Here is a 144,179-nt window from a genome sequence, read left to right as displayed (position 1 = left end):
ATGCTATAGTGTACAGTAGGTTATTGAAGTTGAGTGGCTTTAGGAAGATTCAAGACGACTTAGACAACATTTTTAATTGGTGTGATGAACGGCAGCTAACTCTAAAAATGCGGATGGCTAGGAAGAACAAACCCGTAGTATTCGGATACAGTATTAGTAGTAACCCGCTTGACACAGCCAAATACCCCGTATCAGGACTAATAAGCGTTAAGCCATATGTCACAGTTCGATGAACGATACTGGTGTAGCGACCAAGATCGTCAGTTCCCATCGGTTGCTGTGTTTGCGCGAGCTGTCGAACAGTTCGCGCTTCAGCCGCCAGTGGAAAAACGACATTCCATGAATCGAACATAGAACAGGTAACAGTGGTAACGCTCGTTTCACCCTACTTCCTTCAAACATGATGTCATTTTGACGTCATATTCACTATCGACAACTGCATGATCGGCTATCGACATGGTTAGCAGTCGATACCCGAGTACTGGAGAATTACAAATAAACGTCATTCTTGGGATGATTTATTATATTATAGCTATAATAAAATGTTATATAATGATTTATCGACGGTTAATGCCTTCGTAAAAGAGTGCTCTCTCAGGAGTGAATTATTATCGTCAATAATTCGCAAATGAAGCATGAAACACACTTGTTTTATTATTTGCTGTATGCCGTTTCAAAGGAACGGAGCACTGAAAATTTATCGCAAAACACGTCACAATTATCATTAAACGTCACTTAATAAAGCAACAAAGATATGGGCCTTCAAGAGAGAATATGATAATCAAGACGGAGACAACTATCAAACCGAAATGAAATGGCTCGTGTGTGTGATGTGCGCGATGTTTCTCCAAACGGAACTGCAGCCATTGAAAGTGAAAAAATGCCATGTACTAAATGTGTAGATGATACTGAACATTTAAAATAGTGCATGGTAAATACGCAAAAAGCGATTCGTACTTTAAAGAGTGATCTAACGAAACTTCGAAATGAAAATACTGAACTGTTAGGTAATCTGTAAGTGAGTGCACCATTAAAAATGAAACCTTCAAAATCTCTAAACAGTGTGAAAGAAACGCAGCATGAATGGATCAGAAGCAAAAATACTACAGTGACGGACTCAGGTGTTTGTGTTATGAAGTGCCCTGATAATGCATCAGTATATATAAAAACGAAAACTGTAAAAAAAAAGCGATCGAGCAGTAACCCGAAAAATGATACACAGTGAAATCACGGGTCAGAACGCATTAATTCTTTCTGGCAGTCATGGTCGTCACTGAGCTAAAATTATGAACATTTTTCAATACCCAAAACACTACGTCTCTTCTGTCTTAAACCTAACTCTCAGTTAAAGGACGTTATTTGTAACACAGAAGGGAAGACGAAACAAAATACATAAAAAGACAGTGGCGTCATTGTAGGTGAGGCAAACGACGTAACAAAGAAATTTAAGGATTTCAAATGCGTCCTACTAATTCTCTACAGAAGATAGTCCACACGAAAGTAATCTTGTGCACAGTTCCATACATATACGAAGTACATAAATCTATGCTGCAAACAAATTCTCAATGAGCACTATGAAAAATTACGCATGTAATGGTAATGAACTTCAATATATTTCTCAGCAGAAGGGATTATAAAAAGCAGAGACTTCATTTACGAAAAGAAGGCAAACAGAAATTATGTAATATTTACAGCTAGAAGTAGAGACAAGTATACAACGTGAAGAAATTTCAGCAAATATGGAAATGAAAACACAAGAAAAATCCACAGTAAAACGGACTTATCCAAATCGATAGTAAAGACAGGAAAACGAGCAGCCACAAGAAGGAACCATGCAACACCTTCATCGCTCTGAGAAGACACAGCAAAACAAGACTATCACAGACCAAACAAGGAGGTGATACCAGCAACAGAATCTATCCCCTAAAATAGCAACTCAACGAAGTTACACACCTGAAGATGTTCAAGATACAACAGCAAGATATGTGCAACTACCCTCTGGATCAGCATCATTGAAAGCAATGACAAGATCTTTCAGATGACAATGCAGAGTTCTAGCCTACAACCAGGATTTGTCATGGGCAGGAACAACAACAGTTCCCAGGTAGCAGCCCATCAAAATACAGTGGGTGCAGAAAGTAAACTCCGTAAACCTACATTAGAGGAGAACTTGGTGAGTGGTGCCCCAAAACTTTGTCTGCAATCTAAAGCACACAAAAATCCATCTGTCCCAATGGAAAACAGACAATAGTACCTCTTCAAATATTACACCATAATGTGCAGTTAATGTTTAGTAAATTATTAGAAACAAAAGTATTCCTGAAAGCTAATTTACTATTAGATGTTTTTCTGTAACACTATGTGTCGGCTAACAAAAGATAAAACTGAAAAAAAAGCCAGTTGGAAAATATAATCTAGCTAGTTACTCTTGTCGAAATGAAAATAAGGGATGTGGCACAGCTATCTGAGTTAAAAAGAATGTGAACTACAAACGACTTCATAAAGCGCAATAATATACTATTAGAAAAAGACTTTGAATTTTCTTTAATTGTCATGACAGACTCTGATATACTGCTACAGAGTGGGTATAGATCACCCACTGGAAATATCGAGACTTTCAACAACTCCCATAAAGCACTACTAAATAAATTTTATGCAATCAATAAAATGTTACTAATATATGGAGATTTTAATATCAACTTCCTTAAACCTGGAAAAAGCAAGAATCAATTGCTAAATATAACTAATTCATTCCACTTACCCCCAAGTGTGGAAACCCCAACCAGGATCATTCACAACTCCAAATCAGCTCTTGGCCAAATCTTTATTAACAAGATCAACAATACTATTCAACTGAAATCACTAACGTAAGGTTTTTTTAATTATCCTGTAAAGACTGAAAATGGGTCAGATGTATATAAAAAATGATGATATAGCATGTTTAATTTCTTACATAAAATATTTCTTCATTATTTTAATATCGAATTTCGATTAAAGTTAAGGAGCATTCGAAACAAATGCACAAATTCATGGATAACAAAAGGGATAAAAATTTTTAAAAAGCGATACCTGTATGACTTCATGAAACATCATGAGGTTGACGATAAATTTAGAACATACTGTAAGTCTTACAGTACTGTTGACAAAAAGTACTTCAGCAGGCAAAAAGTTATATAATGATAAATTAATAAGAGAACCGAAAAATAAAATGAAAGGCATTTGGTAAGTTATGAAAAATGAAACTAACAACAAGCACAGTGCTATAAACAAAGCTTTGAAACCGAATCTGAACGATGAGTTCACATCAGAACCAGAAAAAAATCGTAAATACTTTCAATGACTATTTCAGTATAAGAAATGAAAACCTGATAAAGAAGAACTGCCATAGAGCCAGTGCTGAACACCCAACACATGTGAAAACCATAAAAGATAATGTTTCTCCACATAGCCTCAAACACTGATGTGCTCATGGTTGTAAAAAGACTAAAAAATAAATACTCTAGTGGCTGTTACAACATACCAGAGTTTATTGTAATGAATTGTGGCGTATACATTGTAGAACCATTAAGTTTTATAATTAATGCATCCTTTTGCTTTTCCCTGAGCTCCTTAAAGCTGCTTAAGTTACCCACTCCACCTAAAGGTACAAGAAAATTATGTAGCTAATTACAGGTCAGTAGCATGACTCAGCACATCGTCAAAAATATTTGAGACATTGCTTTACACTAGATTAGAAACTTTTATTAACAGATTCTCTGTGATGTTAAAGCACTAGGATGGATACAAAAAAGCTATAATAACAATTATGGCAGTGTATAAGTATCGCAGCTCAGCCGTACAATCATTAGATAATAAAGAAATTACTACTGTCTTTTTTTTTTTAGATTTGCGCCAAGCTTTTGACATTATTGACCACATCATACTCATTAGAAAGTTAGCTAATAATGGTGCGAGAGGTACCACAAACCAATGGTTAGAATCATATCGATCAAACAGAGTGCAAAAATCTCAAATAAAATCTGAAAAAAGAATACTAATGTTCATCAGTGTTCTGTGCACTCCTCTGAGAAACTGCCTGTAACAAATGGTTGTGGCGATATACCACATAATGCGATAAAAATGATACTGAATAACTTCGAAAATACAGCAAAACTGATGTCATGACAAATCATAAACATTATCTCGGAAAAATAACAAAAACTCTGCAGTCAAATAATATCATCTGCAGATGTAATTGCAATCTCTGTTTTTTTTGGAAAAAGATCATTCATTCTTCCCTTTTGTTTCTTCATAGCGTAAGAAGCCATTTTGTGATGAGGCATGATGTGTAAGTTTCATGTAATATTTAGCCTAAATATATTCAAATATTACTTAAAAGTGTTGTTAATGTTTATCTGTACCAGATCCTATATTCATGATATGGTAGATTTAAATTCTTGATGCAAATTTTATAGGGGAACATTGGTGCAGACGCCAGCACCATTATTCTAAATGAAAACGGCCCAGAGTCATAATAAATATCTTAGTATTTGCTAATTTTGACAAGTAAAAATAAATGTAAATGTAGGAGATTTCTTTTGATTAGCGGTTGTTCCATTGAAAAAGTAAAAGTAATCAATATTTCCAATATTGAATCATATTTGAGTAAACTGAGTTCAGTAATTTTTTTTCGATCCCCACTTAACGAAATCGCAAAAATCTCCTTAGCCTTGCACTTTCGAAAAAGCAAACATAACTAACAAGAATAAATTAAAATAATAAATACAGTTATATATCTGGAATTTTGTTTGTTGGCGATGTCTTTTAATGTAAAAACACTGTGTCAGGCAAACTAACAGTGAGAAGTACCGCAACTAAGGAACTGACAAATAATTTTCCAGTAGTGAAGCAGGCACAGTAACATCAACTTCAACTTTTCATAATATATAAATACCAGTACATAAAGAACCACCACATGGTGTACCACAAGGCTCAATTCTGGGACCCATACTGCTTCTGCTGTATATTGATGACACGAACATGAAGCTTACCTCAGGGCATACTACCTATTCGCAGGTAACACAAGTGTTCTTGAAACGGACACAGACAAAGCTGACCCTTATCAAAAGATTAAACCACTTATGTCATTACTGAGTGAATGATTCAATGAGAACAATCTCATCATAAATATGCAAAAAAACAACCTACATAAGTTTCAGCCTCTCATCTCAAAAACCTGAAATCTCTGACTTTCTCCTAAACAAGCAAGCATTCTCCAGTACTAGCTCCATTACTTTTCTTGGTATATGGCTTGAAGAAAATCTTAAATGGAACACCCAAGTCAGTCATATCTCAAATAAGCTGTCAACTGTGTGTTGATCAAATCAGTCACCAAATTAGTCCTTCCATAAGTACATTATTCTTACTTTCACTCTATACTACAGTATAGGATCATATTCTGGGAGAACTCACCATGCAGCAGAGATATCTTAAAAATTCAAAAAAATATAATTCATATAATATGCAATGTGAGATATAATGACTCAAGCACACAACATTTCAGAAATGTGGCATTACAGCACTGCCATCTGTTTACATTTATGGTATTATATCTTTTGTTAAAATCTACCTTATTAAGCAAAGACAGCCTGTTAATATTAAATGGACACACTCGTAGCTATGAAAGAATGCAGCAGTCTGACCTGACCAGTCAAGAACAGCTTGTTACCAAAAAAGTGTCCTACGTGCTGGGATACAGATGCATAATGACCTATCAGCTGGAAAAAGAGTTTTCACATATAAATTTAAAAAAATTCATTTGGAGAAAAACTTTTACACAGTAAATGATTTTTTTGAAAAAGATAATAAATGTTAACAAATTTCTTAATAACTGATCACTTAGGCCTGATTATAGTGCATGTTTCCTTCAAGTATGGACAAATGAAGGATAATAGCTGTTACCTTCATGAAACATTTAAAGTAGTAAAAACATAATTGTTAAAATTACTTGTAAGTGTATGCTGACTTGTCCAATATTAAATGTGCAAATTGTACAATATTATTATAACTTGATTCAGTGAAATACATACAATATTTAAATGCTAGTGTAATGGATAATGTAGTGGCTTTTGAAGTAGAAAGTTCTGAATTTGCATCTCATCACATGCAATTTGTTTCATGTTAGTGTTGTTAACACATTCTGGGACTTTCTTATAATGTTATATAAGTATGTTCTGCTATATTCTATGTTATTTATAATCTGTCTCACTTGAGAAGAAAAGATGAAATAAATATTTAGCGATTTCCAAGTGTGTGGTTAGGCAGGAACCTAAGAGGACACCTTAAATTGATGAGACTGGAATGAGAAACACTAAAATTCGTGTTCTTTCTTCTCACAAATATTTGGCTCTTTATTTCCCAATATGTGCCACCTTTGTAGTGTGGGGTTAGGCAGGGGCAGGAACCTAAGAGTACTGCTGCAAGTGTAACAAGGAGCATTAACATTCATATTCTTCCTTGTGACAAATATTTCGCTGTTTATTTATGAATGTATGACGATTTCCGAATGTGTGGTTAGACAGGAACTTAAGGGCCAGTTGTACAATCTCAGGATAAATCGAAGGACAGCTAACTGAGGAATAGGATAACCACAGGTTAACTTGGACTGCATCTTGTATGACAGCATTTTATTCCCCAGTTAGTTATTACCAGAATAGCGTTAATGTCCAGTTAAGCTGGCAACAACTTAAGAGCACTTTGGATATTTTCGCGTACGTCATTTCAAATTTACTTAATTGTCATCTGCAGGAATAGCGCATCAAACATGACACAAAAATATTCGATGGAGGATACTTTGAGGTCGGTAGACACTGTGAGTTCAAGACTGCAGGAGAAAACACGAAAACTGCTGCAGTATCATTCAGTGAAAATATAGGTGAAAAAATTAAATAACTTGGTATGGTACTTATATATAAAACAATATAATGATCTATCTTGAAATCAGGGAAAGGATCACATATTTGTTGTTTGACCAGTGAGAGATCTTTCTAGATTCCCGAATAAAGTATGGGAAAAAAATATGCAACAGTTTCCATTCTCAAACAACTTCACACAGATCGACAGAGCAACTACAACAGACGTTCGATTTTTTTGTTTTAGAAAGAAACACTTAAATATTATGCCCAGGAATGGTAGCAAAGGCTACAGATTGGTGGCGCCCCATGTGAATTCCAAACTGTGTACAGTGAAATACATGATTTGATAAAGTTGTCAGCAGAAGGACAGCACAGTCACTTCGACACAGATGCAACATTTCTATAAACGATAGTATGATAGTATCCATCAAATGTTGTGTATGGTAGATGTTGAATTGTAAGTAGGCACATACACTGAAGAGCCAAAGAAACAGGTACACCTGCCTAATATCATGTAATGCCTCTGTGAGTACACAGAAGTACCACAGCACAACGTGGAATCGACTCGACTAATGTCTGAAGTAATGGTGGAGGGAGCTGACAACATGAATCCTGCATGGCTGTCCATAAATCCGTAAGAGTACGAGGGGGTGGGGCTCTCTTCTGAACAGTATGTTGCAAGGCATCCCAGATATGTTCAATAATGTTCATGTCGGGCGAGTTTGGTGGCCAGCACAAGTGTTTTAACTCAGAAGAGTGTTCCTGGACGCAGTCTGTAGCAATTCTGGACGTGTGGGGTGTCGCATTGTCCTGCTGGAATAGCCCCAAGTCCGTCGTAATGCACAATGGACATGAATGGTTGTAGGTGATCAGACAGGATGCTTACAAACATGTCATCTGTCAGAATCGTATCTAGATGTATCAGGGGTCCCATATCACTCCAACATGTCCCAGGGCCTCCACTAGCTTGAACAGTCTCCTGCTGACATGCAGTGTCCATGGATTCATGACATGGTCTCCATACCTGTACAATTTGAAACGAGTCTCGTCCGATCAGGCAACATGTTTCCAGTCATCAACAGTCCAAGGTCAGTGTTGACAGCACAGGTGAGGCATAAAGCTTTGTTTAGTGCAGTCATCAAGGGTACACGATTGGGCCTTCGTCTCCAAAGGTCCATATTGATGGTGTTTCGTTGAATGGTTCACATGCTGACATTTATTGATGGCCCATCATTGATATATGCAGCAGTTTGCGGAAGGGTTGCACTTCTGTTACCCTGAACGATTATGTTCAGTCGTCGTTGGTCCTTTTTTTGCAGGATCTTTTTCCGGTCGCAGCGATATCGGAGATTTGATGTTTTACCGGATTCCTGATATTCATACTACACTCGTGAAATGGTCGTACAGAAAAATCCACTCTTCATCGCTACCTCAGAGATACTGTGTCCCATCGATTGTGTGCCGACTATAACACTACGTTAGAACTCACTTAAATCTTGATAATCTGCCATTGTAACAGCAGTTTCTTTGGCTCTTCAGTGTAGTATAGAAGCATCTGCGAAATGCGGTTTACTTTGTGAAATAGTTACTCCTTTCAGTCTCTCCAACAAACTGTGACATCATAGCGATTGATTTGATGGAAAATTCTGAGAGGTGTTACTGACTAGCTTGCTGTTGTATATACATCTTAGAATGATTAATTCATTACAGTAGCTATGTGTGTTCTACAGAAAATAACCTTACTGAATTACTGAACACTATTTGTGCCACCACTTTTTCAGTTCTTAGGCATATATCAATTCTGTTTTTATGATGTGGTGATTATTAATTACTGTATACTGAGGGTACATATGATGAATAAGATTCCAACATTTACAGTAAGCAAGCATTATCTTCTTTATAATCCTGGGGTAGAAATTAACCTAAGGCACATATCAAACTGAAGGCTGTTGTTGTGTCTTACGCTAAATGTTTCAGCAACAGTAACTAATTAATACATAGTTTTGACTTGTGCAATCATCTCTAGGAGCTATATTTAATCTGGGAGGGAAGGAGAAGTAACCAAAGGCTACACTTTCACTGTGTTCTTCCTTCTTTTTTACAGCCATCTCAGCCTAGAACGGTCAGTTTTGTTACCAGAATAAAAATATCTGTTCTCAGATGTGAAGAATTAGCATGGTTGCAGATGGTGCTACTTCAAAAATAGCCTGACAAGAATCAGAGAAGAGAAGAAGAGCTGTAGTAGTTAAAAAAAGATTATAAAGCTCAGAATTAGGATCCAAAAATATCAATTAAAATAAATGATTTCAGAATACAAATATATTCATCCACGCACATTTGTTTATTTTACTTTCATTTAACTATACCAAAGAACTAAAATACTTAAAAAACACTGTATCTTGTGCATTACTTCCTGAGTCATATACATCCTTTTAATAAACCTCCTGGCAATCCCCTTGCCAATACCAATGAAGCCTCCAATGATCAGAAGGAAATCACCAGAGGCAAAGTATTTGAGTGTTCTTAGTAACTGACTCATCGGTGGAACAGTCATTTCCAAAAGAAAGAAAAAAATGACATGAGACATTTCAAGAGAAATTTAAAACCATAACTTGCTAGCCACTCCTTCCACTGTTATGATTAAGTAGATTCAAGAGCAACATAATCTTGTTAGCTGAATAGCAAGTACCTGTGTTCTTCTAACACAAAGATAACAGTTACTTTGTGATAAATATGGCTGGCGTTATGTGGATAATACTAATAACTGAGAAATACAACTATTTGCTATAGGCTTCTTTTAAAAAACTGACTTTTCTGTTAATTCTACTGTGTTATACTTACATTGAAGAGGCTCAAAAATTTACAAGTTTACGAGAATAATGCTAGGTGATGGATAATTCCGTTTCTGTAAAGCATTCACAAAAAATAGGAAGTTGTTTTCCCATATAGAGAAAAGAGTGAACAACATTTCTTGCTATGGATGTGGCCGAGTGAACTTGAGACATTAGTGTACTAGCAAACATTTTGTTACATTAAACATTCATAATAACCCATCAGTTTCAAAAAAATTATATTTTACAAAAGTACAAAATATTTCAGTTTAAGTTCCTTGAACTAGTTACAACTTGACAAAAAGCTGGACACTGAAAATAACTTGATGTTCAAGGAAAGTTAAACAATAGCATTCCAGGCACTTTTTCCACATGCTACAATTATGCAGATTCAGTAACTAGATTTCTGTTCTGCTCTTTCAACACACACACACACACACACACACACACACACACACACACACACACACATATATATATATATATATATATATATATATATATATATATATATATATATATATATATATATATATTATTTTACGCTAAAAATAGATGGGCTTATGTCAGTAATACTAATAATTAAGAAATATGACAGCTATTTTCTATAGTTGTGGAAGCAGCACCTTTTTTTAAAAAAAAAAAAAGAGGGAAAGAGAATGCTAACTTTCCTCTTAATCTTACTGTGTTAAACTTAGCGTGATTAAGTACAAATAGATCACAGGCTTTAGTGAATGACGATAGGTGAGAGGCAACTTTGTTGCTCTGAAGCATTTATGGGCCTGTGATCCTAATATTTTCAGCAAAAGGCGGAAAGTTGTTCTGACCCTGCTGTCGTATTTAGAAAACTGGGCATTCCCAATAAAAAACAGAGTAGAAGAATATTTTCTGCTGTTAATGTAACATGTCTAAGTGAAATGGACACAACTGTTTCATCGAAACGTTTTGCAACAAAAATAATTGATATTTTGTCTAAAACAGAAAACGCTGTTTATACAAACAGTACACATAACTGATATAGTTGTTCGATTTGCTTAAGTCTCTTATGGCACTGTCTGCTAAATAAAACGAAGCAATCCAATCCACTTCTGTAGTAGTTGTAACACATGCCAGATAAACGAGACTATTTTGCATGAATCGTCATTTACATAAATAACATGACAGAATTCACGAAGTACTGAAATCAAATGCATATTACTAAAAATAAACAACATTATTTAAGAAAACAGAGAAATAGTCTCATCTATCCGTCATATGATCCAGTCTCTCAAGTACAAGATTGAAAAGAAGAAGTATGACTTCCTTTGATAAGCGAAATCCAGATATAAATTCCGAATCGGCATTGTCTCACTTTCTTCTCCTTCCTTACTCTCATGAGCACCAAAAATCTCGTCATCGCTGTCTGCATCTGTCACTATTCCTGCCATCTTGAAAACTTATTCCCCATGTTAAGCTCGCTGACCGGCCGGAAATCACTGATTAAGTTATCCCTAGTTTATTTTCCAGTTGTTAGGCGTTATACAACGCGTTCATACAACGCATTATTTGACCATTTCCGTGAACAGAACTAAATCAGCTGCTAACTGGAAGTTGTACAACCTGAAGCAGCAGTAACATTTACATTCTTCCTTGTCACAGGGTCGACAGCCAATCATGCGGTCATAGATACTGTGCACGACATCAAAATGATGCCGCATCCAGTAGGAGGTGCATTCAAGTTCTAAGGCCTCCGATTTTTTTTCTCCGGACTGGAAAGAGATAGAAACATGCCCATTGTTTTAAAATGAGGCCGCGTTCATTGTCAATACGTCCCTGAAATGGCAGTACCGTACGGCAGATGGCATTTTACCGCCAGCGGTGAGAATGAGAACTGTTTTAAATACTTAAAATGGCGACGTTTTCCTTACTTGAACAGCGTGCAATCATTCGTTTTCTGAATTTGCGTGGTGTGAAACCAATTGAAATTCATCGACAGTTGAAGCAGACATGTGGTGATGGAGTTATGGATGTGTCGAAAGTGCGTTCGTGGGTGCGACAGTTTAATGAAGGCAGAACATCATGTGACAACAAACCGAAACAACCTCGAGCTCGCACAAGCCTGTCTGACGACTTGATCGAGAAAGTGGAGAGAATTGTTTTGGTGGATCGCCGAATGACTGTTGAACAGATCGCCTCCAGAGTTGGCATTTCTGTGAGTTCTGTGCACACAATCCTGCATGACGACCTGAAAATGCGAAAAGTGTCATCCAGGTGGGTGTCACGAATGCTGACAGACGACCACATGGCTGCCCGTGTGGCATGTTGCCAAGCAATGTTGACGCGCAACGACAGCATGAATGGGACTTTCTTTTCGTCGGTTGTGACAATGGATGAGACGTGGATGCCATTTTTCAATCCAGAAACAAAGAGCCAGTCAGCTTAGTGGAAGCACACAGAGTCACCGCCACCAAAAAAATTTCAGGTAACCGCCAGTGCTGAAAAAATGATGGTGTCCATGTTCTGGGACAGCGAGGGCGTAACCCTTACCCATTGCGTTCCAAAGGGCACTACGGTAACAGGTGCATCCTACGAAAATGTTTTGAAGAACGAATTCCTTCCTGCACTGCAACAAAAACGTCCGTGAAGGGCTGCGCGTGTGCTGTTTCACCAAGACAACGCACCCGCTCATCGAGCTAACGTTACGCAACAGTTTCTTCGTGATAACAACTTTGAAGTGATTCCGCATGCTCCCTACTCACCTGACCTGGCTCCTAGTGACTTTTGGCTTTTTCCAACAATGAAAGACACTCTCCGTGGCCGCACATTCACCAGCCGTGCTGCTATTGCCTCAGCGATTTTCCAGTGGTCAAAACAGACTCCTAAAGAAGCCTTCGCCGCTGCCATGGAATCATGGCGTCAGCGTTGTGAAAAATGTGTACGTCTGCAGGGCGATTACGTCGAGAAGTAACACCAGTTTCATCGATTTCGGGTGAGTAGTTAATTAGAAAAAAAATCGGAGGCCTTAGAACTTGAACGCACCTCGTATCAACGACTGCATGATCGGCTATTGACTTCCGTTAGCGTTTGATACAGTCCTCTCACAAGTCTTTATGCGTGTGTACCAGAGATCTACAAAAACGTCATTCTTGCAATGATTTATAAATATTGCCGTAATTGAATATCACATAATAATTTATTTACAATTAATGCATTCATATAAGAGTGTTCTCTGATGAGTAAATTATTATCGTCAATAATTCACAAATTAATCATTATGGCCAATTCACACTGCCCATCAAGTCATGTAACGTCCCGTCCCGTCAAAACATCCTGCAATGCATTTCAATGGCAGCATCCACATTGGCCGTCCCGTCATGTCAGAGTATGGGGACAGAAGTGCAAAACAGCACAAAAAAGTGCGGGGGTGCGAAAAAAAGTGTCATTATGTGGTACAGAAGTGGCATTTCCACATTATACAAGGAGCTTGAGAAAGAGAAATCTCCACTTTATATTTTCGAAAGCGGAAGCATCAGTTTTTTCGTTTGCTTCGTCAAACTGCACCCAGAATTACTAAAAGGAACAGTGTTACGAGCTGCCATCATGTTCCGTGAAAATTTGGTTTAAGATTAACTTTAGTTACTAGCCCAGTGCAAATTTTTGTGTATTAGTCACACATCCTTTAATACGTTACCCTTCAAGATAGGTAGATTTTCTTTAAATATTGTATTTGGCTTTTAGTAGTTCAAGTGCCTTATTTGTACTGGGGTTATCTAGTGAAACCACTGGTACCTGCGCCGGCCAGTGTGGCCGAGCGGTTCTAGGCGCTTCAGTCTGGAACCGCGCGACCGCTATGGTCGCAGGTTCGAATCCTGCCTCGGGCATGGATGTGTGTGATGTCCTTAGGTTAGTTAGGTTTAAGTAGTTCTAACAAGGGAACCTCCCCATCGCACCCCCCTCAGATTTACTTATAAGTTGGCACAGTGGGTAGGCCTTGAAAAACTGAACACAGATCAATCGAGAAAACAGGAAGAAGTTATGTGGAACTATGAAAAAAATAGCAAAATGTACAAACTGAGTAGTCCATGCGCAAGATATACAACATCAAGGACAATCTGAGGTCAGGAGCGCCGTGGTCCCGTGGTTAGCGTGAGCAGCTGCAGAAGGAGAGGTCCTTGGTTCAAGTTTTCCCTCGAGTGAAAAGTTTAATTTTTTATTTTCAGACAATTATTATCTGTTCGTCCGTCCATCTCCAAAATTCCAGGACATGTTCAGATTTGCTTGAACATATGCAGGATTTGACGGTCTACACACTGAAAGATTTGAAAACGTTAAAAACATGTTTTGACAGAGCATAGGGAAAACTGTGCGACTGTGAAACTGTTGCATTCATAAGTTGCAGTTTATGTGACAAACTCTTATGTTTTCATCATTTTTTATTTTCAGACAATTATTATCTGTCTTTTTTGGGAGTGATTATCACATCCACAAGAAAACTTAAATCGGGCAAGGTAGAAGAATCTTTTTACCCATTCGCCAAGTGTACAGGTTAGGTGGGTCGACAACATATTCCTGTCATGTGACGCACATGCCGTCACCAGTGTCGTATAGAATATATCAGACGTGTTTTCCTGTGGTGGAATCGGTTGACCTATGACCTTGAGGTCAAATGTTTTCGGTTGCCATTGGAGAGGCACATCCTTTCGTCTACTAATCGCACGGTTTTGCGGTGCGGTCGCAAAAAACAGACACTAAACTTATTACAGTGAACTGAGACGTCAATGAACGAACGGACAGATCATAACTTTGCGAAAATAAAGAACGTAAACTTTTGATTCCAGGGAAGACTTGAACCAAGGACCTCTCAGTCCGCTGCTGCTCACTCTAACCACGGGATCACGGCGCTCCTGAGCTTGCCTTATCCTTAATGTTGCCTATCTTCTGCATAAACTACTCAGTTTGTATATTTTGCTTATTTTTTTCATAGTTTCACACAACTTCTTCCTGTTTTCTCGATTGATCTGTGTTTTTTCAAGGCCTATCCACTGTGCCAACTTATAACTAAATCTGAGGGGGGGTGCGATGTGGAGGTTCCCTTATAAGTTCTAGGGGACTGATGGCCTCAAATGTGTCCGTCCCCGGTAGCTGAGTGGTCAGTGCGACAGGCTGTTACTCCTAAGGGCCCGGGTTCGATTCCTGGCTGGGTCGAAGATTTTCTCCGCTCAGGGACTGGGTGTTGTGTTGTCCTTATCGTCATCATTTCATCCCCATCGACGCGCAAGTCGCCGAAGTGGCGTCAAATCGAAAGACTTGCACCAAGCGAGCGGTCTACTCGACGGGAGGCCCTCGTCACACGGCATTCTCATTCTACCTCAGATGTTAAGTTCCATAGTGCACAAAGCCATTTGAACCACTTTTGAACTGGTGCCTGCAAAACAAAATTCAGAGAGCTGCTTAACAATAAATAGGCTTGTCACAAATAATGTTTAAACAAATAACTTGCAGTGTCTGGAGGTTTCAGTGAATTTCCTTATGTAACAATAAAAATGCCTGGCAACACACAAATAAAAAAATGTCATGTGACTAGGACCTCCTGTTGGGTAGACCGATCGCCTGGTGCAAGTCTTTCGAGTTGACGCCACTTCGGCGGCTTGCGCGTCGATGGGGATGAAATGATGATGATTAGGACAACACAACATCCAGTCCCTGAGCGGAGAAAATCTCCGACCCAGCCGGCAACCGAACCCGGGCCCTTAGGATTGACATTCTGTCGCGCTGACCACTCAGCTACTGGGGACAGACAACACACAAATAAATTCCACCTACTAATCAATCTGATTCTACTCACAGTACTTTTTTTTCACTTCAAGTTGCAGCCATGCTGCAATCCATTTCATTGTAAAATATTAAATAAGGTACACATATCTCTAAAAATCCAATTTGTAAATGTAATAGAGGGCAAGTAATATAGTATGCTCATGTCGTACAATTCAGTCTTCTGTCTCACTGCTTCAATTAATCTGTTGTCATTTATTATAATTTTAACAAAAGAAATAACAAAAGAAACAATTTATACCAAATAACGAACAACAAACAACTGATATCAACCACGAAAACCATGACGAAACGAAATATGGAGATCTGCCCATGGCCGTGTTTGGAGAGAAAATGAGCTCGTGGATCACGTCATCAGCAATAACTGGACGACATCAGCCATCAAAACTTTGCTCCAGAGAAACCTTGACAGTCAAAAGCTCACGTTTTACGTTGGCATAAAATGTTTAGTGAAGGCAGAACGAATGTTGAAGATGAAGTCCGCAGTGGACGACCTTCAACCTCACGGACGGATGTCAACTTGGCCAGGGTGCGTGAACTCGTGCGATCTGATCGAAGATTATCCGTGAAAATGATTGCAGACGAACTGAACATCAATCGAGGAATGGTTAGTCTAATAGTAACTGAAGATCTTGGTATGAGAAAGATTTGTGCAAAAATTGTCCCAAAAAAGTCACACCACAACAGCGAGAAACACGCAAAAATGTGGCAGCCGATCTGTTAGAGCAAACGGAAATCAATCCAGAATTGTTGAGCCGTGTTATCACTAGTGATGAAAGTTGGCTTCTTCAGTACGATCCAGACTCAAAACGCCAAAGTTCGCAATGGTGCTCAAAGGGATCACCCAGACCAAAAAAAGCTCGCATGTCAAAGTCAAAAGTGAAATGCATGCTTTTGTGCTTCTTTGATTCCAAGGGAATTGTTCATAAAGAGTGGGTGCCTCCTGGACAAACAGTTAACCAATATTACTACAAAGAAATTTAAGAAAGACTTAGTAAAAAGAGTTCTTCGTGTCCGTGCCAACATTGCTGATAATTGGATTCTGCATCACGATAATGCGCCATCCCATACTGCTCTGTCAGTACAGCAATTTTTAACCTCAAAACAAATTTCGATACTACCACAGCCACCTTATTCACCAAATATCGCTCCTTGCGACTTTTTGCTATTTCCAAGAGTCAAAACGGCGGTCAAGGGGCACCATTTTCAAACAACACAAGATGTTCAAAAAGCTATGACGAGGTTCTAGGAGGGTATTACAGAAGATGAGTTCCAGAAATGTAACCATCAATGGCAGAAGCGCTGGAAAAAGTGTGTGCAATCAGAAGGGAACTACTTTGAAGAAGACAACACTAAACTTGACTAAAACGGTAAGCAACATTTTTTTCACGTCAGTCTCATTACTTTATTGTCGCATCTCGTACAATGGATTCCAGCATCCACACATAGAAGCTACCACGTTGTTTATATGTGTACTTCACGAGTTAAAACAGCTGAAAATCATCATGCGAACATGGAATTCCCGCGAAAAGAACAGTCGAGGACAGCAATGTGAGTTGAGATCACGTGATTTGAATTGACTTGTGCCATGACGTGACGGACAGTGTGAATACTGAATACACGTTGACGTGATGGTGCAGTGGTGTGACAGTGCTTTGTCAGACAGTGTGAACTGGCCTTGGAACAAGCTTGTTTTATAATTTACAGTACGACGTTTCAAGACAATGGAGCACTGAAAGTTGATCGCAAACATGCCACCATTATCATTAAATGCCATTTAATAACACGTCAACGATATAAGCCTTCAAGAGGCAATATGATAACCAAGATGGGAGACAACTACCAAAAATTTAAGTGCTGGTATAATATGTCACGGTTTCTGGAGTCGAAATTTATAGCTTCGCATCCTGACACATGCATATATTCTTTTTTCACGGTAGTGTTGTTAACACGTTCTCAGACTTTCCTAAGAATGTAATACAAGTATGTTATGCGATATTCGATGTTATTTACAGTCTGTCTTATTTGAGAGCAAAGGACGAAATAAATGTTTACCGATTTCCGAGTGTGTAGTTAGGCAGAAATCTAAGACGAGAGCTTAAACTGCTGCGAGTGAAACGAGCAGCAATAACATTCACGTTCTTACTTGTCATAAATACTTCGCTGTTTATTTACGAATATTTGGCGATTTCCGAGTGTGTGGTTTGGCAGGAACCTAAGTGTGCAGCTCTAAATGCTGCCACTACAACGAGCTGCAATAAAATATGTATTCTTTCTTCTCGCAAATATTTGGCTCTTTAGTTCGAACATGTAGCGATTTCCAAGTGTGCGGTTAGTTAGGAACCTAAGAGCACAGCTTAAATATCTGTGAGTGAAGCAAGGAGCAATAACATTCATATTGTTCCTTGTCGCAAAGTCGATAGCTGATCATGCGGTCGTCGACATTGTGTGTGACGTCAAAATGACGTCACGTTCTCAGAAAGATGTGTGAAACGAGCGTTATCCACATAGGATGATGATTTATTGGCAATTATAGTCTTGTCATGTGTTAACTAGTCTCAAGTACTATCAACTATCTTTTCTGTTTTTATTTGTTAATAAATGTTATTTATCCTGTAGCCATTTCGTACAACTGGCTGAGTATCTCAAACGGCCTGTTATAGTCGATTGGATGGCTAACACCTACATACGCTGACATTGGTGACCTGATGTGATTTCAACCTATGTGATCAGTCTACTGAACCAAAAGAAACAGGACTAACTTTCAAGATTGAGAAAGAAGATTGTTCACAAAATGTAAGAACAGCCCCAGAAAGATATCCAGTGGCCCTGTCAAGAGTTGTAACTATGCTTTGTGTGGTGCGACAACATTTAGTACACTAGACTGCGCAAAGACCTTCGTGCAAATACCTGTGGCACATGAGCGCATCCGAAAAACACCCATAATCATGTCATTTAGCTTTCTCAAGTGTCTCTTCATGACATTTGGCCTATGAAATGCCGCACAATCTTGGAAACGGTTTATTGACTCTGTAGTGAAAGCATTGTCATTCTGTTTTGCCTACGAAGATGATGACATCCTTGTCTTTTTGGGCACTGCAGTTCGGCACCATCAACACTCGGTGGAGGTCTTTAAACGCTTAGATCAACATTTTATGGTGTTAAATACTACCAAGTGTGTTTCTGGCCAATGAAATATTATCTTCATGGGCCATCTGATTTCATCAGCAGGGTCATTACCGCTTCCTGAGATAGTAGGAGCCATAATGAAAGTTCCACAGTCTGAAACAATATAAAGGAACTACACCATTTTTTAGGAGTGCTTAGTTTTTCTGGCATCATCTGCCCTACTCAGCTGAGTTGCAAGAACTAATGACTGCAGCCCTCTCCGGAGTTAAAACTAAGGGAAGTTCTCCAATCCATTGGAAAGACGCAAAGAGTCATGTCTTTGAAGCAGCAAAGCAAAGCATAGCAAATGTTGGACTCCTGGCACACATAGCATTGGATGCACCTCTTGCATTGGTAGTAGACGCTAGTCAGACGGCTAATCAATCGTGCTTGGCAACCATTCGCCTCCTTTTTACACTATCTCTACACTTCGCAGCAAAAATGGGGTGCTTACGATTGTGAACTTCTTGCTTTTTATTAATCGGTCGAGTACTTTTGCCCCCAACTGGAAGACAGAGAGCTTGCAGTTTTTACCGATAACGTGTTGCTTGTCTACACTTTTACACAGATAACAAGAACAAATACTCACCACATCAGTACAATCATTTAGAGTTCGTTGCTCAACTCAACAGTAACATCTGACATATTTCAGCCATTGCCAACACGGAGGTTAACTGTCTGCTTTGAGTCAGCAATGTAACAAATGCTACTGAAGTTGCACAATTTGCAAAGACACTTGAACCTGACTAGGAACTCCAGAAACTATTGAAAGATGCATCGTTCACTTTACAACTGTTCGACATTCTTGGCGCAGACGTGAAGCTATACTGCGATATTTCTCGTGGAAGGCCTCCTCCTTTTCTGCCACCCGCGTTCCACAGGTGCTTTTGACAGCCTTCACTAAGCATGTCACCCTAGCATTAGATCAGCAACTTGTTTGGTTTCAAGACGTTTTTATGGCCTGGTATGCAAAAAGATTGTTGCGCGTGGACTCGCATTCAGTGTCAGCGCAGAAAGATGCCCCATCAAGGTCATTTACCAGTAGGAGATTTTCCAGATACGACAACATATTTTGCGCATGTGCACATCAACGTAATACATCTGCTACTTCCGTCAAATAGTCAGCGCTATTTGTTAACTGCAGTCGATCCTCTCACTCGTTGGCCACAACCAATACCAGTCAACAACACTTTGGCAAAAACTGTAGTCTTCATCTTTGTGTCGAAATGGATTTCGGTCTTCAGTTGTCTGCTGCACATCGTCACAGACTGTAGCCGATGGTTTGAGAAGAGCTATGTACTCAACTTAGCAGCTGCAGCGCTACTCGTAGAGCAACAAGGTATCACCCAGCGAGAAACTGCACGATTGAGTGTTGGCGCCATTCTTTGAATCCTGCACTGTTGTGTCATGGCTCTTACTGGACAACACCCTTACCCGTGGTCCTGCTTAGTCTTTGTAACAGATATAAATCAGAATTGGATTCTTCATCAGCAGAACTCGTGTACAACGAACCCTGCGACTCCCTGGCGAATTGATCGACTCAAGTTCAGTGCAGTTTCCTGACGACGACCAAACAGACTTCATTTGGTGCCTGAAGGAACATATTGCTCGAATTCGTCTTCATCAAGAGTCGAGACATGGCAGGAGACCAGCCTACGTGCATCGTGATTGACAAACATGCTCACATGTGATGCTACACACAAATGGTACCAGACCACGCGCTACATCCGCGTTACATGGGCCTGCAGCAGGTCTGAACATTGTAGTGAATGGTAAAACTACAGCAGCCTCGATTGACGGGGTGAAATCAGGTTATGTGTTCTCATAAGTACCACCAACAGACGTACCACAGAACCAGCCCGAACCTCATCCTCAAGCACAACCGTATCCACTCAAACAAGTCCGCTACCTGAACGTCGAACACACTCGAGACGTCGAGTGCACTTTCTGGCATGCTTCTTGGACGACACTCTGCTTCTCTGAGGGGGCTGATGCAGTGACCAAGATCGCCAGTTACAGTTGGCTGCTGTGTTTATGAGAGCTATGAAAGAGATCGCACTCCAGCCGCCAGAGACACTGGGTTTTGGTTTGTTCTCTGTGCACAGAGCGACATCCCTTGAATGTTGCATATAACGATGATTTCTTGTCAGTTATAGACAATCTCGTCAAACGCTTCTCTAGTGCAAAGTAGTCTCAAGTATTATCAGGTATCTTTCCTGTGTTCATTAGTTAATAAGTATTATTCGTTTCTGGTACACTGGAGTTCGGTTTCTTACAACTAGTTGAGTGTCTCGAAAGTGCAGTTACAGTTGTTTGGACAGCTAATACCTAGTTGTACTGAAATAGAGGCATGGGAAGGACAGTGACACTGTGGGTGGGAAACTACTGACTTCCAGCTGCAAAGGGCATTGTGGAAATGCGATGGCGAAAGTCGAAAATTTGTGCCAGACTGGAACTCGAACCTGGATTTAACACTTCTCATGAGCGATTGTATTAACTGCGTCAGCCAACCGGAAACAGTCTCCAGCCGACCCAAATTTCCAACTTATTGCGCACTGGAATGCAGGATTCCACATCTTTTAACCCCCCACTCACAAATTATTGACTCCTGTAGGAGTTCAGACGATATTAGTGCATCTGCACTGAAGGAAATGTCATGGAGCCATTCGACAGAACATACACTACTTGTGTATATGTATATAATGATGATGAAGTCCCATGCTCCTTGACAGAGCATAGGGGAATGATGCAGGAGGCCCGCACTGTCATACTGGGCAAGGTCCTAATGGAAGTGGTTTGCCATTGCCTTCCACCAACCGTAATGATGAAGACGACACAACAACACCCAGTCATCTCGGGGCAGGCGAAAATCCTGACTCCACCGGGAATCGAACCTGGACCTCGTGCTCAGGAAGCAAGAACGCTACCGTTGAGACCCCGAGCGGCGGACTATATATATAGTATCTGTCTGGGCGGCAATTTCAGGGGGCGCCAAATTCAGAATCTTGAAGAAAAAAAAAATTGTTTCACAAAGCGCCTAGTATTCAGTGCACGGTGTTCTATCGATTATTCATATGATTTTGAAACGCATTCCTGTTGGTTTCTGAACATTTTTGAACACATTCCTGTAGATTTTTGAAGGGATCAGAAGTTGATTTTTGAATGAGTGCATAGTGTACGTGATATCTCTGCCAGGGGACACTCCGTTACATCAAGAAAGAAAAACTTTCCCACAGACAAAAGGGGATGAAGCTACATGAACTGAGCCGAATAAACCCGAACCGGTGAATGCCAATTGCCTTTTGTTTATGTGGTTGATTGGGTGTGCGAATGATAAACATTGTCGCAATTATTGGCAAAATCCATAGATTCAGACTACCAAAGTGGAAATAAACGAGTAACAGGAATAACAGGTAAGAAAGATTATATATTATCTTTTCGGTGTATCCAAGAAAATGAAATTTTGGCAGAAAGTTTTGCCAGATCTCTACACTGCTAAAGGCCAATTGCACAGTCCCCGGTTGGCAGGCGCTTCTCCTATTCTCGAGATAGCGCGAAAACGCGTTTTACGGACACGTAACAACGCCGAACCGGAGAATAAATGCGGTATAACTAAATCGGTGATTCTGGCAGGCTCAGTAATATTAACAGGAGAATATGCTTTGCCAATGGCAGGAATAGTTACAGAATTAGTGAAGAAGAGATTGTTTACTAGAACGAGGAAGGAGAAGAAACTGGGACATCACAGAAATTATGTGGAAGAATATGACGATTCCAAATTGATATAAAACTTTCGTACTACTACTACTTTTCGATCTCATGCTTGGAAAACTGGAACATATGAATGAAATGTGAAACTATTTCCCAACATAAAACTTTTTGCTTTTAATAGGCATTTGATATGGGTACTTAATGAATTGTATTCCGTCGTGTTATATATGTAAATGAGGTAGGAAAAAATGACCATTTGCGCTGAAACAGTCTTGCCTATTGGCGTGTATTTGCTGCAATATTAGACATGCTTATTTCGTTTTGTCTAGCATACAGTGACAAAATAGACGTAATGAAACCGAGAAACCACACCGCACTTCGATATTATTAGTATTAACAACATTTTCAGTTTTCAGTATTAGACAACGGCATTTTGATTTTTCATGTAGCAAAACGTTTGACGAACTTTGATGAGGTAACAGAATCTTTCGCAGAAAGAAAAGAACGCCTTGTAAAGCTGTAGCAAGATTAGAGAGAAAAAATGCTGGAACTTAAGGAATGAAGAAATGTGTACTGCCTTGCTTGTGTCTTGTCCACACTGGTTTATGTTTCTTTATTTAATTTTATGTCATACAAAAGAGAAAGTTATTAGTTAATAGGCAATAAAGAGTGCAAATTTTCTGAAGAGATCTTATTCTCTCTGCCACAGATAACCCTGTCTAGTATTAATTGTGAATTTTTTTGAGGACGGTAGGATGTCAAACCGGCCCGCTGGGAGTAGGAGAGGCAGCAAATGACATTTTCATTTGCACTGTCCTGAATATAGGTTTGATGGCTTCCATTACAAAATATACACGTTTGTATTCCACAGAGCGAAATACAGTGACGTGCGATAGAAGAATGCCGTGTGAAGGGGCGTGGCACTGGACTTTGGGACACTTAAGACAAAGTAACAAGTCTTACTTTTCTTCGACGGTATATGTTTTATATATCAAACCCTTCCGAAAGGAGTGCGCTACAAAATCAACATATTTTTGAAAAAAAAATTTTTTTTTAATTTTTGACGTCCTATCTCAGATTATCGGGGGTCCGGGAGGGGGGGGGGGGTGGGGGGTCGTCGCCAGTATCATGTTTTTGCCCCGGTTCGGAAATATCGTAAATCTGGGGCTGGTGTATTATAACATATAGTTTTTATAAGATACTTAAATTGCTGTTGTGTTCGTTATATGACAATATACTGAAACGCTTTTGTGTACTATTTTAATTACTGCTGTATTCGTTGTACGACAGTATGCCAAAATATTTTATGCTATGATCATATTTCAGTCCATTCACCTTCAAACGGTTCTTCCACGAAACTAGGGAATCAGACGAAGCCGTCTCTTCTTTTTTTCATTTTGAAAATTAAAAAAAAAAAACAGGAAAACTATATTTGTGCTCATCCAGGGATCATCTTGATTCGTGGAAAATTTGGTATTCTTAGCAGTACTTGTATTGTGCGCTTTGAACACTGTTTACATCATAGGTATCATGTTTTCTAATAGGTGGTGCTGTGAGTAAACGTCATACCGAGTGAGGTGTAACATGGTGCTCAAGGAGGCTGGACGTTAACAAGTTAATAAGATATTCGTTGTAAGTTCCAAAAAATTAGTAGCAGCTGTTCTGTTACTGTGAATCGTCTTTATACGTGTCTCTTCCAGGATTTGAAGTAATCATTGAGCAAATAAGAGCAGTCACTTGTTTCAGTCATACGTTTTTTGGGCTCAGCGAAATCAGCGAGTGATTAAAAGGGAACTAAATTACAACTTGGCTGATAATGCAGACTAAACGTTCCAATAATGAAAATGGATTATCAAAATGTTTACGCGGCGCCCTTTAATTCTTGCAGTTCATAAAATCTGTGGACCAAAACAGCTGTTTAGAAGGAGGTTATGACAGCTCTACGGCGTAAAGACATACTGACAGCAGCACAGTTTACTCTTTCGTCGTCATTAATTTGGAGATGGCACTTCAGACAGCGCCCATGTGTAAGGTAAGAGAGAATGTAGAATTATGCTTTCGATCTTTCCTACTTGATTATATAATTCGTTTCTGTTTTGAAAGTTTTTAATTTCGTACGTAGTGGCATGTACAGTGCAAGGTGCCAACAACCTTGAAGCAGTATTAAAAAACCCATAGTGTGAATATCATAAAGTTAACAACACGCCAATAGCTAACAGACGTGAACATACATAATTTCGTATGTATGTTTGATCCTGTACATATTGTCATTGTGGTTAAGCTATTCCGAATCAGTTAGAACTTATTAGTGTTGTGCACAGTGTTTCTTGCGATATTTTACATGGACTAGCTTACAACATTTGTTGATATTGAACAGCCAGTATCGACATATCTCTTATGAGGTTGTGGCATAATATGCTAGTTCTTGTGCAACATATATTTGTAGCTTTACTCACTATGAACAGTACCTATCATAGTAAGAAATCCAGTGAATATCCTAACTATACTGAAAAGCAACGGCTAGTAGTCTTTCCTTGATTTTTGTCACTTATGATGTGTCTGCTTTGCTATTGGTGTCACATTTTGTTTTTTGGGGGAGACCGCTGCCAAAGGCATAGACAGATTGGCTAGAAACCTATTACGTTTTGATGTAGTGCCAAATCCTTCCCATGTTGCATACATCACAGCAATTGATATTGTTTAAGCTGTCTCTGCAGAAATAGCTAGAAACTTTTGTTAGCTATGGCTAAGTCTGGGTGGTGTGCCCGGGGAGAGCCCCTGATGGAGTGGGTGGCACCATGGTGGATGACTTGTGTATTAAACTTTCTCCTGTTAGTGGTCATATAGCCCCAGCTGACTCTTCATAAGGAAAGAAATCATTCAATACAAAGGGAGATGACCACAAAATGTTTCCTTCCTTGGGTACACTGTAGGAGGAATGGAGGACTAACTGACCAGCAGAGAAGCAGAGAAATACTCCCCAGTACATGGTTTACACAAAGGCAAGTGGAAAATCTTTTCTGTCCACAACGCCTTTATTCTTTGTAGAGAATATAGAGGACAAGTTTGGGGAAGTTGTAGCCATCTCTAGAACAAAGAGGGGGTCAGTTTTGGTTAAAGCAGTGTCCCCTGCCCAATCATGAGCATTGTAAGCTTGCGACAAGCTGGGTGAAATTCTGGTGACTATCACTCCCCATAGTAGTCTAAATATGGTTCAAGACATCATTTTCCATCTAGATCTTCTCTTGTAGTATAATGATGAGCTACATGCCAACTTGGAGCGATGAGGTGTACACTTCGTCCATCGTATCTGTAGGACACCAGAGGACAGTAGGATTGCTACTGGGGCCTTTGTCATGGCGTTTGAGGGCAATTTGTTGCCTGAAAAGGTCAAGGTGGTGGTATACCTATGTGTGATGGAAAACAGTGTATTCCCTCCCTCTGCTACAAAAGCATGAAATTGGGGCACATGTATTGGCATTGAAATGCCAGCGCAATCTGTAGGCGTTGCGGATGACCATTTCATGTAAAGTTCCTTGTGCACCTCCCCTCTTCCCCTCTGTGTCAACTGTGGAGAGCAGCATTCTCCCTGCTCACCAGATTGCACAGTCTTTCAAGAGAGTCAGTCCCTGAAACAAATTCAGAAAAGCCCACCCATTCATTGAAACCATCTAAGGAAAAAAAAGTTAAAAAGAAGTCTTCCAAGGTTCTGGTGGCTCTCATTGCACATGCTTATCACATGTTTTGCTTCAGTGGCTGGGATGGAGATCCCAGTGGCCCCTGAGGCTCCAGATTGCACCACACAACATGTCTCAGAACCTAGTTGTTGTGATACTGTAACCTCTCAAACCAGTGGCAGCAGGTGACCTTGGGGTGTAACTGGCCTCCTTGCACCCTTAACACCCACACAGTATACCAACGGCATGATTCTCCAGTGGAATTGTAACCGCTTTTTCCACCACCTGGCTGAGTTGAGACATATCTTAATAAACTCCTTTGCTGCTTTCTGCATCGCCCTTCAGAAAACTTAGTTTCCAGCACCACGGACTCCTGCCCTTCATGGCTACCGGATGTATTTTAAGAATCATGCTGATGTGCTCAGTGGTCTGAACTGGTGCCTACCCTTCCCGTCTTTTTATTCTCCTTATTGTCTTGCACTTGATGTTTTTATTGTTTAATGTTTCATAAAATTTTATAGTCTTGTATGTACTGCTCACTGGCTTGTGGTTACAGAGTGCTGGTCAGATGCAGAGGGTGCATCTCCCATCGCATACCATGCTCAGGGAACCTCAAACTGTATTCTGGACAGAGTGCCTCACCCACCTTACTCCCTCTCACTCCTCTCCTACTTCTCCTTGCTTTCATCTCTGTATTTTTGTCTCTTGGTTACATTCAGCCTTCCCAGGATTTGCCTTTTGTATGCTTTTTCTGAAGATTATTCCTGGTTCAATACATGTATGCTGAAGAGACTGATGACCTCGCAGTTTGGTCCCTTTAACTTCAAAACCCAATCAGTCCGCTCCTGCTCTCTGACGATATCTTCCTACCCCTTCCATCTGACCATATTCTCCTTCCCCTCTGTTTCTATTTTCACGTCCCTCTCTTCCTTTTCCATCTGCTCAATACCCCGCTACATCTTCAACCTGCGTCATGCATCTTCTCCTCCACCCCCTCTCTCTGTCCAATTTCTCCTCCTCCTTCATCCATCTCAACTTATCCCCAGCCAGGCTCATTAGCACATGTAGGCCTGACAATACAGTTCAATAAATCAGGCTGATTCTACTACACAGCAAAATGCCTGTCATGAAGGGCAGCTTACATACAGCGGCCCGGAAAACTGTTGCTTGCCCCCAACATGTAGACTGCCCTGCAAAACAGGCTGATTTGGCAGCTACTGTTCCCACACAACATCCCTATCGTGCCAGATGCGGGAGAATAATGCATTTTGCCAATATCTCCTCTCTTATGTGGTTATAAACCCCACAGTGCTGGTACTTGTGAGGGCTACTGTTTATGTGCCCAGTCCAGTTGAAATTGATCCAGAGGTTTGGAAAGAGGTTAACAAAAGCTCAAAACCTAATAAATATCAAACATTACAAGAGATGTTCAAAAAATTCCAGAACTTTATCGTCAAAATTTTTCTATGCTTACCTTTTACTTATTGTGCATGGTCTCCTGTGAAATACTCACCTCCACAATTGACACACTGCTCCAAATGCCATGTCAACTTCTGGAAGCAGTCTTGGTACACCTCTTGCTGGATTGTGTGAAGTGCTATCTGCAAATTTTCTTTTATCTCGCCTGTCATTGCAAATATTCGTCCTTTCCATGGGGGTTTTAAACTTTGGAAATTAAAAAAAAAAAAAAAAAAATTCTGAGGAGCCAGGACTTGAGAGTACAGAGGATGAAGCAGCACAGTGATTTTGTTTCTTGTACAATAGTCGTGCACCAACAGGGATGAATGTTTGGGTGTGTTATCGTGATGCAAGAGCCGTGAATTGTCTCCCCACATTTCAGGCTGTTTCCTTCTCACATTTTTTTGCAGGTGTCACACCACGTCCCACTAGTACCATCAATTAACAGTTTGTCCCTGTTGTATGAATTAATGATGAACTAATCCTTCAAAGTCAAAGAAAACTATAAGCATGGCTTTGACATTTGACCCAACCTAATGAGCTGTTTTTGGCCGTGGAGAACCTTCCCCGACCCATTGTGAATATTGAATCGTGGTCTCAACATCATAACCATAGACCCATGTCTCATCACCACTTATGATTTTCTTAAGGAACGTCTTGCTCTCATTTGAGCAATCCAAAATCTCTTCACAGATTGCGAGGTACAGGTCTGTCCAGCCTTGACTCGTGAGCTGTGGGGCGAACTTGCCAGCAACATGATGCATTCAAAGTTGAATTTCATGGCATGATCCAGTTGAAATGTTACATTCTTCTGAAATTTCTCAGACAATCGGTCTTTGATGACGTTCTTCACATGAGCGTCATCGATAGATGTTGAAGAGCATCCTGGACAAGAGTCTTCATTAAGTCCCATCTAGCCAGTACAAACCATGTAAATCTTTCATAATACCAAGTATGGCTTAAGCACTTATCATCGTAGGCTTCCTGCATCATTTGGTGTGTCTCTTTAAAGATTTTCTTGAGTTTCACACAAAATTTAATGCAGACACATTGCTCCTTTAACTCTGTCATCCCAAAATTTGCAAATTGTGCGATACAACATTCTAGTCAATACAGTGGCAAACCCACATATAGTAATTAAACTTCCAGCAGTTACACATTAAACACAGGTGTGTGCAGGAATACTTGCATTTCACTCAAACACATCACTGGCATGAAATTATGAATAATCTAGAATTTTTTAACAGACCTCATACTTAAGGTATAATAAGTTAACTTCTCTCTTTTATGAAAGAAAATGTGTCTTTTGAGCTTTAATGGAAAGGTGCAAGTTGTAAAAAATGTATTTGAACGCTAAAATTTTCATTACTTATATATGGATATGATTTTACCAAGTATTTCTTATTTATAATACAGGCTTACATTGAAAATATTATTAGAATTTTTTAAAATAATAGAAGTATGGTAAGAGAAGTTCTAGTAGAATGTAAATAATTTAGGAGTAAAGCAGGTTGCTCACACTGTAGTTAAAGTGTTGTCATTGACAGGCACACAAAAAAGAATAGAAATTTGCTAGCTTTCAGGCAACCAGCAGAACACACAATGCCAGGATTGTAGTTCGGCAGGAGGATTGAGTCAGGTGAAAGCATGGATTGGGAGTGTGTGACAGGGCAGAAGAGAGGAGACTGTTGGATAGAGGGTGTGGGTGCAGTGGGTTAGCAGAGATTAAGGTCAAGAGAATTACAGAAGCAAAGAATGTTGGAGGGATATGTCCCATCTGCATATTCCAGAAAAGCTGATGGTGGCTGAAAGGTCCAGCTGGCACAGGTTGTCAGTCAGCCCTTTAACTTGAAAATGTGTTCAGTGGCGTATTATGCTTGAACCCATCAACCAGCAACAGTACCGGCATCTTGACAACTGTCACTCCTTCCACGCCAAAACCTTGCTCTCATCTAGCTGGGCCCTCCATGGATGGTATACGTACAGTGACAAGGAGTCACTTACCCAGTACACTGAAGGTATCTCAAAGGCCTTTATAGATATATACTACTTCCAAACCTAGGCCTCATAGGGATTATTCTGTGCCATGTCCTCACACTCCTAATCATCCCACCGTCCCCAAGAATGAACAGCAAATATCACTCCAGACCGTTGCAACTGTACCATGTTTTTTTGCCATGGCTTTGATTATCTACCATAATGCTCAGAAATGATGGATATTCTACACACATTCATTCCCACCCCTCCTTAAAATGGTACTCTGCTGCCCATCCGTCTGCTGCTGCATCTTGGTGTAATCATACGCCACTGTCACACCCAACCCCTTGCCACAAGGACATATCCCTATTGAAGAGTAAGATGAAAGACCTGCCTGATTCATCTACCCAGCACATCCTCCTCCAGTCTTGTCACAGGCTTATCATGCGCCATCAGAAGCAGGGACACCTGTGAAAGGAGTCATGTTGTATGCTATCTGTGATGCAATTTTTTCACAGCATTTTAAGTGAATATGACCACCAACTAGCTGTCTACAAGAATGAATGGCAACTGCCAATCTGTGCCCAAGAATGGAATGGAACACCTAGTTGCAGAACACATTGTTGCACAACATGCTAGAAGTCGGTGGCTGCTTCACAACGTATGCCAACTGGATCCTTGCCCCCCAGCACCAGCTTTCCTGAAACACGCAGTTGGGAGTTATCCTTCACTCCTGTAGTCCTTACGGCCTCATTCTCTCCTAACCCAAAGTAATCACACTCTGAACCCATCAGATTTCCACTCTTCCACACCATCCTGTGCCTCCACCTCCCACATTCTTATATCACATACCAGCAACCTCCTCCTAAGCCATTAGCTACCACTCCCCAACCACTCCCCTGCCCATCCGATCCGACACAACCCCTTATCCCAGTCCACCTGCTAACCTGGTGTTGTATATATGTATGTAACATACAGTCAGTTTTACCTCTGACGAAGATGACAGAGGTAGTCATCGAAAGCTCAGGATTTTAACCCAATTTTGATGCAGCAAGTAAACCGAGAACTATTTATGCAAACAGTTACTTTTTTCATATTAGTAATAGAAGTACTAAAGAATTTATAAAAGCACAAACACACAAAATTTATCACAGTATACATCAGTCTTGCCATCTGAATTGGTTCTTCAAGAACTTACTTTCTTGTTAGTAAATATTTAGCTTTGCATCCACAATTACGAAGAAATTACAGTGTTACTATGTGTATTTTACATAGTGTAGAGCACTTCGAGCTGCAGTGCAAGAAATATACCTACAATAATGAAAGATCAAAATTTTTTGTAATGTGATTTTGGTTTCATTTTTGGTGGAATGACCCAGGCAGTAGTATCATCACTAAGCGCTATCAAAACTTTGTCTGATTTTAGTTTGCTAATGTTTTCATGTTGTTAGTGACATAAGCCATTTCCTGCCATTTAAGGCTCGTGTGTCTACCATGTTAATGGTTTTAGTAGTTATCGGTATAGTATCACATTGTTAACTTTACCATGTCTTTTACCCCTGTACCATTAGGATATCGGTGACTTTCTTACCTGTTGGAATCCATAAAAGAACTTACTTGATACATTTACCATTCATTATTGTAGGTATATTTCTTGCAGTGCAGCTTAAAGTGTCCTACACCATATAAAATACACATAGTAACACTGTAATTTCTTCGTAATTGTGGATGGAAAGCTAAGTATTTACAAATAAGAAAGTAAGTTCTTGAAGAACTAATTCAGATGGCAAGACTGATGTATGTTGTGATAAATTTTCTGTATTTCTGCTTTTATAAATTCTTTAGTACATCTATCATTAATACATAAAATTTAACTACTGTGTTGTAGTGCAAACATACCTTTTAATACAATAAAAAATGCAAGTTTTATTATCCTGTTCCATCAAACTAAAGCAAATAAGTTTATATTATCATTTTCACACACACACACACACACACACACACACACACACACACACACACACACACACACACACACACACATCGTGCCAGCTGTACACACAACGCTGGGTTAGCAGGTGGACTGGGGTAACGGGTTGTGTCTGGTCGGATGGGCAGAGGGATAGAGATAGAAACCAGAGGGGGGTTAGGGAGTGGTAGCTGATGGCTCAGAGGGAGGTAGCTGTTGTGTGGTATAATAGCATGGGAGATGGAGATTCATGATGTGATAGAGTGGAAGACTGATGGGTTAAGAGTGTGAGTGTTTTGGGTTAGTAGGAAATTTTTGGTTTAGTAGAGATGAGGTGGTAAGGATTACAGGAGTGAAGGATAACTCCCATCTGTGTGTGTGTGTCAGGAAAACTGGTGCTGGGGCAAAGATCCAGATGGCTTGGGTTGTGAAGCAGCCTTTGACCATTAGCATGTTTTGTTCTGCAATTGGGTGTTCCATTCTGTTCTTGGGCACAGTTTGGCAGGGGCCATTCATTCATGTAGACAGCTGGGTGATGGTCATGCTTACATAAAATGCTGTTCAGAAATTGCATCACAGATAGTATATGACATGGGCTTCTTTCACAGGTGTCCCAGCTTCTGATGGTACACGATAAGCTTGTGAAAAGACTGGAGGAGGATGTGCTGGGTAGATGTATCAGGCAGGTCTTTCATCTTACTCTTCCTCAGGAATATGTCCCTGTGGCAAGGGATCGGGAGTGGGAGTGGCGTAGGGATATGCTAGGATGCTGTGTTTGGTGGGCAGCAGAATATGTCTTTAAGGAGGGGTGCGAAGGAACATGTGTAGAATATCCCTCATTTCTGGGAATTATGGTAGATTGTCGAAGCCCTGGCAAAAGACATGGTGAAGTTGCAACAGTCTGGAGTGATTTTTGCTGCTCGTTCTTGGAGATGATGGGATGATTAGGAGTGTGAGGACATGGCACAGAATAATCCCTATGTCTAGGTTTGGGGGGGGGGGGGTGTGTTACCTATCTATGAAGGCCTTTGAGAGACCTTGAGCATACTGGGTAAGGGACTTCTTGTCACTGTACATATGCCATCCGTGGAGGGCCTGGCTAAAAGACAGAAAGTTTTTGGTGTGGAAGGGGTGACAGCTGACAAAATGCAGGTGTTGTTGGTGGTTGATGGGTTTGAGCAAAATATGCCACTGAGCAAAACAAGTTCAAGTTAAAGGACTGGTTGACAACCTGTGCCATCTGGATCTTTTACCCAGCATCAGCTTTTCTGTAATACTCAGAATGGACTTATCCTTCCAACATCCTTTGCTTCTGTAATTCTCCTGGCCTCAATCTCTGCTAACCCACTGCACCCACATCCTCTATCCAACAGTCTCCCTCTCCTGTGGATGGGGTGATACCCTTCTCCTCCCAGAATCGTTATTGCTACAATATTACCTATACTATGCAGGAGCTTAGATCATTCTCTCACTTCATCCCATCTTCTGCCACAGGTCTGGATGATATTCACATTCAGATGTTGCAGCACCTTTCTCTTACAGGGCAAGTGCTTTCTCCTTCATACATGCAAATGCATTTGAGTATATTGTATGTTTCCCAGATGCAGCCGTGAAGCCATTGCCCTACCCATACCTAAGCCCAGTGAGGAAAAAACTTTTCTTCTAGCTACCCTGCCCCATTTCTCTCACCAGCTGTGTTTGCAAGGTGGTGGAATATGTGATTCATGCCCAGCTGGTATGGAGGCTTGAGTATTACAAATGTGAGTTTCGGGCATGCTGTACTGCACTTGACCATCTTGTCACTTTGTAAACCCATGTCATGAACAGTTTTCTGCCAAAATACCAGACTGTAACCCTGTTTTTTGATTTGGAGAAAGCCTGAGACACCTGCTGGAAGACCGGTATCCTCCATGCTCTCTACATTTGTGGCCTCTGAGGCCACCTGCCCAGTTTCCTTCAGGAGTTTTTAAAAGACAGTTTTCAAGTTATGTGTGGGTTCTACCGTGTCAGACACTGTGTGGGGTGCCCCAGGCTCGTCCTGAGTGTTGTCCTCTTTGCTATCACCTTTAACCCTGTCACCCGCCGGGCATCTCTGGCTACCTTCTGGTTGTGATTTTGTGATTAATTGCAGTTCTCCACGGACTTGTGTCCTTGAGTGGCATCTTTAGTGATGTCTTGATTGCCTTTACTCGTGGATCATCGACACTGGCTTTTGCTCTTCTGCCGACAAACCTGTTTGTGCGAATTTCTGGCGGCGCAATGGGGCTTTTCCATTGTCCGTGCATCTTGGGCTTGTTGCTCTTCCGCACTGAAACTATAAAATTCCTGGACCTCATACTTGATAGCAAACTTGCTTGGCCCTCCCACTTGTCTTACCTGGCCCCCTACTATACCTGATCCCTCAGTGTCCTAAGCAGTACTTCCTAGGGAGCAGATTGGACAACCTTCCTCTGTTTGTACTTATCCCTTGTCTGTTCGAAAGTAGACTATGGGTGTTTTGTTTATGCAGTTGCATGCCATCCGTCTTATGCCATCTATGTACAATCAACCATTGTGGCATTCGTGTGGCCACTGGTGCCATTTACACGAGCCCGGTTGAGAGTCTGTGCAAAAGCTGCTGAACTACCACTGACATAAGGATGTGATGATGTCCTCAGCGGATACACATTCTGTTTTTCTGCTATGCTTGGCCATCCATGCTATGCCTTGTTCTTCATGACTGCCCGTATAGGGGGTGTCTCTTTTCTCTGTTACCTCTTGGAGTTCGCTTTCAGCTGTTGATCCGGCAGCTTAACTTCGCACTACCTGCCATGTTCCTGATAGATGTGAATCCTTCACCACAATGGCTTTGTGTGGCAGCCCATGTTCACTTGGACTTCATTTGCTTCCTAAGGGGACTACTCCAGATTCAATCTTTGCGTGAAACATAGTGATAGTACCTCTGTGTACACTGATGACTCTTGGACTGACTGTGTGTCGGGTATGCCTTCACCATTGGCCCCATCCATTTGTGGTATTGGCTTCCGGAACACAGCTCAGTATTTACAGCAGACCTCTTTGCCCTGTATCAGGCCACACAGTACATCCGTCGACACAGGCTTTTCAATTGTGTTATCTGCTCCAATTCTCTCAGTGCACTTCTGAGCCTCTGTATGCTGTAAACAGTCCATTCCTTAGTGCAGCGAGTACAAGAATGCTTCCACTTGCTCACTCGTGAGGGAGCCACTGTAACGTTTATAAAGGTCCCGGGTCACATTGGTCTGATGTGAAACAGGGTTGCTGATGCTGCTGCCAAGGCTGCAGTCCTCTTACCTTGGCCTGCTAGTTCTTCCATTCCTTCCAATGATCTCTCTGTTGCCATTAGTCAGCAGGCGGTGTCACTTTGGCATCACCACTGGTGTCCTCTTCATGAGAACAAGCTCCGTGGAATTAAACCTCTCCCAGCTGCTTGGCCAACTTACTCGTGGGCCTCTCACTGTGAGGAGATTATTTTAACTAGGTTGTGTATTGAGCACTGTCGTTTTAGCCATTGCCGTGTGTTAAGTGATGTTCCCCCACCACTTCGTGCTCATTGTCACCATTGTTTGATGGTTTGCCATTTCCGGACTAAATGCTCGTTTTTTAACCACTTATGTTCTAATGTATGTTTGCTGTCTGAGTTATTGGCTGTTTTAGTGAACGATGTGTGAGCTGTCAACTGCGTTTCACTTTTTATCTGTCATGGCAACATGGCGAAGGACATTTACTCTTTAGTTCGGGACCTCCGCTGCCTCTATTGCGTATTTTGTAGACCTTTCTCCAAGTCGTTATTCTTAGCTCTTTTCTTCCAGTGATCAGGCTTAATGTGTAGTATTTTTTAACTCCTTTTTTGTCCTAGTGTTCTGAGGTGCTCACATAGGTGCGTTCCCCCTGCGGGTCCGGGGTAAGAATAGACCCGAGGTATTCCTGCCTGTCGTACGAGGCGACTAAAAGGAGTTTCAACCGTTTCGGCCTTCTATGTGATGGTCCCCCTTGGGGTTTGACCTCCATTTTTCAAAACTCTACAGAAGTACGAGCCTTTTGGGGAAGGACGCCTTACGTGGTGTACCACTGGTCCTCAGTGCACTAAGACCTTGGCACTCAGCATTGTACTGGCGTTGTAACCGTACCCACTATTCCTCAAATTGGGCCTAAACGCCTGATGGGTTGTACAAGTTACGCCCATAGTGCGTCCCCATCTGCACCTACGCTCCTGATGGACTTTCCATGGCACCCGAAATCCAGCACGGTAGCCAGCCCGTTGTGGTGGGGTCGTCATGTACCCTCTAGGTTGTAGCCCCCTGACAACACAGGGATCGTACTGCCGATACCTGAGCTGCACCCTCCCCACGTCGGCCAAGGAGTAGATGCCCGTCTCCTTGGGGCATCAGGACTCCCGGCAACGGTCATCCTGCCAGGTGGCCCTTGCTGAGGCTGGGTGGCGCCCGTGGGGAGAGCCCCTGGTCGGAGTGGATGGTATCGGGGCGGACGTTTCGCAGATGAAACGTCAACACGTATCAGGTCGCTCTGCGGCCGAGTCTTTCAAAAGAAAAGGTACTGTCTCTAGTTCTGGTTCTCCTGCCATTTCCTCCTTGGCCACTCCCTGGGAGGAGGGACAGGCCCGCCAGCTTGGGGTGAAGTACTTCCCCCGCTATTTGGTCTGTTCTCGAACCGATGGGGGGACGTTCGCCGCCTCCAAGCCCATGTTCTTTGTACAGCACATTGAAGACATCTTCGGGGAAATCGAGGCTCTCAGCAAGATGCGTTCGGGGTCCGTTCTTATAAAGACCACCTCCGCCACACAGTCGGCGGTGCTCCAGGCGTGCGACCGCCTCGGGGACATCTCAGTGTCCATTGTCCCGCATCTAGCACTAAATAGGACGCAGGGGGTTATTTTTCATCGGGACCTCCTGCTGCAATCTGATGAAGAGCTCAGGGCCAACCTGGAGCGCCGAGGCGTGCATTTCGTTCGGCGAGTCCAGCGCGGCCCCAAAGACCGTCGCATCGACACCGGGGCCTTTATCCTCACCTTCGAGGGGACGTTCTCCCAGAGAAGGTAAAGGTGATGTGCTACCGGTGCGACGTGCGACCTTACATCCCGCCTCCTATGCGCTGCTTTCGCTGTTTGCGCTTTGGGCACATGTCGTCACGGTGTGAGGCTGAGCCCCTTTTTGGCGATTGTGGACGTCCTCTTCGTGAGGAACATACATGCACCCCCCACCTCGGTGCGTTAATTGTCCTGGCATCCACTCGCCTAGATCCTCAGACTGCCAGGCATTTCAGAAGGAGAAGAAGATACAAGAACTCAAAACTTTGGATCGTCTCTCTTATTCTGAGGCCAGGAAGAAGTATGACCGCCTCCATCCCGTGCCGTTGACCGCTTCGTTTGCCTCAGTTGCGTCCACTCCTTCTGCGGTATCCTCACCCCTATCCTGTCCCCCCTCTGCCTCCTCCCCCCATCCGGGGTCTCTGCCTCCGCCTCCCAAATCCCTCCCTTCCAAATCCTCCTCCCCCGTGGCCCCCGCCCCCTCTGCCCCAGGGGCCACCCTTCCTCCTCCTCCTCCTCCTCCTCCCCCCCCCCCCCCCCCGCCGCCTGAGAAGCGATCCTCTTCTCAGGCATCCATTGGGGAAATGTTCGCGACCCCAGCTTCCGAGGTCCGGCGTTCCAAAACGGACCCCGCGCGTGAAGACCTTCTTCGGGTCTAGCCCACCATCCCTGTGCCTCCTCGGACTTCCAAGAAGGCCTCCAAGAAGAAGTTTCTCTCCCCCTCTCCACCCCGGCGTGTTTCATCTGACGCTCCATCCGTGAGTCGCTGCTCCCGGCCGTCCTCAGTTTCGCCAGGACGCTCTGCTGCCAGGCGCTCAGCTGGCCTCTCGTTGGCAAATGATGCTGCCCCTCCTACACCACCAGGGACAGCAGCCGCAGCTGGCGACGACTCGATGGAACAGGATCTGCCTCCCGCCGGTTGTAGCGTTGTTCCCTCGAAACCTGGCCCTCCGCGGCCGTCGAGGTGACCAGCTCTTCCCCCGTCTTGTTCCCCCTCTTCTTAACTAGCGATGGCCTTGTTACATTGGAACATAAGAGGTATTTGCTCTAATCGGGAGGAATTACAACTGCTCCTCCGCCTACACTGTCCGCTCGTCCTTGGTCTCCAGGAAACCAAGTTGCGCCCGACTGACCGTATTGCCTTTGTCCCCTATACCTCGGAGCGGTATGACCTCACCCCTGTGGACGGTATCCCAGCTCATGGTGGGGTCATGTTGCTAGTTCGGGACGATGTCTATTACCATCCCATCCCATTGACCACCCCACTCCAAGCAATAGCTGTCCGTATTACTCTTTCTGCTTTTACTTTTTCCGTTTGTACTATCTACACTCCACCGTCCTCCGCAGTTAGTCGGGCTGACATGATGCACCTGATTGTTCAGCTTCCTCCGCCGTATTTATTGTTCGGCGACTTCAATGCTCATCATCCCCTTTGGGGCTCTCCTCCATCCTGTCAAAGAGGCTCACTCTTGGCGGATGTCTTCAACCATCTCAATCTTGTCTGTCTCAATACTGGCACCCCAACTTTCCTCTCGGACTCTACTCATATCTACTCCCACTTGGACCTCTCGATCTGTTCTACCACTCTTGCCCGTTGGTTCGAGTGGTATGTCCTTTCTGACACCTATTCGAGCGACCACTTCCCCTGTGTTGTTCGTCTCCTGCACCACACCCCATCCCCACATCCTTCTAGCTGGAACATACCAAAAGCCGACTGGGGTCTTTACTCCTCCCTGGCGACCTTTCCGGACCACGAATTTCTCAGTTGTGACAGTCAGATCGAATACCTCACGGCTGTTATCATCAATGCTGCCGAACGTTCCATTCCTCATACTGCCTCTTCTTCACGTCACGTTTCTGTCCCCTGGTGGAATGAGGCTTGTAGAGACGCTATCCGTGCTCGACGACGTGCTTTACGCACCTTTCGCCGCCATCCTACATTGGCGAATTGTATTGGATACAAACGACTCCGAGCGCATTGCCGTAGAGTCATCAAAGACAGCAAAAAAGCTTGTTGGGCCTCTTTCACCAGCTCCTTTAACAGTTTTACTCCCTCTTCTGTCGTCTGGGGTAGCCTGCGCCGGCTGTCGGGCATTAAGGCCCACTCCTCGGTACCTGGCCTGACCTCATGTAATGAGGTCCTTGTTGATCCTGTGGCTGTCTCCAACGCCTTCGGCCGGTTTTTCACGAAGGTTTCAAGCTCCGCCCATTACCATCCTGCCTTCCTTCCCAGGAAAGAGGCAGAAGAGGCTCGGCGACCTTCCTTCCACTCGCTGAATCTGGAAACTTATAATGCCCCCTTTACTATGCGGGAACTCGAACGTGTGCTTGCACTGTCCCGGCCCTCTGCTCCGGGGCCAGATGGCATTCACGTTCAGATGCTGGCACACCTTTCCTTGGCGGGCAAAAGCTTCCTTCTTCGTACCTACAATCGCGTCTAGACCGAAGGTCAGGTCCCCATGCGTTGGCGTGACGCCATTGTTCTTCCTATACCCAAACCCGGGAAGGATAGACACCTTCCTTCTAGTTACCGCCCCATTTCTCTTACAAGCTGTGTCTGTAAGGTGATGGAGCGCATGGTTAATGCTCAGTTAATCTGGATTTTTGAATCTCAACGGCTACTTACCAATGTCCAATGCGGCTTTCGTCGCCGCCGCTCCGCTGTTGACCACCTTGTGACCTTGTCGACATTCATCATGAACAACTTTTTGTGAAGGCGCCAAACGGTAGCCGTGTTCTTCGATTTGGAGAAGGCTTATGATACCTGTTGGCGAGGAGGTATCCTCCGCACTATGCACAGGTGGGGCCTACGCGGTCGCCTGCCCCTTTTTATTGATTCCTTTTTAACGGATCGAAAGTTTTGGGTACGTGTGGGTTCCGTATTGTCAGACGTCTTCCTCCAGGAGAACGGAGTGCCTCAGGGCTCCGTCTTGAGCGTAGCCCTTTTTGCCATCGCGATCAATCGAATTATGGATTGCATTCCACCTAATGTCTCAGGCTCTCTCTTTGTCGATGACTTCGCGATCTACTGCAGTGCCCAGAGATCATGCCTCCTGGAGCGCTGCCTTCAGCGTTGTCTAGACAGCCTATACTCATGGAGCGTGGCAAATGGCTTCCGGTTCTCTGAAGAGAAGACGGTTTGTATCAACTTTTGGCGATATAAAGCGTTCCTTCCGCCATCCTTACATCTCGGTCCCGTTGTTCTCCCATTCGTGGAAACAACTAAGTTTCTGGGGCTCACGTTGGACAGGAAACTGTGTTGGTCTCCGCATGTCTCTTATTTGGCGGCCCGTTGTATACGTTCCCTTAATGTCCTCAGAGTTCTTAGTGGTTCATCTGGGGGAGCGGATCGCACTGTCCTGCTTTGGTCCATAGTCCGATCGAAGCTGGATTATGGGAGCTTCGTCTACTCGTCTGCTCGGCCATCCCTCTTAGAGCCGTCTCAACTCCATCCACCATCGGGAGTTACGTCTTGCAACCGGAGCCTTCTACACTAGTCCTGTCGAGAGTCTTTATGCTGAAGCTGCCGAATTACCATTGACCTACCGGCGCGACGTACTGCTGTGTCGGTATGCCTGCCGGCTGTTGTCTATGCCCGACCACCCCTCTTACCAGTCCTTCTTCGCCGATTCTCTCGACTGTCAGTACAGGTTGTATGTGTCTGCCCTGCTGCCCCCCGGAGTCTGCTTCCATCGCCTGCTTCGACAATTGGATTTTGCCCTCCCTCCCAGAGAGGGTGAGAGCCCGACACCACCTTGGCTCCAGGCTCCGGTTCATATTTATCTCGACCTCAGCTCACTCCCAAAGGAGGGTACTCCGGCTGCAGTATATTGCTCACGGTTTGTCGAACTTCGTGCTCGACTTGCCGGTCACACCTTTATTTACGCCGATGGCTCCAAAACTGATGATGGTGTCGGCTGCGCCTTTGTCGTCGGGGCCGCCACCTTTAAATACCGGCTCCTCGACCAATGTTCCAGCTTTACGGCCGAGCTTTTTGCTCTCCATCAGGCCGTTCAGTATGCCCGCCGCCACCGCCATTCATCGTATGTAATCTGCTCTGACTCACTCAGTGCTCTTCAGAGCCTTGGAGCTCCCTATCCGGTCCATCCCTTGGTTCAACGGATACAGCAGTCCCTCCATTCTTTCGCTGATAATGGTTCTCTTGTCCGCTTTCTGTGGGTTCCCGGACATGTAGGAGTGCCTGGGAATGAGGCTGCGGATGCTGCGCCCAAGGCTGCAGTCCTCCTGCCTCGGCCAGCCTCCCATTGTGTCCCGTCATCTGACATTCGTGGGGACATTTGTAAGAGGCTTGTGTCGTTGTGGTGGGATGCTTGGTCATCCCTCCAAGGAAACAAGCTCCGGGCAGTAAAACCGCTCCCAACTGCTTGGACAACCTCCTCCCAACCATCTCGGCGAGAGGAGGTCCTTCTGACCAGGTTGCGGATTGGGCATTGCCGGTTTAGCCACCGATACCTGCTCTCTGGTGACCCAGCCCCGCAGTGCCCTTGTGGTCAGGCATTAACAGTGCGCCATGTTTTATTGTCGTGTCCCCGCTTTAGTCAATCTCGTGTTGTCCTGTCCCTGCCATCTACTTTACCGGATATTTTGGCTGATGACGCTCGAGCAGCTGCTCGTGTTCTGCGTTTTATAACTTTGACTGGCTTGTCCAAAGACATCTAACTTTTTTACTTATTTTATCTACATCTTTGTTAAACCTTTCTTGTGTCCCCCCTCCCCTTGAGTTTTACTAGATTCCCTGTGCTCTAATAACTGTGACTGGGCGCTAATGACCTCAGTAGTTGAGCGCCCTTAAACCCCACAAAAAAAAAAAAAAAACTTGGTGCGTATGACCTTAGTTGTTTTTGCACCCTAAAAAGCAAGTTCTATGCTAACCAGCATGGATTTTGAAAACATTGATCATGTGAAACCTAATGTGCACTTTTCTCACTTGACATACTGAAAGCTTTAGAAAAAGGCAGTCACATAGATGAAGTATTTCTTGATTTCCAAAAAGTGGTGATATGGGTATCAAGTGAAATTTTTGACTGGCTTGAGGACTATTTGGTAGGGAGGACATAGCATGTTATCGTGGGTGGAGAGTTATCATGAGATGTAGAAGTAACTTCGGGTGTGCCCCTTGCAGTCTTTGTTGTTATCAATGATCTTGCAAACAATATTAATAGTAACCTCAGACTTTTTGTAGGTGAACATTTATCTGTAATGAAGTACTGTCTGAAAGAAGCTGCACAAATATTCAGTCAAATCTTGATAAGATTTCAAAGTGGTGCAAAGATTGACAACTTGCTTTAGGTGTTCAGAAACGTAAAATTTTGCACTTCAGAAAATAAAAGAAAAAAACATAGTAGCCTATGACTATAATATCAGTGAGCCGCAGTTGGAATCCACCAAGTCATATAAATACCTAGAGCTCTTTGCCTTTCCAAATGTCTGCTTGTGTCTGTGTATGTGCAGATGGATGTGTGCGTGCGTGTGCGTGCGCGTGCGTGCGCGCGCGTGTGCGCGTGTGTGTGCGTGTGCGTACGCGTGCATACCTGTCCTTTTTTCCCCCTAACGTAAGTCTTTCCGCTCCCGGGATTGGAATGACTCCTTACCCTCTCCCTTAAAACCCACATCCCTTCGTCTACCCTCTCCTTCCCTCTTTCCTGATGAAGCAACCGTTTGTTGCGAAAGCTTGAATTTTGTGTGTATGTTTGCGTATGTTTGTGTGTCTATCGACCTGCCAGCGCTTTTGTTAGGTAAGTCTCATCATCTTTGTTTTTAGATACATCTTTGTTTTTAGATATATTAATTAAGGAATGAGTATACTGAGAAGCAGTGGTTGGAATACCCAGTTCATTGGACAGGTTTCTACATATGTTCTTGAATTTACCCCACAAGTTAGTCTTATTACGTGTTTTTGTTCCCTAAAAACCTCCGCTTTTAGAGCCTCTTTCATTTCAAGTCTTCAGTTGTTGCACCTCTGGCACCCCCTCTCAGCTTGGTGCCCCAAGTGGCAGCTTGTGCTGCTAGAGCCTTAAACCACCCTTGATTCTACATGCTTTGCAATTCAGGATCGTAAGTCCTCTATCATCAACAGAAGCCATCTTCTTCATTTCTTTGGTAATGTGTCACCATTGTATAGCTGCTTAAAGCCCATACAGATGAGGCAATGTTTTGAATCAAATACACTTAACTTCTTCTCACAATATGAATGCAGATCCAGCCTTTCTCCATCAAAGCAGTTCCAGCCTTTCCCCACCAGAGCAGTTGAGGGCATGGTAGCAAAGATATGTAGTTGATTTGAAGGTAGAGATATCTGTGCAACACTTTTGCACCTAAGGAAAGAATATGGAATGATCTCCCATGATATTGTTACCAAAAAAACTCCTCTAGAGAGGGAAAGACAATGTTCTGTCCTAATGCAGTCTACTTAACAATAAAAAAGAATTAGTGAAGATAAATAATCGGAAGTAGTCAAAGTGTCTTCCATTTGTAATAGGTGCACCTCAGAGATTTGTTTTTGGACATTTCCTTCCCCTTATTTAGACAAATGTTTTACCCAAAGTTGTGACATATGATGCAGTCTGATAAGCAGATAACACAACACTCATCACTTGTGAAACTAACTTTGAAAATGTGCAACACAGCATGGTGGTAACAGTGGAGAGATGTACTGATTGATTTGAGGCAAATGTACTGCAGAAAAATGATGGTAAAACGGAAGACATTGTGTACAGTCTGAATGCTTCGTCATAATAAAAAGCAAAATATTAGGATTTTGCATAGACCAAAAGCTCAGCTGGGGAATCCACACAGGGAAATACTGAAGTGCAGTGTCTACTCCCATATGAGTTATGGAATACTAATATGTGGTTATTGGATGATTCTGTGGGCTCTAATTAGTGTTTAAATAGCAAAAGAAAGCTATCAGTTGCACTGCAGTACTTAGCCGATGTATACACGAGAATGCCAGCACAGTGTCCAAATAAATTTAAAGGTAGTATTGTGAAATGGATAAAAAGTAAATGATTTCACTCTCAAAAAGAATTCCTGGAGTGTGTGACAAATGACCTACATTTCTTATGAGAATGAACTATAAATAAACTACAGATCTTATGTTATGATCATACATGTCTGTCATGCTGTTTACTATTTTATTACTGTCTTGTTGTCATTTGCCTCTTTAATTACTTATTATTTTTGCACTCGCCTAACTATGTAAAGCATTTATCTTGGAATTGTTCTATTATGTTAGCTAGTTTCATGCTCCATGGATAACTTGCACGATAAATTATGATCTAGAACAACTTATTTTACATACACATCACAACTAAATTTTCAAATATGGCTACGTGCTGAATATTTATAGATATATATTTTTTTATCTACGGACATAGTTCGTAATTCCTACCCACTGTTTTTTACACATTACAGTAATAGAAATTCTTCTACAGAATAGGAGTTGTCAGGGAGAAACTTTTTTAGTTTGTTCCCAAATTTTACTTTGCTGTCTGTCACACATTTCATGGTTAAGTTATCAAATTTTTGTTGCAGCATTGTGCACCCCTTTTGGGTGTAAGGTTGTCTTTATGTGGAGTAATGAATGTCATTTTTCCTTCTGGTATTGTAATTATGTACCCCACTGTTCCGTTTGAATTGCAGAGTATTAATTACAACAAACTTCATGAGGGAATATACTGTGAAGCCGTAGTCAAAATGTCCAGTTCCTTAAACACATGTTTACAAGATGATCATGGGTGTGCACCACATATTACTCCTACAACACATTTTTCTGCAATGAAGACTTTTGTTTTTAAAGATGGAGTTGTCCAGACATTATTTCATATGACATTATTGAATGGAAATATGTCATCTTAACTGATTCTCTCCCCAAGATTTGCAGTGAATCTAAGTGCAAATGTGGCTGAACTAAGTTGTTTTAACAGTTCCAAAATGTGCTTTTTCCAGTTTTCTAGTTTCCACTTTATTTATTATTTTGTCACAATGTGTTACAATTCACCCCTAGATGTGCAGAACACTTATTTGTTGTGTATTTTTCAAATTGAGGGTGAGACCATTCACAGAAAACCAGTCAATGATACTTTTAAGAACATTGTTGACTATTCATTTTGTTTTTGTATGTGTTCTCATATTGATTAAAATACCAGTTTCATCTGGAAAGAGATTAATTCTGCTTGTCATGTATTATAAGAAAGGTCATTACATATGCGAGGAACAATAGTGGATCTGAGATTTGAACCTTGGGGAACCCCATACGTGATTTCTCCCTAGTTGGAATAATGTCCTTGAATAAATTGGTTGAATTACTAAGTACAACTTTCTACATTTTTTCGGTTAGATATGACATTGTCCATTAGTTTGCTACACCATCACTTCTATAAAACTTCAGTTTATTTTGGAGAATACTGTGATTTGCAGAGTCAAATGCCTTAGATAGGTATTGCAGAAAATACCAGTCGGCACTATTTTATTATTTAATACTTGTAAAATTTGGTGAGTAAATGTGTAAATGGCATTCTCAGCAAAACAACTCTTCAGAAATCCATATTGTGAATTGCTGTGGATATTATTGTTGCTCAGTTGAGGTACTATTTTAGAATAAATCACCTTCTTAAAAATTTTGGAAAATGACATCAGCAGCTAAACAGGTGGATAGTTATTGACATCTCTTTATCACCTTTCAGTCTCTCTGGAAAAATGTCTTATGCTAGTGATGCTTTTACGTATTTTAGATAACGCAGGGCTTATGAAATGAGAACAAATCTTTAGTACTCTATTGGAAACATCATCAGATTCAGATGAGCTTTTATTTTTGAGAGAATGTATAATTTTTGTAATTTCATAAGGAGAAGTGGGTGATAAATTCATTTGATGGAATTCTATGAGAGTTGTTTTTTCAACACACTGCTGTGATTTTTCTGTTAACTGCGTGTCCCTCTACTTCTGACTATATTTAAGAAATGCATATTAAATATGTTTGCTACCTGTGACTCGTCATTTGTTGCCATATTATTCAGTTCAGCAGTGATGTTATGCTGTTCTGTGGGTGGTTGCCCTGTCTCTCATTTCACTACATCCCATATAGCTTTAAGTCTGTTGTCAGAATTAATGATTTCTGAGATAATGTGCATGTTCCTTGAGTTTTTAATTACTTTTCTTAGTAATATTGAGTAGTTTTTGGTGTATGCAAGTACTGCAGGTTCTCTACTTTGTCTTACCACCAGATATATTTCTCTTTTTCATTCACAAGAGACGTTAATCCCTCTAGTGATCCATGTTTTTTTTACATGGTTGTTTAATGTCCTTTCTGATTAACTTTTGTGGAAAACCTTGTAAGAGATAGCAACACATTACCTAAAAGTATCTACAATGTGATAGCTCAGGTAAGGATCAGTTTGGGAAATATGTCCCAAATTTATAATTATGCTGATTTGTATGAGGCAAAACTATTTTCTGCATTGTATCCATCAGTCTGTGGATTAAACAAATAATAGTTGTATCTGTTCTATACTTCTGATAATTTATGGGCTGTGAAATTTTGTATTTTGTGTGTATTTTTCACAATAACTAAAATTGTTGGATTTCATTTCACAGTATAATCACAGTGTAAAATATAGGCAGTGTAAGTTCATTGTTCTCCACCAGCTTCTAATCTGCCAACAGTAAAAAAGTTTCTTAAGCGATTTTAGTATGCAGATATGTACATCATTTCTAAATCTTATTAGATCTTTTAGCAACAGGTGTCTCTCAGTTGAAACTTCCTGGTAGATTAAAACTGTGTGCTGGACCGAGACTCAACCTCTTGCCTTTCGCGGACAAGTGCTCTACCAATTGAGGTACCCAAGCATGACTCATGACCCGTCCTCACAGCTTTAATTCCACCAGTACCTCGTCTCCTACCTTCCAAACTTCACAGAAGCTCTTCTGCAGAACTAGCACTCCTGAAGGAAAGAGACATGGCTTAGCCACACTCTGGGGGATATTTCCAGAATGAGGTTCAATCTCGGCCTGGCACACAGTTTTAATCTGCCAGGATGTTTCATATCAGTGCACAATCTGCTGCAGAATAAAAATCTCATTCTGGAAACTGTGGCTAAGCCATGTCTCCGCAATATCCTTTCTTCCAGGAGTGCTAGTTCTGTAAGTTCCGCAGAAGAGCTTCTGTGACGTTTGGAAGGTGGGAGATGAGGTACTGGTGGTATTGAGATCATGTACTGGATGATTATGATTTGACATTCGATGCACTTTGATGAGAATATTTTGTAATTATTAAAGCTGTGAGGACGGATCGTGAGTCGTGCTCAGTTGGTAGAGCACTTGCCAACTTGCCACTTGCCAACGAAAGGCAAAGGTCCCGAGTTCGAGTCTCGCTCGGGACACAGTTTTAATCTGCAAGGAAGTTTCATATCAGCACACACTCCGCTGCAGAGTGAAAATCTCATTCTGGAATCTCCCAGTTATCTGTATTGCTCTACTAAGTCTCTGCACTTAATATAATTATGTCATATTTATTTTTTCAGGAATGTGGATGGAGCTGTAAAAGCTGTGCTGATCAGTCTAATCTACATCTTCATGTTGAAATTGAAAATTTAAAGCAACGCCTTCTAGAACGAGAGCATCATATAGTTACCATGGAAACAAACTTTTTAGCTGAGGCAGAAAAGTTTCCAAATGGAGAGTATGCCGCTCTTACCGAGGAACTTCTAATGTGGCAAGATAAATATTCAAGGTAATTCAGAACTGGAAGCTAATTTTTCCTTACAGTTGTACATAGACAGAAGTCCAAAACCATCATCATTTCAGTGTTTTCTCTCTCTCTCTCTCTCTCTCTCTCTCTCTCTCTCTCTCTTTTCGTGGGTGCAGGGGGATAGAGTGTACAGCACAAATGACTGCAGGCTTAGAAACTTTAGGGTAGGGTTAGTAGTATGTGAATGTTATATATTTTGGCAAGAATGGTTCAGAGGGTGACAGAAGGCAGCATTGAATGATCAATTTTGGAGAGGTCATTGGTGTAAGTTTTGAGGGACTCATTGTTGGAGCAGATCCGTTTACCATAGATGATAAAGCCGTCGTCACATGGGACGTGTTTCTCATCACAGTGCATGCCAAATGTGTTGTCTGCCATGGCTACATCTCACAAAATGTGCTCTTCATCGTAATTTGTGACTGCAGCACATTCCACTGGCAGATGTCAGCTGCATCCACCAAACTGATCACACAGTTTCCTTATGAAAATGGGCATGCTTTAAATAGTTGCATTAACTCTGTTGGCAATAGTCAAATAACAGTGGAGAAAATCCAAAAGGAGGTTCTGGACTCATCGATGGCTTGAACAGCAAATTGTTGATAGAGGTTACACTACATACAGTGCCCAACAATCTAAAGTACATACTAGTAGAAGTTAGTCATTAACTCAGTTGGTTTTCCATCACATTTTTGGTTTTAAATTCAATATAATTAAAGTATAATGTCTAATATCAGCTTGCACATGCATAATAGCCATATTCTTAATGTTGTGTTCACTAGTGTAATTCTGAAGCAAAGTATTTCATCACATAGGTTTAAGGATTGAGATTCCTCTTGTAATTTCATTCAATTCATTAAAATGAAAGAAGTTTTTTGCAAGCTAGACACTGTTAATGAAAAACATACTTGCCACAAGATACAAACATATGGCAGTCCATTAAAACAAGAGCTGGGTATATGTCTTTTACACAAAGTTTCATAGTAGCAGAAATTCCTGTGTGTATTTCGTATTTACATTCTGAGAGACTGCCAGTCACATAAATATTTCTGGCCACCAGAGAAACTTTCAAGCCATTGGTCCAAGCAACAAGAATTGCAGAAATACATTCTGTATAAAAATGACATTAACTATTGCATATAATACTGCTAATAAATTAATAAGGAAATCCCAGAATCTTTTAGGAAATAAAGGGTAGAAAAAAAAGTATTTGGATGTACTACCTATACCTCAACTTGCTACCGTCCTCTCCATAATAACTATGCTATCGACTATGCTTTGACTTCAACATGACAGCAATGCCTAAGTTTTATGGTTTAAAATGTCTAAAGCCTGTCACTACAGATGTCATTATTTGATATTTAACTACGACAAATTGTTCTAAAAAGACACATTTTCATTAATCATCATTGTGCTGTAGTGCTGACACAGTGTACTTTCATAATATTCAACTTACAACACGAGAAGCATCAAGTACGAGAAGCCTTTAGCTACCAATAAATAATTTCGTGTGATTTTATTATAACAAGTCCTTAGTATGACGGTGCTTTGAAATGGCTTATTTATGTTCATACAACATACACTACTATATAAAAATGATGGCATATGAGTTCAACTTCTACAACTTAATACAGTGTGGTGTCTCCTCAGTTCTGTTTGTGATGTAAAACCAACACTGCATCTCATTGACCAGTTTCCTCTCCATGAGACAAAAGTCAGATATGGCAGATTCTTCCTTCCACACTTCTCAGTGTATTGGAATGTGGAATTCCATACTGTGATGTCACCAGCTGTTCATCCACATCCATGAACACAGGCTAAGGTTTGGACTATAGCTTCAGTGAGATGGACATCAATTTCTGGGAAGGTGACTTTGAGTTTGAAGAAGGAAAAGACAAGTTCAGTTGTAGGCAGTAGTTACTGCTTCAAAACCTGGAATGGTTCTTCACTGTGAATCCATACCACAGAGACATCAGAGACATTGCCGCTGGACCTGAACCAAGCCAGAGGACACAATGTGGAAGTTGAGGAGTAGCCCTCGGCAAAGAGCTTGGGAGTAATAATAGACGAAAATCTAAATTGGACAGAGCACATAACGGCAGTGTGCAAAAAAGCATCATCATTGCTTCATGCCGTACAAAAATATAAAAAACTCTTCCCTTTTGATCTGAAAAAGAAATTGGTACGAATGCTTATACTCCCAATAATTCACTACAGCGACATTATTCTACAAGGTCTCTCTCAGGAAACTTCGTGACATCTGGAATTGGTCATGAATGCCTACATCTGATATATCTGTGACGTTCGACTTTTTGATTGCATTTCACCAGCAGATGCACAACTGTCCTGGCTGCCTGCAGGCAAACACAGAGATTTCCATACACGCTGTCTGATCTACTGCCTTATAAATGTGCACTGTCCCTCATATCTCTCCTCGTCCTTAATGCTCGTGTCTGACATGTCTGAACAACATGACAGAAACACACATTCCCATCACAATAAAATCCTCTCTGTTCCACTACATCACTCAGCCATCTTCTCGAAATACTTTACAGGAGCAGGAACCTGACTCTGGAATAACCCCCCTCGTTATATTAGAGAAATTAAAAGAATGTCTGGCTTCAAAAAACAGTTAATGACATATCTATCTAAGTAACTGTAATGCCTTCCTCTGTACATGAATGCACTTCACCCCATTACTTCCTTCTTTCCTACTACATCTTGCTCAGTTCCCAGTTTTTTCTTAACTGATGCGGTCTCCTTAAATCTGCCTTCGCCAAAATTTGCCATACCATTAAACATCTACTTTGTACACCAATATATTAATGTACATCTGCACAAATCTTCATTACTAATGCCAATTTTTCTCATGTTTACCATTACTATTTCATTTTTCTTTTACTGTTGTTGTTATTGCTTTTATCATAGTTTTTATGTATAGCAGCTGTTGTAAAAATACTGCCAGTAGTTACTTTATTAGGTCTTAGTCATTACTCTTTATTCATATTGTCACTAGATTAACCTATTTTTCTTATTCAAACTACTGTCGTGGTGTAACTATGATGTGTAAAATGCTGCATGTGTGGAACACTGATCAGATGTAAGAGAGGGCCTGATTGCCCTAATCTGATCAGGTTAAATAAATAAATAGCCTATTCCACATGTTCCATGAAAAGATTTGTAGAAGAACTGTCAGCCTGGTCCCCATAGCCATATACTTCCTGTGGCTACGAAGTTTATGATGATAGTCTTTGCATAAAATGTTTTTATTTCGCTTGCCGTGTCTCAACAGACACTTGCCGATCATTCCATCAAGCGTCAATATCATTTTAAATACAGATATTTGGGTAAATTAGTGGTGGCAGAGCACAACCTGTTAAAAAAGTATAAGATTTTGTTTGAACAGATGAGATGATTTGTCACACATCGTACTATTGGGACTCTTTGAACAGGGAAACAATTGAAATTAAACTTTGCTAAAAAAGATTTAGTAGAGACACTGGCTATGTGCTTAGCAATGCAGGTAAGCACGCACTTGACAAGAAAAAAACCACAGAGGAATACTTCTCACAGTTCACTGCCTGATGTGATGGACGGTGCTGCAAGCAACACTAGATAGTGCAAACAAAATTTATGGACATAGAGGGAGCCACCTCTGTACACACTTTCATGGCGTATTCCAGCCAATCAGATGCCATCCTTTGGGTGTAAAAAATAAAAAAGGCAGTTCATTCTAGTCAGTTTTAAACCCTGACAATGGTGATGGAGGGTATCATCAAAAGCTTGGAATTCTATTAGAATTTGACGCGGCAAGTGAACTGTGTGTGTGTGTGTATCTGCCTTTTTAAGGTGAAGTAGTTTCGAGTATAATGAAGTTGGTTAGTGCAACAATGAAAGAGTTTTTTTTTTTTTTTTTTTTTGGGAGAGTTCCAGGTGGGCTTTGGACGCAATAGTTGTCAAAGGCTGGGAGGCCATGTGTATATGGTTTGTTGGTGTAAGAAGAGGTTTTGTCTGTACTGTCAAAGATGATGAATAGAGTAGTACTAGTCAGAATGTTGTCAGTATATTTTACAGAAGTTGCCTGGAGTGGCTTCTTCTGCTTGTTAAAGTACAGTAATAACATAAAACATTATTTACGGATCTAGTTTATAAGTTAATCTTCAGCAATCTAATATTCTTTTTCCATTTGATAATCGTTGAGCATATTTGGAAAATTTCTGTGAGTTGCAACATTCTGTATGTTTTGACAAGAAAACTTACGAACTTCAGACCTGAACACTGAAATCCTTTTCCAAGCACTGTCATTCAACAAGTTACACTTTTTACTGGTTCTTCTTCCATGTTCATTTGTTTGCTTGCTGTATGTGTAGCAGTCAGTTTTCAGACATTGTCATAGATTTCAGTTCACATATACAAAGGTTTAGTTAACCTACATAAGTGCACATATTGATATAAATAGTGAAAGTCAGAAATATTCATTTTTGTGTTGCAAAAACAAACAATTCTGTGAAGATTTTCCATTCCCCGTGATTGTACCTACGTACATTACAGTTTGTTACATTATGTTATGGACTCTGTTACACAGACATTATTACCTGCAGGATGTCACATAGAGTAGATGGTTAGTTCTTTATATTTTCTGAAGGTTTCTTTAGAAGGCTCTCTCTTGTTAACTTAGCTACCGCTCTTACTGCCTTTTTTATGGTCTGAACAGCCTGTCTGTATAGACAGCTGGTGCCCCACCTCATATCTCAATACCATACTGAAGATGTGGATGTATCACTCCGAAGTATATATATGGTCTTTAAATATGTCTGCTTGTGTCTGTATATGTGTGGATGGATGTGTGTGTGTGTGCGAGTGTATACCCGTCCTTTTTTCCCCCTAAGGTAAGTCTTTCCGCTCCCGGGACTGGAATGACTCCTTACCCTCTCCCTTAAAACCCACATCCTTTCGTCTTTCCCTCTCCTTCCCTCTTTCCTGATGAGGCAACAGTTTGTTGCGAAAGCTTGAATTTTGTGTGTATGTTTGTGTTCGTTTGTGTGTCTATCGACCTGCCAGCACTTTCATTTGGTAAGTCACATCATCTTTGTTTTTAGGTATATTTTTCCTTCGTGGAATGTTTCCTTCTATTATTATCATGATCCAGGAAAGCTGAGACCCTTTTCAGTAGATACATATTTGTACTGATTTCGTATAAATATGATCTATGTGTTCTTTCCATGACAGGTGTTTGTCAACAATTATACACAAAAATTTGTGTTTGTTTGTGTAGCTAAGGGCCAGTGGATGTGTAAATAGAGTTCTATTTATGTTCTGACTATAGCTGAGCATAAATTGCATTGTCACTGTTTTTCTTTTCTTTTTATTTACATGTAGCTTATTTGCAGTAAGGTAACATGACAGAAAATTACAATTGATGTCACCACTGTTCGTAGTAATTTGCAGTTTTGGGGTTCAGTTAAATTGTTAACATACACAAGAAACAGGAAAGGCTCCAATATACTTCCTTGGGGCACACCACATTGAAGTAACTTGTGGAGTGATTTGGTTGTTACCAATTGTTCATTCCTTTTATAAGTTGCTTGACAAGCTGTTTTGTCTCTTTCATATAGGAGGTAAGTAGTTGTAAGGCTACCCCTCTCATGCCATATGCTTCCAATTTGTGCAGTAGAATTGTATGATTAACAGTATCAAAGCTTTACTCATATTCAGGAAGGGGCCTGTTACTTTGTCTCCTTCATCTAGCTTGTTTAATATTCCACTGTTAAGAAAAGGGAAGTTGGCACTCACCATATAGCAGGGACGCAAATGCAACTGACACACAGTGACAGTCTTTTTGCTGTTGTGTATCTGCAACTCAGCATCTCCGCTCTATGGTGAGTGGCAACTTCCCTTTTCTTAATATTGTTACATTCCATTCTGGATTATCCGTTGCTTAATATGTCATGTATAAAAATTGCTATTGCTGTTACAGTAGATCTTCCTTTTCTAAAACCATGTTGTAGATTGTTAAATAGATTAAGTTTGATGGAAGATGCATCAAACTGAGTTAATATTACTTTCTCTTAATAATTTCCCAAGCTCTGAAGTTAATGATATTAGCCTATAGTTTTTATGGCAGTTTTGATTCCTTTCTTATATATGAGTGAGATTTCAGTAATTTTTGAAAGATCGGGGAATTCTCCATGGCAGAGGGTGATATTATTTAGATATGTCAGAGGCTTCACTAATTTTTCTCTGCATTCCTGTAGCAGCTTGGTGAAATGCCATCCCTGCCACAAGACATTTTAGCTTGAAATTTTGAAATGATTGCTAGGAGGTCCCTCTCAGTAATACCTTGGATGAAAAAAGATTAGCTAGTTTCTGTAACATTTAAATTGGATGCCCAGTCATGTGTCACATTGGTGCCAAGAGTATGTAATAGTCTTTCATGTTCTTTCACAGTTAAATGATTTCTGGAGGGAAGTTCTCAGATATGTGATTAATAGCTGTGGTTACTTGTTTTACTAAAGGGCATTTATCATTTAAAGTTTTATTGAATAGTTTATAGAAATTTTTCAGTGTACCATTGACATTTGTGCATTGTAAACTGGTTCCCATGTTTCATTGCCCAAGCCCTCTTAAGTTTATTACAATTAAATTTTCTTTTCTACGTAAACAGATCACTTCTAGTTACATCTACATTCCCAACACCAATTTCCACAGTAAGATCAGATATATCAGATATGTCATTTCCTATGGTGGTTATGTTTATGTTCTCCTTTGTTATGTTTGTGAGAATGTAGTCAGTGCATGTCTGTGTTTCTACAGTAATTCTTGTAGGTTCTGAGTTTATGCGATAATAGTTACTATAACACTAAAGTAAGTCAATATAATGCAAATAATTATTGCTATTATTTAAAGAGTCTATGTTGATGTGTCCAATAAACAGCATATTTTTTTATACGCTGATGTCTTCTGCAGCAGGTCATCCAGACAACTGAAAAATTCTTCAATACTGCTTCCAGGTGACCTAGACAGAGCTGCTATTATCAGACTGCTGTTCCCTCATTTAAAATTTATTGCTGCAACATCAAGTACCATTTCTTTACTCAGATCATCAGTACATTTGACTTTTTCACATTCTATATTATTTCTGTTGTAAATGCCTACCCCTCTACTTTTGTGTCCTTCATCAGTACAAATTTATGAGTTTGTAATTTCTTAGCCTGTATCCATTTGCTCCTTCTTCCTTGCAACCTAATTCACTCGTTATGAAGAAAAGTGGTTTTGATTCATTTAGGTACATGTCCTAGTGCTCTGTTTATTCATTGTATTCTGAACATTCCAGTATATAGTGATTAAATTGCTATGTTTTATTCTAAAAAAGCATCCCTATCACCTTTATGATTGATGATTTTGTGTAAGTCCTCTTTCTCTGCAATAATTCTGTTTATTTTCTCATGTGAAAGTTTCTGGCATCCCGTGTTTGGTATGTAGACATTTGTCTGTTTTACCTATATCCTTTGTTCTATATTCTCCAAACAAAGCACTCATCTGTTTGATTTTGATATTTGTTTTTCGTATCTCCATGTCAACATGCAAATTATATATTAAGTCATGCTTGTGAGGTAGAATTGTAACCATTGTGTTTTGAGTTTTGTTAGCTTCTAAGAACATTTCCAAGCTTGCTAAGCAATTTTGTGCCTAATTTCTTGCGATGTCATTGGCACCAGCTGTGCACACGACATGCTCATTTTCATGTTTTATTTTTTCATACAGGTTAACATTGGTAAAATTTTTCATATTTGCACCTGGTTTTACTACTCCTTTTGCTTGGAAGTCTTTGTTATTGTCTTCTAAAATACTTACCAGGTTTCTGCCATAGTTGTCTGTTAAGAAAAGAATGTTGTAATTTTTTTTTCAACTGATTCTTGTTCTGCTGTTACTGTGTCTCATTGTTTCGTTTGCTCCACCACTGCATTGTTAATGAACATCATTGCCATTACACTTCATGCTTTCATATTTATCACTAACGGACGTTTCAGTAGTAATTGCGTTCCACTAATTTGGAAGAGTTTGACTATCATCTGTAAATGTACACAATTTTCATAGTGATAATAGTTCACAACACTTCTTAGACGTTAGTTTTTTTGTATTCATAATAGGAACAGCTTGGCTATCAAGTGAAAGTATACACGATTTTCATGATGGCTCACACTTTTCAGATGTAAGTTTTTTCGTATCACTCATTAGGATATTAATTGTTAGTTGAAGACTACTCTTATGATCATTTAGCTTTCTGATTTAACCCCTACAGTTAGTGCACACACTGCTTTTACCTGCATAATTTTCACTTCTTCTTCTTCTTCTTCTTCTTCTTCTTCTTCTTCTTCTTTTTTTTTTTTTTTTTTTTTTTTTTTTTTTTTTTTTTTTTTTTTTTTTTTTTTCGTGAACACTACTTGTGTCTATACAAGCTGTCATCTGGTGAGGGGGAAAGTGGACACTCACATTGTTTTTCCACTGTGGACTATCTTTTGTAAATTAAAAAGGAGAGTAATATGTATAGAGATTTAAAGGTTAAGGTGCTGAGGCATTTGTAGTGGTTTTTCTGTGATTCATGTGGCTTTTTCTCCCTATATAGTAATCATAAATACTTGTTTCCCCAATGTGAACCACTTCCTGTTCCTAAATGTATGTTTCCACATACATCATGTATAGTAGGTACAGACAGTTATATACTATGTGCAAAAGCTGTTTTCCTTTTGCCGCTGTAGGTAATAGTCTGTTTATCAGCAGACTGCTAAATTCTAATTTTTCATGCTTATCTGCCCATCTTGGCAGTACATCTCTGGATGTAGTGTTCAAACTAACCTTTTGGTTTGTGATTGCTTTACATATTTTTTGAGTTAATAGTGATGAAATGTTTGTCAATGTCATTTCCTATTACCCCTTTGCTTAAAAGTTAAGCAGAAGCTTGTGTGCTCTCATATGTGAATCATACAAAATAACTGTAGCTTCAGTGTTGGTTTCCTTAAGGTGTATAAGTCTACCTAAGTTATATTCTGAATATATTTTGATTAAGTTCCCAGTGATATCAGGTTGAGAGTAGTTTCAGAAATACTTCTGGACACTAATGTCAGTTATGCTTGGCGGTATTTTAATGGATATTGCCAGGGTCATGAATTAGTTGTTGTTCTTGTGGTGGTGGTCTTCAGTCTGAAGACTCTCGATGCTACTCTGTCAAATGCAAGCTTCTTCATCTCTGAATAGCTACTGCAACTCACATCCTTCTGAATCTGCTTACTGAATTCATCTCTTGGTCTCCCTATGAGCTTTTTACTTCCTTCCAATACTAAATTGATGATCCGTTGGTGTCTCAGTATGTGTCCTATCAACTGATCACTTCTTCTAGTAAGATTGTGCCACAAATTTCTTTTCTCTCCAACCTGGTTCAGTACCTTCTCATTAGTTGTTACATAATGTACCCACTTAATCCTCAGCATTGTACTGTAACACCAAATTTCAAAAGCTTTTATTCTCTTCTTGCCTATACCGAAACTGTTGACCGTCCATGTTTCACTACTGTACATGGCTACACTCCATACAAATATTTTAAGAACAGATTTTCTTACAAACAATATTCAGGGTTACAAATTTCTCTTCTGCAGAAACACTTTCCTTGTCATTGCCAGTCTACATTTTATATCCTATCTACTTTGGTTATCATCAGTTATTTTGCTGCTCAAATAGCAAAACTCATATATTAATTTCAGAGTCTCATTTCCTAATTTAATTCCCTCAGTATCACCAGGTTTGATTAGACTACATTCAATTATCCTTATTTTCCTTTTGTTGATGCTCATCTTATATCCTCCTTTCAAGACTGTGTCCTTTCCATTCAACTGCTCCTTTAAGTCTTTTGCTGTCTCTGAGAGAATTACAATGTCACCAGTAAACCCCAAAGTTTTAATTTTTTCTCCCTGTACTGTAATTCATTTTCCGAATTTTTCTTTGGTTTCCTTTACTGTTTGCTCAGTGTACAGATCGAATAAGATTGGAGATAGGCTATAACCCTGTCTTACTCCCTTTCAACCACTTCTTCCTTTTCATGCTTCTTGACTCTTATAACTGCTGTCTTGTTTCTATACAAGTTGTAAATAGCCTTTCACTCCCTGTATTCTACTCATGCTATCTTCAGAATTTCTCCAGTTAACATTGTCAAAACCACCTATAAGTTTACAAATGCTATAAATGTAGGTTTACATTTCCTTGACCTATCTTCTAAAATAAGTTGTAGGATCATTATTGTCTCATATGATCCTCGTTTCTCTGGAATCCAAACTGATATTCTCCAAGGTTGACTTTTGTCAGTATTTCCATTCTTCTGTAAAGTATTCATATTAGTATTTTGGAACCACGGCTTATTAAACTTATAGTTCAGTAATATTCTCACCTCTCAGCACCTGCTTTCTTTGGGATTGTAGTTTTGTAGTCTGAGGGTATTTCACCTGTCTTTTACATCTTACTTGCTAGATGGTAGAATTTTGTCATGGCTGGTTTTCCCAAGGCTACCGGTAGCTCTGGCAGAATCACATCATTGTTTCAACAGGTCTTTCAGTGCTCTGTCAAATTCTTCTCGCGGTATTGTATCTCCCATCTCATATTTATTTACATCCTCTTTCATTTCTATAATGTTCCTTTCAAGTTCACCTCCCTTGTATAGATCCTCTTCATACTCCTTCCACATTCCAGCTTTCCCTTCTTTGCTCAGAACAGTTTTTCCATCAGAGCTGTTGATATCTATACAGTTGCTTCTCGTTTCTCCAAAGGCCTCTTTAATTTCCTGTTGGCACTTTCTTTCTTCTGTTGATATATGCTGTTAAATTCTTACATTTGTCTTCTAGCCATTCCTGTGAGCTTTTTGTACTTTCTGTCAGTATCGCTTTTTAAACATTAAATTCAATATCCCCTACGTTATGCAAGGATTTATACTTGGCCTTGTCTTTTCACCTGTTTGATCCTCTGTTGCCTTCACTATTTCATCTCTCAAATATACCCATTTGCTTCGACTGTTTTCCTTTCCCTATTGTAGTCAATTATTGCCTAATGCTTTCTCTGAATCTCTCAGCACCCTCTTGTTCTTTCAACTTACTCAAGTTCCATCTCCTCAATTTCCTACCTGTTTGCAATTTCTTCAGTTTTAATCTACATCTCATAACCAGTAAATTGTCTTCAGAGTACACATATGCCACTGGAAATGTCTTAAAATTTAAAGTCTGGTTCCGAGCTCTCTGTCTTACCATTATATAATCAATCTGAAACCTTTCAGTGTCTCAAAGTCTCTTTCACATAGACAGCCTTCTTTCATGATTCTTGAACCAAGTGGTAGTGATGATTAAATTATGCTGTGTGCAAAATTCTACCAGGCAGCTTCCTCTTTCTTTCTTTTCCCCAGTCCATATTCAACTACTATTTTTCCTTCTCTTCCTGCTGTCAAATTCCAGTCCCTCATCACAATTAAATTTTCATCTGTCTTAACTATCTGAATAATTTCTTTTATCTCATCATACATCTCTTCAATCTCTTCATCTGCAGAGCTAGTTGGCATATAAACTTTTACTACTGTAGTGGTTGTGGGCTTCATGTCTGTCTTGGTCACAATAATGCGTTTGCTATGCTGTTCAAGGTAACTTACATGCACGCCTATTTTCTTATTCATTGTGAAACCTAGTCCTCTATTACCCCTATCTGATAACGTATTTATAATGCCGCATTCACATGAACGGAAGTCCTGTTCCTCCTGCCACCAAACTTCACCAATTGCCACTATATATAACTTCAAACTATCCATTTCCATTTTTAAATTTTCTAACTTACCCACTCAACTAAGGGATTCAACTTTCCCTGCTCGGATCCATAGAATGCCAATTTTGTTTCTCCTCATGATGACATCCTCCTGAATAGTCCCTGCCCAGGGATCTGAACGAGGAACTATTTTACTTCCAGAAATGCCATCGTCAGTTACCCATGCAGTAGAGCTGCATGCCCTCAGGAAAAATTACGGCTGTAGTTTCTCCTTGCTTTCAACTGTTCGCAGTTCCAGCTCATCAAGGCCGCTTTGTTTGATGTTACAAGGTCAGATCAGTCAGTCATCCAGACCACTGAAAAGGCTGGTGCCCCTTTTTCAGGAACCATGTTTGGTCACTCAACAGATATACCTTCTTTGTGGTTGCACCTATAGTACAGCTCAGCTACCTGTATTGCAGAGCACACAAGCCACCCCACCAATGCTAATGTCCATGGTTCATGGGCATGGAACAATTCATTATTTTTCCAAATTAAAATGCATTCTTGTCCACCAGTACTGAATGTTAAAAACTAGTTATAAATCCACAGTTGCATGAATTTTTGTGTTATTGACATTTTGAATACACTATCACTTATTAAAACAATTCCTCCTTCCTGATACAAAATTTAGAGCAATAGGATTACTTTTATGAACAATTTAAACATTACTTACTTAAGACAAAAATCTCAACCATTAAAAGTTGAAATTAAATTATCACTATGATGCAAGACTCTCTAAACTGCATCTGGGGTTTGCCAGGACTTTGCGCTTTGTGGTCTAATAATTAACATCACTGCCTCTAGATTGTGAGATCCTGTGTTTGATTCCCAGCTGTGTTGGAGCTTTTCTTCTCATCTTTTGACACTTTCTCGATAAAGACGGTATCATTGTGTAGCAATATTATGAACTTTTTTATGTGCCAAAACCCAGTGTCTCTTCTGGAATTTTTCAATCTCAAAACCCTGTTTAACCGCAAAGACGCGTGTCACATTGAAAAACTGTTTCATCGTATAATGGAAAGCTTACTCATAGTCAGCTGTAAAATATTTTCCCAATAGATTTTGACATTCAGCTGCATTCCATAAACATTTTAGGAGACTTGATATTAAAAGTTTGTTGATGTTAGTCGCTAGCAACCACTGAGTTCTTGCCTGGTTCACTCATTTCATAGCACTTACAACAAGGAGACACCCACATCCGATAGTGTTAGCACTCTAAGGAATATGTTGCAGATTAAGTGTTTTTGTCCATGGCATTCTCATCTTTGACTACTTGTATAGATTATTTGTGGTGTTAGCAGGGGGAGGGGCAGGTGCAGAGACAGTTGAATGGGGCCGCATCAGTGGTGTAACTGCTAGAGCCATCCTCCTAGAAGTATTTTTATGTTGCAGTTGTTATGCTGTAAAGAAAGTAAAGCTGTGCTCAGTCAAAAGGTAGGTTTGATTACTGCAGTGTTGGGGGACCTAAGTTCCTGTGCAACTTGACTTGGCATTTTTGTTTGTAATCGTTAAAGGCGAAATAAGTGATAAGTAACAGAAAATCATAGGACCAATGGTGATCGAACCCCTGACCTTTAGTTTTATAGTCTGGAACTTAACCCATTGAGCTACTGATGCACACTTTTATACAAACCATTAATAAGTTATTTATCAAATAGAAACTGCACGGAGCCAAGGGAACAAGTGGCATATAATTCTGTAGAAGTAGTAAACAGAGAAAATGTAGTGGTTGGCATTCTGTGTTGTTCGTTATTTAAGTTACACATAATATCTTTGCAAATTTGTTTGAATGATGTGCTTATTTGAATAATTATGTAGGTAGAAATTTATTTAAATTATGCCCATCTCTGCTTATCATCGCAACTGTAATAAGACCTAGTATTTCATTTGCTCAGTTTATTCAAGAGAGCCTACAATATAGCTGGATTGAAATTTCTTTTGTTAATTACAATTAATTTTTCATTGATTCTGTCTATAAAACATTTCAGTGTCAGTGTAATTGTGCACAATGGTGCAGATGAAAGTAAGTTTTAAATGCAGTGAAATTACAGAAACAAAGAGCTGCGATGGATTTACAGTTACAGTGAAAAACTCATTTATAGATGATGATGAAAGTGACCCCCTCCAATATCAATACACAGCTGTCCACGTCTAAGCATATTCATATACACCCGGCGTAAAGTTTGGTTATCAATGGCAGCAACTTCATGGCTGATGCTTTCTTTCATTTCCTGTATTGTGTGTGAATTTGTTTCATAGTGTGTGTATCTCAAGTGTCGCCAGAGGAAAAAGAAATCACACGTTGTTAGATCCAGTGAACATGGTGGCCAACAAACTTTTGCTGACAGTTCCTTCCTCAGAGAAGAAATCATGGACTTGTTCCAGGGATACCTTAGGTATGTGACATATTGCCCCATCTCACTGGAAGAAACAGCGTTATCTTTCATATTCAGTGAGTTGAGCACAAAAGGCATAAAAAATTTCCATATATGCAACTTTGTAGAGGGTACTATCAAAGAAGATCAGTTCATTGTGCGTGTTCCTGTTGCACTGCACCAAACACCAATTTTTTCATGATGGAGTGGTTGCTGACACACAGTGTTAGGGTTCTCTGGTGCCCAGTACCTCATGTTCTGTGAAATCACATAATCGGAAACATGAGACCATGCTTCATCACTCATGATGAAAGGGTCTAACAAACCATCATCGAAGTTATTTAAAAGCCTCGTGCAGTAATCTATGCATTTCTGACGGTCCTCCTCCCGTAATTGCTGCACAACTGTCACATGATATGGCTTCAAATTAAGACTTTTCAATTTCCACTAGCAACTCCTCCTACTTACATGCATCTGTTGGCCTAATTTATATGTAGAGTTCCTTGGGGTCTGAATAATTCTTCGGCAGGTGTCTGTTGTAACTTCTGGTGTGCAAACTGAAGGACTTCTTTGTCATTTTACATTTTGCACAGATCTGTAGAAATGCCAATTTTTATACAGACTTTGTATTGCTCTTTTTGTTGGTAGTCCTCTATCTTGATGCTTGACCCCAAAAATTTCATGAGTTTCCTTAATCGAACCTTTTTTCACATATTTTTCCACAATTTCAATTCTTTCTTCCATCAAGAAAGTCAGTTCGCAGACCGCAAAGAGAGATGCGTAACTTTTCCGATGAAATAAACTAAAATACTGCAGAAGAATGCTAACAATTGATTATTGCATAAAACTGTCCATTGTTGTAGCTATTCACTCTATTTCAGGAGTCGAACTATTACTTTCGTATTCAATGCACATGTGGGCTATTTTTAACTGCACCACCGTGTAACTGCAGACTGAATGCGAGCATTATTTCATCGTCTTTCATCCATGCAAATTCACAGCTCCACAGCTAAATCAGTGATCTTCAATAACATTCAATACTCAATTATCACTTTACATGTTGTTATACATAATTGTTCTCAGTCACTGTGGTAATACTAGATGAACCTCGGGTATACAGCATTCACTTTGTCCATAGAAAACATGGAAAATCGACAGCTTCTAATAAATTCTAATTCTAAATGTGTTGCAGTGCTTGCAGGGCCCATTAGTGCCACTATGTTGTGATGAAGCTCTATAAAGACAGTGTTCCCACAGTCACATGGCAGGGCCACATGCTTGTTGTACTTGACTCTGTGTGTGCGCTCCACTTGATACCAAGTGAGGAAATTGCTGGGTGCGTACTTCCACAATGTGTGCAAAGTGACTGATGGGCAGCGAGCACTACTCACATGGTTTTGCCTGTTGTATACAGTCCTCTAATGATTAGGGGTACTTATGATGAATAGTGGACAGAAGTTCCATAACTCTGAGTTTTTACAAGAAAGTGTCAAAAACAATTTCAACAATGCAGTTCCCATGTTGTGTGTTGTTTTCAAAGCTCCAGCTAAAATCAGCTGCCAATAAATTAATTGATATATTCATCTATCTACCCTCTTACTCATGTAACACTAGATTTGGTGTTGACTGATGTCTGACTTATACAACTGTTCACTGCAGGATGTTAAAATTAGCAATTCATGATCTGATAGAGCTCCACCAGCAAGTCTGACATCTATATTTACATTTACATACGTACTCTGCAAGCCAGTTAATGGTGCACAGTTCAGGTTACCTTGTACTGCTACTAGTTATTTCCTTTCACCTTCCCCTAACAATGAAAGCATGGGCAAAGTGACTGTCTACACATCTCTGTATGAGCCCTAATTTGTCTTACCTTCGTTTTCCATAAGCAAAATGTACATTGGTGGAAGAAGAATCATTCTACAGCCTACAGTGAATGCCGGTTCTCTAAATTTTCTCCGTAGTGTTTCACAAAAAGAATGTCATCTTCCTTCCAGAAATTCCCATTTGAGTTCACGAAGCATCTCCATAATACTCTCATGTTGATTGAGCATGCAGGTAACAAATCTAGAAACAAGCTTCTGAATTACTTTGGTTTCTCCCTTTAATCCAAGTTAGTGGGATCCAAATACCTGAGCACTACTCAAGAATAAGTCACACGAGTGTTCTATACCCAGTCTCCTTTACAGACAAGCTATACTTTCTTAAAATTCTCCCATTAAACTGAAGTCAACCATTTGGCTTCCCTGCTGCTGTCTCTATGTGCTCTTTCTATTTCATATTGCGTTACACCCCCCAGGTGGTCCACAACTCTTTTGTGGATACGTGCATAGCGAGCACGGGAACCCGAGCTGGTGTGGCCCTCTTTCCTTTCTGGACTGCATACCTTCCTTTTCCACATCCTTCCCCATCCCCCATCTTCCCCCCCCCCCCCCCCCCTCACCTCCGCCTCTTCCCTTCCCTTTCTCTGCCTCTGGGAGTATGTTTAGTGCCTACTTCCGGAGACGGACGCTTGAAACTGTAAAACAGTCTCTCTTTCGCTTTCTCTGCTGGCAAGTCTCTGTCCTTTCGTTGTCCTTCTCTTTTCCTTACCTCTTCTTTTTACCCTCTTCTCCACTGCAGCATTTGAGACCTTTCTTCTTTCCTTTCCTTTTCTTTCTTCCTCCCTTTCTCTTTTTTCCTCCCTGTGTGTGTCTGAAGGCTGACCCATGCATTCCCACGCATAGCCGGTGACAGGGTAACGTGTAATTCCCCGCCCTGGGTAGACAGGTAGGACACGTGCGTATCCCTGGTAACGGCCAGGCCCAGGTAGGAGTGATTACCCGAGCTGGTACCTTCTGAAAGTGCCGATTGGTCCCTTTGTCCGTTTCTCAGGAGGTGTGAACAATCGTCTAAGGTGGGAGTGCCCTCAGAGAGGGCCCCCACAAGGAGGGAGCGTGCCATCGGAGACGATGGTAATCATGGGGGTACTTCCACAATGGTTTCCTCATCATCTACTATGTCTGCTCACAAGCGAAAGTTAATGAGTCTCAGCCACGGACAGTTCTTCCATCAGTGCCACAGTTCCTTGTTGTTTCTTGGTTGGACGAAGGTCAATACTTCTCCACAGTCAACCCTTTCATTACTCAGAAAGGTGTCAACACAATTGCAGGTCCTGTAAAGTCTTGTTCCCGATTGCGTAATGGCACCTTGTTGTTAGAAACAGTCAGTGCCCTCCAGGCACAAAAATTGCTGCGTACTTCACTGCTACACACCTTCCCTGTCCGGGTGGAAGCGCACCGCACTTTAAATTCATCACGTGGGGTGGTTTATACATGCTCCCGCGACGGACTGTCTGACGAGGAAATTCAAAACTACCTGTCTGACCAGGGCGTAACAGCTGTTCATCGAGTCATGAAAAGGGTTGACAAGGACTTGGTTCCAACCTGTACTGTCTTCTTGACATTTGATAGAGTTCAACTTCCATCAAACATAAAAGCGGGCTATGAGATAATTTCCGTTTGCCCCTACATCCCAAACCCTACACGTTGCTGTCGGTGTCAGCGGTTCAATCATACCAGCCAGTCCTGTTCCAACCCGGCCAAATGTGTTACGTGTGGCAAGGATGCCCATGAGGGTGCTTGTCCACCTCCATCCCCTCGTTACATCAACTGTATGGGTGACCACGCTGTTTCCTGTAGAGATTGCCCCATTTTCAGAGACAAATGGCTCATTGAGGAAATCAGAGTGCAGGAAAAGGTGCCAACCTTTGCTGCTCGAAAGCTATTCACCAGTCAAAAGCTCACTGTGCCTCACACAGGTAAATACAGCACTGTCATTGCCACTCCTCGGCCTACAAAGGAGGCAGCCACGCAGACTTGTGATCTCGCCTTTAGTGCCACGGTCGTCAGATTGGCTAGCGCAAAGATCGCCCATTCAACCTCCCTACTATCACCTGCTCACTCTATGACTCACCCTTCATCGGGTTCTGCTAAATCACGAGCCCCAAAATCAGATACTTCCAAAAAAGATCCTAGTCATGAAGATTTTTTACATACCCTGACTTCACAACCATCGATTCCTCCCTCATCTCAACGTCCTGTTTCCGAGAAGGCTAATAAGAAATCCAGTTCCTCTCCTTCTCCACCACAGTGTGTCTCATCTACAGCACCACCTGGCAGTAACCGCCCTCGGCAGTCTTCTGTGTCGCCAAGGCGCACTGCTGGTGGCCGATTGCTGGTGGCAGGAGCTGCTCCCAAACAACCTATGGATCAGGATCTTCTGCCTTCGGCAGAATGCCGTTCCATGCTGTTGGCCGCTGGCTCTGAGCAGTTGTTGAGTTGAGGGCAACCTTGGTCACATTCTTCCCTTTTCTGTCCACCCTATGTCCAATATCCATTGGAATATCCACGGCATTCGAGCCAATCGGGATGAATTGTCGATCCTCTTAAATCCTACTTGCCGGTCATCTGTCTTCAGGAAACAAAGCTGCATCCCCACGATCGCTTTGTTTTCCCTCATTTTTGGTCAGTCCGATTTGATCTCCCCTCTGTTGATGACACTACAGCACATGGAGGACTCATGATTCTTCTCCATGATACTGCCCATTATCACCCAATTCCCTTAAACAGTTCCTTCCAAGCAGTTGCTGGCTGTCTTTCCCTTTCTGGATATATCTTCTCTCTTTGTACTGTATACATTTCATAGTCCACACCAATGACAAAAGCTGATCTCCTTCATCTTCTTGGCCAGCTTCTGCCCCCCTGTTTTCTGGTTGGGGACTTCCATGCCCACCACCCGCTTTGGGGGATCTCTGCATCCTTGTCCGCACGGCTCACTATTGATAGACATCTTCCACCAAGCGGATCTTGTTTGCCTCAACACTGGGGTCCCTACATTTTTGTCTGCCTCCACGACAAATTTCTCTCATTTGGACCTTTCGGTTGGTACTGTTCCGCTAGCTCAGCGCTTTGAATGGTTCGGTCTTGCTGATACACACTCCAGTGAACACTTTCCATGTGTCCTTAGATTGCAGCCACGACTGCCATATGTGCACCCGAGACGCTGGAAGTTTGCCCAAGCCGATTGGACACTTTTTTCATCTCTAGCGACATTCAATGACCGTCACTTTCCTAGTGTCGACGGTGAGGTCACTCATATTACAGAAGTTATTCTTACGGTTGCGGAATGTTCAATACCTCGCACCTCCAATTTGCCCTGGCACCTCCCCAGTTCCTTGGTGGAATGAGGCATGCCGTGACGCAATACATGAGCGGCGACGTGCTCTTCACGTTTTCTGCCACCATCCTACTATGGCCAACTGTATCCACTATAAGCAGTTCTGTGCGTGATGCCGTTGCGTCATCTGCGATAGCAAGAAGGCAAGCTGGTACTTCTTTACTAGCTCATTTAACACATTCACTCCCTCCTCGGAAGTTTGGAGTCGGATTCGACGGTTATCTGGTGTGCCTAGTTTCTCCCCGGTCTCTGGGCTCACTGTCGTGCATGATACCTTAGTGGACCCTGTTGCAATTTCTAACTCATTGGGTCATCACTTTGTTGAGATTTCGAGCTCTTCAAATTACCCGCCAGCTTTTCTCCCAAAGAAACATGCAGCGGAAGTGCAACCTCTTGCTTTCTCCTCTCAAAATCGCGAAAGCTATAATACTGTTTTTTCCATGTGGGAACTCCAACACGCACTCTTCTTCTTGCTATTCCACTCCAGGACCGGATGGTATCCACATCCAAATGTTGCTGAATTTATCATACCAAATTCTGCACTACCTCCTTCGCCTTTATAATCGAATTTGGACTGACAGTACTTTTCCCAGAAGATGGCGGGAAGCTATTGTCATTCCTGCTCCAAAACCTGGAAAGGACAAACATCTCCCCTCCAGCTATCGCCCCATTTCTCTCACGAGTAGTGTATGTAAGGTTTTGGAGCGTATGGTGAATTGCCGTTTAGCCTGGTGGCTGGAGTCGCGAAGTATTTTAACACCTGCCCAATGCGGTTTCTGAAAGCATCATTCTGCCGTTGACCATCTTTTTCCTCTCTCCACTTATATCATGAACAATTTTCTCAGGAAACACAAAACAGTAGCAATATTTTTTGATCTGGAGAGAGCGTACAATACCTGTTGGAGGACAGGCATCCTCCGCACACTGTTCTCTTGGGGCTTTCGAGGTCGGCTGCCCCTTTTTCTTCGTGAATTTATAGCAGAGCGCACATTTAAATTGCGGGTACACACTACTTTCTCCCAAAAAAACGGGGTACCCCAGGGCTCCGTGCTAAGTGCTTGCCATTGCCATAAATCCAATTATGGATAGTCTCCTTCCCGATGTCTCAGGCTCCCTCTTTGTGGACGATTTTGCAATCTACTACAGATCTCAATGGATCAGCCTTCTTGAACGACGTCTTCAAGGATGTCTTGATCGCTTCCACTCTTGGAGCATCAAAACCGGCTTCCGCTTTTCTCCCAATAAGACCGTTTGTGTCAATTTTTGTCGTCGTACGGAGTTTCTTCCTCCTTCCCGACATCTAGGCCCTGTCAACCTTCCATTCGCAGACGTCGCTAAATTCTTGGGTCTTTTGGTTGACAGAAAATTTGCTGGTCCTCCCACGTTTCCTATCTTTCGGCTCGCTGTCTGCGATCCCTCAACACCCTCCGTGTCCTGAATGGTACCTCCGGGGGAGTGGACCGAGTGGTCCTTCTCCGCCTCTATTGCACCTTAGTGCACTCGAAATTGGTCTATGGAAGCATAGTTTACTCCTCTGCTCGGCCGTCTATTCTTCAGCGTCTCGAAGAGTCCACTGTGGATTAAGTTTAGTGTCTGGAGCTTTTTACACCAGCCCTGTGGAAAGCCTTAGTGCTGAGACTACTGAACCTCCGCTGTCCAATCGGAGAGCTGTCCTTCTGAGTCGTTATGCTAGCCATCTGTCTTCCATGCCTGCTAATCCGACTCATGACATTTTTTTCGACGCATCCTTGGATTTAGGGTATGCAGGTCGCCTTTCCTCTCTACTACCACCGGGCGTCTGCTTCCGTCAACTGCTACATTCTCTTTCCTTCCACTTTCCTAAAACTTTCTTGACAACTTGGGGTACAGCACCGCCTTGGCTCCGGCTCCGGCCCCGGACCTGCGTGCTCTGTGAGCTTTGTTAGTTTCCCAAGGATGGTACCCCTTCTCTTTTTTATCGTTGGGCATTTGCTCTATGCGCACAAATGAAGGATGCCACATTTATTTACACTGATGGCTCAAAAACATCATTTGGTGTTGGGAGTGCCTATATTGTTGGCAACACTCCTAATCAATTTCGGCTTCCCGACCAGTGTTCGGTTTTTTACTGCGGAGATTTACGCCGTTCTCCAGGCTGTCCAATACATCCGTCGCCATCGGCGGATACAGTATATTATATGCTCAGATTCGCTCAACTCTCTCCTCAGTCTCAAAGCTCTCTACCCTGTCCACCCTCTGGTCCACCGGATTCAGGACTGCCTCCACTTACTCCACATGGGGGGTGTCTCTGTGGCGTTCCTCTGGGTCCCAGGACATGTTGGTATCTGTGGAAACGAGGTGGCCGATATAGCGACCAAGGCTACAGTCTCTCTTCTTCAGCCTGCTGTTCGTATGGTTCCCTTCACCGAGCTACGCAGTGTTTTATGTCGTCATGTTGCTCTTTTATGGCACGCACATTGGTTGACACTTCCCAATAATAAATTGCGGAACGTGAAAGCTCTTCCCTGTGGCTGGACCTCTTCCTCCCAAACTCATCATCAGGAGGAGGTAATTTTAACTAGACTCTGGATAGGGCACTGTCTTTTTAGCCATTGACATCTTTTAAGTGGCGATCCTCCCCCGCTTTGTCCCCACTGCTCTCAACTGTGGACGGTGAGACACCTTTTACTTGAGTGCCCCTATTTTACTCCATTACGCGCCTGTCTACAGCTGTCGCCTGATATATCTTCCATTTTAGCAGATGACACGTGCTCAGTCGATCTCATTCTCGAGTTTATTAGTGTCAGTGAGATGACGTAAGTCATTTGAAGCTCTTTTTGGGGACAAACAACCCCCCCTTCTATAGTGGTTTTTTAATCTTTCCTTCTGCTTTTAGTTTCCCCACTTTTTTTTAGTTTCGCTCCCATTGCTGCTGGTTTGCTGTTTGGTTTTTTTACATTTTCCTAAGTCACAGACCAGGCACTAACAACCATAGCAGTTTTGCACCCTAAAACCATAACAAAGAAGAAGGGGGAAAAATGCGTTATGACATTATGCCTAGATATTTAATCAATGTGACAGTGTTAAGCAGCACACTACTAATGGTGTATTCAAACATTACATGATTGTTTTGTTTTTCCTGGTCATCTGTATTAACTTACATTTTTCTACATTTAGAGCAAGCTGCCCATTCATCACTGCAACTAGAAATTTTATCCAAGTTCTCTTGTATCCTCTTGTAGTTGCTCAGCAACACCACCCTCAAATACGCCACAGTGTTATCAGCAAACAACCACAGATTGCTGCTCATTCTGTCGGTCAGAGCATTTATGTGTCGTGCTTTCCTGGGTCACTTCTGATGATACCATTGTCTCTGATTAACCCTTGCTGGCAAGAACAGTATACTGAGTTCTATTACTCAAGATGTCTTCAAGCCACTCACATATCTGAGAACCTAATGCACATGCTCAGACCTTCGTTAAGTCTGTGGTGAGGCACTGTGTCAGTCACTATTTGGAAATGTAGGAATATGGACTGTGCTTGTTACCCTTCAGCCATGGTTCACAGGATATTGTGTGGCAAAAAGATCAAACTGCATTTTGCTTGAATGATGGTTTTTAAACCACTGCTGCTTAGTGAATTGAAGCTTTTCCTTCTCAAGGAAAATTATTATACTCCAACTCAGAATATGTTCAACAAATCTGCAACAAACTGAGCAATAAATGCAAATTAAGTAAGGCAGTCAGTGGTGTAAAGTATTCTCTGTAAAACTAAATTGGATTCCATCTTTACCAGGGGACTTATTTGTTTTCAACTCTTTCAGTTGCTTCTCTGTGCCATAGACATCTCTTCCTGTGTCCTCCATAAAGAGCTATGTGTGATAGTCAAATTGCCAATTGGTCCCTCTGTCAGGTGTTTGGGAGGTGTGAACAATCACCCAAGTGGATAACCCACTTCTGAGGGGGGGGGGGGGGGGGGGGCACTAGTTGGATGGAGTGCACCATCGGAGATGCTGGCAATCATGGGGGATTTTCTGGCAATGAGCCAATCATCATCTTTGCAGTCCACGTCTGCCAAAGTAAAGGGGATGAAGCTCTCGATTCAAAGACCCTCCTAGCTGCACCACAGTTCCTCGTGGTTTCAAGTACTGAAGATGTTCAGTCCTTTGCAACGGTAAGTCCATTTCTTACTCAGGAAGGTGTTGATGCATTTAGTGGCCCTGTGAAATCCTGCTCTCATTTAAGCAATGGCACTTTGCTTTTGGTGACTACTTCTGATTCTCAAGCACAACAACTGCTTGCCACTTTGCTTCTCCACCGCTATCCTGTTCGTGTCAAGGCCCATAAAACTGTGAATTCTTCCTGTGATATTTACACTAGGCTGCTCGAAGGTCTGGACCAAGGCAGAAACCCAAATGTACCTCTCTGATCATGGTGTCATTGCCGTCCATTGGGCGATGAAAAAGGTAGGTGAATCTGTAAGGGGCCACATGCACTCTTTTCCTCACTTCTGATAGTGGTGCTTCCATCAAAGATCAAAGCAGGCTATGAAGTTATCACAGTCTGACTGTACATTCCAGCCTAATGTGTAGTATGTGGTAGGGTTGAGCATGAGGCCAATTGTCCACCACCTTCTTCCTGCTGTATCAACAGCTATGCAACAAGCCACCAAGCTTTCACCTTAAGAGCAAAGACACATGTTGCACAACTGGCAGGCCGGAAAGCACTGAAGGAACACTCCCATGAAGACTTCCTATGTCCCTCCACCCAACAAACATGTGAGTCTTCCTCTGCCATCCAGAAAGCCTCCAAGAAGTCAAACAAGAACAAATGGTCTTCTCCTTTACCGACTTGAAGATCCAGTGTCGCCAGTGCGCACCACCAACTGTTTTTCTGCTCTGGAGTCCACAGGTCAACAGGTGGGGGGGGGGGGGAGGGGGGGCGGAATGCTGACACCTCTGTCGATCTCATGGAGCAAGATCCTTCAGCCTGTGCCTCCTCTAGCAGTGAGTCTTCGTAGGCTGGCACTCGGCTGCTGCCGACGTGACACCCCTTCATTTATTTCCCTCCTCGCTTTTCTTCATTATCAATTTTCTCTAATGGAATGTCGTGGCCTTCAATCAAACAAAAATGATTTATGGATGCTCTTAGAATCACAGTTCCCCTTGTTCTCTGCCTGCAGGAATCACAATTGCGTCCTCATGACCACTTTGAGCTCTTGCATTTCTTCCCGGTCCATTTATGCACTGCCCAGCTTGCCGATCATCTCAAGTGGTCCATTCTCTGACACATACTCGAGCAACCATTTCTTGTGTGCTATCAATTTGCTGATTCCTACCTCACCTACGTGCCACACAAAAGGCTGCTTACTAAGGCCGATTGGAGCCTTTACTCCTCCATGGTGACCTTCAACGAACATTTCCCCAGTTGTGATGACCATGTAGAATATCTCACAAATATTATCCTTACCACCGCAGATCGTTCCATTCCTCGCACTTCCTCTTTACCATGCCATGTCCCAGTCCTTGGTGGACTGAGGAATGCTGTGACGCAATTCGCACACAGAGACGTGCTCTCTGCATTTTTAACAGTCATGCTATGATGGCAAACTGCATTAATTATAAACAGTTGCATGCACAATGTCGCCGTGTTCTTCAGAATAACAAAAAAGCTAGCTGGATTTCATTTACTAGTTCTCTTAGCAGTTCCATACCCTCTTCCGTTGTATGGGCCAACCACCGAGTGCTCTCTGGGACCAAGATCCATACCCCAATTTCCTGGCCTGAGAGTAGCAGATGATGTCATAGTGGACCCTATTGCTATCTCCAACACCTTGGGCCACCATTTTGCAGAGATTTGGAGCACTTCCCAGTATCACCCTGCCTTCCGTCATTGGAAATGAGCGGAGGCAGCATGGGTGATAACCTTCTCTTCTCAGAATTGTGAGTGTTATAGTGCCACCTTTACTGTGAGGGACCTAGATCATGCTGTCTCTACATCCCAATCCTCCACCCTAGGACCAGACAATTTTCACTTTTAGATGTTGCACCACCATTCTCTTGCAGGCAGGCACTTTCTGCTTCATACATAGAACCACATCCGGGCAGAGGGCACAATTTCCAGATATTGGCATGAAGCCACCATCATACCCATACCTAAGGACAAACACCTACCTTTTAGCTACCGCTACAGTGTAGATTTCAAGTGTGCCATTCTGCAGTTGACCATCTGCATGCCCTGTTTCCTTTAGGAATTTTTAAAAGATCAAGTTTTCAAGGTATGTGTGGGTTCTGCCTTGTCAGACACCTTTATCCAGGAAAGCAATGTAACTCAGAGTTTTGTCCTGAGCATTGTCTTACTCTGCTATCGCCATTAACCCTAGAATGGCCTGTCTCCTGCTGGGCATCTCCGGCTCTCTTTTTCGTTAACTATTTTGCCATCTATTGCAGTTCTCCACGGGCTTGTCTCATTGAATGGCATCTTCAGTGAGATCTCGATCATCTTTACTGATGGAACGTTGACAGTGGCTTTTGTTTTTCCACTGACAAAACTGTTTGTATGAATTTCTGGCGTCGTAGTTGGTTTCTTCTGCTGTCTTTACATCTTCAGCCTGTTGCTCTTCTGTTTGTTGAAATTACAAAATTCCTGGGGCTCTTGCTCAATAGGAAACTTCCTTAGTCCTCCCATGTGTCTTACCTGGCAGTGCACTGTATGGAGTTCCTCAGTGTCCTATGTGTCCTCAGTGGTACTTTCTGGGGAGCAGATCGAACCACCCTCATCTGTTTGTACCGGTCCCTACTCTGTTCGAAACTAGTCTGTTGGCATTTTGTTTATGCATCTGCATGTTCATTCCTCTTAACAATGTCTCAATACTACCCACCATTGTGGCATCCATTTGGCCACTGGCACCTTTTACACCTATCCCAGTTGAGAGTCTGTATGCAGAATCACCTGAATTACTGCTGCCCTACTGCTGTGACTTCCTCCTTAACAGATATGAATGCCCTTTCTCTGCCATGCATGGGCACCCATCGTATGCCTCCTTCAATGATCCCTGTGATCACCACTATGGGGCGCTTCCCTCTTGTCTGTTACCTCCTGGAGTTCTCTTATGGTTATTGCTTCAGCAGCTTAACTTCACGCTACCTGCCATTTTCCTGATGGGTGTAAACCCTTCACCACCTTGGCTTCGTGTGGTGGCCCATGTTCATTCACTTCCTAAGGACACTACTCTAGCCTTGCTCCATCACCTTCAGTTTCACGACCTTCGCATGGAACTTTGCAATAATACCTTTGTTTACACTGATGGATCTCACATTGGCACCGACGTTTTTCAGCACTGACATCTGGAACACCATTCAGTATTTACAGCAGATCTCTTCGCCCTGTATCAGGCCACGCAGTACATCCTGCGACACAGGCTTTTCAATTGCGTTACCTGCTCAGACTCTCTCTATGCCCACTGAAGCCTCTGTGTGTTGTACACCATCCTCCCTTAGTGCCAGGAGTCCAGGAAAGAGATCATTTTCTCACTGTTAATGGAGTCACTGTGATGTTTATGTAGGTTTCTGCTTACGTCAGTCTGACAGGAAACAAGGCCGCTAACACTACTGCCAAGGCTGCAGGCCTCGTGCCTCAGCCAACTAGTTCTTACATTCCCTCCGATGGTACTTGTGTTGCCATCTGTCAGCTGATGGCATCACTTTGGCATCATCACTGGTCCTCCCTTCATGGGAAGGAGGTCCGGGTTATTAAGCATCTACCAGTGGCTTGGGCAACCTCCTCTTGCCTTGAAGATATCATTTTAGCTAGGTTGCATATCATATCTTTTTAGCCATTGCCATTTGTTACGTGGTGCTCCCCCACCACTTTGTACTCACTGTGCTCACCCTTTGATGGCCCACCATTTCCTTGTGGAAGGGCCTTTTGTTAACCGTTTACGTTCTGGTTTGTGTTTGCCTTCTGAGTTATCAGCCATTTTAGCGAATGACATGCGGCTGTCGACCACATTTAATTTTTATCCATCATTGCAACATGGCAAATGCCATGTAATTTTTAGTTCAGTACCTCCACTTCTCAGTGGTGTATTTTATAGACCTTTCACCACATCCCTTTTTTTCTCTCTCTTCTCTTCCATCGATTAGAATTAATGTATAATCATTTTTAATTCCTCTCTTTGTCTTTGTTGTTCTTCAGTTCTGATGTAGGCACATATGACCCTAGTTGTTTTTGCGCCCTAAAATAAAATAAAACAAACAAAATTGTAAATCTCCAAAAGTTCTTCACCGATTGCTTCAAAATTTTGACACAACATTGCCTTAAAATACATGCATGTTTTTATATATCTGTTTTTTTATTTGTATGATACATAAATAAATATGCAATATATAAAGGGGAAACATTATTACCAAAAACTGTGATTAGCTCTTCACCAATTTACTTCAGATTTTTATGCAATACTTAAATGAACTTTTGAGTAGACTTGGTGGTGGTGGTGGTTACTGTTTAACGTTCCGTCGACAATGAGGTCATTAGAGACGGAGCGCAAGCTCGGGTTAGGGAAGAAGTGGGAAGGAAATCGGCCATGCCCTTTCAAAGGAACCATCCCGGCATTTGCCTGAAACGATTTAGGGAAATTACGGAAAACCTAAATCAGGCTGGCTGGAGACGGGATTGAACCGTCGTCCTCCCGAATGCGAGTCCAGTGTGCTAACCACTGCGCCACCTCGCTCGGTAGTAGACTTGGGTTATATATAATAGTGAAATGTTGTTAGCAAATAGGAAATTTGTATTTATGGTTAAAAATACTACCACTTATTCTGAATTTGCAGTAACAATAAACCAGGCTTGAGGAGAAGGATAGATGGAAAGAGGAACGGGAGGAAATAGGAAATGGAAAGGCGGAGATAGACAGGGAGGAGAGGCAAGAGAAGATGGGGAGGGAGGGGGGAGGTGATAGTTAGAGAGGAGGGACAGGAGGAGTTGGAGAGAGAACAGGGGAGGGGGGGGGGGGGGGGAGAAGAAGGTGGACAGAGGAAGAGGTTCAAATGGTTCAAATGGCTCTGAGCACTATGGGACTTAACATCTATGGTCATCAGTCCCCTAGAACGTAGAACTACTTAAACCTAACTAACCTAAGGACAGCACACAACACCCAGTCATCACGAGGCAGAGAAAATCCCTGACCCCGCCGGGAATCGAACCTGGGAACCCGGGCGCGGGAAGCGAGAACGCTACCGCATGACCACGAGCTGCGGACCGGAGGAAGAGGGGGTGATGGACAAAGTAAAGGGAGGGGGGTGGGGAGAGCAGAAGGGAGGAGACTGACAGAGAGAGGAGGCAGGAGAAGATGGAGAGAGAGTGGGAGGAGGTGATGGACGGGGAGGGGTGTAGAGAAGGAAGAGGAGGAGGTAGAGAGTGTGGGAGAGGAGATGGACGGGGGGGAGGGGGAGGAGGAGGATGAGGAGATGGGCAGAGAGAGGGTGAGATGAAGATGGACAGAGATAGGTGGAAGAGGACATTACGATGTATACTCAATTACCATACGTATTGGAAACATGTGCTTTCTCGATTCTTCGTTTTCCATTTAACCAGACCGAGCCAGAGCGACACATAATCAGGAACAGATAGTTAACTGTGGTATTATCTGAGCAAGCATTATTCCTTGTGATATTAAAGAGACTTTGGAGAAAAGAGAAACAGGAAATATCAAGAGCTTAGATTTCAAACTGGTACTAAACACAGAAGGGAAAGCTGAAAGGTGTGAGGAATATATCGAGGATCTGTACAAAGCTGCATCCACACCCACAGTACAGCACCATGCCACAAATAAACACATGGCGCAGACCAGGTCAGAACTGCACAGAATGGAGCAGTGTGTATGTAGGTGTGCAGCAGTGTTCCATTATGCCCACGTGTGTGTCAATAAATATGGAAAACAAAAAAGGACATCCAAATGGGGCACTCGCAAATGAACAGTTCCTTTGCTGTACCAGTGCAATGTGTAACTTGTTCATTGTTGCATGAGTGGCAGGTTTGATGTCCACACTGTGGTGCTGTGGTGCACCAAACTTCCTTCCTAGGTTTTGCGCAGTGCAGTGCGGCTTGGCTGTTGTGGGCACGACTTAAGGGAAACAAACTTGAAGATAATATTGTAGGGAGAGAAATAGGTGAAGATGAGATGGGAGATATGGTATCACAAGAAGAATTCAACAGATGAGTGTAAGTGGAGTAGACGATATTCCCTCATAATTACTGAGATCCTAGGAAGAGAGGTATGACAGAACTAATCCACCTAGTATGATAGATTCATGAAACAGGCGAAATACCCTCTAACTTCAGAAGAATGTAATAATAGTAATTCCGAAGAAGGCAGGTGCTGACAGGTGTGAATACTACTGAACCATCAGTTTAATGAATTGCATTTGCAAAATATTGCCTTGAATATTTAAATAGAAATAGAAAAACTGGCAGAAGCCAATCTTGAGGAAAATCAGTTTGGGTTCTGGAGAAATGTAGGAATATGTGAGGCAGTATTGACTGTATGACTTACACTAAAAGATAGGTTGAAGAAAATCAAACCCTATATTTATAGCATTTGTAGATTTAAAGAAAGCTTTTGACACCGTGGGCTGCACTACACTATTTCAAATTTTGAAGGTAATGGAGATGAAATACAGGAACCGAAAAGTTAAGTACAACTTTTGCAGAAACCAGACTGTTTATAAGTATAGAAGGATGTGTAAGGGGTGCATTAGTCGAGAAGAGAGTGAGGCAAGTGGCCTATCCACTATGTTATTCAATCAGAATATTGTACCATCAGTAAATGAAAAACGAAAAATTTGTTAAGGGAACTAAAATTCAGGGGATGAAATTAGTAGCCTGTAACGTGATTCTCTCAAGGCCGGCAAAGTACTTGAAAGATCAGTTGAATGGAATGGGTAGTGTCCTGAAAAAAGATTGCAAGGTGAATATCAGAAAAAGTAGAACAAGCATAATGGAGTGTAGTAGAATGAAATCAGGTGATGATGAAGTGATTAGATTAGAAAATGAGACACTTAAAGTAGTGAGTTAGTTTTGCTATTTAGGCAGTAAAAAACTGATGATGTAGAGAGGATATAAAAATTTAGACTGGCATGATAAGAAAAGTGTTTCTGAGAAATAGAAATTTGTTAACACTGATTTTGAATGTAAGTGTTGGCAAGTCTCTCCTGACGGTATTTGTCTCAAGTGTAGACTTGTGTGGGAGTGAAACACGGGTGATAGGCAGTTCATAAAAGAACAAAATAGAAGCTTTTGACACAAGATGTTATATAATGATGCAGAAATGTAGATGAGCAGATCATACAACAAATTACATGCTACTGAATCAAATCAGGGAAACAAAGAGTTATGGCACAACTTGACTAAGAGAAGAGACCAGTTGTCTAAGGATTGAAGGCAACTGGATTTGTCACCCATCACTATGAAATTTTCATCTGCTTTTATGTGAGAATACATCAGTTAATTCTTCTTCATCTATGGGTCTCGAAGGTATATAAACTTGTGCTACTACGGTGAGTCTTGGCTCTGTATTTCTATTGGCTGTGATAATGTGATCACTATCTTGTAGTAGTTCACCTGTATTCCAGTTTTCTTATTCACTATTAGTCCTACTTTTATATTACCCATATTTGATTTAGTATTGATAATCCTGTATTCACTTGACCAAAAATAATAATCTTATAACCTCAACATACCCATTTCTCTTTTCAAGTTCCATTACCTTTCTACCCGATTAAGGAATCATTTCACATTCCACATTCTGATTCATAGAATGACAAATTAGGTTTTTCTAATGATAACATCCTCTTGGAAATCACCAATTGGAGATCCCAATTCAGGGAGGAGGAGGAGGAGGAGGGGGGGGGGGGGACTATTTCATCCAAGATGGTGGCATTATCATTAAACCATACAGCGTAGCTGCATGTTCTTGGCTAATATAATGGCAGTGATTTCCCCTTGCTTTCAGCCATTTGCAGTACCTAAATGTAGCAAGACCAAGTGTCCAGTGTTGCATGGGCAAGATCAGTCAATCACCTAGATTGTTCCACTTGTAATTACTGTAAAGGCTGCTGCCTGTCTTCAGGAAACAAAGGTCTGGCTTCTTCACAGAATCCCATCCAATTTGGTTGCACATATGGTATGACAGTTTTCTATATCATTCAGACACACACGCCACACCACCACCACCACCACCACCACCACAGCAGGGTCCATGTTTCATTGGGGTGGGGGTGGGGGTAGTAATAAATGTAGAAAGGAATAGTTCACCAATTGTGTGCATATGGGGTTTGGGGGGGTATAGTGTATGACAGAATTTGGTACTAGGCAATAATGTTACACGAGTTGCCCATGAAACTTCATTTAGAAGCACGCACTGAGTGAGATGGCACAGTGGTTAGCACACTGGACTCACATTTGGGAGGACAAACCCATGACCGGCCATCTTGATGTAGCTTTTCTGTGATTTCCCTACATTGATTAAAGCAAATGCTGGGATGGTTCCTTTGAAAGGGCATGGCCAATTTCCTTCTCCATCCTTTCCTAATCCGAGCTTGGTGCTCCATCTCTAATGTCATTGATGTTAACAGGACATTAAACCCAAATGTTCTTTTCTTCCTTCCTATAGTAGCACATTTCATTATATCTTTTTTTCTTTTGTTTTGTTTGAATCTGTTGCTACAACTAATTTTGTTTATTACTACATCATACAATGTCTTGTCTCGAGTCATTTCCATACAAATTGTTATCTTCTTTTTTTTACTTTTTTTTAAACAGCTGACTTTAGAAAATTTCATTTGTTAATCATGTCTTCGCTTACTAACTTGAACGAATTTGAAACAAATTGTAGGTATTTCTATTAAATGACCCATCAACAATGATATTCTGATATTGTTATAAGAAATTCTGCAAGTGTTTAAATTTTTTGCAATATTTATTATAACAATTTCAGATCCAGTAAGTCACACTTTATTCCTAATTTTAATTACATGTAATGATTATCTTTAGAACTGATTAATCTAAGGTGACCATATTTTTGGAAGCCTAAGCTGGGACTAACATGGGTGCCCATACAGGAGGGAAAGGGAGGGTGTCCCCCCCCCCCCCCCACCACCATCACCACCACCACCACCACCACCACCACCACCACCACCACTACTGATACAGTAACTACTCGCTACTCAGAATACAACAGCATTCTATAATTGTTATACTTTATTAAAGTTTGCACTGAAATAAGTAACAGGTATCCAATGACAATATAAAAAATGTAATATAAAACATAAGACACATTCACAGTTACTGTATAATAACGATGCACCAAAATATTAAAAGTTAATAAAGTATTTGATTATATAATCATATACAACTTTAAAAATTCAGTTGCTGATGCCCCCATATTTCTGTGATGAATGAATTTTATTTAACAAACGTTTACTTTCTTTTAAGTTTAGGAAATCGTAGAATTCTGAACAACTCTGTTGCAGGTTAATTTTAACAGTCAGAATTGATATGTCTCTATTTTCATTAGAGTTTTGTCAGATGTCCATATCGTATTCATCAAAGAAAAGACACGCTCGACTGCTGCATTTGTACCTGGAAGACACAAATTCCACAATCCTTGAAATATTCTCGTAAGGAATTTGTTTCGATGTGAAGAGCTGAAATGTATGTACTCAACGCATATCAGTGTCAGTTTTCTCTACATTCCATTTGTTTATTTTCTGAGGGCTGACAAACTGCTGAATATTAACATACTCTTGAAATAATTTCTACCCATTGATGTTACAGTTTGGCAATATGTTTATGAGCGATTTGTGGCATTTTTATAACTCAGCCCATGTAGGTACATTGTTTAAAAGAACCCATATGAAGTTCAAAAAGGCATTAAAATGATCTGTCCACTGCTCAATGTATTGTTCTATGCTATCATAAAATTAGCGATGGTTTCAGTGAACTTAATAAAGTTTATGTGCCCCCTCAGATTCAAGTTTGCTTAAAGCACTTCTTACAACATGTGACATGAATCTGGTTTTTCGTTCCTCTGTCATATTCACTTCCAATTCACAAAGTGCTTCTTCAACCTCTGCATATGTAACATGCTGGCCTTCTATCTTCAATATTTCTGCATGAAAAGTTGATGCTTGATTATGTAAAAACGTAAAGATGGCTTCAGAACATGTATCTCCTCTGTGCCAAAGACTATATTCTCGCAAGTGTTGGCATCGGTGTGGAACAGCAGGAAAAGAACTAGCGGTGGGTGTGGTAGTTCTTTCAAATGTTCTAGTGTATAGTAAAAAGAATTTTCAGTGGTTCAGGGTGGCAAAAAAAAAAAAAAAAAAAAAACTGGGTCAGGACAAAAAAATTGGGTACCTCTGCTTTAAGACATATTAACAGTTAAAAAAAAAAGCCTTTATTTCCATTAGCATTTGTGACACACAGTAAACATTTTTCACCTGAAACTAAAATATTTGTGTGAAATTTTGTATGGACTTTTCTCTTACTGTATTCCAAGTAGGAAAATAAAAATGCTGTTTCACCACATCCAGATGACTTACTATACCGGTTCCCACCGCCCAAAATCTGTAAATCACACATATTTGCTACGAATGTTTTCGTGTCTAGCTTTATGCAGAAACTCGTTTCCTACAAGTTAACTCGCAGTTGGCACCAGTGGTCAGTTTGTTCGTACGAGATAACTCATAGTTGGCAGGCAATATGTTAAGCTCTACAATCTGGCACTACGTAACTTGGTGTAGCTCTTTACTTAAGATGTAGCTAGTGAAATTTGAACTGCTGTACAAACTTCCATGGAACATAGCTAAGAACTTTACTAATTAAACCTGCTGCCAAATAAAAAACCTGCATTAAAATTAGACCTTTCGTTTGGAAGTTATGATGCCACTGTCATACACACACACACACACACACACACACACACACACACACACACACACACACACACACTTTAAACTTGTACCACCCCTGAGTCGCCAGTTAGTAAGGAAAAAAGTGTAGTAATAGTCTACAGCTCTGGCATCTGTGCATCACATCCTAAAAGAAGAGCCCACTTCAGTTTGCGTGGGTGTGTCATATATCACAATTGAAAAAAACTTGTTGCACTCTGAGAGATGATCCATGGTAATTGAGGGTTAATTAAAAGCAAAGTTACCACAGTGTTTATGAAACCAAATTTTGAATTTGTTACTTACCTCTCTTGAAGTTCGGAACTGAAAATGCAGTGACATTTGGGCATTACGAAGCAGAAGTTACATGTTGAAACATCCCATGATTGAGACTTGGATTCGATTTGTAAGAACCAGAATATCTAGGCATCCCAGCTGAACCCGGTTGGGACAGGGGGACAGGACTCCAAAAACTGGAACTGTCCTGGCCAAATTGGGACATCTGGTCACTTTAATCAATCACAAGTTGTTAAAAGTCAAACTTCTTTGACACTTGGTGGGAATGCCTGTGTGTAAAGTGCACCAGCCACAAAAACATTGTCTTGTACCATTCCATTGTTGTTGTACAATTGCATGCCTGTACTTATTTCATTGTCATTCATGTGACCAGCAGTAATATGAAAATAAACATTGAAATGGGTGACAAAAAATTTAGAATCCATGCAAGAAAATGACACAGATTCTGGGCTAGCAGTGCAATCCGACAATGAGGCAGTTGTCTATGACATCATGAGTAATTGAACAAGTGTTTAGCAGGAATCTGATGCAGCAATGTTGTTTAATGCCCCAAGGAGGACATTGCTGTGAGGTAACACTTGAACACAGCAGCTGAGTGATATAATGAAAGTTTATTTTGTTATTGTTTAATTAAGCAGTGATTTAGCTCATACAATACAAGTTTATTTTATCATTGTTTAATTAAACCAAGATTAAACTGCAATTTCGCTCATACATGTGTGCCTTGATAACATGAAGACAGCTATTCTTTAGACATGTAAAAATTATGAGTCATTGCTGTGAGGTAACACTTGGACACAGCAGCTGAGTGATATAATGAAAGTTTATTTTGTTATTGTTTAATTAAGCAGTGATTTAGCTCATACAATACAAGTTTATTTTATCATTGTTTAATTAAACCAAGATTAAACTGCAATTTTGCTCATTCATGTTTGCCTTGATAACATGAAGACAGCTATTCTTTAGACATGTAAAAATTATGAGTCATGTCCGCTTGTGTTACGAAAAATTGGCACACCTGCTTGAGTGCTAAAAAGAACATAGTGAAAGCTGTAAAGTAAGGGCAACAACACAATAGTACACCTATGACAACATTCTGTAGCTTCTAGCATTTTACTAGATGCCAAGGAATTTTGTCACAGGTGTACTATTGTGCTGTTGCTTTTATTTTACAGCGTTCACTACGTTTTTTTTTTAAGAAGTTTGACTTTTCACAATTCATAATGAAACAGATCTGAAGATGACCATTACATGTGATCAAAACTAGTTATCAAGTTGATTATTTGCGACTTAGGCTGTTATGATAAATATTATAAAAATGTTTTGTTTTTGTATGCTCATTGCAGTATAATTTGGCCTCTGGAGTGCATGAAGTACATTATGCTTAGTTATTTTAAGTGAATTGCAATTCAGATATTTAAATTTCTAAACTGTCATCTTGGTACATTACCCTGTCATTTTTTTTTTCTTCCAGACTGTACGAGTCATATAAGCGAGTCCAAAAAGTAAACCAAAATTTGGAAGACAAATTATTAAGAATTGTTGATAAATGTGAAACAGAGAAAAATGCTTTAGTTCGTGAAGTTGCTTCATTAAACCAACAACTTACGGACTCAAGAGTCAAAGTGAATTACCTGCAAAACGAAAATGTAAGTATATTGTGAACTGTCATTTCATTACCTTTATCATTCATGAACTTGGATGTCATGTAGTAAAACTGACATGATTAGTGGGTAATGTGAGAATGTGTAAGGCCAGATGAAGTGTACTGGGACTTGGATTCAACCCAAGAAAAGATGAATGGAGAAGTTATTTAAGAAAACGAAAGTATGGAGAAGCTTTGTGTCATTTGAATATCCCTCTAGGCTCTTATATTTAAGATAAAGGAACAATCTGCATTACAAGACTTGTAAATGTTGTTATGTGATTCAAGTGTGTGCAGGGGTGGGGTCGCGGGCGGGCACACAGTTTTAATCTGCCAGGAAGTTTCATATCAGCGCACACTCCGCTGCAGAGTGAAAATCTCATTCTGGAAACACCCTCCAGGCTGTGGCTAAGCCATGTCTCCGCAATATCCTCTCTTTCAGGAGTGCTAGTTCTGCATGGTTCGCAGGAGAGCTTCTGTAAAGTTTGGAAGGTAGGAGACGAGGTACTGGCAGAAGTAAAGCTGTGAGTACCGGGCGTGAGTTGTGCTTCGGTAGCTCAGTTGGTAGAGCACTTGCCCGCGAAAGGCAAAGGTCCCGAGTTCGAGTCTCGGTCGGGCACACAGTTTTAATCTGCCAGGAAGTTTCATATCAGCGCACACTCCGCTGCAGAGTGAAAATCTCATTCTGGAAACACCCTCCAGGCTGTGGCTAAGCCATGTCTCCGCAATATCCTCTCTTTCAGGAGTGCTAGTTCTGCATGGTTCGCAGGAGAGCTTCTGTAAAGTTTGGAAGGTAGGAGACGAGGTACTGGCAGAAGTAAAACTATGAGTACCGGGCGTGAGTCGTGCTTCGGTAGCTCAGTTGGTAGAGCACTTGCCCGCGAAAGGCAAGGGTCCCGAGTTCGAGTCTCGGTCGGGCACACAGTTTTAATCTGCCAGGAAGTTTCATATCAGCGCACACTCCGCTGCAGAGTGAAAATCTCATTCTGGAAACACCCTCCAGGCTGTGGCTAAGCCATGTCTCCGCAATATCCTCTCTTTCAGGAGTGCTAGTTCTGCATGGTTCGCAGGAGAGCTTCTGTAAAGTTTGGAAGGTAGGAGACGAGGTACTGGCAGAAGTAAAGCTGTGAGTACCGGGCGTGAGTCGTGCTTCGGTAGCTCAGTTGGTAGAGCACTTGCCCGCGAAAGGCAAAGGTCCCGAGTTCGAGTCTCGGTCGGCACACAGTTTTAATCTGCCAGGAAGTTTCATATCAGCGCACACTCCGCTGCAGAGTGAAAATCTCATTCTGGAAACACCCTCCAGGCTGTGGCTAAGCCATGTCTCCGCAATATCCTCTCTTTCAGGAGTGCTAGTTCTGCATGGTTCGCAGGAGAGCTTCTGTAAAGTTTGGAAGGTAGGAGACGAGGTACTGGCAGAAGTAAAGCTGTGAGTACCGGGCGTGAGTTGTGCTTCGGTAGCTCAGTTGGTAGAGCACTTGCCCGCGAAAGGCAAAGGTCCCGAGTTCGAGTCTCGGTCGGGCACACAGTTTTAATCTGCCAGGAAGTTTCATATCAGCGCACACTCCGCTGCAGAGTGAAAATCTCATTCTGGATTTTCTCTGGTGTTTTGACAGATATTTTCAATTTACTTTTGCGAGGTGTAGAAATAGTCATCTGAAACAAATAGTGCTCATTGTGTGTTTCGGGCGACGTGCCGTGATAACAGAAATTTACGGTTTGTTTCATGTTGTAATAAAATGTTTTTCTTAAAGTGGGTGGATGAGTGCTGTTCATCACATTTCTTCCAAGAATTTGCAAGTGAAATGTGCATATAGGGGTGGGTGTTGTTATAGAAAATGATTTATTGTAATGGGCACTCATATAATTTTCTATGTTGAGTAAAGCCAACTCCACTTAAAAGTTTACAGTAATATGCTGCTCATATGCAAGTTGGCTAGAAAATGCAGTTGCATGTATCTATCAAGCTGACCATTGAGTCTTGGCTTTCACTGGAGTTGTCTCAATCCCCTTTTGCAACTCCTTACTAATTTTTTATCACTATCACAAAAAATGCAAATTACTTGTTGTTGACTTTTATTAACAACAAACTCTTTTTTTAAAGAGATGTGTAAATAGGTCCCAAACTTGAAAGTGTTGGATATGACATTTGTAATGAAAAGTTGCATCTACTACTCGTACTTAAATTTTTGGACAAAGTTTAACTGAAAAAATTTATAGGAGTTATATTGGGAGCTTGAATTAATTATCACTGCCAACAAAGTGAGGACATTAGTTGTACTAGTGCAACATAGAGGACAGTAATATAAGACCTGTTCAAAAGTAGAAACATTAATTGGGCATTGAGAGCTGTATGTGACTTCCATATTTAGCACATTGTACATGTCGGGTTTTATACCCACAAACCAGCCTTTGCCCGTAGTGCTGCTCATCTGCATTCATCTCAAGAAATTTGGTGCAGAAAGTCGTCATTTGATATTGAAAGCATATGTAGAATGTGCTTGATCAGAAACAGGGTGCAAAAGTTAGTTTCAATTATTCCAAGACAACAATTTTGAGATGCATGATAAAATGCATCCTGATCAGTGTGATGTACCATGAGCTGCTGCAGCTGGGTAAAATGGTGAAAGCTGAATGCTACAAAGGACAATGACTCAATTTGAATCATGCACTTAAAGAAAAATGCCTGCTATATGCACGGAGACATAACTGTCATTCTGATTTCATGACTGTCAAAATGTGTTGCTGATTGAGTGAAGGAATACTTGAAGGGACTTGAATTGGAGGTCTTATCCCACCTGCCACATTCACCAAACATTTCTGCTTACGATTTCTATTTGTTTCAGTCCATCCAGTATGACCTTTCTGAACAACACTTCGCATCTTTTAAGATGAAATATTTGAAATTTAATTGGCTGTGATCCAGCAACCGTATGCTATTTAATTACAGGATGTTTATACAGCCACTTCTGTTGCACAAAATTTTGATCACGGTTTCAGTTGCACTAGGGCAGTCTTCATCAGAATAAAAAGTTAAATGGAATACATGTAATCGCACCATGGTTTAAAACATCTGAGCAAAAGTGCTCTCGTTAAACAGCCACTGACATTTCTATTTGACGAGAGCACTTTTGCTCAGACGTTTTAAAACCTGGTGTGATTACATGTATCCCTCATAACTTTTTATTCTGATGAAGACTGCCCTAATACAATTGAAACCATGGTCAATTGACAAAAATTTGTGCAATCAAAGTGGCTGTTTATAAGTCCTATAATTAAATCTTTTAAGATGTCGAAAACTGGCTCCATTAGTGGATCATCTCAAAAGGACCAGAATTTTTTTGTATTACAGAATCCACTTGTTACCCAAAAAGTGAGAAATGTGTTTAACTGCCGAAGGACAGTACTTGCTGTAAATTATTTTACACGACTCTGTTTCAACAAACATGTGTTTTCTATCCAACAAATAATCAGAATTAATTCAAGTACCCCTTAGAATTTGGTAGAAGAACTTATTAAAAAACAAATCTTTTTTCAAAATTTTAAAATATCATGTACATGACTAGATTACAATATTAAAAGGTAGGCATAATGTAGAATACTGGAAAACAAAATGATTGCTGTGTGATACTGGTGCCAAAGAATAAAGAAGCTAATGTCTGATCAAAAGTGCGACTACAGCTGCTCAAGAATAAGGGATTTACTGGACTATTTTAGAGTCTCTGAAAACGTGAATATTAATGCTGAAAATGTTAATGTCAGTTACTGTAGTTTCTTCAAACCCAAACAAAAAAAGCCATATGGTTAGAATCAACAGGGTTGTTGACAGCATTTGTCTATGTACTTTGTGTGATTTTTATGTTGTAATAATGGTGCCTTTAGCCCAATTGACATTAAAGTGCTCTTTTTAGAGCAAAAGATCATGTGGTGACCAATACATCCACCATTGTTATTTCTCAAACCTGCAAACACAGTAAAGAGATGTCTCATCCACAAATATAGTGCTTATTGCGTATTCACTACTGTCACCAGATGTGATTGTCAGGTTGAACACTAAATCGCAGCGTGTCAAAGACAAAACTGTTGTCTCATCTACAAACATCATCATCAAGCATTATGATATTGTTGTGTTTAAGAAATGCACTTTGTGGGCCTATGTACATAAATACCACCTCGCAAAAATGAAATTTTGGAGAGATATTAAATATAGTTTGTTTGGGTGTATGTATTGCTGAATCTGGTTACATTCTGCAGGCTTTTGTAATGAGCTGCAAGCAAGATGTAGTGATATATCTGGTTGAAAATAAGTCAGCCATTGGGCAATTATACTTTATGATACTCTAGTGTCACTAAAGGACTTACCATCTTGTGTCCTGCCAGTAGCTCATCCTGTTACATATTCCACTAAATCACAATTCTGAGGCATTGCACAACTTTTACAAATACAAGTGTGAACAGAGAGTCTGTGCTTTAATGGCTACTGGTTTTCCAGTACACAACATATGAGCAAAACCTCATATATTAACCATCTGTTCAATTGATGTGTCTGGGGAGTGAAACAGCCTTGTTTCCTGTAATAATACTAACTAGATCTATCCTAGATCTCCCCAGGATGTATCAGAATATCTTGACTGATCCCTTAATTCCATTGGACACTGTACATGTAATTCATTGTAACGGCTTCACCACCACCACCATATTTATTGTTACTTTTGTTTTACAGTGTTAAAAAGTTTTAATTTTTTCCATTTCAGGAACGTTACAGGAATGATGTGAACCTTGCTATTCAGTTGCTACAGTGTAAACCAAACAATTTTGTGCCACAAAGATATGATTCTGTGAGTACAAGTCTTAATAATTCCTTACCTCTAAATCTAAGTGTGTTAGGACAAACCCCTACTTACTGAGTGAAGAAGGCATTGTGCAGCAAACAAGTGCATAGCAAAGGACAATTACCAATTTTTCAGTAATTGCTGCTTGGTGCCTCTTCTGTCTTAATACAGAAATTTATATTTCATCATGTATATATTATTGCCATTTTGACTTTCAGTGGTCAGCCACAATAAATTTTTTTAATTAAACGCAATGTGTGAGTGTTGTTATTTTGGCTTTGCTGTTGTTGTTTACAGCCTTTATTGTAAAAATACGAAATTTAATATTCTCATTTTCTATTTTGGTAGAATCTTACTAAAAACAGAGCCTGCAGGATGGTGCTCATCCTTCCATACAGTGAATGAGAAAGTGGTATTTGAACATATAATTTTTTTTGCCACTACTCAGTGTCTACATCCAACCATTCACTTTGTATGTGCCCATTCATTAGTTATAAATCCAACAGGAAAATGTATGTATGTATGTATGTATGTATGTATTGATGGCAGTGTTAATCTCATAGATGATTTTACAACCGTGTATATAAACTTCACAGACTGACACTGCAAATCATTCTGATGTCTCCTTTTCTGCATTAATATTGTATTCTGAGAATACACATCTGTACCACAGAATATAGCATGATAGGCCACAGTAATGGACATGAGAAAAGTTGTGATTTTGCCATAGACATTAGCATTTATTTAAGTGAAGACAGCGGCATTTAGTTTCAAACAAGACTAGGAATATGTGAATATGTTGTGGCATTTGAAAAATGCATGGCAGTCCGATATTTGAAACCAGGTCTGTTTACTGTGAGCAGTTGCATTAACCATTAGGCTGTCTGAGTATGTTTTTCAAGCCTGTCTCAGACTTTCATTGTCACTGATCTTTCTACCTAAAATTTACAAATAATACTGCCAGAGGTTCTAACCATGGGATATGTGGGAATAGCATCTCTGAGGGAATGGAGTTTTTGCATAAACTGATATCAGTGCAAACTGTTTAAATGTGGCGAATGTACAGCGTAATGAATATGTAGCAACAGAAGGGTTCGATCTTGGATTTCCTGCTTACCGTGAACAGTCACCTTAACCAGTCTGCGATCTTAGCATGCCACCAGGCCCAACTCAGACTTCTATTGTTGGTGATGTTTCCACCTATAATTTACAAACACTACTACCAAAGATTTTCGCTAAGGTAACAGATTAGATGGAGAATCATAGCTTACCTTGCCGTAGGTGCAGCATCTTGGTTTGTGTTAATATTTTGTCACTTCATCTTCATTGATAGGAAACCACATGATAATAGTATCTTCTACCCTTCTGACTAAAAGAATTTTCTTGTCTTCTCATCCAAGTGTTACCTTAAAGCAACATTTGATAAGTTTTCTACTGATTATCTTGATTATCTTCAGGAGAAATGCCAGGGATCTTGTGAGAAGTCATGTTTCATAGAACCTGCACTACATCTCTCTTCTCTAGAGGGATCATGAGGTGGCTAAACCATGTATCCTCAGAAGTGTGTGTTTCAGCTTGTGGTGGGGAATGTGGTAGATGCAGGAACAGGCATTGAATCCTGACATTGCCAGTCCATACTGTCCACTGTTCTTGCCAAATCTGCGGTAATGCAGCCATCCTTGTGGAATTCAGGTGAAAACTGATTTCCTTATTAACTTGTCCTTACTTCCACCAACTTTTTGACCACAATGCTCCACAACCCATCGCCAAAACACAGCTGCTTCATCTGTTTGAAACTGAATATATGTTGATACTGTGGTATATCACGTCATAGAGCTGTGTGCATAGCTGAAGCAAACACTTCTTATCTGCTGTCAAATAAAGAATTGTATTTTAGTGCTGTATTGGTGGCCACACTTCCACCCAAAGCTGTAAATGCCAGGGATTCCTACTCTTAGTGTAACTTGGATTGAACCTCCCATGTACTTAAATAAGAATGTTGATGGAAGTACAGTCATTGTTACATTTGTTTTACTGTGGTGGCAGTCTTAATGATGAATGGTCCTCCTGACTGAAGAGCATGTTTAGTTTACATCAGCAAGTAACACTTTGTGGAAGAATTTGTGCAGATGCTGTAACTCAGCATGCAGACATTTCTTGTAACAGATGGGATATGAAGCGTGTGCCAGGGTGGTGACTTCAGTATTAGGCTGTGCTTAATAGTGGTATCTGCTAGTTTTCAGTTTCAAGTTCATGTGTGTTAACTCTTCTGTAGACAGACAGCACCAGGAATCAGAAAGCCCGAGAATGGCACATCTCCATTTGCCACACACTTCCAAAGTGAACTTTGTTTCTGTGTATGCTGTTAAGGTGACCTGGGAATTAATTGTACTTTATTTCACTCTGTGATCAAACTACAGTTGTGTTGACCCCATATCTTTTGGTTTCGGGCACATAGGGTTGAGTATTGTTTCCTCTAAGTGCCCCATCGAATGATGTTTAAAAAAAGGCCCTCCATATTCTTATAGGGGATAGTATTGTTCAAAACTATAAAAAGTAGTTCTGTAAACATACACCCAGAAACAAATACGTGTTGGGATATGGGTAATTTTACTTTGGTCAAGAATTGTTGTAATCAGTGCTGTAGGCTGTCTTCCTGTCGACATTCATTGCTCATTTCTTATTGACTCCCACTCCCCCTCCCTCTTCCTCTTTCCTCCCTCCCTCCCTCCCTCCCTCCCTCCCCCTCCTTAGTCCTCTGTTTTCTGCATTAGCCATTTCATACATATCAAGTTAATGTTGCACTGACATTGGAACAGGACTGATACTGTTGTGGAGTGTGAATAGCATAAACAGTGAAATGAACTCTTGTTATTCCTCTCACAGTATTCTTTTATGGTTTAATGAGCACCGCTAATTGATAGGCATGTGTCATGTGTGTCAGATGACATCCTCAGGGCCACTTTCCATCTAAAAAGAATGTTCGGCGGGTTGTAACTGAAACTTGAAGAAACAGTGTTATTCTCCACAAGAACCGGCAATCACAATAGACTGGACACAGACTGCATGCAAGATATGGAGCAGCGAGTGCTGCAATGGAAGGCGAATAACCCTGAAACAAGTGTGTGAATAATTGGACCTGCTGAAACCATAAACCACGCTCTTGTATGGTTATTTCTGCACAATTGGTCACTTTATTGATATCACTTATAGTTTGTGCAAACTCTTGGGTTTCAAGACCATCATGCCAGGTTAATGTTCTGCCAATGGATTCTAAATTCAGCATTTCACAACTTCCATTTTATTTAATGGTGAGGCAAGATTCACACAGTGAGATAATAAATTTCCATCAAACTACATATGAGCAGATGCAAATCTTAGAGCAATCATGGAAGCAAGGCATCTTAGTATCAGTATGTGGGCGGGAATTGTGAGTGAGTGATTCTTTGAGCTGTACACTTTACTAGCAAGTTAACAAGTGTTGTTTATCTCTTTTGTTACAACACGTTACCTGCACTATTGAAGAACATTACCCCTGCAGAAATGCAATGGTTGTGGTTAATGCATGATGGGGAACAACCACATTTCCTAAGTCTTGTACAACAGTACTTAACACAAACATTTAATTAGCTGGGCCATTAGCATTACCTGTCTGTTCATGTGAACTCAGTCTCTGAGATTTATAGCTATGGGGGCATTTAAAGACATTGGTGTATTCCACAACCATCAATAAGGTGCACATGTTACAGGGGCATGTATCTCGCATATGTGACCAAACCTGAGGGCAGCCAGGTGTGTTCACATGAGATGTAATTCTATGAGGTGGTGGTCTGAATGATACGTAAGGAGGAGTGGTAACCATATTGAACACCTCATGCAGTGCCGAACAAACAAATGGCTATCATAGTATAGAGTGGCCGTTATCCCAACAAGTGTTTGTTTGCCAGCATAAGTTTTCTGGTTTGTTGTGTACTATTTGCTGTAGGTATGTAGGACATCTTTCTTTTTTCCAAATACTATATAAGTTGGCGATTACAGACTCTAGAGTCAATCACATACTGATATCATCTATTTGTTGATAGCCACCACACTTTAAATAACTTGTGGTGGGCAGTGACAACACAGTTTGACTGTGTTCTTGTGAAGTGACTCTTCAGTAGTGCCACAAATACTTGCAAGGGAAGGTTGCAGAATAGGGTTCACCAATTTGTCTGCTGTGTGAGTCGAAGCAGATAGAAGCCCCTTTCAAGTTCCAAGAATATCTCGCCTGAGTGTTCTATAGGAAAGGAGAAAATGCTCTCCAAAGATTTTCAAATACAGTGTGAAGGATTTTCAAATACAGTGTGAAGGATTTTCGAGCAACAATGGTCGAATAAGTGGCATAGCACAGTTGACAGGTGCGCTGAATACCAGTTTGCTAGCTCAGGTTCAGTTTCTGTTACTATCATCTTTCCCCCTGACATTGTCATCGTTCTAATGTTCTCGTCACTTATTCATAAGTGTCTCGTGCATCCTGAAATATTTCCCATGTTTCAGAGTTGACAAAATTGCATTCATCACTTCTGGTGCCACTATCTTCTATTTTTTCCCATCACATATAATTCTCTTTCTCCCTCCCCCCCCCCCCTCCCCCCATTTTTGGGTGAGCATCAGAAAAACCTATAACTTTTCGGTCAAGGACACCATGTCAGGTTTGGTGTATGGTATCAAATCTTCATCATTCACAGTGAAATTATAGTTCATAATTTCAGTAACCTGTTCTACAATTGTTATATTGATAGACAGCCCACTGATTGGGAGGCTTGTTGGTGATCATACATTTGTCTTTAAAAATTGAAAAAGTATCATGAAAAGCACTGTTGAATTTTTGTTTTTAAATCTTCACCAGAAGTTATAGTTTCAATGTTTTTACCAATCACTTCACTGCTAGAAAGATCTTGTAGAGTTTCCATTTTCCAGTAAAGTATTGAGTTTTCATGGAAAATCATGGCTGCCACATGGTGAGATGCTGCTCACAACCATAGAGACTATTACAGAATGTCAGAAAACAGGTGTAGTAAGGACCGACTTTAGGGGATTTGAAATAGCTGCCAGAACCATGTGCTCTGAACTCAGGAAAGAGTGCAAAGAAAAAGGAGAGAATGGGTATATGACGACAACAGAATGTTGTTGTTGTTGTTGTTGTTGTTGTTGTTGAAGGATAGTTGAAATCGTAGACCATCATAAATTAAAACAATTTCTGTTTAAATACGTATATATAAAATAAGGGAAAGGCAACTGCCCACCGATAGTGGATTGATGTGTGGAGAACAGTGACATATAACAAAAAACTGCATTCACACTATCTTTTGAGCACTAGCTCTTTTTTCTAGCAGTAGTACACTCATTCAAACACACAATCACACACATACCCAAACACGTGCTCCTGTGGCCATGACAAGACTGGCGTCTTGTTAGGAAAAGATGTATTACTGTGCTCTATGCATCAGTCCATTATAGGTGAGAGTGGTTGACTACCCCCCCTCTCCCGCTTGCGCTCCATCCAGGAATTTCCATCCTTGTGTAAATATATTAATTAATTAAATTTAAGTAATTGCAAATAAATTGAGTATATTAACTTTGCATATATAAATTGAATTGTGTGAATATATTTAAATTTTATAAGTAAGAGTTTAACATTGTGGGGGAGGGGGCAAGAAAATATAAAGAAAAGGAATCATGGTAGCAACTTCAATCAAACCCGAGCCAGCAAAGATGTGCTTGACCACACTGCGCTACGCCACCTGCTTGAGCATTGTTGTTAAAAATCCCTCACATTGTACTCGAAAAAGTTTAGACTGTGTTTTCTCTTTCCACTCAGGTGAGATGTCTAGGAACATGGAAGGGTGTCTACCTGTTCTTACTCTCACTGAGCCAAACCAGTGAGCCCCATCCTGCACGCTCCCCTTTTTAGTGGTAACCTTGTGTAGAGACTTGACATCAGAGTTGACTATGAGATAACTCTAATCCACACACATCTCTCGGAACACTTTGGCAAGAAATTCTCAGTTCTTCGTGTGAGGGAGATGGGGGCATGAGAAATTCAGCAGCTTTGCTGGCTATTTGCCTGTACCACACATCAGTAAATTTATTGTGTTCAGTATTGGATATCATGGAGCCCCTTCATTCTGTAATTTTGGAAGTCCACAGAACCATGTGAACTCTACAACATTGTGACAACCTTCTTGTCTAATCTTGAGATCTTATCAAGTGTTACAGTCTTCAGCGTAACAGCTGGTGTAGGTCACCTCTCGGAGCCGGAAGACTACATCTGCCCCCTTGATGGTGGGGGGCATTTCCCTCCCTGTTTCTCCTGCACCACCTACTTCGGGAGCAACACACCCCCTCCCCTCCCCAACCATCAGGGGGACATCCGTCCCCACTTCTAAGCCAGAGAAGCGTAAGTCTCCTTTGGCTTCTCTTGCTAGGAGGGGATCCCTTGGGTCACTCCTTTCCCAGGTTTCTTCTAGTGGGAAAGACGACACCCGCCAGTGGCTGAAGAGCCCAAAAGCAGTTGGTCGTACGGCTTCACGCTCATCCTCCGTCCCGGAGACTGAGCCAGTGAAGTCCTCCTAGCCAGGGAAACCCAAGGAGCAGTGAGAGAAATCCAAAAAGAAAACCCCTAAGACCAAGGAAATTGCGGTGGCACCCCCACCACCACCACCACTACCTACAACCTCTGCGACTGAGGATGGTCGTGGAGATTTTGGCATCTGCTGACAACCTAGATCTCACCAGACCCTCAGACACAATGGAAAGAGACTGCTCAGGCAATAAATTGGTGGCAGAAGGTGACTCTGTGGCGTAAACTGCCACATTGAATGTTCACTGCCTTCCCAGTCTCACAATGTGATCCTCCAGTGGAATTGCAGCACTTTTTCCACTGCCTGGCTGAGCTACAGCAACTGTTAACCTTTACACCTGCTATCTGCATTGCCCTCCAGGAAACCTGGTTCCCAGCAATGCAGACCCCTGCCCTTCGCGGCTATAAGAGATATTACAGGAACCGTAGCGACTATAATCAAGTGTCAGGTGGAGTTCGTGTTTATGTCCTAAAGTCGGTCTGTAGTGAACGTGCCCCTTCAAACCCCTGTTGACACTGTGGCTGTCAGAATAAGGACGACGCAGGAAATAACTGTCTGCAATGTATATTTTCCTCCAGATGGTGTAGTACCCCGGAATGTATTAGCTGCACTGATTGATCAACTCCCTAAACCTTTCCTACTTCTGGGAGATTTTAATGCCCATAACCCCTTGTGGGGTGGTACCATGCTTACTGGCTAAGGCAGAGATGTCAAAACTTTACTGTCACAATTTGACCTCTGCTTCTTAAATACTTGGGCATTGATTTATCAATTTGCAGCCAGGACTTCTCCCATCTATCCACTGGAGAGCATATGACAACCTGTGTGGTAGTGACCACTTCAGTAAGAGAGCGTGACTCAGCATGTCGCAACCGGAAGCACTTGATTATAGCCCGCTCGGGGCCTAGTAATACTAGGGCCCCGAGCTCCAGGCTGCCTCGCTCAGCGGCTAAGTCCGCTTCAAGGTCACCCGCCTATAAGGCGAAACACACAGCCACACACAACTGGTAGCAGTTACTTCTGTAAAATATCTGGGAGTATGCGTGCGGAACGATTTGAAGTGGAATGATCATATAAAATTAATTGTTGGTAAGGCGGGTACCAGGTTGAGATTCATTGGGAGAGTCCTTAGAAAATGTAGTCCATCAACAAAGGAGGTGGCTTACAAAACACTCGTTCGACCTATACTTGAGTATTGCTCATCAGTGTGGGATCCGTACCAGATCGGGTTGACGGAGGAGATAGAGAAGATCCAAAGAAGAGCGGCGCGTTTCGTCACAGGGTTATTTGGTAACCGTGATAGCGTTACGGAGATGTTTAACAAACTCAAGTGGCAGACTCTGCAAGAGAGGCGCTCTGCATCGCGGTGTAGCTTGCTCGCCAGGTTTCGAGAGGGTGCGTTTCTGGATGAGGTATCGAATATATTGCTTCCCCCTACTTATACCTCCCGAGGAGATCACGAATGTAAAATTAGAGAGATTAGAGCGCGCACAGAGGCTTTCAGACAGTCGTTCTTCCCGCGAACCATACGCGACTGGAACAGGAAAGGGAGATAATGACAGTGGCACGTAAAGTGCCCTCCGCCACACACCGTTGGGTGGCTTGCGGAGTATAAATGTAGAATGTAGATGTTCCCCATATTCCTCTCACTGCCCCAGCGACAGGCACACGGACGCCTGCCCAGATGGGCTTTGAACAAGGCGGACTGGGGAACTTTCACCTCTGCTGTCACCGCTGAATCTCCCCCACATGGTAACATAGATGTGATGGTTGATCAGGTGACTAGCACAATTGTTTCGTCGGCACAAAATGCGATCCCTCACTCTTTAGAGTGCCCAAGGCGTAATGCAGTCCCTTGGTGGTCGCTGGAAGTTGCTGAAGCAATTAAGGAGCGTCAGCGAGCTCTACAGCGGCATAAGCGGCACCCTTCCCTGGAGCACCTCATAGCCTTTAAATGGCTCCGTGCCCATGTTCGCCACCTTATCAAACAACGGAAGGAGGAGTGTTGGGAGAGATACGTCTCCACCATTGGGTACCACACGTCACCTTCCCAAGTCTGGACAAATATCAAACATCTTTTCGGGTGCCAGGCCCCAACAGCTGTCCCCCGTGTCACCATAAATGGCGTGTTATCTACCTACACAAACACGATTGCCAAGCCCTTTGCTGAGCACTTTGCTTGAGCCTCTGCGTCAGAGACTTACCCCCAGCCTTTTGCACACTCAAACGGCAGCTGGAAGGGAATGTCCTCTCATTCACTACTCACTGCAGTGAATCCTATAATGCCCCACTTACAGAGTGGAAGCTCTTCAGTGCCCTTGCACATTGCTCTGATACAGCTCCTGGGCCTGATCGCATCCACAGCCACAAACATCTCTCATCTGACTACAAGCAACATCTTCTCATCATCTTCAACCGGATCTGGTGCGATGGCATCTTTCCATCGCAATGGTGGGAGAGCACCATCTTTCCACTGCTCAAACCCAGTAAAAACCGCTTGATGTGGATAGCTATCAGCCCATCAGCCTCACCAACGTTCCTTGTAAGCTGCTGGAACGTATGGTATGTCAGCAGTTGGGTTGGGTCCTGGAGTCGTGTGGCTTTCTGGCTCCATGTCAGGGCGGCTTCCACCAGGGTCGTTCTAACACTGATAATCTTGTGTCCATCGAGTCTGCTATCCAAACAGCCTTTTCCAGATGGCAACACCTGATTGCTGTCTTTTTTTACTTACGACGCGACTTGGCGAACGACGCGACTTGGCGAACGACGCGACTTGGCGAACGACGCGACTTGGCGAACGACGCGACTTGGCGAACGACGCGACTTGGCGAACGACGCGACTTGGCGAACGACGCGACTTGGCGAACGACGCGACTTGGCGAACGACGCGACTTGGCGAACGACGCGACTTGGCGAACGACGCGACTTGGCGAACGACGCGACTTGGCGAACGACGCGACTTGGCGAACGACGCGACTTGGCGAACGACGCGACTTGGCGAACGACGCGACTTGGCGAACGACGCGACTTGGCGAACGACGCGACTTGGCGAACGACGCGACTTGGCGAACGACGCGACTTGGCGAACGACGCGACTTGGCGAACGACGCGACTTGGCGAACGACGCGACTTGGCGAACGACGCGACTTGGCGAACGACGCGACTTGGCGAACGACGCGACTTGGCGAACGACGCGACTTGGCGAACGACGCGACTTGGCGAACGACGCGACTTGGCGAACGACGCGACTTGGCGAACGACGCGACTTGGCGAACGACGCGACTTGGCGAACGACGCGACTTGGCGAACGACGCGACTTGGCGAACGACGCGACTTGGCGAACGACGCGACTTGGCGAACGACGCGACTTGGCGAACGACGCGACTTGGCGAACGACGCGACTTGGCGAACGACGCGACTTGGCGAACGACGCGACTTGGCGAACGACGCGACTTGGCGAACGACGCGACTTGGCGAACGACGCGACTTGGCGAACGACGCGACTTGGCGAACGACGCGACTTGGCGAACGACGCGACTTGGCGAACGACGCGACTTGGCGAACGACGCGACTTGGCGAACGACGCGACTTGGCGAACGACGCGACTTGGCGAACGACGCGACTTGGCGAACGACGCGACTTGGCGAACGACGCGACTTGGCGAACGACGCGACTTGGCGAACGACGCGACTTGGCGAACGACGCGACTTGGCGAACGACGCGACTTGGCGAACGACGCGACTTGGCGAACGACGCGACTTGGCGAACGACGCGACTTGGCGAACGACGCGACTTGGCGAACGACGCGACTTGGCGAACGACGCGACTTGGCGAACGACGCGACTTGGCGAACGACGCGACTTGGCGAACGACGCGACTTGGCGAACGACGCGACTTGGCGAACGACGCGACTTGGCGAACGACGCGACTTGGCGAACGACGCGACTTGGCGAACGACGCGACTTGGCGAACGACGCGACTTGGCGAACGACGCGACTTGGCGAACGACGCGACTTGGCGAACGACGCGACTTGGCGAACGACGCGACTTGGCGAACGACGCGACTTGGCGAACGACGCGACTTGGCGAACGACGCGACTTGGCGTTCATGTACCCCTCCATGGTGTACACCTTGGCCGCAGCTTTGTCTGGACCTTTTGCATGGGCGTAAGGACTCCGTTACCCCTGCCATTCTCCGCTGTCACTTCCTCTCGATCCTTGATGTGTTCATGAGCTCTGAAGTGGTTTACACCGATGGCTCAATGGCTGATGGTCGCGTAGGCTTCGCATATGTTCATGGAGGACATATTGAGCAGCACTCCTTGCCAGTTGGCTGCAGTGTTGTCACTGCAGAGCTGGCGGCCATATCTCGTGCTCTTGAGTACATCCGCTCATGCCCTGGAGTCATTTCTCCTGTGTACTGACTCATTGAGCAGCCTACAAGCTATCGACCAGTGCTACCCCTGCCAACCTCTGGTAGCATCCATTCAGAAGTCCACTATGCCCTGGAACAGTCCCGCCGCTCCGTGGTGTTTGTGTGGACCCCAGGACACGTCGGAATCCCCGGCAACGAACTTGCCGACAGGCTGGCTAAACAGGCGACTCGGAAACCGCTTCTGAAGATAGGCTTCTCCGAAGCTGACCTGCATTTTTTCTTACACCACAGAGTGGTAGACAGAATGGCATAACAGCACACACAACAAACTGTGTGTCATTAAGGAGACTATGAATGTGTGGAAGTCTTCTGTGCGGGCCTCCCGCAGGGAATCAGTTGTCCTCTGCCGGCTCCGCATTGGCCATACATGGCTAACGCATGGTTACCTACTCCGTCACAAGGGCCCACCTCAGAGTCGCTGTGGCTCCCAAATGAGAGTCGTCCACCTCTTGCTGGACTGCCCACTTCTAGCCGCTCTGTGGCAGACTTTTAACTTTCCCAGCACCCTGCCTTTGGTGCTGGGTGACAGTGCCTCCACAGCAGCTTTAGTTTTACATTTTATCCATGAGAGTGGGTTTTATACTTCAATGTAGATTTTATGCGTGTCCTTTGTCCCTCCGTGACCTCCACCCTAGTGCTTTTAGGGTGGAGATTTTAATGTGTTGCAGAGTGGCTGGCTTTCCCTTTTTATTCTCGTGGTTGGCCAGCCACTGTAATCTGTTTTCATGTTTTACTCCCATCTGTTTGAAGCGTCTCTGTTGTTTTCTTGTCCTCTTTTGTTCCTTTTAGTATTTGTTGCCTTCCCTTCATTCTTGTGGCTTTTCCTTTCTTTCCGTTTTGTGTTATACATTTCGTCCGTTTTATTCTCACCCTTGTGGCATTGTTTTATTAGGAACAAGGGACCAATGACCTCGTAGTTTGGCCGCTTCTCCCGCCTTTAAACCAACAAACCAACCAACAGCTGGTGTAGATTCATTCGGTCCTTTCTTGTAAGACGGATCTCACAGTAGTATTTCATTTTTTCATTTGTGGTCATGTACCTGTACTAATAGTGTACCATTGTCTTTGTCTACCACAGAGATGTTAGCCTTTATTATTTTGCCTGTTCTGAGAACTCTGCTGGTTCCCTTTCTTACTACTTAAGTAGGAGACAAGTGGAATTTATAGGTGGAGTTCACAACACCACTGATCGTCTTACGTTTAGCCAATGTTTTAGTAAATGGTGCAAAGTTAAGGCCATTGTTGAATACAGACATTGTCGTTTCATCCAGTTCCTTCTCCTTAAAGCTGACAGTGTTCCCTCATTTGTATCAACATCTTGGCAAGCACATTTCAAGTGCCCATTGGAACTAGCATTGTTTCATTGTGTTTTTCTGGCTGCAGCCCTCACTAGTCTGAAAGTGTTCGCATTTATCTGTTTCCATATGCAGACTCACAAGCTAGAGGCAATATGGAGGTGATAATTAGCAGAGTTTGTAGATATGTGTTAATTTCTTTCCCTAACTAAGACCAATCTCACATGCCTGAAAATATGCTTTTTCTCGGTTGTGTAGGCAGGGTACCAATTTGAAGAAACAGTCACTTTGTGCTCTTATCCTAACAACATTGTAAGAAAAATCAGTACATTGTTGCAGAATCTCCTTGTTTATTCAGTTTTTATGGTGTATTTCCTGTAAAGATGCATTATATGAGGACTTCAGTAGAGGACACATGTTCAGCCACCTTTGCCTAAATGGTCTCTGCATTGCACCTGTGTGTTCCAAGACTTGATCACCCATGTGGTGGAAGTGAGTATAAAGGTCTATCCCGGGCAAACAGGACAGCATATTCTACGTACATTCCACACAGCTAGCTGTTTTCCATTCCCTACATTGCTAAGAAACTATGGCCATAGAGGAGCTCAGACATTCCTCCTCACTGTTCCCCCAGCTAAAGTTGATGTATTAAACATAGCTTCCCAAAATTCAGCAAAGAGGATGCAGTAAACATTATAGAATTCACATCAAGAACAGCTGCCAACATGAGTAACTTAGAAGCAGATACTGTCATTGTAGTAAAGAAGCTTAAGTCAGTTACTAAAGGCAAGTCTTCCAATCCATACGATATACCAATTAGATATTCTTTCAGAATATGCTGATGTAATTGCTCCATATTTAAAAATCGTACACAACCACTTGCTCAGTGAAAGATCCATACCAAAGTTGTACAAGTCATGTCAATAAATGAGAAAAGAAATAAAATCAATCTGTTGAATTGTGTACAAATATCACTGACATCAGTTTGCAGGAAGATTTTGGATCATATACTCAGATCGAACATTGACATGTAGTCAGCATGGATTTAGGAAACAAAGTTCTTGCAAATACACCATTGGCCCTATATTCACACAAAGTAATGAGTGCTATCAACATGCAATCTTAACTTTATATGAAGATAGTAACTGCTCTTGAAAGAACAGATACCATTGATGACCATGAAGCTTCTCTAGAATAAATGATGATTAATTGAAATCCTCAGCTACCGACAGGTGTTGTTGTTATACCTCGATGGGAACAGCTGAAAATGTGTGCCCCGACTGGGACTCGAACCTAGGACCTCCTGCTTACATGGCAGATGCTCTATCCATCTGAGCCACCGAGGACACAGATGAATAGCGCCTTGTACACTCTTGTACACTTCCGGTGAGACCCACATTGTCAACTATCCATAATCTACATACGTAATGTACCTGATAGATATTTGCCCATCCAGCTGAAGGTTTCAGTTAAGTATCATTTATTCTAGAGAATCTGCACGGTCATCAGTGGTATCTGTTCTTTCGAGAGCAGTTACTATCTTCGTATTTAGTTAAAAGCTTCCCGGCCATTGACCTTTGTCTGTGCAAATGCGCACAGGTTGCCCGAACTCTTACAGGAATCATCACCTTAGTGTGCGTGAGTAATGAGTGGATGGGCAAATGTCTATTAGGTACATTACATATGTAGATTGTGGACAGTTGGGAATGTGGGTCTCACGGGAAGCGTGCAAGGTATAAGTCCCTGCAGTCGCGCTAATCGTCTGTGTCCTCAGTGGCTCAGAGGCTCAGATGGATAGTGTGTCTGCCATGTAAGCAGGAGATCCCAGGTTCGAATCCCAATCGGGGCACACATTTTCAGCTGTCCCCATCAAGGTATAACAACACCTGTCGGCAGCTGAGGGTTTCAATTAATTATCATTCAATCTTAAGGTGACTCCATATTTCTAAATTTCCGGAAGGTCTTTGATATCTAGCAAGTGGCTTCTAATCAAATTACATGCGTAAGGAGTATTATATCAGTTATGTCACTATATTCATAATTATGTGTCAAAAAGGACACAGTTTGTAATATTCGAAGATAAGTCATTGAGTGGAACAGTGGTGTGTGGTGTTCCCAAGGAAATGTTATAGGCTCCCTGCTGTTTCTAATCTATATAAACAATCTCAGTGGTAATGTGATCAATCCTTTTAGATTGTTTGCAGGTTATGTCCAATAAAGTCATCAGAAGATCATTCTGAATTGCAAAATGATTTAGACAGGACAACCATATGGTATGGAAAGTGGCAATTAGCACTGAACAATAAAAAGTGTGATTTCCTCCACATGAGTACTAAAAATAAGCCATTAAATTTGGGTTACGTGATAAATAATACAAATTTAAAGGTTGTTGATTCAACTCACCACCTAGGGATTACTGTTAAAAATTACTTGATTGAAGCAGTCACATGGAAAATTTAGTTTGGAAGGCGAGCTAAATGCTGTATTTCATTGGCAGAACACTTGGAGGATGCTACAAATTTATTAGAGAGGACTATGCTTGTCCTTCTTTCACTAAAGTATTGCTGCACAGTATGAAATACTTACCAGATAGATTGACAGAGGACGTTAAAAAAGTTCTAAGGAGGACAGCTTGTTTTCTGTTATAAAGAAACAGGGGAGAGAATGACACTGATATGACAAGCAGTTTGGGTGGCGATCATGAAAAGAAAGGTGTTTTTCATTGTGGTAAGATCTTTTACAGAATTTCAATCACCATCTTTCTCCTCTGGGTACGATAATATTTTATTGACTCCCTTCTACATATGGAGAAATGACTATCATAATAAAATAGGAGAAATGACAGCTTGCATGGAAAGATTTAAGTGTTCATTTTTCCCACGCACTATTAGAGAATGAAACAGTCAAGAAATAGTCTGAAAGAAGTTCCGTGAACCTTCTGCCAAGCATTTGGATGTGAATTTCAGTGTAGTGATGAAAAAAAGGATTCGTTTTAAAGATAGCAAAGTCCCCTGACTCATTTAGTGCCTGTTGATGACTCAGTGTGTCTACTATTCTGTGGGTTGTTACCTTTATTCCAAGGTTGTTTATGCTCATATGATTTAAGTTTTCACCAAATATATTGCTGAAACTGGGTTCGAGATCATCTGGCACTCAGTTTTAATCTGTCATGAAGTTTATTTCAGTGCACACTCCACTGCAGAGTGAAAAGTGATTTTGGTTAACAAATGATGGTTGATCTGGTACACAAGCTGGCCAGTCTGTGTGTGTAGTTTTAGATCATTGCCTTATCTATCTAGGCAAATGCTAACTCCAACTAAGAAACACAAATATTTCAGATTCACAGGACAAAATCTATGCTTTTGCCAACAAATGGCGTACATCACCTTCCTTTAAGCAGTGATGTGAAGATAGTAATAGTGACCCCTATACAAAATAATGAAATGGCAAGTCCAATGGAAGCAAGTACCCATCATCTGGAGCCCTCATAAATAGAAAGAAAATAGAAAGAGAGAGCAATGAGTATTACAGTCTGTCTGGAATCTTACTATGCATACAATACACTACACAGGAGATCTAGTACAACATTGAAGTATGATGCACTTATCTTTATAATCCTCTCTGATATTTCATCATGGCCAAGTGATCACCAGTCACATAACTGATTTGATATCTTTTTTTTCTTGTAGTTGACCAACTATAAGAACATGTACAAGCTGGTGGATCAAGATGCTAAAGCATATCTGACCTGGTCCACCATCTTGTAAATGTTCTGCTAATTGGTTAAATTTTTACTTGACTTACCAGCTATTGATAGGAAATGATAATTAGATATTTTCGTGAAGAACAGATGGTCTGGCCTTTACCTGTCTGCAAAAGGCACACTTCCCAGTACAGCCAATAGAAACACAACAACATACGTAACAGCACTCACAGCTTCCAAAACTAAAAGTTCCTTCTTCAGGGAGGAGAAAGGAGTTACATTTTTTGGACAGTGGGCTATGTTATTCAGAACCCAGCTGACAGAGACCTACCTTGTAGGAGGAGGAGGAAGGGAGACTTAACCATGTGTGTAATGGATAACCACTGTAACAATGGCTGTCTCAGAGGTATTTGATGACATCAGTAATTTACTATTTTATAATAGTGAATGTATTGTTTTATTTGCATTTTCTGTTCTCTGCAAATTTTATGCCTGTGCAACACTGTACTTTAACTATTTAATTTATGATGTGTAATGCTTGTGTAAATGTCAAGTAAAAAATCTGAATTTACAGTTTTGTTTGTATTAAGTTGGAATAAAAGCATTTAATTACTGTTAGACCAGAACTGGACTAAATAATGTGACATTAGACATATCCAAAAAGACCAGACACTGAAATTTAATGTTCTTTCTGCAGCTTCCAGCAGATTTACAGCAGAAAGTCCTTTCATATATATACATGTGTGGAAGAAGAAGAGCCCCTGACAGTAATTCAGCTCCTATTAAAATGGAAATGAAGACCATCAAAGTGCCTATACCCTCTTCCCCACCAACTTCTATGGTTTATTCTGTCAACAAGAATGCTAGTGGTGAGTCTTCATACAAATTAAATGCTATTAGGGTGATAAAACATTACTGACAGAGAATAAGAGAGCAGTCACATTGATTTTTGAGTGTCCTTATGTTTTTATAAGCATGCATTTGTAACACTTTAGTTCATTAGTTTATTAAATAAAAAGTTTTTGGAGTGAAAAACTTGTAATGCCTGAATTGCAGATTTTGCTATTTCAATTACAGTTGACATCTAGTTTCAGTTGCTTTTTGCAGCCATCTTCAAATCGTCCAAAATGCAAAAAAGTGGTAAATATCCATTGGAAAGAGTCATTAGCAGTAGTCGTGCAGTGACATGCGTTTGTCAGTAACAAGACAATGACGATATGTAATTCAAAAATTGTAATAGAAATATTTTCAGTCTAGGCATTAAACATTTTTTCTTTAAGAAATTTTTATTTAGTAAACCACATCAAGACTGCTGTCTCCTCCCAGACAGTATTAAGCCACACTAATAGTTCATTGGCATAACTATAACTTGAATCCTGTTAGAGTTTTAATATCTTGAGGTAATAGTAATTTAAATGTGATTGATATCCTGCTAATGATTCTGCTGTTGAAAGGACACAAAAAGAAGAGATATATTGTGCGAAAAGATGTGTAGCTTTGGAGTTTTGGCAGCTGCGGTACAACAACTGAAGAATTCTGAGAGGACTGCCAGCATGAAGCTCACATATATCACCGAGCGAGGTGGCGCAGTGGTTAGACACTGGACTCGCATTCGGGAGGACGACGGTTCAATCCCGCGTCCGGCCATCCTGATTTAGGTTTTCCGTGATTTCCCTAAATCACTCCAGGCAAATGCCGGTATGGTTCCTCTGAAAAGGGCACGGCCGACTTCCTTCCCCATCCTTCCCTAATCCGATGAGACCGATGACCACGCTGTCTGGTCTCCCTCCCCGCAACAACCAACCTCACATATATCAGTATTTATTTCATTAATTGCTTTTTGTAGCACAGATAATAACTTCTTGATGAACTGGTAATCTTTTCTAGCACCACAGTCAAAAGGTATAAAGCTATATTCTCAGTAAGAACACACATTTCTTCTGAGAAGTTTCAGCACTCAGAATTACTAGCCAAATTGGGCACAGAGAATTCATATTTATTTTCTGGAACAGCTAAACTTATTTACGCATAGCAGGATTGAAAATGTGATATCTAACCAGTATAAACTATTACTTTCAGTTATCAAAAACCACAGTTTCATTTTCCAGAACAAGAAAAAAAGAGTGAGTAGTGGATATCAGAACATACCTACATTAGGCGCATAATCATGTAGATGGCAGTGGGAGGGGCGGGGGGGAGTTAGGGGCAGAGGGGCAAGTAAAGGAAGTGATCACCTAGTGTACTAATTTGTGGTTTTCATAGTCTTGCATATTTTAAACAGTATTTTTATTCTACCTTAATCAACAATGAGTGCTGAACTTCAATACTTAAAAGCTTGACATACAAACATTGTGTTAATATTTTTTATTATTATGTTAAAGAGAGCAGTACCTGTTTTATTATATTGAAATTACCATTTTTTGTGACAGTCCTAGAAGCTGAAGCAGAGCTCATTTTATTTGTTCCAAGAAAGAGAAGGCAGAAAATCTCATTGTCACAAATCCCTCCTATTGCATTGCACTTAATACAGAAACAAAATTGGGCTGTGTTTATGAGCAGTAACTCAGTATAAAATATTTGAAAACAGTATTTTGTATTTGGGAAATCTGTGTTTCAAAAAGACAGTTACACTGGACATTACTGACATTCAGGAGATGCAATTCCTGGTACAGAAAATAGGAACTTAATATACTTGAGAAAAAAACATAACTACTAAACAACAGGTGGATTCTTTGAGAGAGAAAAGAGGGAAAAAATGGAGGAGGTATAAAATGGGGGAGGTATAAAATGGGGGAGGTATAAAATGGGGGAGGTATAAAATGGGGGAGGTATAAAATGGGGGAGGTATAAAATGGGGGAGGTATAAAATGGGGTGGCATATCAAATTCCTAATAAGGAGATGTGCATCAGATATAAGGATGAAGCTTAACAATGAGAAAAGAAAATTTTTCAGGTGTATTGGGATATCAAGACAGTAATCAGTAAGCAATTTGCCAGCTACAGTTCAAAGATGATACAGTAGAGGGATAAAATAAGGAATAAGTACTGATCTAGACAAAAGAAAACTGCTGCTGGAAAGAAATACACAAATAATTATTTTGTGGACGGATGTTGTTGTTGTTGTTGTTGTTGTTGTTGTTGTGGTGGTCTTCAGTCCTGAGACTGGTTTGATGCAGCTCTCCATGGTACTCTATCGTGTGCAAGCGTCTTCATCTCCCAGTACCTACTGCAACCTACATGCTTCTGAATCTGCTTAGTGTATTCATCTCTTGGTCTCCCTCTGCGATTTTTTACCCTCCAATACTAAATTGGTAATCCCTTGATGATGCCTCAGAACATGTCGTACCAACCTACCCCTTCTTCTAGTCAAGTTGTGCCACAAATTCCTCTTCTCCCCAACTCTATTCAATGCCTCTTCATTAGTTATGTGATCTACCCATATAATCTTCAGCATTCTTCTGTAGCACCACATTTTGAAAGCTTCTATTCTCTTCTTGTTCAAACTATTTATCATCCATGTTTCACTTCCATACATGGCTACACTCCATACAAATACTTTCAGAAACGACTTCCGGACACTTAAATCTATACTCGATGTTAACAAATTTCTCTTCTTCAGAAACACTTTCCTTGCCATTGCCAGTCTACATTTTATATCCTCGCTACTTCGACCATCATCAGTTATTTTGCTCCCCAAATAGCAAAACTTCTTTACTACTTTTAAGTGTCGCATTTCCTAATCTAATACCCTCACCATCACCCAACTTAATTCGACTACATTCCATTATCCTCATTTTGCTTTTGTTGATGTTCATCTTATATCCTCCTTTCAAGACACTGTATATGGTATATATGAATAAAAATCCACGAGCTGCCATTTGTCTTTTAGGTTTTTATTTGTGGTATGTGTTTCAGAGTGAAACCCCATCATCCTGGTTTCCAAAATTTATTTGAGCCTTTTCATCATGAGAATGTAATGTATTCTGGAATAGTACGTCACCTGAGGTACAATAATTTGGATATTAGAGGAGTTGCTCAACTGAGAAAGCTACTCATCAAGTTTTGCAACTACTGTAATAAAATAGTGCTGTTTGGTATTGTCTGCATTCTATCTAAGGCATTTGACTGTGTAAATCACAGTATTCTCCTGGATAAATTGAAGTTTTATGGGACTGATGGTATAGCCAACAATGGATAATGCCATATCAACCAAAAGAATGTTGAAAGTTGTATGTAGTAATTCAATCAATGTAGTCCAGGGAGATTGTTGTTTGTGACTAGGGAGAAATCACACAATGGGATTCCTCCAGGCTCAATCTCAAATCCACTGTTGTTCCTCATATACCGGGTGATCAAAAAGTCAATATAAATTTGAAAACTTAATAAACCATGGAATAATGTAGATAGAGAGATAAAAATTGACACACATACTTGGAATGACATGGGGTTTTATTAGAATAAAAAAAAAAGTTCACAAAATTTGCGGCAGATGGCGTTGTTTGATGATGATCGTGTGCTCAGCGGTCACTTTCGTCATGCTTGGCCTCCCAGGTCCCCAGACCTCAGTCCGTGTGATTATTGGCTTTGGGGTTTCCTGAAGTCGCAAGTGTATCATGATCGACTGACATCTCTAGGGATGCTGAAAGACAACATCCGACGCCAATGCCTCACTGTAACTCCGGACACGCTTTACAGTGCTGTTGATAACATAATTCCTCGACTACAGCTATTGTTGAGGAATGATAGTGGCCATATTGAGCATTTCCTGTAAAGAACATCATCTTTGCTTTGTCTTACTTCGTAATGCTAATTATTGCTGTTCTGATCAGATGAAGCGCCATCTGTTGGACATTTTTTGAAGTTTTGTATTATATTTTTTTTTGTTCTAATAATACCCCATGTCGTCCCAAGCTTAAGCTTGTGTGTCAATTTGTACCTCTCTATCTACATTATTCCATGATTTATTCAGTTTTCAAATTTATACTGACTTTTTGATCACCCGGTATATAAAGGATCTTTTGTCTTTATACAACATGCAGGATTAGTTATTTTTGCAGATGACAGGTAGTATTATCAGCCCAAGCATGCATACAGAAAGAAAACTGCTAAACAAAGTTCTTAAACGTACCATTGACTGGTTTTCTGCAAATGGTATCACCCTCAATTTGAAAAAGATGCAACAAATTCAGTTCTGCACATCTAGGTGTACAACTGTAACATATAAGTGTAATGCATTGTGATGAAATAATAAATACAGTGGAAACTTCAACACTGGAAAAAGCACATTTTGGAACTCCTAGAACAACTTAGTTCAACCACATTTGCACTTGGAATCTCTGCAAATCTTGGGGAGAGGCAGATAAGTAAGTTGACATATTTATCATCTTTTCATTCGATAATATCATATGCAATAATGATGTGAGGTAACTCTTCTTTAAGAAAGTAAGTCCTCATTGCTCAAGAAGTTGCTGTAAGAATATTATGTGGTGGTAACTCACGATCCTCTTGTGGACACTTGTTTCACAGTATACTTATTCCCTCAAGAAGTTTGTTGTAAATAATCCATTGCACTACAAAAGGAATAGAGAGGAACACAATTACAATACCAGAAGGAAAAATGATCATATACACTATGTGATCAAAAGTATCCAGACACCCCCGAAAACATACATTTTTCATATTACATGCATTGTGCTGCCAGCTGCTGCTAGGTACTCCATATCAGTGACCTCAGTAGTCATAGATATCATGAGAAAGCAGAATGTGGCGCTCCATGGAACTCACAGACTTTGAATGTGGTCAGGTGATTGGATGTCACTTGGGTCATACATCTATGCGCGAGAGTTCCACTCTCCTAAACATCCCTAGATCCACAGTTTCCGATGTGATAGTGAAGTGGAAACATGAAGGGACACGTACAGCACAAAAGCGTGCCGACCTACCTCGTCTGTTGACTGACAGAGACTGCTGACAGTTCAAGAGGGGCATAACGTGTAATAGGCAGACATCTATCCAGACCATCACACAGGAATTCCAAACTGCATCCGGATCCACTGCAAGTACTATGATAGTTAGGCAGGAGGTGAGAAAACTTGGATTTCATGGTCGAGCGGATGCTCGTAAGCCACACATAATGAAGCTAAATGCAAAGTGACGACTCACTTGGTGTAAAGAGCGTAAACATTGCATGATTGAATAGTGGAAAAATGTTGTGTGGAGTGACGAATCATGATACACAATGTGGTGATCCGAGGGCAGGGTGTGGGTATGGCGAATGCCCAGTGAACGTAGCCTGCCAGCAAGTGTAGTGCCACCAGTAAAATTCAGAGGTGCTGGTGTTATAGTGTGGTCGTGTTTTTCATGCAGGGGGGGCTTGCACCCCTTGTTGTTTAGCGTGGCACTATACCAGCACAGGCCTACATTGATGCTTTAAGCACCTTGCTTCCCACTGTGGAAGAGCAATTAGAGGATGGCGATTGCATCTTCCAACACGATTCAGCACCTGTTCATAATGCATGGCCTGTGACAGAGTGGTTGCATGACAAAATCATCTCTGTAATGGATTGGCCTGAACAGAGTCCTGACCTGTATCCTATAGCACACCTTCATGATGTTCTGGAATGCCAACTTCATGCTAGGCCTCACTTAACGACATCAGTACCTCTCCTCAGTGCAGCACTCCATGAAGAAAGGGCTGCTAATCGCCAAGAAACTTTCCAGACCTGATTGAATGTATGCCTGCGAGAGTGGAAGCTGTCGTCAACATTAAACGTGGGCCAACACCATATCGAATCCAGCATTATCGATGGTGGGCACCATGAACTTGTAAGTCATTTTCAGCCAGGTGTCAGGATTTCTTTAATCACAGAAAATACAGACATAAAATACACCAGAAGTTTCAACAGTTTAAAGAAAGTTTGGCTTAAAGTATCCAATACATTATAAGCTCCTATTTCGTTTCAGTTCCCTCAGAAATTCTCCTCCCCTCTCTCTGGCTGTCCCCTCCCTCACCTGCCTCTGCCCGTCCCGTCCTCTCCCTCACCTGCCTCTGCCCGTCCCGTCCTCTCCCTCACCTTCCTCTGCCCGTCCCGTCCCTTCTCTCTGGCTGTCCCCTCCCGCTGGCTGTCCCCTCCCTCACCTGCCTCTGCCCATCCCGTCCCCTCCCTCCCCATCACCTTCCCTCTCCCTCCCCGTCGCCTTCCCTCTCCCTGCCCGTCGCCTTCCCTCTCCCTGCCCGTCGCCTTCCCTCTCCCTGCCCGTCGCCTTCCCTCTCCCTGCCCGTCGCCTTCCCTCTCCCTGCCCGTCGCCTTCCCTCTCCCTGCCCGTCGCCTTCCCTCTCCCTGCCCGTCGCCTTCCCTCTCCCTGCCCGTCGCCTTCCCTCTCCCTGCCCGTCGCCTTCCCTCTCCCTGCCCGTCGCCTTCCCTCTCCCTGCCCGTCGCCTTCCCTCTCCCTGCCCGTCGCCTTCCCTCTCCCTGCCCGTCGCCTTCCCTCTCCCTGCCCGTCGCCTTCCCTCTCCCTGCCCGTCGCCTTCCCTCTCCCTGCCCGTCGCCTTCCCTCTCCCTGCCCGTCGCCTTCCCTCTCCCTGCCCGTCGCCTTCCCTCTCCCTGCCCGTCGCCTTCCCTCTCCCTGCCCGTCGCCTTCCCTCTCCCTGCCCGTCGCCTTCCCTCTCCCTGCCCGTCGCCTTCCCTCTCCCTGCCCGTCGCCTTCCCTCTCCCTGCCCGTCGCCTTCCCTCTCCCTGCCCGTCGCCTTCCCTCTCCCTGCCCGTCGCCTTCCCTCTCCCTGCCCGTCGCCTTCCCTCTCCCTGCCCGTCGCCTTCCCTCTCCCTGCCCGTCGCCTTCCCTCTCCCTGCCCGTCGCCTTCCCTCTCCCTGCCCGTCGCCTTCCCTCTCCCTGCCCGTCGCCTTCCCTCTCCCTGCCCTTCCCCTGCCCGTGCCCTTCCAACTCTCCCTGCCCCCGCCCGTGCCCTTCCAACTCTCCCTGCCCCCGCCCGTGCCCTTCCAACTCTCCCTGCCCCCGCCCGTGCCCTTCCAACTCTCCCTGCCCCCGCCCGTGCCCTTCCAACTCTCCCTGCCCCCGCCCGTGCCCTTCCAACTCTCCCTGCCCCCGCCCGTGCCCTTCCAACTCTCCCTGCCCCCGCCCGTGCCCTTCCAACTCTCCCTGCCCCCGCCCGTGCCCTTCCAACTCTCCCTGCCCCCGCCCGTGCCCTTCCAACTCTCCCTGCCCCCGCCCGTGCCCTTCCAACTCTCCCTGCCCCCGCCCGTGCCCTTCCAACTCTCCCTGCCCCCGCCCGTGCCCTTCCAACTCTCCCTGCCCCCGCCCGTGCCCTTCCAACTCTCCCTGCCCCCGCCCGTGCCCTTCCAACTCTCCCTGCCCCCGCCCGTGCCCTTCCAACTCTCCCTGCCCCCGCCCGTCCCCTTCCCTCTCCCCCTCCTGTTTGTCTTCTCTCTTAACCCCCGCTACTCTCGCCCTCTGCCCCCCCCGCTACTCTCGCCCTCTGCCCCCCCCGCTACTCTCGCCCTCTGCCCCCCCCGCTACTCTCGCCCTCTGCCCCCCCCCCGCTACTCTCGCCCTCTGCCCCCCCCCGCTACTCTCGCCCTCTGCCCCCCCCCGCTACTCTCGCCCTCTGCCCCCCCCCCGCTACTCTCGCCCTCTGCCCCCCCCCGCTACTCTCGCCCTCTGCCCCCCCCCGCTTCTTTCGCCCTCTGCCCCCCCCCCGCTACTCTCGCCCTCTGCCCCCACCGCTACTATCGCCCTCTGCCCCCCCCCGCTACTCTCGCCCTCTGCCCCCCCCTAGTCTCTGCCCCCTGCCCCCCTAGTCTCGCCCCCTGCCCCCCTAGTCTCGTCTCTCGCCACCCCTCCTCCCCTCCTGTCGCCCCCGCCTCCTCTCCTGTCTCCCCCGCCTCCTCCCCTGTCGACCCCCCTCTCTCACCCCCCCCCATACTCTCTCAGCCCCCCCCTACCACTCTCTCAGCCCTTCCCACACTCTCAGCCCAACACTGGGGTCCCTACATTTTTGTCTGCCTTCACGACACAATTATCTCATTTGGACCTTGCGGTCGGTACTGTTCCGCTGGCTCGGCGCTTCGAATGGTTCGCCCTTGATGATACACACTCGAGTGACCACTTTCCCTGTGTCCTTAGACTGCAGCCTCAACTGCCATATATGCGTCCGAGACGCTGGAAGTTTGCCCAGGCCGACTGGACACTTTTTTCGTCTCTAGCGACATTCGATGACCGTCACTTTCCCAGCGTTGACGATGAGGTCACACACGTTACCGACGTTATTCTTACAGCTGCGGAACGTTCAATACCATGCACCTCCGAATTGCCCCGGCACCCCCCAGTTCCTTGGTGGAACGAGGCATGCCGTGACGCAATACGTGAGCGGCGACGTGCTCTTCGCATTATTGTCACCATCCTACTTTGGCCACCTGTATCCGCTATAAGCAGTTCCGTGCGCGATGGCGTCGCGTCATTCGCGATAGCAAGAAGGCAAGCTGGAAATTCTTTATTAGCTCATTTAACACCTTCACTCCCTCCTCGGAAGTTTGGAGTCTGCTTCGACGGTTCTCAGGCGCGCCTAGTTTCTCCCCGGTCTCTGGGCTCACTGTCGCGCATGATACATTCGTGGACCCCGCAGCAATTTCTAACTCGTTGGGTCAGCACTTTGCTGAGATTTCGCGCTCTTCCAATTACCCGCCAGCGTTTCTCCCGAAGAAACGTGCAGCGGAAGTGCGACCTCTAGCTTTCTCCTCTGAAAATCGCGAAAGCTATAATACTGTTTTCTCCATGCGGGAACTCCAACATGCACTCTCTTCTTCTCGCTCCTCCGCCCCAGGACCGGATGGTATCCACGTCCAAATGTTGCTGCATTTATCAACCCATAGTCTGCATTACCTCCTTCGCCTTTATAATCGAATTTGGACCGACAGTACTTTCCCCAGACGATGGCAGGAAGCTATCGTCGTTCCCGTTCCGAAACCTGGAAAGGACAAACATCCCCCTCTAGCTATTGCCCCATTTCTCTCACGAGTAGTGTCTGTAAGGTTTTGGAGCGTATGGTGAATTACCGTCTAGTGTGGTGGCTGGAGTCCCGCAGTCTTTTAACACCTGCCCAATGCGGATTCCGAAAGCATCGTTCTGCCGTTGACCATCTTGTTGCTCTCTCCACTTACATCATGAATAATTTTCTCCGGAAACGCCAAACAGTAGCAATATTTTTTGATCTGGAGAGAGCATACGATACCTGTTGGAGGACAGGTATCCTCCGCACACTGATCTCTTGGGGCTTTCGAGGTCGGCTGCCCCTTTTTCTTCGCGAATTTATGGCAGAGCGCACATTTAGGGTGCGGGTGAACACTACTCTCTCCCGTACTTTCTCCCAAGAAAACGGGGTACCCCAGGGCTCCGTGCTGAGTGTTGTACTGTTTGCCATTGCCATCAATCCAATTATGGATTGTCTCCTTCCCGATGTCTCGGGCTCCCTCTTTGTGGGCGATTTTGCGATCTACTACAGCTCTCAAGGATGTCTTGATCGCCCCCACTCTTGGAGCATCGAAACCGGCTTCCGTTTTTCTCCCAGTAAGACCGTTTGTGTTAATTTTTGGCGACGTAAGGAGTTTCTTCCACCCTCCTTACATCTAGGACCTCTCAACCTTACGTTTTCGGACGTCGCTAAATTCTTGGGTCTTATGTTTGACAGAAAACTATGCTGGTCCTCCCACATTTCGTATCTTTCGGCTCGCTGTCTGCGATCCCTCAACACCCTCCGTGTCCTGAATGGTACCTCCTGGGAAGCGGACCGAGTGGTCCTTCTCCCCCTCTATCGCGCCTTAGTGCACTCGAAACTGGACTATGGATGCATAGTCTACTCCTCTGCTCGGCCGTCTATTCTTCGGCGTCTCGACTCTATCCACCACCGTGGATTACGTTTAGTGTCTGGAGCTTTTTACACCAGCCCTGTGGAAAGCCTTTATGCTGAGACTGCTGAACCTCCGCTGTCAAATCGGCGAGCAGTCCTTTTGAGCCGTTATGCCAGCCATCTGTCTTCCATGCCTGCTAATCCAGCCCATGACATATTTTTCGACGCCTCCTTTGATGTAGGGTATGCAGGCCGCCCCTCCTCCTACTACCACCGGGAGTCCGCTTCCGTCGACTGCTCCATTCTCTTTCCTTCCGCTTTCCTACAACCTTCTTGACAACTTGGGGTACAGCACCGCCTTGGCTCCGTCCCCGGATCTGCCTGCTCTGTGACCTTTGTCGATTTCCCAAGGATGGTACCCCTTCACTTGTTTATCGTCGGGCATTTGCTGCTCTATGTGCACAAATGACTGAAGCCACATTTATTTACACCAATGGCTCGAAAACATCGTTAGGTGTAGGGAGTGCCTATGTTGTTGGCGACACCCCAAATCACTTTCGGCTTCCCGACCAGTGTTCGGTCTATACTACGGAGCTTTACGCTGTTCTCCGGGCTGTCCACTACATCCGCCGCCATCAGCGGATACAGTACGTTATCTGCTCCGATTCTCTCAGCTCTCTCCTCAGTCTCCAAGCTCTTTACCCTGTACACCCTCTGGTCCACCGGATTCAGGACTGTCTGCACTTGCTCCACCTGGGGGGCGTCTCGGTGGCGTTCCTCTGGCTCCCGGGACACGTTGGTATCTGCGGAAATGAGGCGGCCGATATTGCAGCCAAGGCTGCAGTCTCTCTTCTTCGGCCAGTTATTCCATCGATTCCCGTCGCCGATCTACGGCGCGTTTTATGTCGTCGTGTTGTTCATTTATGGCACGCGCACTGGTCGACACTTCCCCAAAATAAATTGCGGGACGTGAAAACTCTTCCTTGTACTTGGACCTCTTCCTCCCGAACGCATCGTCGGGAGGAGGTAATTTTAACTAGACTCCGGATAGGGCACTGTCTTTTTAGCCATAGACATCTTTTAAACGGCGATCCTCCCCCACTCTGTCCCCACTGCTCTCAGTTGTGGACGGTAAGACACCTTTTAATTGTGTGCCCCTATTTTACTCCATAATCGCCCGTCTACAGCTGTCGCCTGATATATCGTCAATTTTAGCAGATGACACGCAATCGGCCGATCGCGTTCTAGAGTTCATTCGTGCCAGTGAAATGTCGTCAGTTATTTAAAGTTTTTTTTGGGACAACCAACCCCTTTCTGTAGTGAATTTTTAAGCCTTCCTTCTGCTTTTAGTTTCTCCAATTTTATGACTTTCGTTCCCATTGCTGCTAGTTTCCGTTCTCGTTTTTTTACTGTTTCCTAAGTCATAGACCGGGCGCTAATGACCCTAGCAGTTTTGCGCCCTAAAACCATAACAAAAACAAAAAAAAACAAAACACTCTCAGCCCCCCCTACCACTCTCTCACCCTCCCCACACTCTCTCGCCCTCCCCACTCTCTCGCCCTCCCCACTCTCTCGCCCTCCCCACTCTCTCAGCCCTCCCCACACTCTCAGCCCCCCCTACCACTCTTTCGCCCTCACCACACTCTCAGCCCCCCCTACCACTCTCTCGCCCTCACCACACTCTCAGCCCCCCCTACCACTCTCTCGCCCTTCCCACACTCTCAGCCCCCCTACCACTCTCAGCCCCCCCCTACCACTCTCTCGCCCTCCCCACACTCTCAGCCCCCCCCCCTACCACTCTCTCGCCCTCCCCACACTCTCAGTCCCCCCTACCACTCTCTCGCCCTCCCCACACTCTAAGCCCCCCCCTACCACACTCTCGCCCTCCCCACACTCTCAGCCCCCCCCCTACCACTCTCTCGCCCTCCCCACACTCTCGGGGGAAATTATTGCTAAGTACGATGGTCCAGTTGGGCCAGGTAATCTACCATGCACTCGGGTCCTTTAACTCATGCTGTTCATTATTTCTAACAACTTGGGTACTGGATATCCTCAAGGTGGACAGTTTATTTGTCACCATCTGTTTTTCAGTTTGATGTTGGTAATTCAACTAATAAATGACATGCTTTCATATATGGCTCTGCCTTTGATGATGTAGTTTGTGTTTGTTAGCAGTACTTGTGTGAAAACAAATCTTTGGTTGATCTTGTTTAAACTGAGGACTGCAGTTAACCTACTTGTTTATTTCAGACTGTAAATGGATATTTTATTATTAGTTAATTAATTTTAGATTTGTGTGTGTGTGTAATGACTACTATGTCTGCCGACAGAGAGTGATGACAGCACCGATGAAGGGACAGAAACAGCACAGCCACCAGTGGACAGCGTTTCTGCAGCAATAATGGCAAAGGTTCTGGAAGAACGGCAGCGGGAGCGTCAACAGATAAGACATTGTGAAAGTTGTCAGTGCCCTTCACAAAGTGGACGGATTGTGGAAAATTATATGAAAGGCAGTGATGCTACTATTCAGGTTGATTTTCCATGCTTGTGGTGTGGGCAGTGTGCGGACTTGGGAAAAACTGTCATTGATGCCACCAACAGGGCTAGCCAGGGCCTTGTAAGGTATGTTGATGTAATTGCTACAAGAACTGGTGAAACTGTTAGTCGTAGTAGCCAAGTGAGGCAGAATGAAATTGACAGTAGCTACACTTCTAATAATAGCTCAGGAACTAATCCTACTAGGTTGGGTGTCAAAATTGATAGTTCCAGACTGAGTACATCAACACGCAAGACTGTTACTAGTGATGTTACTTGTGTTCCACTTAGTGGAAGTTACAAGAAAAGTAAATCAACTGAAAGCTTTTACCCTCAAATCCCAAAAGCTGTGATTACTGTTGGCAGTTCAGTTCCTGCAGTGAATGGTTTCACAAGTGAGAAAAAAGAAGAAAGTCGTAAATCATATAGTGAATTGGATGAAATGTTGAGCAATGGTTTTGGTAATAAACAGACATCTTCTGTCAACAACAGAATAAACAACAGTTCTCCTGAACTAAAATCAGTAGATTTTTCGAATATAGATGCTATTGAAAATTCGAAACAGAATTGTTATCATAATTATGTAAAACACAGTGTAAATAATATTAAAGGTGTTCAGAATTGTACTATAGATCTTGAAGTAGTTAGTGATGGCAAGAGTGATACATCTGCTACAGTTAGGACTAAAAGTAATGGAGATCTTGTAAATAGAGTGCAAGTTTGTCAGGTAAGAAACACCTCTGAGAATTCTGGAACAAAAGTGAATAGCTGGGATGGTAAAAGTTATATAAGTAATGATGAATGTATGAGCAGTTGTTCAGAGGGAACAAGAGATTTAAATGAATGTGAGAAATTAATACCATATTCCACCTCTGAAAAGTGTGTTAGCCAAGTGCCATTCCCTGGAATGGTGAAGCCTACAGAAACCAGCATAAGTAAGCTCACTTTTCTAAATTCTTCTAAGCCTAAAGACAGACATTTAGATAATTCTGTGCTTCCAGGACCTCGTTTGTGTTCAATGCGTATGCAGCTAGGTTCAAGTAATATCTTATTAGATAATGCTACAGCATATGAACCTGTATTGTACACAGGCAGATCATCTCACCAGGAAACCAGTAAATTGTGGAATAGCAATTGCAGCAGGCCTGGAACAGCAGTGCTTGTGCATTCACCAAGATCTCACTCAGTATCAAGCACAGAAGAGATAGTACATAGAAATGAGGGAACCACCAATAAATCATCTCAGTGGTTACAAGAAAATCCACCAGAAACAGAGATATAGTATATATTACAATGAAGTAAATAATATTAAATGTAAAACATTTTAAGAATGTTTGAATTATATATGTCAAGTTCCTTGTATTTTTGAAACTTGAATTGTGTGTTTGTTAATATGAGATATACAGTTTTATTCATTCAGTGTCAGTTGATGAAATCCTGTATTGCCGCTGATTTGTAATTAAAACTTTAGCTCTCGTACTGTATTTATTCATAATGGAGCAAGACAGGGCAGTGTACAAAGCCAGTTGGTTGCTGGTGTATCTTATAGTTGCCAAATACAAATTTTAGAATTGTACTACATGTCTTTTTGTCACTTGAAAATTTTAGTTGTTTCTTTTTGCATTTCTGTATCTTCAAATGTATCACATATCACCTTAGAACTACTTAAGGCCAGCATTGTGTTGTAACACCCAGCCCAAAGTGAAGTGAACTCTGATAATGTAGTTGTAACATTGTTATAACTTTGTGTTTGTAGATTTTAAGCTGGAGTTCCTTTCAGGGGCGGGTGGGGGGAGCAATTAGTGGAATGGAAATTGTAATTGGTTCCTCCAGTTGTGCTACATTCTGGAATGGGGCAGTACTGAAAAAACGGTACCTTTTTTTGGTAAGTGGTGATCATTGAACAGGATAGAGTTGTATGTAGAGCAGGAAAACAGATATTAAGACTTTGCCACATGAAGAAAGCATTTTTATATCCACCCTGAATTTTGATATTTTCTGCATACATGTCTATAAACATTTTAGTAGGCATAATATATTTGGATGTGTAATTCCTTAAATACCAGCTCATTCCTTTCCCCAATTCACCCTTCTCTTTCTCCTAAATCTCATTTTGTATATGGTTACTGGGCGTAATAGAGGAACAGTGACTTTGATTATTGCATTAGTGTTTTGTATTTGAAAATATTTCTATTTTAATTCTATTATAATGTGTTGCATGCATCACAGTGTAAGATATAAATAACCATTTTTGGCATCTGGCTACATAATAACCATAATGTCATCTATACTGTGTGCTGTTGACTACATATAGCATTATAATTTAAAGTCTGGTGTTACTAACAGAGAGTCTTCTATTCATTGGGAGTAACTGATATGGTTGTATTCCTTGTTTTCTGCAGTTGAGAGGTGATTCAGTTGTGATTAAGGCCAGACACAGTTATACATTATAAATTTCAATTTGTTTTCAAAACCATATCAAGTAATTATTGTAAACTACATTTCAATATCTAATTTATCTCATTTCTGTATGCACATTAACGTGCTTCACACTTCTGGACTACATGTAATGGAATGTTAGTCTTTAAGTCTTTAAAAGAAGTTATAATCTGGACTTGTGAAGTAAACCATGTTTTATGTCATTGGTATTGTTAATAACCTCTCATAAAATGTGTCCAACGCTGTACACTCTTCACTGATCAATTTTTTTCCAGTTCACTGTTAAGGTAATTGCACTGTTAACCTAAAAATCTACATCCATACTGCAACATGGATGGATGAAAAAACTTAAGTCATGAAGTGGCAGCAGGAGAATACACATTGAAATTTGCTAGCTTTTATAGCCAGTGGCTCCTTCTTCTGGCAGAAGGAATGAAGTTGAAGGAAGAGAGATGAAGAAAAAGGGCTGTTGAGGTTTAGGAAATAGGGAGAGTTTGAAAAAGTTGCCCAGAACCAAAGTCAGGGAAGATTTACCAGATGGGATGAGAAGGAAAGACTAATTGTTGGGACTGCACCAGATGATATTTGAAAACCTGAGAGCTTAGAGGTGGAAGATAGAGTTAATAAGAGTAGAAAGCTAAGTGCATTGTATGTGGCGCAGGTAGGCGTGGGTAAAAGTAAACAAATCAGAAAATGAAAAGTATAGAAAACTAAAAGGGTGTGAAGAAAGGAATGGTTACATAGAGAAATGTTGAGATGATGAAATTATGGTGAGTACCAAGGACATGTTGTAATGTCAGTTCCCACCTGTGGAGTTCTGAGAATCAAATATGTGGGAAAAGAATCCAGGTGGCACGTATGGTGAAACAGGCACTGAAATCACGACTGTGATGTCTTAGAACATGCTCTGAAACAGGATCCAGTGTTGCTAGTGTGTGAGTATGTCCATTAATCCTGACTGATGACTTGATTGTAGTCCTACCAAAGTAAAAGACTAAATAGTGTTTGCATAATGTCTGTCTTGCTAATTGCCCTATCTTCCACCAGTAAGCTCTCAGGTTTTCAAGTCTAGTCCAATGCAGTCCCCAACAGTCAGTCCCCTTTCTCTTCCTGTCCAGTAACTCTCCCCTAATCCAGGATTTTGTGCAACTTCTCCAAACACTCTCAATTTCCTAAACCTTTCCAATCCTTTTTCTTCACCCCTCTTCCCGCCCATTTAAGCCTTCTGCCAGAAGAAGCCACTGCCTTCTAAAGCTAGCAAATTTCCGTAACATTTGTAATGTGTGTGTTCTCTTCTTGCTGCTTGGTGAGTAAATCTTTTGTCTATCCAGTTGCATTACATTTTCAAAAATTATTTTCATTGATCTACATTCATACTGCAATATATTAACGTTGCTTTATGGAACATTACAAAGCAAATTATTCTCATAGTTGACAGTGGTACAGAGACAAATGATTGTGGAGTATTGACTTGACACAATTTTCCATGAAACAAGTAGGTACCAGTTATAAAGAGGAACAAAAGTGTAATGTTGATAAACACTGTTGGTGATGACACAATAGAAAATGTTTAAATTGGTTAAAGATATTTTTAAGATAATACTTCCCCGGGGGTCTTGAACATCAAAATAAAAGGAAAAAGTGCAGATAGCAGATGAGATACTGGAAATAATTTGCATCATAAAGTTCAGAAGAGTGTTAATAGAAAAGATAAATTGCCTTTCTTGTTTGGAGAGAATAAAAATATTTCTGATGTACAAGACTTCAGATAGTAACAATATGGGAGAGAGTGAAAAATATTGTGTAATGGGTTTTGTGTCAGTACAGCAGTCACTGTCATGACACGTGGTATAACAGACATTAGTGAAAGTAGCATGTAATTTTAATATAGAGTCAGCCACATGTAAACTTATTTTTCTGCTGATGGTTTGACTGAAACTGGTTGTGTTACGCACTTTTTAAACAGGAATAAGGGAGCATATTTAATGTGTTGTTAGCAGACTCGATTAAAAGTAATAGTAAACGATGTATTTGTAACATTGCTTGTAAAAGATCCACCTTTTGTAATTTGTTTGCAACACTTACACTTATTAGGTCTGTCCTGTTTCTACAAGTGAGAGTATGACAACACTTTACCATGAGACCATGTGCAGCAAGACCAATAATGCTTTTGTTGGATATCTCTCTGCAAAACCAAACCTAATTTTGTAATATATTAAATAAAGAAATATGCTGCAATTTACAGAGGTATTGTTGGAGCTGAGAATGATTAGTGTACAGTCACTACTACTTAGTGTGTTCCCAGGATCTGAGCAATGTAGGTGCCATTTGTCAAATCATTGGAAAGCAAGGATCAGTGCTAAGACATGTATGTGAATTCTTAGAATTTCAGTTTTTTCTCCCAACAGTCTTCTGACTGATTTGTTGCAGCCCACTGTGAATAAGTCTCCTGCGCCAACCTCTTCATTTCAGAGTAGCACTTGCACCCTATGCCCTCAAGCATATAGTGGGTAAATCACAATATCTAAGTTTCCCTACAGTTTTTACCCTCTAAATCTCCCCTTAAAAACCATGGAAGTTATTCCTTGATGTCTTAATACTTGTCCTATCATCCTGTCTCCTCTTCTTGTCAATGTTTTACCATGTTCCCTACCTTGCCAGTTCTCTGGAGAACTCCTTATTTCTTATTTTATCACTCCATCTAATTTTCAACATCCTTGTATAGCAACATGTATCACATGTTTCAATCTCTTCTGTTCCTTTTTCCCCTTAGTCGAAGATACACTTCGTAAAATTCTGTGCTTCATACATTTTCAGAAATTTCTTCCTCAGATTGAGACTGATGTTTGATACTATTAGACTTCTTACAGCCAGAAATGCCTAGCTTGCCTGGGTTAGCCTATTCTTCCTGTCCTTTATTTGTACATCATTTGTTACTTTTGCTTCCAAGGTGGTAGAATTCCTTCACTTCATTTCTCTGTTTTCCTCAATTTGTATGTCAAATTTATCACTGATCTCTGTTTTGCTACCCCTCATTACTTTGGTCTTTCTTCGGCATACTCTCAATTTATAGTGCGTGCTCATTAAGCTGTTCATTACATTCAGAAGACCCTGCACTTCCACTGACCCTTTTATTTACTTCCATCGTTGCTTCTTCAGTGTGTAGATTGAACAGTAGGGGCAAAAGATTACATCTGTGCCTATTTAACTGGTGCACTTCATTCGCGGTCTGTCATTTTTATCTTTCCCCTCGTGGTTCATGGACGTATTGTATATTGCCCGCCTTTCTCTATAGATTACATCTATTTTACTGAGAATTTTTGACTGTCTTTCACCATTTTTCCAGGTTGACAAATTCTGCGTTTGTGTTATGATTTATCTTAAGTCTTGCATTTATTATCAAGCACAGTGTCAAAAGTGCCTCTTGGTGCCTTTACCTTTATGAAGGCCACATTGACTTTCATCTAACAGGTCTTCAATTTGTAAATGCTCACTGAATAGCAGAAGCATTGACATGCACACACTATTACATTGCAGCAGCTGAACAAACAATGCTGGGATTGCAGTTTAGCTGGTGGATTGGGTTGGGGGTTGTGTCATGTGAAGTGGTTAGAGGGAGAAAGGGGTGGGAGGAGGAGTTGAGGATGAGTAGCTAATGGTTGGGAGGGAGGCAGCATTTTTGCAGGTTAGGAATGCGAGAGGGACGGATGGCAGGTGCACAGACTAGGCATGTGGTTACTAGATCCATTGAGGTGTGTCGCAGAAATAAGGTGATGTGAAGGCATGGATTAGGAGGAGATGGCAGTACAGAAAAAGAGGAATCTGGTGGGTAGAGGATGTGGAGGCACTTGGTGAATGCAGATGGAGGCCGAGAGGATCATGGGAGTGAAGGATGTGCTCCAATGATAACTCCCATGTACTTCGTTCAGTCAGGATGGTTCTGGACGGAAGGATTGAGATGGTATGGGTTGCAAAGCAGCCATTAAACTTGAGTGTGTTGTGTTCAGCAGCATGTTAACTTTGTTCTTGGTCAGTCGGGTGGTGGCCATTCATTCCGGTGAATGGCAGATTGGTGTCTTGCACCCGCATGGCACCCTGCTATGGTAGCCTTTTTATGTACCAACTAGAGCAAATTTTCTTAGCCTCACAAAACCCCAGATCACTCATTGATGATACCTTCATGATCTGGATCCAAGCTCAGGACACCTCATCCTCACTCCTCGACTACCTCAGCACCACTTCTCCCATCACTTCACCTGGTCCTCCTCAACCCAACATGCCACCTTCTTGGATGTTGCCCTTCATCTTTCTAATGACTATCTACACCACACTCACATTAAATCCACTAACCACCAACAATGCCTGCATTTTAACAGCTGTCATCCCATCCAAAACAAAATCCTTACGACTAACATACCTGTGGATGACATATATGCTGTGACAAGAACTTGCTTGCCCAGTGTGCTGAAGGTCTCACAGAGACCACCACAGATGTAGTCAGCAAACAGATTTCTCAAGCCATATTCTCACCCCTAATCTCACAATCCCTGCCCCCGAGAATCTGCTGCAAAGGAGGACAACCATTGTCACCCTGGACTGGACCGACTGAACCCTATCATTCATCATTTTGTCGTGGTTCATCCTTACGCCACCCCCAACCCATTGCCACACGGCCATATCCTTGTCGAAGACCTTGGTGTAAGACCTGTCAGATTCACCCAACCAGCACATTCTACTCCAGTCTGATTGCAGGCTTATCCTTTTACCTGAAAGGCAGGCCCACGTGTGAAAACAGTAATGGTATGTTATCACTGCATAGCATATATATGGACATGTCCACCAACCATCTGTCTTCGAAAACCCAAATTAACCACCCAGTGGAACTGCACCCTGCTATGGACAATCACACTCAGATTCAATGGCTGTATCACAACTCGTGCCATTTATATCCTTTCCTTCAGCACCAGCTTCTCTGAACCATGTTGTTGCAACACATCCTTTACTCCCATAATTCTGCCAGTCTTTCAGTCTCCACTAACTCACTGTCCCAACATCCTTTACCAACAGATTCCTCTTCATTTGTCCTATAATTCCCTCCCAACCCATGACTCCACATTGTCTTAGCCGTGCACCCACACCTCACCATTTCTGGCACCCATACGCATCGTGCCTAGCCCATGACCCTCCCATCCCTCCCTCCCATATTCTAGCTGGTATATCTGCTGCTTCCTTCTGAGTCAGTAGCTACCTGTCCCCAACTCATGTTTCTTGCCTCATTCTCCCTCTACTCATCCCACCTGATGTAACCCCCACCCCAGTCCACCTGGTGAACTGCAGTTGTGGCATTGTTTGTACAGCTGGCACAACATAGATGCATTGTGTGTGTGCGTGTGTGGTGGGGGGGGGGGGGGGGGGGGGACTTTTGTATGTGTTCTTCAGCTCGCCACTGTGAAGAACTCGATGCTTCTGCTATTTGGTGAGTGGTCTGCTTTACTCCTCGATTATTTACATTCTTCCAGAACTTTCCTTATTATTTTGATCCTCAATGTTCTTTTCTGTTCTTCTATATATTACTCTTTTCAGCATCTTGGTTGCTTGAGTTGTTACGCTGATTGTGTGATAGTTTTAATGCTTTCCTACCGTTACTATCTTCAGATTCATGGATGGTATTTTTCCAAAGGTCTGATGGTATATTTCCAGACTCACAGATTCTGCAAAGCAACTTGTTTAGTCGTGTGGATGTCACATTCCCTAATTATTTAGGAAATTCCGAAGAAATGTTAACTGCATTATTTGATCGAAAGTCTTCCAATGCCCTGTAAACTGTGATCCTGATATTAGATCTCCAATGTCTTCCACACCAGTTCTCATTTCTTGTCCTATCACATAATCAGACAGTACTTCCCCTCATAGAAGCCTCCAATGTATTCTTTCCACCTGTCTGCTCTCTCCTCTGCAATTAACAGTGGAATTCCTCATGCACTCTTAATGCTGATGAGTTTGCTTTTAATTTCACTGCAGATTGTTTTGTATTTTCTCTATGCTTAATCAGTCCTTCCAATAAACATTTCTGTTTTCGATTTATTCACATTCTTCCTGCAGCCATTTCAGCTTGGCTTTCCTGCACTTCCTATTTATTTCATTGCTAAGCAACCTACACTGCTGTTCAACTTCTCATGGTTTGGGTTCGCAAACATAATCTTGTAGATTTTTTAAGAATACTTAATATTCTCCATTGACTGTAGAGATTATTTATTTCACAGTTGGAATTTTGGCCTCAAGACCATTATCAAGTGGTACTGTAAAAAAGTCTTCTGCAAATCATGGCAAGGGAAGGGTCACTTCTGACTGAGACGTGTTCAAGTCAGAAGATTTTAAAGTTTGACATTTGTTGAAGCAAAATTTTTTGCCTTACCAGTTCATAATGGCATTAAGGCCAAAATCTTTCTTTTATCAACCAATTGAAGTATTTCTTCTGTTACACAAGGTTTCTTCACAGTTACCTTCCTTGTACCTATATTTGTCTGTCCAGCATCTGTGATTGCTGTTTTTGGAGATGTCTGTTCCTCTGCAACTTAACTACCAATTGTGGTGTGCATTATTCCAGTATCTACAGCTATAGAAAATTAATCTGTCAGCTGTTTTAGGTACATAAGCTATGACTTATGTAGCATAATGTCTTGCTACAGCATCCCCAGTACCCTGGTCACAAGCAACTATTACTTTGTTTTGTCTTTTTTATGAAATGCAAACAGCACTTCAGTAACAGTTGAGTTGAAATGTCAAATGTTGTAAGTACCAAATCTCACATTTGTCAGAAGAATCAAAAAAACTATATCTCTCTTTTGTACATAACTTATTTGTATCGAAAAAATTTAGAATTACACTGATCATCTCATCGCCTCAAAAATAATGAGGCAAATTAGAAACAAAGCAATTAAGAACATTCAAAGTGCCATAAAAGGTAACTGACTGGTTATAAGTGCAAAAAGAAAATTTTTGTTTCATGTTCATTAATACTGGGGCACCATGTGTGGTAATATAAGTACAGAAATACAGTGTGATATTTTAACTGGTAAACTATAGTCAACAAAAACCTTTAATCATATCTTATAAATTTTTTACAAGAAAATAACAAAAATTCATTAAAGTAAAAAATCTTAGTATTGACTTCTGTCTCATACTCATCTTCATTCTTGGGATCAGATGTTCCTAAGTTTACTGGCAACATCATCAACAAGTCATTCTAATTTGCAACTGATAAATATGGCTGGTCTTTCAGATGAAACACAGCATGGCATATGTGGTGGATGAGTATGAGACACTTCGATCATACTGCATTTGGAGATCTTAAACATCTACATTGACAAAAATGTTTCAGGATCATCTTTAAAATCAAAGAAGTCAGGTTTGTATGCATTGGAATTACATGGAATGGTTTCATAGCTTTAGCTGACTTAAGTCTTGTAGAACAAAGATACTGATGCATGTCACTCCAGAGGGAAGCACTGTTTGGCACTGAAATTGTGCACCATCTAGTAATGAATGTTTGAAATAATTTCTCCACGATTTTCCACTTGGAACAAGTCTAATGACATGCAACAGAGTATCGAGAACATAATAGCACTGAAGAAGCGTTTCGTGAAAAAATGGCACTTAAAACATTTGACATTTCCTGTATTCAATTATCCAGGCGATTCTTCAGATTTGTCTCACCAGTCCATTTATAATTTCAAGTCAAATATCCTCTCTACACTTTATCCATGTAAATGATATTTCGTACCTACAGCAGAATAGCATAAACAAAACAGTATGTGACTACATGCATTTTGGTGGAAACTGCACTTTTGCACATTTACAGGAAAAACTGTTGCAGCAACTGTTTTGGCTTTATTATAAAATATGGTGATGATTGCAACAATCTTTGTGCTTAACTTTGAACATTATCTATCTGTAATAGCCTTGTCATTGATAGGACATTAAAAACTAATCCTTCTTCTCTTCAGACTTGAAAGGGACAATTCTCTAATTGTCCTACTAAATAATAAACCAAGATGCTTACAGAGAGAACTCTTTATTCATTTGGCGTGCACTAATCATGGTGTGTTGTGAACTAACACATATGATTACATTTTTTCACAGATGGTTTGCATCATATACAGAAGCCCATAGTTGTGGTAGCCATTATTCTCCTCAATTTCTCAGTTGAGTGCAAAGACAACTCACCTGCTGAGTTGCTGTGGAACAAATTCAGCACACGTTTTCATAGTTACTGAAAAAATTGACTATGTCCAAAATCAGCTTATTCTGTTACTCTTATAATAACTTTCGCTGCTACTGTCACAATGTTGTTTTCTTTTTTAGGTACGAGGGCTATCCATAAAGTACATTACGTTTCGGAATTAAAAATAAATAAAGTACTGGAAATTTTTTTTATTATATGCAGATGAAAGCCACACTTAAATACTACTTTTCTACATAGTTGCCATTTAAATTAAGGCACTTATCGTAGCGATGGACAAGCTTGGAAATTCCTTCGTCGTAAAATTCGGCCACCTGCGCCTTCAACCACGTGGTTACCTCTTCTTGAAGCTGTGCGTCGTCATCAAAACGCTACATAGCCAACCACTTCTTCATTGCTGGGAATAAGTGGAAGTCGCTCAGTGCCAGGTCGGGACTGTACGGCGGATGAGGAAACAACTCCCACTTAAAAGATTCGAGGACTTCACAAGTGCCATTTGCCGTGTGGGCCCGGGCGTTGTCGTGAATCAGCAAGATCTTTGAGCCCAACTTTCCCCTGCACTTGTTTTGTATTGTTCTTCTGAGGTTGGGCAGAGTTTGGCAATACCTTTGAGAGTTTGTTGTAGTGCCTCTTTCCAGGAAATCCACAAAAAATCACACCTTTTCTGTCCCAAAAGACAGTCGCCATCACCTTCCTTGCCGACATTGTCTGCATGCATTTTTTGGGTTTTTGGGGGGAATTTGTGTGCCCCCACAGCATTGACTGTAATTTTGTCTCACAGTTCACATGCTTAACCCACTTTTCGTCACCAGTAATGATGCGATCGAGTAATGAATCGCCATCTTTCTCGTAAGCGTCCAAAAATGTTAACGCTGCAGCCATTCGCTGATTTTTGTGAATCTCTGTCAAGATTTTTGGTATCCATCTTGCACAAAACTTTTGGTAACAAAGCTTTTCGGTAACGATTTCGTGCAACAAACTTCGTGAAATTTGTGGAAAACTCGTACTGTGTTCGGTTATTGTGAAATTACGGTTTTCACGGACCGCGGCATCGACTTTTTTGATAAGTTCGGCAGTCACTATGCTGGGTCTTCCACTTCGATCTTCGTCGTGAACGTTAGATCGGCCATTTTTAAATTTTATGACCCATTGACACACTCCACCTTCAGTGATTATGTTGTCCCCATACACTTCACAAAGCTGCTGATAGATTTCTATCGGTGTACAGTTTTTTGCAGTCAGAAGCCTTATTACAGCACGCACTTCACACTTCGCGGCATTTTCAATTACCGCTGAAATTTCAAACTGTCACAGTAACTCAACGGAGTACAGCACAAACCTCTCACTAGCACGGCAGGATGCCGACTGAGCGGCAGAATGCCATGACACCAAGATGTCCGCGCTAGCCCCACCCCTAACGGACACAAACGAAAATGTAATGTAATTTGTAGATAGCCCTCGTAATAATTGAGGTCCTGTTTTGGTAATTTTAAATTTTTGTGTGTTCTTGACCCATTATGTCAGATTATAAAAGAAACATTGTGCAATTTTCACCATGTAAAAACCATAGTTTTATTATTACACTGATGTGAAATAGAGGAGGCTTGCATTAATGCAAAAGGATGTATGTATGTTTTGCCCAATCACTGTATGTTCATTACAGATGTATAGTTACAAATAAGTATAAAATAAGTTCAGGTGAACACATATTTACCATTCTAGATCTACAGCTGCACCCAAGACAGTGAAACAGGAGAAAGCCTTGTAAGATTGAATAGGTTAGTAGTAAACTGGGCCTTTGTAGTGAGAAATGTACAAATCGAGACACACTTTTTAAATTTCCATTAAAATTTTTTTATGTTTAATATATCTTATTGTTAATTAAAGAGACATTGCTTCATGTTGTGGGTCATATTTCTCATCCTTTTTGCCAAGCAACAGCTACTCCTTTCTTTTGTCTTGCCATGTCCACTCCATGAAGCCCTTTAATAGCATAGTTTTTCAGATACTTCCTTAGTGGGCAGCTACTGTCAATCACTACACGTTAAACTAAAAATCCTTCATAAAAGATTCCTCATCAGTATTAGAGAATTTAGAGCAGTGAAAAGTACAGTTTGCTAAAGTTGATAATTTCATAAATTCATCTAGTCAGGCCAGTCAGTGCATCTGATGAAAATGCAAATTGGTAAATGATTTAACTGTTTTGTGGGCCATTGGGAATATGATTAGCAGTAATTTGTTTACCACATTTATGGGAATACATTGTAACACTTCAGTTTGCTCCCGGCATCTAGTGATAGTCCGCTGCATTTCATTTCATTTATTTATTCATTCAGAAATCTTGTTGTGTTATTACGCATAGATGTAGGATATGTTACATTTAACATGTTTTGATACATAACTATGCTTATTTTGTAGATATTCAGTTACATGCATAAATATAGACATTCTTAAGATATACATTTATACAAATTATATGCTGTACATAGTGAATCATATCTTTTTTGGTATGTTACATGCAGTCATCAGATAATGATTACAGAGTAACCCTATTTACATTGTGTTATCATAAGTGCAGATGAGCCATAACAAGGAACAGTTATATCTGTGAATAGTCAAATAAGTCAGTTGAAAGTAATATTTTAACACATGCAGAAAAATACATTACAAAAATTGTTTTAGATTACTATTCATAAATTCTTCCACTGAATAGAAGCAGTGTTTCTGTAGGGTTGACTTTATTTTGGATCTGAATCCTTTCTGGCATGACCTGACACTTTCTGGCATGACCTGACATTTTCAGGTAGCTTCTTGTACAGAAGTACTCCCCTGTGCCTTACAATACTGTGACCTTTATGTAGTCACTGATCAGCTATAAATATGTCATTGGAATGATGAGTATTATGATAGTGAACATCTCTATTTTTTGTAAATACATGGAGATTTTCATGAATAAAACACACTGTTTCATGAATATACACTCCTGGAAATGGAAAAAAGAACACATTGACACCGGTGTGTCAGACCCACCATACTTGCTCCGGACACTGCGAGAGGGCTGTACAAGCAATGATCACACGCACGGCACAGCGGACACACCAGGAACCGCGGTGTTGGCCGTCGAATGGCGCTAGCTGCGCAGCATTTGTGCACCGCCGCCGTCAGTGTCAGCCAGTTTGCCGTGGCATACGGAGCTCCATCGCAGTCTTTAACACTGGTAGCATGCCGCGACAGCGTGGACGTGAACCGTATGTGCAGTTGACGGACTTTGAGCGAGGGCGTATAGTGGGCATGCGGGAGGCCGGGTGGACGTACCGCCGAATTGCTCAACACGTGGGACGTGAGGTCTCCACAGTACATCGATGTTGTCGCCAGTGGTCGGCGGAAGGTGCACGTGCCCGTCGACCTGGGACCGGACCGCAGCGACGCACGGATGCACGCCAAGACCGTAGGATCCTACGCAGTGCCGTAGGGGACCGCACCGCCACTTCCCAGCAAATTAGGGACACTGTTGCTCCTGGGGTATCGGCGAGGACCATTCGCAACCGTCTCCATGAAGCTGGGCTACGGTCCCGCACACCGTTAGGCCGTCTTCCGCTCACGCCCCAACATCGTGCAGCCCGCCTCCAGCGGTGTCGCGACAGGCGTGAATGGAGGGACGAATGGAGACATGTCGTCTTCAGCGATGAGAGTCGCTTCTGCCTTGGTGCCAATGATGGTCGTATGCGTGTTTGGCGCCGTGCAGGTGAGCGCCACAATCAGGACTGCATACGACCGAGGCACACAGGGCCAACACCCGGCATCATGGTGTGGGGAGCGATCTCCTACACTGGCCGTACACCACTGGTGATCGTCGAGGGGACACTGAATAGTGCACGGTACATCCAAACCGTCATCGAACCCATCGTTCTACCATTCCTAGACGGGCAAGGGAACTTGCTGTTCCAACAGGACAATGCACGTCCGCATGTATCCCGTGCCACCCAACGTGCTCTAGAAGGTGTAAGTCAACTTCCCTGGCCAGCAAGATCTCCGGATCTGTCCCCCATTGAGCATGTTTGGGACTGGATGAAGCGTCGTCTCACGCGGTCTGCACGTCCAGCACGAACGCTGGTCCAACTGAGGCGCCAGGTGGAAATGGCATGGCAAGCCGTTCCACAGGACTACATCCAGCATCTCTACGATCGTCTCCATGGGAGAATAGCAGCCTGCATTGCTGCAAAAGGTGGATATACACTGTACTAGTGCCGACATTGTGCATGCTCTGTTGCCTGTGTGTATGTGCCTGTGGTTCTGTCAGTGTGATCATGTGATGTATCTGACCCCAGGAATGTGTCAATAAAGTTTCCCCTTCCTGGGACAATGAATTCACGGTGTTCTTATTTCAATTTCCAGGAGTGTAGATACAAGGCACTGGCAAAATACTGAGCTCCTTAAAGAGATATTTAGTGGTGGAAGACAGGGTACTTGTTTCATTGTCTTAATTATTCGATTCTGCATAATAAATACATTCTTATGGGAGAAACCCCAAAAAGGAATGCAGTATGTAATTATTGAGTGTACTAATGCAAAGTAGGCACATTTTAGTGTTTAGATATCACATTTTCTGGGCCATGGAAAGTATACGTACCACAAAATAGCATTGTTTTAAAGGCCTTTGGCAAGTATGCATATCAGCAATATAGTTTCTCTATGAGACATGGGAAGTGTACTTACCAGAAAATGAATTAGATTAGATTAGATTTACTTTCATTCCAATTGATCCGTAGTGACAAGGTCCTCCAGAATGTAGAACATGTCAGAATAACAGTTTTTGAATGGTTTTAGGACTAAAGATACATTCCTCACTATTGTAAATCACACGCACTGTAAACTTTCCCTTTCAGGCACACCAGAATCTTCAGTTTGGAAACACAGTTTTTATCACAATTACTGCAGGTCATTTTTACTTTGTTTGATTTCTCTTCTTGCTTATCCAATTGTCTTCAACTGTCCCCTAAATGCAGCTTTGGAGAACTGTCTCCTTCCAGATAAATGAAGTGTCACAGTATGTTACAAGACTAAAAACCAAAGTTAATGAACTTCATGTCTGTTTACATGATCCAGAATGTCAAAAAGTAGTTCATGTATACTGCTGGCTATGATACTAAAAGGTATCAGATAGATTATATAATGGTAAGACAGAGATTTAGGAACCAGGTTTTAAATTGTAAGACATTTCCAGGGGCAGATGTGGACTCTGACCACAATCTATTGGTTATGACCTGTAGATTAAAACTGAAGAAACTGCAAAAAGGTGGGAATTTAAGGAGATAGGACCTCGATAAACTGAAAGAACCAGAGGTTGTACAGTGTTTCAGGGAGAGCATAAGGGAACAATTGACAGGAATGGGGGAAAGAAATACAGTAGAAGAAGAATGGGTAGCTTTGAGGGATGAAGTAGGGAAGGCAGCAGAGGATCAAGTAGGTAAAAAGACGAGGGCTAGTAGAAATCCTTGGGTAACAGAAGAAATATTGAATTTAATTGATGAAAGGAGAAAATATAAAAATGCAGTAAATGAAGCAGGCAAAAAGGAATACAAACGTCTCAAAAAGGAGATCTACAGCAAGTGCAAAATGGCTAAGCATGGATGGCTAGAGGTCAAATGTAAGGATGTAGAGGCTTATCTCAATAGGGGTAAGATAGATACTGCCTACAGGAAAATTAAAGAGACCTTTGGAGATAAGAGAACCACTTGTATGAACATCAAGAGCTCAGATGGAAACCCAGTTCTAAGCAATGAAGGGAAAGCAGAAAGGTGGAAGGAGTATATGGAGGGTCTATACAAGGGCAATGTACTTGAGGACAATATTATGGAATTAGAAGAGGATGTAGATGAAGATGAAATGGGAGATACGATACTGCGTGAAGAGTTTGACAGAGCACTGAAAGACCCGAGTCGAAACAAGGCCCCCGGAGTAGACAACATTCCATTGGAACTACTGACGGCCTTGGGAGAGCCAGTCCTGACAAAACTCTACCATTTGGTGAGCAAGCTGTATGAAACAGGCGAAATACCCTCAGACTTCAAGAAGAATATAATAATTCCAATCCCAAAGAAAGCAGGTGTTGAGAGATGTGAGAATTACCGAACAATCAGTTTAATAAGCCACAGCTGCAAAATACTAACACGAATTCTTTACAGACGAATGGAAAAACTAGTAGAAGCCGACCTCGGGGAAGATCAGTTTGGATTCCGTAGAAATACTGGAACACGTGAGGCAATACTGACCTTACGACTTATCTTAGAAGAAAGATTAAGGAAAGGCAAGCCTACGTTTCTAGCATTTGTAGACTTAGAGAAAGCTTTTGACAATGTTGACTGGAATACTCTCTTTCAAATTCTAAAGGTGGCAGGGGTAAAATACCGGGAGCGAAAGGCTATTTACAATTTGTACAGAAACCAGATGGCAGTTACAAGAGTCGAGGGACATGAAAGGGAAGCAGTGGTTGGGAAGGGCGTAAGACATGATTGTAGCCTCTCCCCGATGTTATTCAATCTGTATATTGAGCAAGCAATAAAGGAAACAAAAGAAAATTTCGGAGTAGGTATTAAAATCCATGGAGAAGAAATAAAAACTTTGAAGTTTGCCGATGACATTGTAATTCCGTCAGAGACAGCAAAGGACTTGGAAGAGCAGTTGAACGGAATGGATGGTGTCTTGAAGGGAGGATATAAGATGAACATCAACAAAAGCAAAACGAGGATAATGGAATGTAGTCGAATTAAGTCGGGTGATGTTGAGGGTATTAGATTAGGAAATGAGACACTTAAAGTAGTCAAGGAGTTTTGCTATTTGGGGAGCAAAATAACTGATGATGGTCGAAGCAGAGAGGATATAAAATGAAGACTGGCAATGGCAAGGAAAGCGTTTCTGAAGAAGAGAAATTTGTTAACATCGAGTATAGATTTAAGTGTCAGGAAGTCATTTCTGAAAGTATTTGTATGGAGTGTAGCCATGTATAGAAGTGAAACATGGACGGTAAATACAGGGCTATTACAAATGATTGAAGCGATTTCATAAATTCACTGTAGCTCCATTCATTGACATATGGTCACGGCACACTACAGATACGTAGAAAACTCATAAAGTTTTGTTCGGCTGAAGCCGCACTTCAGGTTTCTGCCGTCAGAGTGCTCGAGAGCGCAGTGAGACAAAATGGCGACAGGAGCCGAGAAAGCGTATGTCGTGCTTGAAATGCACTCCCATCAGTCAGTCATAACAGTGCAACGACACTTCAACCCCCCTGCGGGTCTGGGGATTAGAATAGGCCCGAGGTATTCCTGCCTGTCGTAAGAGGCGACTAAAAGGAGTCCATCCCCCTCACGGGGGTAGTTAGCGCCTGCGTCCGGAGACGGACGGTTCCACGACCTATAATTGTGGTCTTTTTGGTTTTTCACTTCTCGTTTCTTCCTTTCTTTGGTTGGTTCCTTTCTTTGTTCTTCTCCACCTCACTGTCTTCCTTACTCTTTCCCTTGACTTCTTCTCCTTGCCTTCTCATTGCCTTCTTCTCCTTGCCTTCTCTGGTCTCCGCCTCGGCGTTTGAGACAGTCTGTCCTCTTTCTCCCTCTCTCTCTTCTTTTTCCTCTTCTTCCTTCCTCCCTGTGCGTGCCTGAAGGCCGACCCACGCGTTCGCACGCATAGCCGGTGACGGGGTAACGCGTAATTCCCCGCCCTGGGTAGACATGTAAGGCACGCGCGTACCCCCTGGTAAAGGCCAGGCCCGGGGAGGGGTGATTACCTGAGCTGATACCTTCTGACCATGCCGATTGGTCCCTCCGTCTGTTTCTCGGGAGGTGTGACCTGAGGTGTAAACATTCACCTAAGGCGGGAGTGCCCTCTGAGAGGGTCCCCACAAGGAAGGAACGCGCCATCGGAGACGCTGGCAATCATGAGGGATTCCTCCGCAATGGATTTCACTCCATCTCTCTTGACTTCTGCCCAAAAACGGAAACGTGACCAGCCACCAGTGACAAAAGTACTACCGCCTGCCCCACAGTTCCTCGTCGTTTCTCGATCTGAGGACGGAAAGGATTTTTCCTCTGTCAACCCTTTCGTTATCCAGAAGGGCGTAGATGCCATAGCCGGATCTGTCAAATCTTGTACCAGGTTGCGTAACGGTACCTTATTACTAGAAACTGAGAGCGCCTTTCAGGCACAAAAACTGCTTCGGGCCACACTCCTGTACACGTTCCCTGTCCGGGTGGAGGCCCACCGAACTTTGAATTCGTCTCGTGGTGTAGTCTATACTAGCTCCCTCGACGGATTGACTGACGAGGAGATTCAATCTTTCCTCGCTGAGCAGGGCGTGACGGCTGTCCATAGGGTCATGAAAAAGGTCAACAATGACCTTGTACCGACCCGGACTCTTTTCTTGACCTTCGATAGTGGTAAGTTGCCATCGCGCATCAAGGCAGGCTACGAGGTTATTTCTGTTCGCCCCTATGTCCCGACACCTACGCGCTGCTACCAGTGTCAGCGTTTCAGTCACACTCGACAGTCTTGTCCTAATGTGGCTAAATGTGTCACTTGTGGCAGGGATGCCCATGAGGGTGACTGTCCACCTCCGTCTCCTCGTTGTGTGAACTGTCAGGGTGACCATGCCGCATCCTCCCGCGACTGTCCTGTCTATAAGGAAGAAAGCTGTATCCACCTCTGCTGCTCGCAAGCTATTGGCTAGTAGGAAGCCCACGCTGCTCCCAGCGGGGAAATACAGTACTGTCCTCGCCTCTCCTCGGACTACCAGGGAGGTGGCAACCCAGACATGCGATCTGACCTTCAGCACCACGGTCGTCTGTTTGGCCAGTGCTAAGATCGCGCGGTCGACGTCTCCTCTTCCTCCCATCACCCCACAGACACCAGCCCCTTCATCAGCTTCTGCTAAGACGAAGACCCAGAAGTCAGATGCACGGGCCTTCAAGAAGGAACCATCCCGTGCAGACTTCCTACGTACCTCGACCTCCAAGCCTTCGACCGGTACTTCCACCAAACGTCCTTCCAAGAAGACTCATAGGAAGCACAGTTCTCCTTCTCCGCCACGGCGCATTTCTTCTCCTGCGCCACCCAGCGGTTGCCGCCCCAGGCCGTCATCCGTTTCGCCTGGCCGCACCGCTGGTAGCCGAACATCTGGCCGTTCACCGGCAGAGAAAGCTCCCCCTCCCGGCCATCCTCCCAAGATGACCGATGAACCTATAGACCCAATGGACGATGACTGTCCGCCTACTGATAGCGGCGGCAGTGCTCGCTTGAAGCCAGGCCCTCAGCGGCCTTCGAGGTGACCCCTTCTTTCATCTTCCTTTTCTTACGATGGCACTTATTCACTGGAATATTCGCAGCATTCGCTCCAACCGAGAGGACTTGAAGTTGCTGCTCCGCTTGCACCGTCCGCTCGTCGTAGCCCTCCAGGAAACGAAGCTACGCCCATGCGATCAAATTGCCTTGGCACATTACACCTCTGTGCATTTTGACCTACCCCCTGTGGTAGGTATCCCAGCTCATGGAGGGGTTATGTTGCTGGTCCGGGATGATATTTACTACGATCCCATCACGTTGCACACCGGCCTGCAGGCAGTTGCCATCCGCATTACTCTCCCCACTTTTACATTTTACATTTGTACCGTTTACACTCCATCGTCATCTGCCGTTACCAGGGCAGACATGATGCAACTTATTGCTCAGCTACCTGCACCATTTTTCTTAACTGGAGACTTCAATGCCCACCATCCCCTTTGGGGCTGTCCAGCATCCTGCCCGAGGGGCTCCCTGTTAGCAGACCTTTTCAACCAGCTCAATCTTGTCTGCCTCAATACTGGCGCCCCTACTTTTCTTTCGGACACATCTCACACCTATTCCCATTTAGACCTCTCTATATGTACTCCCCAACTTGCACACCGGTTTGAGTGGTATGCACTTTCTGATACATATTCGAGCGACCACTTCCCATGTGTTATCCATCTCCTGCAGCATACCCCCTCTCCGTGCTCCTCTAGTTGGACCATCTCCAAGGCAGACTGGGGGCTCTTCTCTTCCAGGGCGACCTTTCAGGATCAAACCTTCACAAGCTGCGATCGTCAGGTCGCACACCTCACGGAAGTCATTCTCGCTGCTGCTGAATATTCCATCCCTCACCCTACTTCTTCTCCACGTCGCGTACCGGTCCCCTGGTGGACCGCAGCATGTAGAGACGCTTTACGTGCTTGTCAACGTGCTTTACGCACCTTTAAACGCCACCCTACAGTGGCGAATTGTATCAATTATAAACGATTACGTGCTCAGTGTCGTTGTATTATTAAAGAAAGCAAGAAAGCCAGCTGGGCTGCTTTCACAAGCACCTTCAACAGTTTTACTCCTTCTTCTGTTGTCTGGGGGTAGCCTGCGCCGGCTATCTGGCACTAAGGTCCACTCACCAGTTTCTGGCTTGACGGTCGCGAATGACGTCCTTGTGGCCCCTGAGGATGTCTCCAATGCCTTCGACCGCTTTTTGGCAGAGGTTTCGAGCTCCACTCATTACCACCCTGCCTTCCTCCCCCGCAAACAGGCAGAGGAGGCTAGGCCACCTAACTTCCGCTCCTCGAATCATGAAAGTTATAATGCCCCATTCACCATGCAGTAACTCGAAAACGCACTTGGCCGATCACGGTCCTCCGCTCCAGGGCCTGATTCTATTCATATTCAGATGCTGAAGAACCTTTCTCCTGCGGGTAAAGGTTTTCTTCTTCGTACATACAATCGCATCTGGATTGAGGGACATGTTCCCGCATGCTGGCGCGAGTCTATTGTTGTTCTGATTCCTAAGCCTGGGAAGGACAAGCACTTGCCTTCCAGTTATCGACCTATCTCGCTTACCAGCTGTGTCTGTAAAGTGATGGAGCGAATGGTTAACTCTCGATTGGTTTGGCTGCTCGAGTCTCGACGCCTACTTACCAATGTACAATGTGGATTTCGTAGGCACCGCTCTGCTGTTGACCATCTGGTTACCTTGTCGACCTTCATTATGAATAACTTCTTGCGGAAGCGCCCGACCGCGGCTGTGTTCTTTGATTTGGAAAAGGCTTACGACACCTGTTGGAGGGCGGGCATTCTCCGCACCATGCATACATGGGGCCTTCGCGGTCGCCTCCCTCTTTTTATTCGTTCCTTTTTAATGGATCGACAGTTCAGGGTACGTGTGGGTTCTGTCCTGTCAGACACCTTTCGCCAGGAGAATGGGGTGCCACAGGGCTCAGTTTTGAGCGTCGCTCTCTTCGCCATCGCGATCAATCCAATAATGGATTGCCTCCCACCTGATGTATCAGGCTCCCTTTTCGTGGACGATTTTACCATCTATTGCAGCGCGCAGTGTACACGTGTCCTGGAGCGCTGTCTTCAGCGTTCTCTTGACCGTCTTTACTCCTGGAGTGTCGCCAATGGCTTCCGTTTTTCTTCCGAGAAGACAGTCTGTATTAACTTCTGGCGCTACAAAGAGTTTCTCCCACCTTCCTTACGACTCGGTCCCGTTGCTCTCCCAATCGTGGAGACAACCAAATTTTTAGTTCTTACATTTGACAGGAAACTTAGCTGGTCTCCACATGTGTCATGTTTGGCTGCCCGTTGTACCCATTCTTTATATGTCCTCCTTGTTCTCAGTGGTATGTCGTGGGGAGCGGATCGAACCGTACTACTTTGTCTATATCGGTCGATCGTCCGCTCCAAGCTGGATTATGGGAGCTTCGTATACTCCTCTGCACGGCCATCCATCTTACGTCGCCTCAACTCCATACAACATCGGGGTTTACGACTTGCGATCGGCGCGTTTTATACTAGTCCCGTCGAGAGTCTTCATGCTGATGCTGGTGAGTTGCCACTCACCTACCGGCGCGATATACTGCTTTGTCGGTATGCCTGTCGGCTACTGGCAATGCCTGACCACCCGTCTTATCGTTCCTTTTTTGATGACTCTCTCGACCGTCAATACGGGTTGTATGTCTCTGCCCTGCTACCCCCTGGAGTTCGCTTTCATCGCCTCCTTCAACACCTTAATTTTTCACTCCCTGCAACCTTTCGAGTGGGCAAGAGCCACACGCCACCTTGGCTCCAGGCTCAGGTTCGCGTCCACCTTGACCTCTGCTCGCTCCCGAAGGATGTTACCCCCGGTTCAGTCTACCACTCCCGTTTTGTCAAACTTCGTTCGAAGTTCATTAATATGACCTTCATTTATGCAGATGGCTCTAAGACCAATGACGGGGTCGGGTGTTCTTTTATTGTCGGGGCACAAAGTTTCAAATACCGGCTCCATGGCCATTGTTCGGTCTTCACAGCTGAGCTCTTTGCCCTCTACCAGGCTGTTCTTTACATCTGCCGCCACCGACATTCTGCATATGTCATCTGCTCCGATTCCCTGAGCGCTATCCAGAGCCTCAGTGATCCGTACCCGGTTCACCCTTTTGTGCACCGGATCCAACGCTCTCTTCAGCAGCTGGTGGACGTCGGTTCTCCGGTTAGCTTTATGTGGGTTCCTGGCCATGTCGGTATCCCTGGGAACGAAGCTGCAGATGCCGCGGCCAAGGCTGCGGTGCTCCAGCCTCGGACAGCTTCTTGTTCTGTCCCTTCGTCAGATTTTAGCAGGGTCATTTGTCGGCGCATTTTATCGCTGTGGCATGCCGATTGGGCTGCACTTACAGACAACAAGCTTCGGGCCTTGAAACCTCTTCCCGTGGCTTGGACATCCTCCACACGCCCTTCTCGGCGGGAGGAGGTAGTTTTGGCCCAGTTAAGAATTGGACACTGCCGGTTCAGCCATCGCCATCTGCTGACGGCTGCGCCGGCGCCGTTCTGCCCATGTGGGCAATTGCTGACGGTCCGCCACATTTTAATGTCCTGTCCGGATTTTACCACACTGCGTCTAGATCTTAACCTGCCATGTACTTTAGATGCCATTTTAGCGGATGACCCACGAGCAGCTGCTCGTGTTCTTCGTTTTATCAATTTGACACACCTCTCTAAGGACATTTGATGATGCTGTTTTTTAATCCTATGCCTGTCAGTCTGCAGTCTGTCTTTTATCGTGTTTTCCCTTTTAGTTGTTGTTTTAAACTTGTGTCTTGCGGTGCATTCTTAACGTAGTCAGGGCCCTAATGACCATTGAGGTTGTGCGCCCTAAAAAAAAAAAAAGAAAAAAGACGACACTTCAGGATGAAGTTCAACAAAGATCCACCAACTGCTAACTCCATTCGGCGATGGTATCCGCAGTTTAAAGCTTCTGGATGCCTCTGTAAGGGGAAATCAACGGGTTGGCCTGCAGTGAGCGAAGAAACGGTTGAACGTGTGCGGGCAAGTTTCACGCGTAGCCTGCGGAAAATTGGCTCATGCCAGAACTGGAGACCGACAGCGCCGACTTCATCTTTCAACAGGATGGTGCTCCACCGCACTTCCATCATGATGTTCAGCATTTCTTAAACAGGAGATTGGAAAACCGATGGATCGGTCGTGGTGGAGATCATGATCAGCAATTCATGTCATGGGCTCCACACTCTCCCGACTTAACCCCATGCGATTTCTTCCTGTGGGGTTATGTGAAAGATTCGGTGTTTAAACCTCCTCTACCAAGAAACGTGCCAGAACTGCGAGCTCACATCAACAATGCTTTCGAACTCATTGATGGGGATAGGCTGCGTCGAGTGTGGGAGGAACTTGATTATCGGCTTGATGTCTGCCGAATCACTAAAGGGGCACATATCGAACATTTGTGAATGCCTAAAAAAACTTTTTGAGTTTTTGTATGTGTGTGCACAGCATTGTGAAAATATCTCAAATAATAGTTATTGTAGAGCTGTGAAATCGCTTCAATCATTTGTAATAACCCTGTAGTTTGGACAAGAAGAGAATAGAAGCTTTCGAAATGTGGTGCTACAGAAGAATGCTGAAGATTATATGGGTAGATTACATAACTAATGAAGAGGTATTGAACAGAGTTGGGGAGAAGAGGAATTTGTGGCACAACTTGACTAGAAGAAGGGGTAGGTTGGTACGACGTGTTCTGAGGCATCAAGGGATTACCAATTTAGTATTGGAGGGTAAAAAATCACAGAGGGAGACCAAGAGATGAATACACTAAACAGATTCAGAAGGATGTAGGTTGCAGTAGGTACTGGGAGATGAAGAAGCTTGCACAGGATAGAGTAGCATGGAGAGCTGCATCAAACCAGTCTCAGGACTGAAGACAACAACAACAACAACAACAACAACAACAACAACAATGCCACCCTATAAATGGCAGCAAATAACAAAATTTTAATTATTGTAGTTACAGTATAGTAGGAAGAATACATTACATTCATAGGTGACATTATTACACAGAGCTGCCACCTCTGGTTGTGACGATGCCCCTCAACTCAGCTGGAGTCAAAAAAATGTAGCTCCAAGATTTAATATGCCAGGACTTTAACAGCTATTGTCCAAATTACAAGCTATGTCCGCCAGATGCAATCATGTTGTATACTCAGTGGCATTCTATTTCCTCACGCCAGATACTGGGCCCATATAATGGTGAAAAATGTTATCTGACATTAATTGTTCTCCTCGGAGCCTCCACACACTGATATGTCCAGTCTGCTGCTATATGCAGAACCTGGACTCATCTGAAAAGATGACATGGTGCCACTACTGTGTCCACCATTGTCGCTGGGTGCACCACTGTAAGTATCCTAAAACATAACAATCTTCTTGTTTCACGAACTTTTCATTACCAGTTACTAAATTTCCATCAGTGTGATGGTCATAGCCTCTAGCTGCACAGCATCCAGATAATGTTCCTGTAACACCTCCAATTGACGAAGAGTTTGCAGTGGCTTGAAAACTAGGTGATGGTACAGAAATCAAATTTTTTAAAGAAGTGAATGGTTGAATATTATACCCACATAAGTTGCCCATGTAAATTACAGTTGCAGTTCACTACCCGCAGTGGATATTGTGAATAACACAGGGAACATCACCAATATCCAACAGGGTAGCCAGTCTTGTGTGCCACATGTTGGTAGCCTCCCACTACCCAGGGAACACACTTTTGGTGTCTTTTTAGTTTCCTCCCCATGAACATCCAGGGACTTTAGACAAAGACTGCTCACCAGGTGACCATTGTTTAGGCCAGGTGGTGACTATGGAGAGAGCCACCAGCCTTAGAGTGGGTGACACCATGGCAGATTTTTGATCATTTAACTTATCAGGAAGCAATGAACAAATATGATCATTTTTACCTAGTACGGATGAAGGAAAGTACTTCAAAAAGTGATCCTTCAGTATCTATGTAGGGGATGAATATTTCCTCTGCCTCTTCATCACTGGGCTTCAGCATCCACTTTAGTTGATCCATAATTTATTCACGTGTGTGTGTGTGTGTGTGTGTGTGTGTGTGTGTGTGTGTGTGTGTGTGTGTGTGTGTGTGGAGACTTCTCCCACCCTACCCTCCAACTACCCATTACTTCTACATCTGCACTAGTGATCTTGATCCCCTCCACCAATATAATAAAACCATCTATGTCACTGACATCCCCTAGCAAAGTGTTGTTCCCTCCTCTTTGA

General features: G+C 42.5%; 1 protein-coding gene and 1 non-coding gene across 2 annotated transcripts; both read left to right on the top strand.

The window, feature by feature from the left end:
* Positions 1-23,940: 23,940 nt before the first annotated feature.
* LOC126191143 (uncharacterized) lies at positions 23,941-120,543 on the top strand. Its single transcript, XM_049931898.1, has 7 exons — positions 23,941-24,046; positions 24,303-24,446; positions 47,102-47,310; positions 83,450-83,624; positions 88,372-88,455; positions 105,203-105,374; positions 117,697-120,543. The coding sequence occupies exons 2-7, from the start codon at positions 24,417-24,419 to the stop codon at positions 119,181-119,183; spliced, it is 2,157 nt and encodes a 718-aa protein (XP_049787855.1). The 5' UTR covers positions 23,941-24,046; positions 24,303-24,416; the 3' UTR covers positions 119,184-120,543.
* Positions 84,767-84,842, top strand: Trnas-cga (transfer RNA serine (anticodon CGA)). The gene has a single exon. It is a non-coding gene; the product is annotated as a tRNA-Ser (tRNA).
* Positions 120,544-144,179: the final 23,636 nt, after the last annotated feature.

Source organism: Schistocerca cancellata, chromosome 6, assembly GCF_023864275.1.
Source record: "Schistocerca cancellata isolate TAMUIC-IGC-003103 chromosome 6, iqSchCanc2.1, whole genome shotgun sequence".
In the NCBI taxonomy this organism is placed as follows: domain Eukaryota; kingdom Metazoa; phylum Arthropoda; class Insecta; order Orthoptera; family Acrididae; genus Schistocerca; species Schistocerca cancellata.
This window is presented reverse-complemented; position numbering and strand designations above follow the sequence as displayed.

Bases quoted from the DNA above. Each gene is read 5' to 3' on its own strand.
- LOC126191143 (XM_049931898.1), top strand. From the start codon at position 24,417: ATGGCACTTCAGACAGCGCCCATGTGTAAG. The intron at 24,447-47,101 runs GTAAGAGAGAAT...TTATTTTTTCAG, and splicing joins AGACAGCGCCCATGTGTAAG to GAATGTGGATGGAGCTGTAA. The intron at 105,375-117,696 runs GTGAGTCTTCAT...GTCTGCCGACAG, and splicing joins TGTCAACAAGAATGCTAGTG to AGAGTGATGACAGCACCGAT.